Consider the following 121896-nt stretch of genomic DNA (forward strand, 5'->3'; position numbering starts at 1 on the left):
TTAAACTGTCATGGTTTCAATTTCCTCATTATAAATGAGGGCGGTTGCTTTTATTACTATTTTAAATGACATTTAACAATTATACATATTTATGAGATACAATGTGATATTTTGATACATGTATACAATGTATAATGATCAAATTAGGATAATTAGCATATTCATCATCTCAAACATTTATTCTTTCTTTGTGCTGGTAACATTTAAAATCTGCCCTTCTTGCTATTTGAAAACATACAAAAAAATGTTGTTAATTGTAGTCACCCTACAGTGCTATAGAAAGCTAGAACTTATTCCTCATATCTAGCAGTAAATTTGTATCCATTCACCAACCTCTGGGTATTGTACCCATCCTCCTACTCTTCCCCAGCTCTCATAACCACTATTCCACTCTACTTCTGATATCCACTGTTTTAGCATCCACATATGAGTGAGGAAGTGCAGCATTTCTTTTTCTGTTCTTGGTTTATAGAAATGGAGATATTAATAGTAACTTACCTCGTAAGAATTTTGTAAGTTTATATGGTATAATAAATGTAAAGCACTCAGAACAGTGCCTGGTATTTAGTAAGCCCTCAAAAGGTATTAGATATTATTTGTAATATTATTTGAGGAAGGACACAAAATGAGGCTTAGAACAATTGATATTGCAAGCAAGTTTTTTGTTTGTTTGTTGAGACATTCCTTGACCTTGGCAGACATAACTATTCAATTACCACACTTTTCCCATAGAGCCCAGATACAGCCTCACTATCCCATTCACCACTCCAAGTTTCCATTACTATTTAGTCTGAGTTAAGGTAAGGGATGGGTTTCTTCACATCCTTGTTCTAGAGCAGTGGCTCTCAATCCTGATACATGTTAGAACTGAGGCAGGATAATAGAGTCTGGAGGCAGATAACATAAGGCTGAATTCATGCTGACTTCTTAGAACTAAATCAAATGGAAACACTTCAGCTATGACAAAAAATATTCTCTCTGTTTACATAGGGTGCACACCAAGTAAATGACTTTGTAGGCTGGGCACGGTGAGTCACATCTGTAATCTCAGCACTTCGGGAGGCTGAGGGTGGACAGATCACCTGAGGTTGGGAGTTTGAGATCAGCCTGACCAACATGGAGAAACCCATATCTACAAAAAATATAAAATTAGCCCAGCGTGGTGGCACATGCCTATAATCCCAGCTACTCAGGAGGCCAAGATAGAAGAATTGCTTGAACCTGGGAGGCAGCAGTTGCGGTAAGCCAAGATTACGCCACAGCACTCCAGCCTGGGCAATAAGAGTGGAACTCATCTCAAAAATAAAAATAAAAAGACCTTGTAACTTTACTTCATCCTCTTCATTTACATTGGGCATACATCAAATAACAAATAGAAACCACTAGAGGTTATTTAAACCTCAGAAAATTCTGTAATGGGGCTCTTGAGCTGCTGTGCTTAGGCCTGCTCCCACCCTGAGGGCTGTATTATCATTTTCAATAAATCTCAATTTTTGTTGCTTCATTCTTTCCTTTCTTTGTTTGTGCATTTTGTCCAATTCTTTGTTCAACATGCCAAAAACCTGAATACCCTTCACTGGTAACATATTTTGGTGAGCCAGCCAGGACATAAGCCTAAAATGTAGGATTTATTTTTCACCTTTTCCTTTCTGTTCCATACAGGGAAATCTCACCCCCTCTCTTTTTCTTTCCAACTCAGGACCCTTGGCGGGCAGCACATAAACATGGAGCCAACTACAGGTTTCTGGCTATGGCTGGTGAAACTAAGGGGTTTCTATGTGAAGGTGCCTGACCACCACTGCCTGGTTCACTTAAGGAACCTGGGTCTTTTTCCTTTTTCTCCTTTTCTTTCTTTCTCAGTCTTTCATAGCTGTTTCCTAGAAGCTCCCTGGAAATTGAGGGCAACTGGCTGGGCAGCTCCCCATTGTTGCCAAGGAGTGAATGAGAATAGTTGCCCTGTCTGGAATGGGGAAGGACTCTTCTGTCTTTTCTGGTTGTAGTCCCTTACTCCTACATGTGGCACAGGTTTGAGTAAACTCACATGTTTCAGGCAACTTAAATCTTCTTGCCTTATGCTAAATTCTTCCCTTCGGCTACTGTACTTGCTGAGGACAAAAGAAGTCCACCCAACCTCCAGTTCCTATTATTATAGTTCATGGCTATCATTCTAGTGGAAAGGGAAGCATTGGGAAGCATGGCCTCACAAAGCTCATAGTAGGCCATTGCCTATGAAGAGAAAACATGCAAAGTGTCACCAATAGCCACCCAAGGTCAAAAATGTCTAACATGGTAAAATTGGACCCCAAAGGGGAATTCCCTGGTGGATCCTCCAGACCTCATCCTCTCCAAAGGAGATACCCTTGGCAGAGTTTCTGAAATCTCGTACTAAACTCTCCTTAGAATGTTCCCTCACAGTTTGGCCCCAACATTGTTTGAAATCTGGAGTTTACTGTGAATGGGAAAGTGGGATGGTGTTGCCCATATCCAGGCTTTTGTTCTGTTCTAAGCAGAAGGGCTGGTTAATGTGTGATGGGCACCTTTGATGCAGTTTGCCCCCAGTTTTCTTTGGACTCTGGGGAGGTTTGTTCTTTAAAAATTAAACTTCCATGGAAACTGCTTTACCCAAAATTTTGGTTCACAGCCTTCATTGGATTATCTATTGGGGCAAACAAACTAAAACCAGCAAGCTTGTATTGCTATCTCATGGCTAGGGTGTCAAGCTATTGGATCTTTATTTGTGTGTGTGTATGCATGTCTATATGTGATTATTCATATCTATACCTATTGTTACATGTGTTGTCTATCAAATTGGCTTACAAGTAAAAGAGTGCTCATAAATTACATAAATAAGTCTAAGCAATTTTCAAGTTCACGTGACTTAAGTATAACTTTACTAAATAAACTGGCTTTAAAATTACTAATAAAATAAAATAGAAATACCTTCAGAACTGTCAGCATAAAGTTTTGTCTGAATTTTATATTTGGCTCTGCTAGATATTTTGAGGTGTTAGTGTTTGGCAGAGAAGGTTATAAAATGATAAACTCAGCCAAAACAAAATAATTTTGGTTTGTGTGCTTTTCTTTTGACGAATTAGAGTGATTTAATGCTAGCTAAATCTTCTGAGTTACTGGGGAAAATACCTGTGTATTTAACTTTGAGGCTCTTAGTTTAAGTAAGTACCTGATGTTTACTGCTATTAAAATCATGGTTAACAAGGAAATAACTAACTTTCAATGATAGTGTCTAATATCTCAGTTTAGAGAAGTAATCCAGATAAACTGTTAAAAGTGAAAGGATTGAGTACAGTGAATGGAATAAATGTTTTAGGTAAACTTTTAATGTAAATTAAAATAGTAAAATTATTTTTGGTGTTCATTGAATATCTGAGTCATTTCCAGTTAAGAAAGGGTTCTGATATGGGGAAATACATTTCTAATAATTGTAGAATTGTTATCTACATGGATGTTATCTATAAACATCCATATCTGATACTTCAGGATTTCTTGCTTTTTAGGGTTTCACTAAAGTTTTAGGTTACTAAGGATGAGAATTCTACTTAACACATACTTCTGTACACAAAATGTGCCAGAAGCATTATGTTATTAGTGAGAAAAAGAGAAATTTTGCCTAATTCAGAAGTTATCTAAAAGTTAGTTCAAATTACAGAATTGAAAAGGTTATTTATAAAAAAAAAATGTAGTAAGGAAGGAACCAGTAAATAGGGGAGAAAGATGTGGAAAATATTTAGATAATAAAATATTCTTTAAACCTGATAAAGAATGAGAGACATTTGGCTAATTAACATTTTCATAGTTAAAGCTCTTAGTCTTCATTAAAATAAAATAAGAGGCCGGGCACAGTGGCTCATGCCTGTAATCCCAGCACTTTGGGAGGCCGAGGTGGGTGGATCACGAGGTCAAGAGATTGAGACCATCCTGGTCAACATGGTGAAACCCCATCACTACTCAAAATACAAAAAAATTAGCTGGGCATGGTGGCGTGTGCCTGTAATCCCAGCAACTCGGGAGGCTGAGGCATGAGAATTGCCTGAACCCAGGAGGCAGAGGTTGCGGTGAGCCGAGATCACGACATTGCACTCCAGCCTGAGTAACAAGAGCAAAACTCTGTCTCAAAAAAAATAAAAATAAAAATAAATAAAATAAAATAAGAAGTATTATAAAGAAATGCATCAGCAGTTTGGCAATTCTTTTTTAATACAGTTAAACATGAAACTGGATTTAGTGTGGGGAGACAGATTTCACATACATGCCTGCATTGCTTCACACTGTGTTTACTGTTTTGTATGGATAGTGTTGGCACTGAAGTACTGTATTAGTCCACTTTCTTTTTTTTTTTTTTCTTTGAGACGGAGTCTCTGTTTCCCAGGCTGGACTGCAGTGGAGCATTGAAACTTCCGCCTCCTGGGTTTAAGCAATTCTCCTGCCTCAGCCTCCTGAGTAGCTGGGATTATAGGCATGTGCCACCATGCCTGGTTAATTTTTGTATTTTGGGGTTTGGTTTTTTTTTGCTTTTTTGTTGTTGTTTTTGAGACAGAGTCTCACTCTGTTGCCCAAACTGGTGTGCAGTGGCACAGTCTCAGCTCACTGCAACCTCCGTCTCCCAGATTGAAGCAATTCTCCTGCCTCAGCCTCCTGAGTAGCTGGGATTACAGGCATACACCACCATGCCTGGATAATTTTTCTTTTGGAATTTTTAGTAGAGATGAGGTTTCACTATGTTGGTCAGGCTGGTCTCAAACTCCTGACTTTTTTATCTGCCCACCTCAGCCTCCCAAAGAGTTGGGATTACAGGCATCAGTCACCACTCCCAGCCATATGAGTCCATTTTCATGCTACTGATAAAGACATACCCAAAACTGGAAAGAAAATGAGGATTCATCCTACATACCTGGAGGGGCCTCAAAATCATGGTGGGAGGCATAAAACACTTCTTACATGGAAACAGCAAAAGAAAAAATTAGGAAGATGTAAAAATGAAAACCCCTGATAAATACATCAGATCTTGTGAGACTTATTCACTACCATGAGTTGGAGGAAAACCACCCCCATGATTCAAATTATCCCCCAGTGGGTCCCTACCACAACACATGGGAATTATGGGAGTACAATTAAAGATAAGAGTTGCTTGGCAACACAGATTCAAACCGTATCAAGAACTTATTAGTCATGTGGCTAAAGTGAATTTCTTGATTGCACAGGATGTATGATGATATTGACAAACTTAAGGATGCTGAATTGTATATCAGGAATAACATATTCATTATGTGGGTTTTTGGGGGCCCTGAGTAATACTGTACCCTCCAGGGTAGACTGGGCAGAAAAAAATTAGAGTTGTTTCCTGTTTGTTTTTGCCTCTAGTTTTCACTTCTTTGCTATTTATTCTCCTCTGATTTTGTTTGTGTATGCATATATAAAATCACAATTTTTTTTTTAGTTTCTAGTGGAAAGCTTGTATTTGGTTCCATGAATACTTACTTTATTTCCTACACATTTCCAGCAAGTCATCATTTATTCCATTTACCTAGAATTCCTAGGCTACTTTTGTTAGGCCTGCAAGAATTAATGAAGCACACCAGCTTTTTATCCTTAAACTAACTTTTTAGATTTTAGTCTTCCTGATTCTTTAAGTGTGTTAACTATACTTTCATAGACAGATTTTGAGTCATATTTTTCTCTCTGCCTAATTTCTCTAAAATTTGTAAACTCTTTGTGAATATTCTTAATTCATGGCAATTTATTTGTTTGCATACAGTCAAGCAGCATCGCTAGGGCTGCTCAGAGAGAGGGAACCCAGAAACCTGACATGAAAGCAAAAAGGTAAAAATTTATTAACAGTAAGACTCTGGCCTCTCTCTCTGCATGAATTGGTGAAATGAATGGTAAAAGTCACTGTTTATCTCCTCTTTAAGGTTTTGATTAGTATGAAAAAGAATTCTGAGGTTGGTCTTAAGCTGTAGAGAATCTCGTACTTTCTGTGTTTCTCTGTATTGTTCTGCCATAAAGAGGGATACCTTAGGATAAAATGCATGCCTAGGGCCCCATAAGCCTGCTGTTCAAGATGGCTCGGCAAACTGGTCAGTCATGTCCTTAGGAGCTTGACCTTGTAACCATATGCCCATGTTTTCTCTTTTCACAATTGTAGCCCAGAGTTAGTGTTAAATTCCTGGCTTAGGAAATAAGTTCATTATCTTCCGTCTGTCTGTGTATTTATATGTGTTGTGTGTATAATATAAAAGAGCTTTAATTAATTGGTTTAGTAATAAGAGCTTAAATCAAATATTTGGTGAGAAAAGTAAAAAGTATAATGCCATTTGTTTAGTTCATGTGACTTAAGTAATCTTTGGGAAATACAGAAAATTTTAAAGATTATTGGTAAAATAAAAAATATCTTTAAAAATGTAAACATTTGGCCTAATTATAAGGTCTGATAATAGGTTTGCTAAGTGCCTTAACGTCATAAATGGCTTCTTTGACTTTTAAAAGTTGTTCAATTTATTTTGAAGTATTAGACTCTAGATAAGGTCCAGAAACGTGAAATTAACCATGTTCCCTAGCTATGCATAGAAGGTTATAAAGAAAAAAAAAATTTTATACAAGAAAGTATCTTATACATTAAATTCTTGTCCTAAAGTAAAATAACTGGTTGTTTAAAAGAGGAATATTTAGAACAGGTCAGAAAGTCCACGCATGGCATAGATGGTTTCTGTAAGTCATAAAAGAATTTGTGAAGGAGAATTTATGCACGAAATGTACAAATTAAAGGTGATTAGGCCTCCTAAATGCCTCATAAAATGCCACTAGGGGCTGGGTGTTGTGGCTCATACCTGTAATCCTGGCACTTTGGGAGGCCGAGGCAGGCTGATCACCTGAGGTTGGGAGGTTGAAACCAACCTGACCAACATGGAGAAACATTATCTGTACTAAAAATACAAAATTAGCCAGCTGTAGTGGCGCATGCCTGTAATCCCAGCTATTTGGGAGGCTGAAGCAGGAGAATCACTTGAATTCGTGAAGCAAAGTTTGCAGTGGGCCAAGATCACACCATTGCACTCCAGCCTGGGCAACAAGAGTGAAACTGTATCTCAAAAAAAAAAAAAGAAAAAATCCACCATGGCTCTTAACTGTACAACCTGCCTAGTTTGCAACTAGGTAAAACCTGAGACATATGGAGTTAGATGCTGAAAAGAGTCAGACCTAATCTGTACTTCTGTCTGGGTCCTAGGCTCCACATCTAGTACGTAATTAAAATCCCAAACTTTGCAAGGTTTTCACCAAAAGTAAAAGTTACTAAGAGTTAACATTGTCACATGCAATTGAGACTACCAAAGAAACAGTTTTATATGGAAGATGTATAAGAAAAGTGAAAAAAAGTTTAATCTTCTTTGGGTTATATTTTAGTGAATATTAAAAGATATTCAAAAATTGTATGGGATTTCTATAATTCTAATATGTTTGAGTATATGCTATCAATTATAATTATGGTTATTATATTATGTTATTAGAATCCACAGAAATAACAAGATTTCCTTGTATTAAACTTCTAACTCCAGTAGAACAAAAAATTAATTGAATACCAAGAAAACACTTTGTCAGATTTTTATGTTAAACCATCTGATACTGAAATTGTTTAGATTTACAATTTGAATGAACTCCACAGTCTAAGTCAGATTACTTACGATAACCCATAAATTATCAATGCTATGCACCTCGTTGGAGAAACAACTGGTATTCAAGAGGATATAAATCTAATATTAATTAAGCATGGACTCATGGAGAACTAGAATGGCCACCTAGACCTTCCTGAGTTCTTAAAGCTTTTCTTATTAATAAGTTCTGCATTTCCATGACTCACTATGGAAAAGATAAAATAATCCAAATTGAATGTATAGGTGTGGTGGCTTATAAATTGCTAAAATAGCTTATAACCGATGTTTGGTCCCATATTCCTGAGAAAACAATCAAAGCTTCAGGTACACTTGGTTACATGATGGGCCATTTAAACATTTAAACATTTTATAAAGGGATTTCATTCCATTGTTATTTTAAATGCAAGTTTTCTGGTTGTATGAAAGCTTTTGTGAACCAGATGCTCTCTACTAAAAATGGTGGCACATGCCTGTAGTCCAGCAACTCATGAGGCTGAGGCAGGAGAATTCCTTGAACTCAGAAGGCAGAGACTACAGTGAGCAGAAATAGTACCACTGCACTCCAGCCTTGGTGACAGAGTGAAACTCCATCTCAAAAAAAAAAAAAGCAAGAGGGCTGGTGTTGTTATAACAGTAGACTATTATGCTACAATGTATTTTCATCAGGTAAAGAAAGCTTTTCATGGTTCACTGAGTGAGGACAATCAACCCCTTCACTATCTAGAACCTGAGTATTGGATTTTCTGAGAACATCAGAGAAAGACTGTCTTTACCATCCACACTACAGCAAAACTTCAGGACCTTGAACTTTGGCTTTATAATCTCACAACTGAGAAGGATCCCTGCATATTCTTGGGACTGTACCCCACTGGAACCCTTAAAGTAAAACTAACCAGCAAATTTTCTCCCCAGAACAAGATGGCATCTTTGATGTGAACAGCTTTACCCAAGATCATGGAACAAGACTTCTCTACTATCATGAGACTTTGAATATTTTTTTTCCTTGCTTATGCATCTATAAACAATCGAACTGGAAAAGGGGTCTACTATGTGCATTTATCAGGTATACTCTTATTTGTGAAGGAGTTTTCAGTCAATTTTGTACATGGATTACCTTATACTTTGATAGATAAAAAAATGAAGGCCCAGTGTAGGTGAGAAACTTCAATGATTTATACATTGGCCCATAGTCAGTCAGAAATAGAACACTGGTTCAGTCCTCTTAACCCAAATCATGGGGTAAACAGAACAATGCCAGGAGGGCTTTACTCTTCTAGAAGGGTGTCACTTGTTAGGTTCTTTTCCATGGTTTAGGGTAAAAGAAGTAATGATTAGAAATGTATCCCTTATGATAAGCTCTATAGCAGATTCCTCTTAAAGGCTACAGTTATGTAACAGACTAAATTCTCTTCTGAAGGTTATGATAGAATTGGTGGAACAGAGGAGTATCTGTGCAGCTGCTGACACGGCCTATGGAGTAAACATTGGGTATTACAGAGATTCGCTTGTAGCAGATTAACAAAGAGACTGCTTAGTCCAATGAGCAGACTCTTTATCTATCTCATTATTTTATCTATTTGATTTTAGGAGGTTTGGTTTATGGGGACCCTAAGTAATGAGCATACTCCAAACTCTTGGTATTATCCTCCTGATAGTCATAATAATGGTGTCCCTGGTGTGCTGTATTCTGTCAAAGGTTTTAAATGTTTGCATGCAGTCATCTCTAGAATACCCAATGGTCTCTCTTCAGCCAGAATGGCAAGAGCTGAAAGAAATGTGTGACCATGAAGACATTAAAACCTATGAATGACGTGCTGCAACCAGAAACCAAAATGAGGGTATCTGAGAGTGCGCTAAGTACCTAAGTTTTGGTCACACTCTCACTTAAGTGAGAACCTGACCAAAAATGGGGAATCCTTTTTGACAAAATTATGGGAGGCCATTGTTTTGAACTGACCTCATATACTAGGCCCCAAAGACCAGACCAAACCAATATGGAGTCACTCATGCTAAGATTTTGAGGAAACACACAAAGATCCTAGAAGAGAATACAGACAAATTTTTGTTTTTCTTCAGCAAACCTCTATAACAAACATTCCTGACAGCATAGGTATCCACCCACTGGAATTGCCATTAAATCTTTTAACTAAATTGACGTATTCTTTCCTAGAGACCACCAAGCTTCAGATGTTCATGTGACAAGGGTTCCAGTCAGTTCCAGGTGAAGGCACCACCCTGGCCATCAAGGAGCTACCCTGCCTCCACTAGATAGAGTAGGGCAAGAGTTCCATGACCCCCAATGGGTAGAGACTATGCTCCAAGCCAGCATGAAGCAGATAAGGAGAGAGACCATCAGTCCCTCCACCTCCATAAAAATTCATGGGGATCATATCTCTCAGGGGTCAACCGAAGCAAGAGAATAGGGTCTGGAGGCAGGGAACATAAAGCTGATTCAATCAGTTTTCCTAGAAGTAAATCAAACAGAAGTACTTCAGTGATTACAGAAAATATTCTCCTCATTTACTTAGGGTAAACACCACATAAATGACTTTGTAACCTTACTTCCTCCTCTTCATTTACAAAGGGCATACACCAAGAGACCAATGGAAACCTCTAGAGGGTATTTAAACCCCAGAAAATTCTATAATGTAGCCCTTGGGCACCTATGCTCAGGCCTGTACACCTACAGGGTGTACTTTTGTTTCCAATAAATCTCAGCATGTGTTGCTTCATTCTTTTCTTGTTTTGTTTGCACATTTTGTCCAATTATTTGTTTAAGAAACCAAGAATCTGGATACCTTCAACTGGTAACAGAATCACCTGGGTGGTGGGATAGACAAACTCCCATTATGTTCCCTGGGGATTCCTGCTTCTTAGCAGTCACATTCTTACATGAACCTCTCCATTTATTTTTCTTTCTTTTTTTCTTTTTGTGGATACAGGGTCTCACTGTGTTGCACAAGTTGGTCTCTTAACTCCTGGGCTCAAGAGATCCTCCTGCCTCAGCCTCCCAAGGTGCTGGGATTACAGACATAGCCTCCATGCCCAGCCAGCCCCTTCATTGAGAGTATGGGCTGAACTAGTGGCTTGTTTCTAATAAATGGAATATGGCAAAAGTAATAAATATCATTTTCATAAATGAGTTATAAAAGATCATGGTTTCCATCTTGCTAGCAGACTCTTTTGCTGACTTGATGAGGCAAGCTTCCAAGTTGGAGAGTTCCCTTGGAAAGGAATGAGGTGATTTCAACAACCACTGAGTGAGCTTGGATGCAAAACCTGCTCTGTGGAACCTGGACTGCAGCCATGTGAGAGCCCCTCAGCCAACACCTTGACTACAACTTTGTGAGAAATCCTGAAGCAAAGGACCCAGTAAGTTGTGTCTGGATTCCTAAACCACAGAAAATGTGAGATCATAAACATGTTTTGGGGTAATTTGTTACATAGTAATAGATAATTAAAACAAGTAAAAAGGAAGGGCTTTAAAAAAAACTGATGCAAACTAATTAAATCAGAATCTCTAAGAATGGGGCCTACTCATTTTTATTTTAAAAATCTCCCCGGCCGGGCGCGGTGGCTCAAGCCTGTAATCCCAGCACTTTGGGAGGCCGAGGTGGGTGGATCACGAGGTCAACAGATCGAGACCATCCTGGTCAACATGGTGAAACCCCGTCTCTACTAAAAATTACAAAAAGTTAGCTGGGCACGGTGGCGCGTGCCTGTAATCCCAGCTACTCAGGAGGCTGAGGCAGGAGAATTGCCTGAACCCAGGGGGCGGAGATTGCGGTGAGCCGAGATTGCGCCATTGCACTCCAGCCTGGGTAACAAGAGCGAAACTCCGTCTCAAAAAAAAAAAAAAAAAATCTCCCCAGGTGATCTTTTTTGTTTGTTTGTTTTTGTTTTTAGGTGATCTTAATATAAATTCAAAGTCCAGAGCTACTTACTAGACTTCTCAAACTTCCACTGAATGAGAATCGCCTAATGTTTTCATCAAAATGCAGATCTATGATGGGGCTTAAGGTTTTGCATTTCTAACAAACTTTCAAGTTATGCTGATGTTCAAGTACACCAGAAAGCAATAATCTAGAGACTAGACAAACGACAAGGTAAGCCTAAGCTAGGTGTGAGGCTCTGGAAATGGTGAAAATCAGGAGGTGGCAAGTTGTTTGAATAAACTTCAGGTCTTGAATCATTTAGGTGTCAATGGCTAGGGTAAGGCATGCGTGACACCTGCCTTGAGGTTTTAAGTCCAAAGAACAGGGAGTAAGTAAGCATTGGTAGCTGAGATGAGGACTAAAAGAGAAGTTTGTTTGGGAAGAAAAATAATAAATGCTCAGAGGAAAAGTAATAAATGTTGGAAGTAACCTATTAGGGATGATCAGGACATAAATTGTAGTACCCATTAAAAAACAAAAACACAGTCCTCCTTGCTAAAAAATTATGGAGAATTTCAATATGGTAACAACAGAGCATTAGTTCCAGCATGTGAGGCCCTCTGAGCATGAAACTGGTGCAATCACTCAGGCCATACTGCCATATAGTCAGCCCTGGAACAGATCAGTCAAAACCAGAACTTAACTACTCTAGGAAAATATTTTTGGTGCCTGTCATCCCCTCTCCCCCCTCCCCACCTCTGCCCTGGAGATGCCATGCTGTGTGCCTCAGACTCTCTCACATAACACTCACATAACTCACATTCAGTAACTGAGGTCTAGCCTGGTTAGCTGCTATACCTTGACAGTGAGACTGGAAGCTGCCAGAGGGCCAACAGAGTAATTAGTTTTGCTTTTTACCCCACCAGTGTCATTGAAGATAGGGTGCAGCCTAGACTAGTTCCCCCAAGGTCAGACTGCTGGGAGCACAGTCAGCCCATTTTCCTTCATTCTAGCCCCACCCTGGATCCAAGGTCATCCCCCAATTGGCTACCAGCTAACAGGCTATAAACAGAGTTCACAGCCTGTAGCTCTAAGAATATTCTCAAACAGTTATTTTTAGCAGAGTACTGTGTGGTTCAAATTTGAAAATGTAACTGCCGATGAGTTCACCTTGCCCACTGCCTAGAAAAAGCCAATTTATCAAAACAGGGGAACTGCAACAGAGAAAGAGTAATTAACCAAGAGCTAACTGTGTGGGAGACAGGAGTTTTATTATTACTCACCTCAGTCTCCCCAAGCATTGGGTGATCAGAGTTTTTAAGGATAATTTGGGGGGGGGGTTTGAGAAAGGCTAGTGAGTAAAGAGTGCTGATTGACTGGGTCAGAGATTAAATCATAGGAAGTTGAAGCTATCTTCTTGTACTGAGTTAGTTTCTGGGTGGGGGCCACAAGATCAGATGAGCCAGTTTACGGATCTGGGTGGTGCCAGCTGATTCATCAAGTGCAGGGTCTGTAAAATATCTCAAGCACTGATCTTAGGAGAAGTTTAGGGAGGGTTGGAATCTTGTAGCCTCCAGCTATATGACTCCTAAACCATAATTTCTAATTTTGCAACTAATTTGTTAATCCTGCAAAGGCAGTCTAGTCCCCAGATAAGAAGGAGATCCGTTTTGGGAATGTGCTGTTATGGTCTTTGTTTTAAACTATAAACTAATTTCCTCCCAAATTTTGTTTAGCCTACTCCCAAGAATGAACAAAGACAGCTTGGAGGTTAGAAGCAAGATGGAGTTGGGTAGGTTAGATCTCTTTCACTGTCTCAGTTATAATTTTGCAATGGGGGTTTCAAAAATAGCTGACCCATCCCTTAGGGTTGGCACCTGTTCCACACTGATATTTGTGACATTTACTGATCCCGTGTGGTTCTTGGTGAGTTGCAAAAGTAGCCTGACCACTCTCAGGATTCAAGAATGCCTTAAAAAGGGCTTGGGAGACCCTTTCTGGGACATGAGTATGAGCAACTGTTCACAACAAATTTACTAAAAAGATACAAAGTCAAACTGATTTATCTGACAAGCATACCACTCTTTTCCGTACTTAATCATGTCTCAAACCCAAGAAACTAAAATGTCAAGATGATGAAAATAATACTGTATGACACCATCTACAAAATTCCACTGAATTTTCTTGCTACATCCTTTCATATATGATCACAAAAGTGTAGGTAAGTGGTGAGTTGTTTGGCATCTCACTCTGTGACTTTGTACATAAGAAAAGAAACAGTATTTATTTATTGTGAAGGTAGTATGTGTTGGATACTGTGCAAAGCACTTCATACACTATCTCATTTAATAGCACAGAGAAGCAGAATAACAGTGGTGGGGAGAAGAGTTTTGGGTTGTTTTTTTTTTTAAGGTTAAAAGTACCTTTATTCTGACTCTGCCTTTATTCTGGGCCTTTCAATACTTATAGATTTGGGGGAGAAGTGTTTTATAAGCTAAACAGCCAGAGTTCAAGTGAAGCTCTGCCACCTACTAACTCTGTGCCTCAGCTTTGCAATTTATAAAACAGATGCAATGAAAATAATAGTACTTTTTTGGCCAAGTGCAGTGGCTCATGCCTATAACCCCAGCACTTTGGGAGGCTGAGGTGGGCAAATTACTTAAGGCTGGGACTCGGAGACTAACCTGGCCAGCATGGCAAAACCGTATATCAACTGAAATTACAAAAATTAGCCAGGCCTGGTGAGATATGCCTGTAATCCCAGATACCAGGGAGGCTGAGGCACAAGAATCTCTTGAGCCCAGGAGGCGGAGGATTGCAGCAGGCTGAGGTCATGCCACTGCATTCCAGCTGAAGCAACACAGTGAGAGCTTGTATTAAAAAATTTAAAAGGCCAGGTGTGGTAGCTCATACTGTAATCCCAGCACTTTGGGAGGCGGAGACAGGTGAATCACTTGTGGTCAGAAGTTCAAGACCAGCCTGGCAATATGGTGAAACTCCATCTCTACTAAAAAATACAAAAATTAGCTGGGTGTGGTGGCCCATGCCTGTAATCCCACCTACTCAGGAGGCTGAGGCAAGAGAATTGCATGGCCCAGGAGATGGAGATTGCAGTGAGCCAGATCACTCTACTGAACTCCAGCCTGGGCAAAAAAGTGAGGCTCTGTCTCAAAAAAAATAAATAAATGAAAAGAAAAAGAAATAATAGTACTTTCCGCATGGGGTTGATTAACCGATTAAAGGACTAAATGAGTCATTACAGGTAAGGCACTTAGGACAGAACTGGCTTTCTAGTATCAGAAATTCACCTTTATCTTTACAACAACCTGGTGAGATAGCATGGTAATACTCAATTTAAATATTAAAGTTCAGAGAGGTAAAGCAATTTGCTCAAGGTCACAAAGCCAATAATGCCATAGCTACTATATGAATTCAGGAATGCTTCAAGTATAGCCCAGGAATTAAATTCCTGGAATTTCTTCATACATGAGCTCCTATCATGCACAGGCACTGCAGATAAAGTGAAGAACAAGAAAATAAGATCCTGTTGGCTTAGTTGGGGAAAAGAAGAAAGTCAAATATAAACAAATAGATGAACAAAGTAATTTCAGATAGTATTAATGCACTGATGACAAGATAAAACAGACTGATGTCAATAAGCAAAAACTAAAATAACACAAATGTTCATTAAAGATGAATGAATACACTGACTCTAATTTATCCATAAAATTGAGTAACAAGGAATAAAATATTGATACACAACAAAGTGGATGAATCTCAAAATCATGCTGGCGGGAGAAACTCAGAGACAAAAGCTAAATGCTATATGATTCTATGTATATAACAGTCCAGAAAATGCAAATGAATCTATCTTAACACATAATGAATCTATCTATCTTAATTGAGGGCAGAGGAAAGGATAGACTGCAAGAGGAAACTTTTGGGAGTAACGGAAATGTTCCAGGTGAAAGAAAAATAAATCTCCAGGCCCCCAAATCACTAAGTTAAAAGGCAAAAATCAAGCTGGGAACTGCTTAAGGCAAACCTACCTCCCATTCTATTCAAAGTCACCCCTCTGCTCAATAAGATAAATGCATATGTGATTGCCTCCTTTGAAGAGGCTAATCAGAAACTCAAAAGAATGTAACCATTTGTCTCTTATCTACCTATGACCTGGAAGTCCCCTCCCACTTTGAGTTGTCCTGCTTTTGCTTCAAGTCATTCCGTCTTTTCTGAACCAAACTATTGTTCATTTTACATATGTTGATTGATTACTCATATCTCCCTAAAATGTATAAAACCAAGCTGGACTCTATCCACCTTGCACATGTCATCAGGACCTCCTGAGGCTGTCACAGGCATACATCCTCAACCTTGGCAAAAAGAACTGAGACCTTTCTCAGATTTTCAGGGCTCACATTTTTGGCAACCATGGAGGAAGTCTGAGTGGAGATGCTCCTGACTTTTGGCAAATTTCTTATCAATGCTTACTACCAGCATGAGCTAACTTTATGGTCAAAATAATAGCACAATTTGCTGACGTTGGGAAGCACCCCCTTCAGAAAGGACTTGATGTCCCAAAATTTGGTCAAGATCTAAAGTTTGTTTTGCTGTACAACTCCATTTTTGAGGAGTTTTACTTGCTTCCAACAAGGAAGGCAAGTTTTCCTGCTTCCGTGATGGTGGGAGGCAGGTAACTCCTTTATGCAGTCTGAGCTGGCTTCCAACATGGAAGATGGGTTTTTTTTCCCTGCTTCTAGGATGGCGGAGAGCAGCCTGAGACCCATCCCTAGGTAAGTAGCTGAATTGGGGTTTTGCCTTGGCTAAAGTTAACAACCAGCTGGTTTTAATTTCTGTTTATCATAAGAGTACTCAGTAATCATATAAGTTTTGCAATTATTTGCTTTCCTTAACTGTTTTTTGTTGTTTTATGTTTCTGTTTCTGTTGTTGATTTGATATTTTTCCCATTGGGTTTTACCAACACTATCTGACTTAATCAAATCCAAAGGAAAGTTCCAAATTATGGGGAACAGAGGTTCTGAAATGGTTAAATTCCCCCACATACATACTAAAAACGGTGGTGTAGTGGGAAAGAAAAAAGAAAAAAAGGAAGATTTATTATTTTTATTTTGACTACTAAAGGGGCTTTATATACACAATAAGGCCACCTTTTTGTGAGCCAGGTTAAAATGAAAGCAATGGCTCGAGACCCATGCTGCAGTTCAGTTCAATAGCTGAGGTTCTGCATTATTTGTTCCACTATGACATGTTGGGTTTGGTTCCTAAATCAAGCCCTTTCTGGTTTAATATTTGGTACTTCTAAAATAGCAACTATTTGTCCTAGCTGAAACAAAGTAATGATATTTTAACAGATTTTTTTTTAAGAAGCTCAGTGTGTGACATGGTAAAAGTCCCATAAAACTGCATACCTCAACCATACCTCGGCTTTCTGTTGAAACTGCTCTCTGTGACCCTAATGTGACAGGCAAGCAGTCCAAACCTACACCATCTTGGCTCCTGTGACTTGTAATAAGTAACTAAGGTCTGTAACTCCCACTACTACCCAGACAATGTGTAAACTACGCTTATCTTGACTTTTGTGAACCACTTAAGTACAGTCAGAATGTCAAAAGTCCCCTGGCCCTCGGAATGTCCAGAGTTCCTCACCCTCATTTCTGCCCAGAAATCCACTAGAATGTCCAGAGTCCCTCACCCTCATCTCCACCCAGGAGGTGATTTACAGAATCTACTAGCCCTTGGAATCTCTGAAGCCCCTCACCCCCACCCCTACCCCTCACCCTCACTCCAGAGGTGGTCGTACAGATATAAAAGGTCTTGACACCCTCCTTTAGGGGCCACAGGTTGGAGAGATGTGAGTCCTCCATGGTCGCCAGCAATAAAGACCCTGCAATTTGGCATACTTTTGTCTTGGTGTTGACTTTCTATGCTCACTCCACTAAAACAAATGGTTAAAGTCAACTTAACAAAAAGCGAACATCCAAGATATGTGTGTGTGTTTGTATTTAAAAGATCACATTTTTGTTTTTTCTCTCCTAGGACCTTGTCTCTTTTTTTTTTTTTTTTTTTTTGAGCAAAAGTTTTTTTCTTCTCAGTTGACTGAATTCTATTTTCTTCATTTACTTCTGCTGTCTCTCCTTTCTCTTGCAACTTCTCCTGCATGAGGGACCTAAACTAGTTTTAATAGCCTGGGGTTTCTTAAAGAAAATGGAGAAGGTGCCAGACTCCCTTTAGGGGAGAAACCTGTTTTTCTTTACGGAACCCCAAGAGTATAAACAGGCAAGTTCATCTCAGTTTTTAAACTGCTTTTTTTTTTATTTGTATTACCTGATTGATTGACTCAAATTGTTGTTGCGACGGAGGCTACTCTTGTTTTGTTTTTTTTTGTTTGTTTGTTTTTTGACAGTCTCAATCTGTCACCCAGGCTGGACTGCGGTGACCTCATCTATTGACTAAAATTGTTATTGCAACAGAGGTTATTCATGGGGTTTTCTGGGGGGCCGTTTTTTGTTTTTTGACAGAGTCTCAATCTGTCACCCAGGCTAGAGTGCAGTGGCATGATCTTGGCTCACTGCAACTTCTGTCTCCCGCGTTCAGGTGATTCTCCTGCCTCAGCCTCCTGAGTAGCTGTGATTACAGGCATGCACCATCATGCCTGGATAATTTTTATATTTTTACTAGATATGGAGTTTTACCACATTAACCAGAGTGGTCTCAAACTCTTGACCTCAAGTGACCTGACTGCCTTGGCCTCCCAAAGTCCTGGGATTACAGGTGTGAGCCACCAAGCCCAGTCAATATTCTTGGGCTTTTAAAGAAGAGCATAGACCTTAGAAATGTCTTTGTTTAAAAAAGAAAAAATTAAGTGCATGATAAAAACATCATGTGGTCTAGCCTCATAATAATTCTTCCTTTTTGGAAACCCAGGGTTCAGTGTGGGCTCTCCCCAGGGCTCAGAGGTTCAGTTAAAAGATAGGTAGTCTCTATCTAAATAAAACTGGTCTCCTTATATAATCCTCTGATAGATTTTTATAATTTTATGTTTGATTTGGCATCTATCTTTAATCTCCCTCTAGCATACCAGAAAATTTCTCTCCCTTCCTTATGATGTAAATTTTGCTATTTGATTTTCACCAGACTTGTTGAAATATAAGCCTATTTAGCTGACACCTGCCTAGGGTTATAAAACAGTTTATCAAAAATCTGAAAGTCTAAGATGGGAGAAAAAAGAGGGGATGTGATGAATCTATAAGATGTACTTGTATCAGCATGCCTAATATGTCTTTGTATTTATGTGTGATGCACATAATGTTTCACTACTGAAAATATATAAAAGAACTCTAATTAATTGTCTTAAAGAAAAATAAAAGTGCTTAATTCAAATACTTTATCAGAAAAAGGAAAGATGAGTCAAATGCTTTTACAAATTTACATGACAAGTGAAATTTTTTAATAAATAAGCTAGCTTTAAAATTATTGGTGAAGTAATAACACAAATGTCTTAATTGGCAGCACACATTTTTGTTTGCATTTATTGATCAAGCAATTTTATATTTATCCTGGCCAAATACTAGAAGGTGTCAAAATTTGACATAAGGGTTATAAAACTATAAATCCAGGCTAAAACACAATGTTCTTCACTTGTGTAACATTAAATAAATAAGACATTGATATGGTTTAATGAAAATAGCTACATCTTGAATTTAGTAAGATTACCATAACTTCTAAGCTTGTTACTTTAGCTGGTCTAGTACACAGGCAGTAAGGAGGTTTGCTTTGGGAAAGGACTATTACCATTTTTGTTTCAAAGCTAAACTATAAACTAAGTTTTTTCCAAAGTTAGACTGACTTTTTCCCAGGAAAGGACAAGGACAGCTTGGAGGTTAGAAGCAAGATAGAATCAATTAGGTCAGATCTTTTTCACTGTCTCAGTTATAATTTTGCAATTGCAGTTTCATAATTTTAAATGATGACTACTGCAGTTTTCATTAATAATCTAGGTAAGTGATTAAAATAAAATAATTAGGTAAATGTAATGAGATAAATACTTGTAGACAAACTCATAATATAGAAACTAACATTATATTAAATAGTAGTTATTTCATTATTTGAGAATTTACTAACAAAAATATATCTGTAGGAAAACGGTCTTTCTTTAAAAACAAAACTGTGTCCTTTTAAAAAGGTGAACAATTTTTGTCTAAATCCAAAGCTTATAAAACAAGGTGAAAGGAACCAAGAAATAAAAGACATGTAAAGAAAGCTGTAGAAATAAAGAGGGATTTTTTTTTTTTAGTAATAAAGCTTAAAGGGAAATAATTTCATATGAGAAAGACTCTTGTATGGTAAATTTAGTCCTAGAGTAGAATGATGGGTTAAGAAAAAGGGATATTCAGGGCAAAACCAGAAAGTCCAGGCATTTCATGAATGGTCTATGTAATTCACAATAAGAGGATCTATTAAACAAGCAAAAACTTTTATATGATCAAGTTGTCCATAATTAAAGAAAAATTATAATGATCTTTCTAGAGATTTATCTTGATGTAAAGAGAAAATATTTTTTTAATTAAAGTTACAGCATCTGCATATCTTTCTATACATGCTTTTAAAGTCCTTGTGACATTGAGTTACAGGGCTTTGACTGCTGGGTCTTAAAAAGACACCAAATACTAAACACAGAGAGCAACTGGAGCCTCATCTTCAGTCTCAATAGAAGATGCCAATCAAAATAAACTGCATTCTTGAGACACAGGGTCAGTAATTAAAGCTATTTGACTCAAGGCCCAGGAACTATCATGGAAGACATGGACTCATGAGATTGTAAGGGCTGATTTTGAATAAAATAAGTTTAGTTTCTCTATAAATTAATCAGTAATGTCAAAGGCATGCTGATGTAAGACCAACATATGGGCCCCTAGGTCAGGTTAACAAGGTTTTCTTGAAGCATTAACTGATTCCTTAATAAAGGTTATAAAGTCTTGGAAGTTATATCTTATGACCAAGATTAAACTTTTATAGACTGTTTATAAAATTTTGAAAAATGAATTGGCATCATGCCGTTTTTATTAGGGCTTATTTTTTAGAAAATTAAGTCTCATCTCTCAAAGAATGAAGGCTTTTGCCTATTTTTTGAAAATCCTTGAGTTATCACTTTGGTTAAATAAATGATTCTATTTTGTGATATCAAGTGTTTTAAACCTTTGATATTTGAAACTTTCCAAAATCAAATTATAAACTATGTCTTTTTCTGACCTAATTAATCTTTTAAGATATTAGTCTCCCTAAAATCCAAAAATGATATAGTTTGGCTTATTTGGTATAAGCATTATACAGGAAACACTGTCAAATATGAAATGGTGTTTAAATTTCTTTGGGCTGCATTTTTTTAAATATGTTACTTGCGTTGTTTAATGTTATTGGTTAAATAGATATTGGTATTGTTTAAATGCTTTATTAAATCCCATGTCTCAGGAATGCAGTTTATTTTGATTGGCATCTTCTACTGGGACTGCTGTCTGTGTTTAAGATTTGGTGTTTAAATACATTATAAATGTATTCCAAAATTATGGGAAACTCCTATAATTCTGATATGACTTAGTGTTTAATTGTTATGTTGAATTATTGTACGCCACATAGGTAGCAAATTTCCTTGTCGATTATGTCTTTGACTATGGCTGCCTTACAACTTTTTGTTATCCACAGATGATTTTTCTCTTGTTTTCAACCTCTTTTGAAGGTGGTTTTATAATCAGCTGCAAGACTCTAACAGGTACATTCGAATGCAAGTTTCTGATAACTGTGGAGATTGTGACATCAGAATAAAGGAAAACTTTCAGGACTCATGGACACCTGAAATGTTTGTGAATATCAAGCATACCAGGAATTAATTACATGGACCAAACTAATAGAAGTCTGAAGTAATCTTTTTAACTTTTTGCTTAAAATGTTGTTGATCCTTTGTTTTGTTTTTCAGAGTCAAGAAAACTTTTCTTTTAAGCTATTTACAATCTTTAACAATTGAGTAAAGTTTACTCCTATGAACAAAATTTGGAGCATAATTGTTTTTTCTCTACCTGATTTCTAGAGAATTTAGAAACTATTTGTGAGTATTCTTAACTTATGACAATAGTTATTTGTGTAAGTGCAGTAAGAATCTGTATTCATTTACAACAGTACACAATTGGAGAAAATGGTTATTTTACCAAGGCTTTGAGTGGAATGGAGTGCTTTTCTTTAAGGAATTAAACTTGATTTGTGGAGCCAATTAAACCCCCTGTGAAAACTTGCCTCATACTTACAACACAGTCCCTGTGCAGGGTTCTGACCTGTGGTAAATAAAGAATGTCACTTTCTGACAGGCCTAGGAGCCCCACATTATATCTTGGAACTTCAAGAGGAGGGGCTAACTCATAGGCATTTGATGGTACAAAGTCATGGCTAGGCTAAGCTTTAAAAAAGTCTTACCTGAGATTCCTTCTATGGAACAAAATTCTATGAAAACCAATTTAAAAGCCTATGTAAAAAATATCATTCTTACACCAAAGCAATGGCAACAAAAGTCAAAAATAGACAAATGGGATCTAATTAAACTTAAGAGCTTCTGCACAGCAAAAGAAACTAACAAAAGAGTGAACCAGCAACCAATAGAATGTGAAAATTTTTTTTCAATCTACCCATCTGACAAAGGGCTAATATCCAGAATCTACAGAGAACTTAAAGAAATTTACAAGAAATAAACAACCCCATCAAAAAGTGGGTGAAGGATATAAACAGACACTTTTCAAAAGAAGACGTTTATACAGCCAACAAACATATGAGACATCAATCAACATATGTAAAATTAACATTGGTTTGTCTGGAAAAGGCAGGATAACTTGAAGTGAGGAGGGGACTTCCAGGTCATAGGTACATAAGAGTCAAATGGTTACATTCTTTTGAGTTTCAGATTAGCCTCTCTAAATGAAGCAATCAAATACGTATTAATCTCAGTGAGCAGAAGGGTAACTTTGAATAGACTTCGAGACAGGTCTGCCCTAAGAAGTTCGCAGCTTGATTTTTCCCGTTAGCTTAGTGATTTGGGGGCCCCCAAGATAAATTCCTTTCACATTACCCCACTTTTTTTTTTAATGTCTCTTGGATTTTGCAAGCTCTATGCCTAATCTTGACACCTTGGCAAGGATAAGTATGAAATTGCTTGATCAATAAATGCCAACAGAAATGTATGCTGGCAATTTTTAAGACAGTTCTAGTATTACTTTACCAATAATTTTAAAGCTAGCTTATTTGTTGAAGATTTTACTTAAGTCATGTAAACTTGACGAAGCATTTGAATAGTCTTTCATTTTTCTGATTAAGTATTTAAATTAAGTACGTTTATTTCTCTTTAAGCCAATTAATGAATCCTTTTATATACTTTTAGTAGTGAAACATTGTGTGCACCACACATAAATACATAGACATATTAAGAATGCTGATAGAAGCACATCTTATAGATCCATAAAAATCATTTTTTCTCCTATCTTAGACTTTCAGATTCTTGATAACCCATTTTATAACCCTAGGCAAGTGTCAGCCAAATAGCCTTAAATTTCGATATTAAAGAAAAAAACTCTGGTGAAAATCAGATAGCAAAATTTATATCAAAATGTATGAACAGAAAAAGTCTGGTGTGTTAGAGGGAGATTAAAGATGCAGCTAAATCAAATATAAAATTATAAATACCTACCAGAGGATTGTATAAGGAGACCAATTTTATTTAGATAGGGACTTTTAACTGGATCTCTGACCTCTGGGGAGAGCCCACACTGAATCCTGGATTTCCAAAAAGGAAGAATTACTATGAGGATAGAGCAAGTGGTGTTTTTACAGTGTACTTAAAAAAAAGTCTTTTTTAAAACAGAGACTAAGTGTCTAAACTACACTCACCTTTAAGAACCCAAGAGTAGCCTCTGTTGCAATAACTATTTTAGTCAATAAATAAAGAGTGTCTGTTTACACTCTTGAGGTTCCATAAGAAAAAAAAGTTTCTCTCCCAAAAGGAATCTGGCACCTTCTCCATTTTCTTTAAGAAACCTCAGGCTTTTATAAACTAGTTTAGGTCCCTTATGCAGCAGAGGATGCAAGAGAAAGGAGAGACGGCAGAAGTAAATGAAGAAAACAGAATGCAGTCAACTGAGAAGAAAAAAATTTTTGCTTAAAGAAAAAGATCAAGGCCCTAGGAGAGAAAAATACACACACACACACACACACACACACACACACGCCTTTTAAATACAAACACACACACACACATCTTGAATATTAGCTTTTAATTAAGCTGACTTTAACCATTAAACTCCTTAAAAAAAATTTTTTTTAATCCATTTACTATATTTCAGCTAGAACAAATTGCCACAATTACATAAGTACCATGTATCAAACCAGAAAGGACTTGATTTAGAAACCAAAACTTAGGCTGTGGTGATGGAAAAAAGAATGCAGAATCTTAGCTACTGAACTAAACTGCAGCACTGGGTGACAGCCATTGCCTTCTGTTTGCCCTGGCTAGCAAAAAAAATGGCCTTGTTATATAAGTAAATCCCTTACGTAGTCAAAATCAAAAATTTTTTTGTCTTTTTTCCTTTTGCTGGTGGTTTTTCCTCCCCTGGCCATACTACCTTTTGGGGGTGATTTAGCCACTTAAGAGGTTTTGTTCCCCTTAAATTGGAACTTTCCTTTAGATTTAGTGAAGTCAGATAGTCAATGGGAAAGTCAATGGGAAAAAGACCAAAACAACAACAAAAATACAATTAAGCAAAACGAACAAATACAGAACTTATATGATTACTGAGCACTCTAATGGTAAGAAAAAATTAAGACCACCTGGATGTTAATTTTAACTTTAGCCACAACAAACCTCAATTCAGTTGAAGAGGGAGACCCAGGCTTCTCAGATCAACTTCTCCTTTGACTATCATGCTGCATTTCAATAGAAGAAAAGGTTGACCGACTGGTGCCTCCAGTTTTACCCTCCTGGAGGCACCAGTGACAGGCTCGGCCTTGGGTAAACTCTCCAGAAGTCACTATTTTTACTTAAAACAAGATCAAACCAGAAATCTTTTCACATGTGAGTCCTAAAACTGTAAACAGAATCCTTTCATATGTGATTCCTGAAACTGTAAACAGAAACCTTTTCACATGTGAGTCCTAAAACTGTAAACCGGAACCCTTTCATATGTGATTCCTGAAACTGTAAACCAAAACCTTTTCACATGTAAGTCCTAAAACTATGAATCGAAGATTCTTTCACCTGTAATATCTAAGATATAAGCCTATATAAAGGCTGAACCTCCCTTTGTTAGACAAGCTGGGTTTTGGACAAATTATCACCCATAATAAAACCCTCTTCCTCCTGCATTTGGTGTTCAAGAGATCTGTTTCCCGTGGCTGCTCCTGCTACACAGTTACTTACCTGGGGATGGATCTCATACTAAAGACTGCTCTTTACCATCCTAGAAATAGGAAATAAAAATTAATCTCTGTTGAAAGTGAGCTCAAACTCCATAAAGATGGAAGTAACCTACCTTCCACCATCATGGAAGCAGGAAAAATTTGCCTTCCTTGTGTTGGAAGCAAGCAAAACTCCCCCCTAAAAAGGAATTGTACCACAAAACAAACTTTAGATCTTAAACAAATTTTGGGAGATCATGGATTCTCTGGAGAGGGTACTTCCAGGCCTCAGCAAATTGTCCTATTGGTTTGAGCCATAAAAATAGCTCAAGCTAGTACTAAACACCAACATATTTATCAAAGGTCAGGGGCACCGCCACTCAGAATCCCTTCATGGTTACCAAAATGTGAACCCCCAACATAGAAAGTTTATTTTGCCAAGTTTGAGGACATATGTCCATGACACAGCCTCAGGAGGTCCTGATGACATGTTCCCAAGGTGGTCAGAGCATAGTTTGGTTTTATACATTCTAGGAAGACACAAAACATTAATCAACATATGTAAGATGAACACTGGTTCGTCTGGAAAGGTGGGACAACCTGAAACATGGAGGGGGTTTCCAGATCATAGGTAGATAAGAGATAATGGTTGCATTTTTTAGTTTCTGACTACCCTCTCCAAAGGAGGCAATCAGATATGCATTTATCTCAGTGAGTAGAGGGATGACTTTGAACAGAATGGGAGGCAGGTTTGCCCTAAGCAGTTTCTAGCTTGACCTTTCCCTTTGGCTTGGTGATTTAGGGGCTCCAAGATATTTTGTTTTCACAGCCTTATAGGGGAACTAAGGTTTGCATGCATTATCACCACAACTTCTGGTTATAGAAGCTAAACACGGGCTGCAGCATGGTGCAGGCAATTTGTACCATCAAAGTTCAAAGAAGGAAGTGACCACCTGTTACACATTTTCCCTTTACTAGGCTGTCAGGCTCCGGCACGTCTGCCAGGGGGCTACTGACCTGCGGGAGTCCCCGAGACCACCAATGTAGATGTCTCGTTCAACCTGAGGGAGAGAGCGCATGGAAGTGACAGAAGATAGGAAAGTGGAGTCTGGAGGTCTACTTGCAGTTAAGCAACTTTATTTTTGTGAGTGACAGCTTTTATACCTTTTTTCTTGTTACATTTACTTTAGCTCAGCAGAAAAGGGGGCAAACAGAAAAGGGAACAGAAATCATGCAAAAATAGTTATCAGGGGCCTGTGATAACAGCTCACAAAGCAGTTTTAAGGGGGCTTGTGATAATAGCTTACAAAGCAGTTTAAGAGTTAATATATGTTTTTCAAAGATACACAGTGCAAACAAACAAGGGTTCCCTTAAGGTGGCTTGTTAACTATGTTTTCCATCAGGAGGTAGAGCAAAGGCTCAGCTCCTGAGCAAATATGGGCAGGGGTCTTTGCCCCTCTCAGGCACCTCAATTGCAGCAAGCTTATTGCTTATACAGAGACTAAAGGGGATATGAAGCAGTCAGCACAACGTCCTCATAAACCGCAGGCCCTTACTCTGCATTCTGTTTTTGCCTCAGTGGCTTAGCCATTTTTACCTCGACTCAACAGCCCTCAAGAGTGGGGGGAGAGCAGATAGGTCCAGCAGCCAAGATGGGGCAAGTCATGCTAACTGTCTCAAGCCCTTGGCATGAACACTGCATTTCCTGGTCTTTTACTTTGCAAATGAAGGGCAAACACCTTCAATTGCACTTCTCGGAGGGTGGAGAACAAGAGGCGGAAGACACATGGTAAGCACATCAGCAATACAAGAAAACAAGCAGCAATGGCAAGCAGTGATGAAAAAGAGGGGATATGAAACTGTTGTACCCAAGAGGACATGGCATCAACAAAACTGTGAGCAATAGAGTCATCATCAGGTAACTGTGACCGAGAAAGGTCAATGGCTGAAATTTCTTGCTGCAAATGTGAGATGTCAAGAGAGAGATTGTTATGAGAACCAGATGCCCTGTAAATGGGCCTTAATAAGTGGCCACTGCCACTGGGAATCATTGTAAGGAGCGCTGGTAACACATATATATTTATAATGAGCATGACAGCAGAGTGAAAGTCTATTTTGTAAGTTATACACGTTGCCCCTAGTATGGTTACAGTTTGCTCTAAGGCATTCAGTTTAGCTTCTAATTTGTCATCAATAGACATTTGAGTTCCCATAGCAATAGAAACATTTTTTTGCCAAGTGATTCACATATTACAGCAGTATTAACAGATTTAGTAAGACCGACAACAGCTGTAGCTATAGAAGCTATCACAGATGCAATGGCAACAATTCCAGCAATGAGTATACCAAGGAAATGTTTTTGGCATTGAAGGAACAGAGATTGGGTTTTGTAGAACAGAGAGTATGAATGTTCATCATACCAAGGACCTGAAATATTTACAGGGAGCATAACCTAAGGGGGTTGATGAACAACAAGAATTGTATCAACAGGGAACGTGGAAGCATCAATACAGTTTGTGAGTACACAATTTAAACAGGAAATAGTATAATGACCATTTTGAACATGAAAAGACACTGGACCTAGCAAAAGGGCATAGGTGCAGTTTGGCAGCATGGAAACACATAGGAGGAGAGATGGATTGACCAAAGAGGGTGTAATTTGCTGATTGAGGATAGATGTGAGCGGCTGAAGGGGTGCCAAATATTGAGGTGTCATTAAGGAAGACAGTAAAGGCAAGGTCTTCCCAAGTAAAAGGGCAGAGTAAAGGAGGATCAGGGACATAGGCCCAAAAAGTGTCAGGAGAATCATAAGTGGGCACAGGACATGCCAACATAGGATCACAAGACAAAACGTCTAGCATGGCTAAAAACAGAGTGGGAGTGTCCTTGCTGACGAACAATGCGTGACGCATCAGTCACCAGGCGTTGCATTTGGGTCCAGGTCAGGACTGGAACTTCTTGAGGAGGCGCCGGCTGGTGCTGAGGGTGATGGGCATGGCGGGGCGTTGTCCTCTGCAGATGTAGACGTCGGATTCTCGGGAGAAGGGAGTTCGGTGAAGTCATCTGAGGGCATGGCCAACGGGGAGATGTCAGTCGGGGAAATGGGACAGTCACTGGTCTTGGGGAGGACTGTCCTCTTTGGGGCATGCTTGACATGTCATTCAGGTACCCAGATAGGTGAGGGGACAGATCTAGGAAAAACACAAACGTGACCTCTGCCCCAAACTAACACTGGGTCAGGGCCATTCCACTGATTAGAGAACAAATCTTTCCATAACACCATAGGCATGGCTGAGTCCCTTGGGTGCCAGAAATGATCAGGTGCTGAGTGGCCCCGGGCATCAAGGGTTAAAAAATTTAGAACATAAAGAGCATGTCGAAGTACATCATGTGGAGACTTGTAAAAGGAAGAAGGTGAATTATTTAGTTTAAGTAATAAAGTTTTAAGGGTGGCTTGAGCACGTTCAACAATTCCCTGTTCCTGAGGATTATAGGGAATTCCTGTCTTATGAATCACCTGGAATTGAGAGCAAAGGGTTTGGAATGAAGAGCTGGTGTAAGCTGGAGCATTATCAGTCTTTAAAATGTTTGGTGCACCTAGGCTGGAAAACACGAGTAGACAATGAGCAGTCACGTCCTTGACTGCCTCTCCTGTATGGGCTGAAGCTATTATGAAATGAGAAAAAGTGTCAATAGTTACATGCACATATTTTAAATGACCAAAAGAAGCAATATGAGTGACAACCATCTGAAAGATGTGGCCAGGCTGCAGGCCACGAGGGTTTACTCCGGTATGTGCAGTTTGAGGCAAGTGAGTCACACAAGCAGGGCATTGCTTAAAAATGGCACGAGCCTGTTCTCTGGTGATGTGAAACTGCAGCCACAGGCTACATGAGTCTTGGTGGTGCAAGGTGTGAGATGTCTCTGCCTGTTGAAAGGGGGAAAAGGCAGGGGCTATAACTGGGTAAGTGAGAGCATCAGCATGTCTGTTGCCTGCAGGGAGAGGTCTGGGTAAATCAGTATGTGCACGAATATGGCCAATAAAAAATTGATGAGTCCACTTACAGATAGTCTGCTGTAAAGGAAGAAGTAGGTGTATTATAGCAGAACTGTCAGAGAATGATAGGGGTGCTGTCTCCAGCAGATTAATCAAGTTAACTACATATTGACTGTCAGAGTATATATTAACTGATTGACCACAAGTGGAGAGCACATGTTGAACAGCAAGCAGTTCCACCCTTTGGGTGGAAGTTTCAGGCATCTGGAAAGAAAAGGGAACATCATCAATCTGTCCAGCAGGAAGTCCATTTGAGGAACCATCTGTAAATGCCAAAGCGGCCTGAGAAATTGGCTGCAAAGAACAAGTTTTGGGGAAAATGAGATTACATTGAGAATAAAAATGCAATATTTTGTCTTTGGGATAGTGGCAGGAAAGCTGTCCTGTGAAACCTGTAAGAGCTATTTGCCACGAGTAAGAGAATGACCATAACTAGGACTGTTCTTGAGCGGTGTAAGGAACAATTATAAGAGGTGGGTCAGAGCCAAAGAGAGCAAGTGCCCTGAGGTGGCCTTTGGCAATTAGCATAGACACTAAGTTATGATAAGGAGTAACAATACCAGGCTGACTGGCAGACAGATGGAGCCACTCCAAGATTCCCTTTTACCAGAAAAGGCCTTTGGGGGTGTAGGAGGTGCATAAAATGCATAAACACCAAGAAACCCCAGTAGTGACACGGTTTAGTTTTTGTTCTGAGAGAGCCTCTTACACCAATTGCAAGGCATGTCTAGCCTCATCAGTAAGTGTCCGGGGAGACTTTGGGTCTGCGGGGCCTCTGAGCATATCAAAAAGAGGCTTGAGTTGACCAGTAGTTAATTTAAGGCTAGGTCTGATCCAATTACTGTCTCCCAAAAACTTTTGGAATTTGTTTAATGTATGGAGATGGGCAGTAGGTAAGACAGAAGTCTTATAGGAAACTTGACTGGAGTCAATGAGGCGACCTAAGTAATGCAAAGGAGTTACTTTTTGGACTTTATCAGCAGATATAACTAAGTTTGAATTTGTAAGGAGGTCGCTTAAATCCCGAAAGGCTTCCTGTAGGAGGCCGGGGGGAAGGAGCAGCCAAAAGGAGATCATCCATATAATGTAGCAAAAGAACATCCGGATAGTGCTCACAGAGGGGTGCAATTGCCTGAGCAACAAATTTCTGACACAAGGTGGGGCTATTTGCCATTCCTTAAGGCAGAACAGCCCACTCACAGCGTTCAAAAGGCCTGTCAAAATTGGTTGCAGGAACACTGAAGGCAAACTTGCAGCAATCTTGAGGTGCCAAGGGGATGGAAAAGAAGCAGTCTTTCAAATCAATAACTAGTAATTCCCAATCTTGAGGAACAACAACAGGTAAAGGGAGACCAGGTTGTAGAGGTCCCATGACTTCCATAATTTCATTTACTTTCCTACTGTCTTGTAAGAGTCTCCATTTACCAGATTTCTTTCTAATGACAAAAATAGGAGTATTCCATGGACTATTAGAATGTCTTCAATGGCCAGCTGCGAGCTGTTCCTGGACCAGCTCTATTATCTGACCAAGATAACAGTTGAGAGGACTGACAAGGGTTAGAGGAAGTGCCAATGCCCTGCAGGGACAGCCTGTGTGACAGGCTATGCAGGGGGCCAAAACTCGGAGGAAATTACAGAAATATCCACTCCAGTGTCTAAAAGAAGGCGTAGTAAGCACAGGAAAAGCTTGAGCAGGTTTAGAAAGCAAAGCCAGGAGCCTGAAAAATTCCTCGGGGGCGTCTCGAGCTCCTCCATTTCCAGCTCCAGGTCCAACTCTGAGGGTGGAATCGGGCTCATTTAGAGGATTACAATGTGGCAAATTACAGCCACCCCTCCATCATCAGGGTTAGATTTGTAAGAGGAAGAGGGATTAGAAGCAAGAGAGGCAGCAGGGTAGCTGTGAGTGCCAGTGCTTGCTGCGTTGCAGGAAGGCAGGCAGACGGTATGGCACAGCTGCGGCCAAACTGAAAGCAGCAGTTCTGCCTGCGGGGAAGACTGATGAGCGGCGGCATATTCCTCAATCTTAGTTCCTATTTTACTCCACGTAGATTAATCTAAGGATCCCTCCTCAGGGACCCACGGACACAATTCATAGACAATCTCTAAATACCTAGAAACATGTTTCATTTTTACATCAGCACCTCTATTTCTTAACATTTGATGCATCAACATTACAAACACAGACTGATTTCTGGACTCATATTTCTTCATCTTTACTCCAGATGAATTTTGAGTCCAGAACTACAAGAACCGCAGCTTTACCTTGTCTGCTCTGATCTGGGGTGTGTCACTGTACCTCTCGTACTCAGGTCCCTGTTCAGGCACCAGATGTCGGGGTCCGGCATGTCTGCCAGGGGGCTACTGACCTGTGGGAGTCCCCAAGACCACCAATGTAGATGTCTCGTTCAACCTGAGGGAGAGAGCGCATGGAAGTGAAAGAAGATAGGAAAGTGCAGTCTGGAGGTCTACTTGCAGTTAAGCAACTTTATTTTTGTGAGTGACAGCTTTTATACCTTTTTTCTTGTTACATTTACTTTAGCTCAGCAGAAAAGGGGGCAAACAGAAAAGGGAACAGAAATCATGCAAAAATAGTCATCAGGGGCCTGTGATAACAGCTCACAAAGCAGTTTTAAGGGGGCTTGTGATAATAGCTTACAAAGCAGTTTAAGAGTTAATATATGTTTTTCAAAGATACACAGTGCAAACAAACAAGGGTTCCCTTAAGGTGGCTTGTTAACTATGTTTTCCATCAGGAGGTAGAGCAAAGGCTCAGCTCCTGAGCAAATATGGGCAGGGGTCTTTGCCCCTCTCAGGCACCTCAATTGCAGCAAGCTTATTGCTTACACAGAGACTAAAGGGGATATGAAGCAGTCAGCACAATGTCCACATAAACTGCAGGCCCTTACTCTGCATTCTGTTTTTGCCTCAGTGGCTTAGCCATTTTTACCTCGATTCAACAGCCCTCGAGAGCGGGGGGAGAGCAGATAGGTCCAGCAGCCAAGATGGGGCGAGTCATGCTAACTGTCTCAAGCCCTTGACATGAACACTGCACTAGGCTTGGCCTCTGTGTGGTTCCAGGATGATGTCAGGAATACAGATCAGCTCAGTTTAGAGACTTAGCACACTATATGGCACCACAAATGCCCAAAGGAACCAACTTTAACAAAGGTTTGTATAAACTTCCTTACTGCATGTATGTCTTCTATACAGTAGCATTCAATGCAAGTTCCCCTGGCATTTCAGCCACCTATTAGCACCATAACACACATCTTTAACAAACAACAAGTATGTTTTCAAGAAAGACAAAAGAGTAGGAACTTAAGAGCCATCTAAGTATAGTGATCAATTCTGCACATTTTCACAGATTCAAATGTACTTACAGGAACAACAGAATAGTATATTTTAATTAGGACTGTTCTCAAAGGTGAGAAATGCATGGGGATGCGCAGCTGTCATAAAGCTAGGTCACTATAAACAGACACCATTTACTTCTCTTGGAAGTGAGAAACATATCCTAGGATTTTGAGAAAACAAACACTGGTGGGTGTTGTTTTTTTTCAGAGTGGCTATTGAGAAGAGTTAGAAATACCTGAGGGCTACAATGTGTGCCAAAGATTGCAAAGGAAGAGTCAACATTTCATACTAAGTGTGAATCTTGAGTTATATCCTTTCAGCAAAAACAAACATCATGAGGAGTCAGCATGCAGACCCAATCTGCTTTTCTCACTGCTTCTCCCTGCTTTCCCCCCAGCTGACTTCACCAGCTAATGCCATGCCTGAGATCTTGTAGGCACTTAATTAATATTTGTTGAATGTATAAAATGGTATCTACAATCATGTCTTAAAAGGACCCATGCTATCTCCTTCCTCACCTCTATGAAATTTTATACTACAGAAAAGACATAATCAACTTGGACCTAAAAAGGCATCACACTTGACTGTGAGAAGCATCCAATCTAGAGCAGTGGTTTTCTACACTGGCTGTATGTCGAAATCATTCAGAGAGCTTTCTAAAAACATTTATGCCTCAGCCCCACCCTCAGAAAATCTGATTCAATTGAACTGGAGTGAGGCCCAGGCCATGGTGTTTTTTTGTTTTTTTTGTTTTTGTTTTTCTAATGTGCAGCCAGGCCTGACAATTCCTGGTACAGTCCAACCCCTTCAGAGACTTGAGGTCACTTCACCATAGCCAGAGAGCTCAGAGAAGGCACAGGCAAGAGACAAAAATCACAGCATACCTACCGAGTTACTCCAAAGTTTGTCAGCTCTTTTTGTCATGAGATTCTTCCTTCTAACTCACATTTCTGCCTTCCATTTTTAGTATTCATATATCCATTTAGCAAATTGTTATTAAGCATCTACCATGTGCCAGATGCTGGGTGTCAGGTATATGGCAGTGTAAAAGAACAATAAATTTGGGGGCCCTTAAATCACTAAGCTAAAGGGTAGAGTCAAGCTGGGAACTGCTTAGGGCAAACCTGCCTCACCCTCTATTCAAAGTCATCCTTCTGCTCACTGAGGTAAATGCACATCTGATTGCCTCCTTTGGAGAGGTTAGTCAGAAACTCAAAAGAATGTAACCATTTGTCTCTTATCTACCTATGACCTAGAGGCCCCCTCCCCATTTCCAGTCTTCCTGCCTTTGCTTCAAGTTGTTCCACCTTTTAGATCAAACAAATGTACATCTTGCATATGTTGATTGATGTCTCATGTCTCCCTAGAATGTATAAAACCAAACTGTGCTCTGACCACCTTGGGCACATGTCATCAGGACCTCCTGAGGCTGTGTCATAGGCATGCATCCTCAACCTTGGCAAAATAAACTTTCTAAATTACCTGAGACCTGTCTCAGGTTTCCAGGGTTCATATTTTGGTAACCATGAAGGAATTCTGTGTGAAGATGCCCCTGACCTTTGACAAATCTCCTATTGGTGTGTGGTACCAGCATGAGCTAACTTTATGGCTCAAACCAAGAGGACAATTTCCTGAGGTCTGAGAGCACCCCATCCAGAGAATCTCTGATCGCCCCAAATTTGATAGAGATCTAAAGTTAATTTTGGTGTACAACTGCTCTTTTTTGGAGTTTTATTTGCTTCCAATAAGGAAGACAAGATTTCCTGTTTCCATGATTATAGAAGGCAGGTAGCTTCCTTACAGAGTTTGAGCTTGCTTCCAACAGGAAAGATGAGTATTTTTTCCTGCTCCTAGAATGGAAGACAGCAGCCTCCAGCCTGAGACTTAGCCTTAGGTCAGTAACTGAATTAGGGTTTGGATTGGATAAAGTTAAGATTAACAACAAGTTTGTCTTAATTTCTCCTATTAGAGTGCTCAGTAATTATGTAAGTTGCACCATCATTTGTTTTGTTTAACTGCTTTTGTTGTTGTTGTTGTTTGTTTTTCTGTTTTTATTGTTGTTTTGGTCTTTTTCCCACTGGGTTTGATCAACTCTATCTGCCTTGATCAAATCTGAAGGAAAGTCCCAAATTACAGGGAAGAAGCTCTCTAAAGTGGCTAAATCCTGCGCCTGAACAAACAAAAGTTAATGTGGTAGGGGAGAAATACAGTCAGCAAAAAGAAAAAAAAAAGATTTTTTTTTTTTACTACTAAAGGGGCTTTATTTCCATAATAAGACCACCTTTTTCTAGTGAGGCCAAATTGAACACAATGGCTGTCACCCCACGCTGCAGTTCGATAGCTATGGTTGTGCCTTTTTTTTACTGTCATGACAGTCTTCGGTTTGGTGCCTAAATTAAGCCCTTTCTGGTTTGATACTTGTTACTTCTAAAATAGCAGAAAATTGTCCTAGCTGAAATATAGTAATGAAATTTTAAAAGATACTTTAAAAGTGCTCAGTAGTTAAAAGTCAGCTTAATTAAAAGCTAACATCCAAGATGTATGTGAATGTGTGCATGTGTGCATGCTTGCATTGAAAAGGCCATTACGGTTTGTTTGTTGTTTTTTTTTTTTTTTTTGTAATCTCCTCAGACCTTGTCTTTTTTTTGAGCAAACGTTTTTTTTCTTCTCAGTTGACTAAATTCTGTTTTCTTCATTAATAGTGTAAGGCCAGATGCCTCATCAGGAGCCTGGACAGCTACCCAGCTCTGCACTCAGCACCCAGCTCTGCACTCAGCACTCAGTTGTGCACCCAGTCCTCCAGTCGGGAATTCCGGCTGATGCAACCCTAACCAAATCTTGCACCAAAAAACCCGCCCAACAACCCAACAACCAATAGGAGCCCAATCCCACTCCCCCAGAGCCAATCAGAGCACTTTGCTGTTGCTCGTTACTCATAGCCACAGAAACCCCATGCCCCAGGAAGTCAGAGTGACTTCTCTGGCCCCCTTTCCCCTGACCATAGAACCTCACCCAGGAGCTGAATAAACTGGCATTTAATTTTCTTATACTGGCCTCAGTTTCTTCAATTTAAACTCGGCAATAACGCTTACAAATAGCTATTGCAACAATAGCTACTGTGGGGTTTTTAAGAAAAAGTGTATTTTAGACACTTAGAAATGTCTTTCTTAAAAAAAAAAAAAAAAATTAATGCACTGCAAAAGCATCACATATTCTAACCTCAAAATAATTCTCCCTTTTTGGAAACCCAGGATTCAGTGTGGGCTCTTCCCAGAGCTCAGAGATCCAGTTAAAAGATAGGTAGTTTCTATCTAAAGAAAATTTCTCTCCTTATACAATCCTCAGAAAGTGGTTTATAGTTTTATGTTTGATTTGGCATCCATCTTTAATCTCCCTCCAGCAGTAACAGAACTTTTCTCTCTGTTCCTTATGGTGCAAATTTGCCATCTGATTTTCACCTGAATTGTTTCCTTTAATATGCAAATTTAAGGCTATTTAGCTGACAACTGCCTAGGGTTGTAAAACAGCTTATCAAGAATCTTAAAGTCTAAGATAGGGGAGAAAAAGGTCTTTATGAAACTATAAGATGTACTTCTATTGGCATGCCTAATGTATGTATATGTATTTATCTGTTGTGTACACAATGTTTCACTACTGAAAATACATAAAAGAGTTCTAATTAATTGGATTAAAGAAAAAAGTACTTAAATACTTTATCAGAAAAAGGAAAGACTAGTCAAAATGCTTTTTAAGTTTATAAGAATTAACTAAAATCTTTAATAAGCAAGCTAGCTTTAAAATTATTGGTTAAGGGCTGGGCACGGTGGCTCACGCCTGTAATCCCAGCACTTTGGGAGGCCGAGGTGGGTGGATCATGAGGTCAAGAGATCGAGACCATCCTGGTCAACATGGTGAAACCCCGTCTCTACTTAAAACACAAAAAAATTAGCTGGGCATGGTGATGCATGCCTGTAATCCCAGCTACTCAGGAGGCTGTGGCAGGAGAATTGCCTGAACCCAAGAGGAAGGGGTTGCGGTGAGCTGAGATCGTGCCATTGCACTCCAGCCTGGGTAACAAGAGTGAAACTTTATCTCAAAAAAAAAAAAAATTATTGGTTAAGTAATATTAGAAAGGTCTTAGGAATTGCCAGCATACATTCCTCTTTGCATTTATTAATCAAGCAATTTCATACTTATTCCTGCTATATACTATAAGGTGTCAAAATTTGGTGAAGGGGTAAAAAAACTATAAACTCGGCCCAAGACAGAATGCACTTTGCTTGTGTAATCTTTAATAAGTAAGACATTGATATTGGTTTAATGAAAATAGCTACACCTTGAATTATTTAGTAAAATTATCATAACTTCTAATCTTCTGGCTTTAGGCAGTATAGCCCACAGGCAGTAAAGAGGTTTGTTCTGGGAAAGAATGGTTATCATCTTTGTTTCAAAGCTAAACTATGAATTAAGTTTCTCCCAAAGTCCAGGAATGAACAATGACAGCTTGGAGATTAGAAGCAAGATGGCATTAATTAGAACAGATCTTTTTCATTGTCGTAGTTAAAATTTTGCAATGGCAACTTTTACAACTTTAAATGATTACTATTGCAGTTTTCATAAATAATCTAGATAAATGAATAAAATAGGTAAATGGGATAAATACTTGCAGACAAACTTGTCATAATTTAGAATCTAAAGTTATATTAAATAATATATATTAAAATATCTGGGTATGTTCCCATAAGAATATACTGTAGCAAAACAATCTTTCCCAAAAAACAGTGTCATTTTTAAAAAGCTGAATAATTTTTGTCTAATTCAAAGCTTACTTAAAGGTTATGTATAAAACAAGGTAAAAGGAACCAGGAAATAAGAGAGATATAAAGAAAGTTATAGAAATAAAGAGGTATTTCTTGGGAAGAAAGCATAAAGGGAAATAATTGTATATGAAAAAGAATCTTGTATGATAAATTTAGACCTAAAACGAGATGACTGGTTGTTTAAGAAAGAGTGATACATTCTGCCAGGAAGGCCAAAAGCAACAGCGCTGGAGTGCAGTTCCCAGTGAGAGAGATGCAGAAGGCAAGTGAACTCCACATTTCCAACCAAGGTACCAGGTTCATCATAATGAGACTGGCTGGACAGTTGGTATAGCCCAAAGACGACAAACTGAGGCAGGGCGGGGAACTGCCCCACCTGGGAAGAGGAACTTGCCAGAGGATCAGTCCTCCAGCACTCTGGTTCAGATACTGCACTTCTTCCACGGCCTTTGCAACCCACAGACCTGGAGATCCCCATCAGGCTGACAAGCACCACAAGTTACCAGCACAGATCTGAGTGCCCACTCCAGATGGCACCACAGTGTGTCACCACAGTTCTAGGAAGATGTTTTGGCTGGTGCTGGGAGCACCTGCAAGATAGAGCTTCCCACTCCCCCAAAAGAGGGAGAACTGAAAGGAGGGACACAGGTGATATGGTTTGGCAGGTCCCACCCCGACAAAGACCAGCAAACTGAAGCCCTCTCACTTGAGAGCTTCATAGCCAGCCTATCAGTTCGAGCTCAACCCGGCACGATCAAGCTCCATGGGGGGAAGGGCGTCAGCCATTGCTGAGGTGGTTCTAATCTCACCTGCATAAACAAAAGCTAGAGGAAGCTTACACAGCAGCTGGACTGAGCCCGTGGCAGCCCAGCAGTGCCTCTGCAGGCAGACAAAGGACAGACTGCCTCCTAAAGTGGCTCTCGGTCCCTGTATAACCAAAAAGACACCTCATGCAGGAGAGCTCTTAACGCAACAAGAAAAGCTAACTATCCTAAATATATATGCACCCAATACAGGAGCACCCAGATACATAAAGCAAGTTCTGGCATCTGGTGGTTACCCTTCTGGGAGGAAGCTACCAGAGGAAAGATCAGGCAGCAATCCTTGCTGTTCTGCAACACCTGCAGGTGATTTCCAGGCAAGCAAGTTCTGAAGTGGACCTCCAGCAGTCCTATACCAGAGGGGCCTGACTGTTAGAAGGAAAACCAAAAAACCAAAAGAAATAGCTTCATCATCAACAGAAAGGACATCCACTCAGCAACCCAACCAAATGTCAGCAACTTAAAAGACCAAAGGTAGACAAATCCACAAAGATGGGAAGAAACCAGTGCCAAAGGCTGAAATTGCCAGAAACCAGAATGCCTCTCCTCCTCCAAAGGATCACAACTCCTCACCAGCAAGAGAACAAAACAGGATGGAGGATGAGTTTGAAAATGCACAGAAGCAGGCTTCAGAAGGTGGGTAATAAACTTCTCTGAGCTAAAGGAGCATGTTCTAACCCAATGCAAAGAAACTAAGAACCTTGAAAAAAGGTTAGATGAAATACTAACTAGAATAACCAGCTTAGACAAGAATATAAATGACTTGATGGAGCTGAAAAACCCAGCACGAGAACTTCATGAGGCATACACAAGTTTCAACAGCTGAATTGATCAAGCAGAAGAAAGGATATCATACGTTGATGATCAACTTAATGAAATAAAACGAGAAGGCAAGATTAGAGAAAAAAGAGTGAAAAGAAATGAACAGTCTCCAAGAAAAAAGGGATTATGTGAAAAGACCTAATCTACACTTGATTGGTGTACCTGAAGATGACAAGGAGAATGAATCCAAGCTGGAAAACCATCTTCAGGATGTTATCCAGGAGAACTTCCCCAACCCAGCAAGGCAGTCCAACATTCACATTAAGGAAATACAGAGAACACCACAAAGATACTCTGCAAGAAGAGCAACTCCAAGGCACATAATCAACAGATTCACCAGGGTTTAAATGAAAGAAAAAATGCTAAGGGCAGCCAGAGAGAAAGGTCAGGTCACCCACAAAAGGAAGCCCATCAGACTCACAGAAGATCTCTCAGCAGAAACCTTAGAGCCAGAAGAGAATGGGGGCAAATATTCAACATTCTTAAAGAAAAGAACTTTCGACCCAGAATTTCATATCCAGACCAAATAAGCTTCATAAGCGAAGGAGAAAGAAAATCCCTTACAGACAAGCAATTGCTGAGAGATTTCACCACCACCAGACCTGACTAACAAGAGCTCCTGAAGGAAGCACTAAACATAGAAAGGAACAACCAGTATCAGCCACTGCAAGAACATACCAAATGGTAAAGACCAACAATATAATAAAGAAACTGTGTCAACTAATGGGCAAAACAACAAGCCAGTAACAAAATGGAAGGATTAAATTCATACATAACAATATTAACCCTAAATGTAAATGAGCTAAATGCCCCAATCAAAAGACAGATGGGCAAATTGGATAAAAAGTCAAGACCCATTGGTGTGCTGTATTCAGGAGATCCACCTCACATGCAAAGACACACATAGACTCAACATAAAGAGATGGAAGAAGATTTACCAAGTAAATGGAGAGAAAAAAAAAGCAGGGATTGCAATCCTAGTCTCTGATAAAACAGACTTTAAACCAGCAAAGATCAAAAGAGACAAACAAGGGCATTACATAATGGTAAAAGAATTAACGCAACAAGAAAAGCTAACTATCCTAAATATATATGCACCCAATACAGGAGCATCCAGATACATAAAGCAAGTTCTTAACAACCTACAAAGAGACTTAGACTCCCAGACAATAATAGTGAGACATTAACACTCCACTTTCAATATTAGACAGATCAATGAGACAGAAAACCAGCAAGGATATCCAGGATTTCAATGCAGATCTGGACCAAGTGGACCTAATAGATACCTACAGAACTCTCCATCCCAAATTCACAGAATATACATTCTTTTCAGCACAACATTGCACATACTCTAAAATGAACCACATAATTGGAAATAAATTATTCCTCAGCAGATGCAAAAGAACACAAATCACAGCAAACAGTCTCTCAGACCACAGTGCAATCAAATTAGAACTCAGGATTAAGAAACTCACTCAAAACCACACAACTACATGGAAATTGAACAACTGGTTCCTGAATGACAACTGGATAAACGATGAAATGAAGGCAGAAATTAAGATGTTCTTCAAAACCAATGAAAATGAAGACACAATGCACCAGATTTTCTGGGACACATTTAAAGCAGTGTCTAGAGGGAAATTTATAGCAATAAATGCCCACATGAGAAGCGAGGAAATATCTAAAATAGACACATTGTCAAAACTGAAAGAGCTAGAGGAGCAAGATCAAAAAACCTCAAAAGCTAGCAGAAGACAAGAAATAACTAAGATCAGAGCAGAACTGAAGGAGATAGAGACACAAAAAAACATTCAAAAACTCAACAAATCCAGGAGCTGGTTTTTTGAAAAGATCAACAAAATAGACCACTAGCCAGACTAATAAACAAGAAAAGAGAGAAGAATCAAACAGATGCAATAAATAATGATAAAGGGGACATCACCACTGATTCCACAGAAATACAAACTACCATCAGAGATTACTGCAGACAACTCTATGCACATAAACCAGTAAATTTGGAGGAAATGGAAAAATTCCTGGATATTTACACCCTCCCAAGACTAAACCAGGAAGAAGTTGAATCCCTGAATAGATTAACAACAAGGTTGGAAATCAAGTCAGCAATTAATAGCCTACCAACCAAAAAAAGTCCAGGTCCAGACGGGTTCACGCCGAATTCTACCAGAGGTACAAAGAGGAGTTGGTACCATTCCTTCTGAAACTTTCCCAAACAATACAAAAAGAGGGAATCCTCCCTAACTCATTTTATGAGACCAACATCATCCTGATACCAAAACCTGGCAGAGACACAACTAAAAAAGAAAATTTCAGGCCAATATCTATGATGAACATCAATGCAAAAATCTTCAATAAAATACTGGAAAACCGACTGCAACAGCACATCAAAAAGCTTATCCATCATGATCAAGCAGGCTTCATCTTGGGGATGCAAGGCTGGTTCAACATATACAAATCTATAAATGTAATCCCTCACATAAACAAAACCAAAGACAAAAACCACATGATCATCTTCATAGATGCAGAGAAGTTCTTTGACAAAATTCAACAGCCAATTATGCTAAAAACTCTCAACAAACTAGGCATAAATGGAAGATATCTCACAATAATAAAAGCTATTTATGACAAACCCACAGCCAATATCATACTGAATTGGCAAAAGCTGGAAGCATTCCCTTTGAAAACTGGCACTAGACAACAATGCCCTCTCTCACCACTCCTATTCAACCTAGTATTGAAAGTTCTACTCAGAACAATCAGGCAAGAAAAAGAAATAAAGGTATTCAATTAGGAAAAGAGGAAGTCAAATTGTCTGTATTTGCAGACAACATGATTGTATATTTAGAAGACCCCATTGTCTCAGCCCAAAATCTCCTTAAGCTGATAAGCAACTTCAGAAAAGTCTCAGGATACAAAATCAATGTGTGAAAATCACAAGCATTCCTATACACCAATATCAGACTAACAGAGAGCCAAATCATGAGTGAACTCCCATTCACAATTGCTACAAATAGAATAAAATACCTAGGAATACAACTAACAAAGGATATAAAGGACCTCTTCAAGGAGAACTACAAACCACCACTCAAGGAAATAAGATAGGACACAAACAGATGGAGAAACATTCCAAGCTCATGGTTAGGAAGAATCAATATTGTGAAAATGGCCATACTACCCAAAGTAATTTATAGATTCAACGCTATCCCCATCTAACTACCAATGACCTTCTTCACAGAACTAGAAAACAACACCTTAAACTTCATATGGAATCAAAAAAGAGCCCACATAGCCAAGACAATCCTAAGCAAATAGAACAAAGCTGGAGGCATCATGCTACCTGACTTCAAACTATACTACAAGGCTACAGTAATCAAAACAGCATGGTACTGGTACCAAAACAGAAATATAGACCAATGGAACAGAACAGAAGCCTTGTAGGCAATGCCACACTTCTACAACCATCTGATTTTTGACAAACCTCACAAAAACAAGCAATGGGGAAAGGATTCTCTGTTTAATAAATGGTGTTGGGAAAACTGGCTAGCCATATGCAGAAAGCAGAAACTAGCCCCCTTCTTTTCACTTTACACTAAAATTAACTCCAGATGGATTAAAGATTTAAACATAAGATCTAACACCATAAAAACCCTAGAAGAAAACCTAGGCAATACCATTCAGGACATAGGCATGATCAAGGACTTCATGACTAGAACACCAAAAGCATTGGCAACAAAAGCCAAAATAGACAAGTGGGATCTAATTAAACTTAAGAGTTTCTGCACAGCAAAAGAAACAATCATTAGAGTGAACTGGCAACCAACAGAATGAGAATTTTTTGTGATCTATCCATCTGACAAAGGGCTAATAACCAGAATCTACAAAGAATTTAAACCAATTTACAAGAAAGAAACCACCCCATCAAAAAGTGGACACAGGATATGAACAGACAGTTTTCAAAAGAAGACATTTATAAGGCCAACAAACATATGAAAAAATGCTTATTATCACTGGTTATTAGAGATATGCAAATCAAAACCACATTGAGATACCACCTCACACCAGTTAGAATGGTGATCATTAAAAAATCTGGAGACAACAGATTCTGGAGAGGATGTGGAGAAATTGGAACATTTTTGCACTGTTGGTGGGAGTGTAAATTAGTTAAACCTTTCTGAAAGACAGTGTGGCAGTTCCTCAAGGATCTAGAAATAGAATACCATTTGACCCAGGAATCCCATTACTGGATATATACTCAAAGGATTATAAATTGTTCTATTATAAAAACACATGTCTTTGTATGTTCATTGCAGCACTGTTTACAATAGCAAAGACCTGGAACAAACCCAAGTGCACATTAATGATAGACTGGAAAAAGAAAATGTGGCACATATACACCATGGAATACTATGCGGCCATAAAAAACGATAAATTCATGTCCTTTGTAGGGACATGGATTAATCTGGAAAACATCATTCTCAGCAAACTGACAAAAGAACAGAAAACCAAATACCACATGTTCTCACTCACAGGCAGGTGTTGAACAATGAGAACACGTAGGTACAGAGAGGGGAACGTCACACACTGGGATCTGTTGGGGTGGAATAGGGGAGGGACAGTGGGGGGTGGGGAAGTTGGGGAGGGATTACATTGGGAGAACCACCTGATGTAGATGATGGGGGGAAGATGGAGGCAGAAAACCACCATGGCATGTGTGTACCTTTGCAACAATCATGCAAGATCAGCACATATACCCCAGAATTTAAAGAAGAATTAAAAAATAAAGAGAGATATTGAGAACAAAACTGAATATGCAAGCATGTCATGAATAGTCTGTGCAAGTCACAATAAGAGGATTTATTTAACAAGTAAAAACTTTTTATGTGATCAAGTTATATATAATTAGTGGGAAATAATAATGATCTTTCTAGAGATTGAGTTGATGTTAAAAAAAAAAAAGCACTTATATACTGAGGAATTGATTAGAACAATAAAATTTCTTTAAGAAATTGATTTACTCTTGGCCGGGCGTGGTGGCTCATGCCTATAATCCCAGCACTTTGGGAGGCCGAGGCAGGTGGATCACAAGGTCAAGAGATTGAGACCATCCTGGTCAACAAGGTGAAACCCCGTCTCTACTAAAAATACAAAAAATTAGCTGGGCATGGAGGCACACGCCTGTAGTCCCAGCTACTCGGAAGGCTGAGGCAGGAAAATTGCTTGAACCCGGAAGGCGGAGGTTGCGGTGAGCCGAGATCGTGCCATTGCACTCCAGTCTGGGTAACAAGAGCGAAACTCCATCTCAAAAAAAAAAAAAAAAAAAAGAGAGAGATTTTAATTTTTTAACCCAAAGCTCAGCTTTTATTGGATCACTTCATTTTCAGTTTTCTCTCATCTTTGAAAAGGCTCAAAATAATAATGTTCTCCTTCAACTCATTTTCAGCTCACATGAGCTTTTTTCCTGTAGTTCTGTTTGCTGTGGGTTTATTTACTTAAGGATCCAAAGGAAGTGTTTCCTTCTTCCATAATATTCTGTACACTACAGAAGTTCTTTACTTTTGCCCTTCAGTAACTGGCCTAAAAGATTTTATGGCTTTTAAAAATCAGAATAATTCCTATGCCATTATTATTGAGTTTGGTTCGCTTACAAGAAAACTGAGAGTTTAAAAAATTATTTTTAATTAAGGTTATTACATCTGTGTACTTTTCTGTATGTGTTTTTAAGATACTTGTGACATTAAGTTACAGGGCTTTGACTCCTGGGTCTAGAAAGGACACAAATTACCGCTAAATCTTAAACACTAACTGCAATTCAAACCTTATCTTCAGACTCCACAGAAGATGTCAGTAGTGTGTTGGCTCATGCCTGTAATCCCAGCACTTTGGGAAGCTCAGGCAGGTAGATCACCTGAGTTCAGGATTTCAAGAACAGCCTGTCCAACATGGCAAAACCCCATCTCTATTAAAAATACAAAAACTAGCTGGGTATAGTGACAGGCACCTGTAATCTTAGTTACTCAGAAGGCTGAGGCAGGAGAATCACTTGTACCTGGGAGATGGAGGTTACAGTGAGCCAAGATCACATCACTGCACTCCAGCCTGGTTGAAAGAGGAAGACTCCATCTAAAACAAAACAAAAGATGGCAATAAAAATAAATTACATTCCTGAGACACACAGGGACATAAACTAAAGCCATTCAACTCCTCAAAGCCCAGGGACTACTGCAGAAGAGGTGACAGTGTGAAATTATAAAAGCTAAAATAAGTTCAGTTTCTCTATAAATTAACCATTAATGTCAAAGACACACTGATGCAAGACTAGCATATAGGCCCCTGTGCCAGACTAACAAGGTTTTCTTGGAACATTAACCAACTCCTTAATAAAGGTTATAAAGTTATAAAATGCTTATGGAAGTTATATTTTATGATCAAGACTAAAATTTTATAGATTGCTTATAAATTTTTGAAAAACAAATTTAATTGGCTTCATGCTGTTTTCATCAGGGCTTATTGTTTGGAAAATTAAGTCTCATCTCTTATTGAACGAAGGTTTTTGCCTTTTTAAAAAAAAAATCCTCGAGTTATCACTTTGGTTAAATGAATGACTTACTTTACAATGATCTGTAATCTTATTTTGTACCATCAAGTGTTTTAAACCTTTCATATTTGACAAACTTTGCAAAATCAAATTATAAACTATATCTTTTTCTGGCCTAATTAATCCTTTAAGATATTATTAATAGGTCCTCTAAAGTCTAAAACATTACATATTTGGCTTATTTGATATAAAAATTATACAGGAAGTATTGTCAAATTTAAAATGGTGTCTAATTTTCTTTGGGCTGTATTTGTTTAAATATGTTATTGGCATGTGTTCCAAGATTATGGAAAACTCCTATAATTCTGATACAACTTAGTGTACATTATCAGTAATCATTATAATTATGTTATTGTGTGCCACACAGGTAACAAATTTACTTTTCAATTGTGTCTTTGGCTATGGCTGCCCTAAAACTTTTTGTCATCCACAGACAATTGTTGTCTTGTGTTGATGCTCTTTAGAAGGTGGTTTTATATTCTGCTATACAACTCTAACGGGTTATCCTGAATGCAGGTTTCTGGTAACTTTGGAGATTATAACATCAGAATAGAGGAAAACTTTCAGGACTCATGGAGAGCTGAAATGTTCATGAATATCAAGCAGAACAGGAATTAACTAAATGGACTAAACTAATAAAAGTCTAAAGTAATCATTTTAACTTTTTGCTTAAAACACTGCTGATCCTTTGTTTTATTTTTCAGAGTCAAGAAAACTTTTAAGCTATTTACCTCTTTTAACAATTGAGTAAAGTATAGTCCTATGAACAAAATTTGGATTATATTTGTTTTCTCTCTACTTGATTTCTACAGAATTTGGAAATTACTTGTGAGCATTATTAACTCAGGACAATACAGTTATTTGCATAAGTGCAATAATAATCTGTTTTCATTGGTAACAGGACACAATTAGAGAAAGAAGGCTTTGACTAGAATGGTGTGCTTTCCTTTAAGGAATTAAACTTGACTTATGGAGGCAATGAAAGCCCTTGGGAAAACTGGCCTCATACTTGTCTACATAGTACCCCCGGTACAGGGTTTCTGACTTTTGGCAAATAAAGGATGTCACTTTCTGACAGGCCCAGGAGCCCCAAGTTTTATCTCTGAACTTCAAGAGGAGAGGATTTCACCCAATTCACTGGTATTTGATGGTAAAAATATATGGTTGGGCTCAGCTTTGAAAAAGTGTTATCTGAGATTCCTTCTATGGAACAAAGTTCCATCAAAGCCAAATTTAAAGGCCCATGCAAAAAAATCATCATCATAATCATTATTATTATTTTTATAAAGACAGGGTTTCACCATGTTGGTCAGGCTGGTCTTGAATTCCTGACCTCAGGTGATCTGCCCGCCTTGGCCTCCAAAGTGCTTGGATTACAGGCGTGAGCCACCATGCCCAGCCCATAATCATTATTATTATTTTTATAAAGACGGGGTTTTACCATGTTGGTCAGGCTGATCTTGAACTCCCGACCTCAGGTGATCTGCCCACCTTGGCCTCCAAAGTGCTTGGATTACAGGCGTGAGCCACCATGCCCAGCCCATAATCATTATTATTATTGCTCCACTGTATACAAATAATAAGGCCAAGTATAATAAAGCAAAGCAGTCCTACCACAATTTGTCTATGGTAAAAATGAGAAAGTGAAGAGAGAAAAAATATGTTTCAAAAACTGTAGTACACCTGTTGTTAGAGTCTAATCTTGCCTAATGTTTTTCCATTTTTATTATTTTCTACACTTTGGACTGAATTCTAATTTTTCTTGGCTATAAGCCTATAAAATAATATTTTTAATTGTTTTCTTTCCTTTTTTTTTTTTCATTTTTCCTAATTCTGAGTCACTGAAAACTAAGCTGTACTTTCCTAACACCTTGTGAACTGAAGCTAGACAATTTAAACCTCAGAAGAACATAACAGCAACCAATTTACATAAATAAGTCACTTTTCATAGCTGCCTAATGATGTATGGACCTCAGAGTAATGTGGCCTATATCAGTTTTCCAGGATTGTTCATTTGTTTGCTGATTTTTCCCTTCCTGACCCTATCTTCTGTTCACAGGACATGAGACTTCACAACCTGATAATAATGAGCTCTCCTAATAAGTCAGTACCTACCTGTCTAGGAATAAACCATCCAATGCCATGAGAGATCCGATAAAACCTGAGCCCAGAGATTCATTTTCTTGTAAAATGCTTTCTCCAAAAGATGTTTTAAAAGAATAGGGGGTAAATGTGAAGGAAAAGAAATTCTCAGGACTCCCCAAATCACTCAACTAAAGGGAAAAGTCAAACTGGGAACTGCTTGGGGCAAACCTACCTCCCATCCTATTCAAGTCCACCCCTCTGCGCCCTGAGATAAATGCATATCTGATTGCCTCCTTTTGAGAGGCTAACATAAACTCAAAAGAATGCAACCATTTGTCTCTTAGCTTCCTATGACCTGAAAGACCCCTACCCGCATGGAGTCTTCCCACCTTTGCTTCAAGTTGTCCTGCCTTACCTGACAGCACCAATGTTCATCTTATATATGTTGATTGATGTCTCATGTCTACCTAAAATGTTTAAAACCAAACTGCGCCCTGACCACCTTGAACACGTGTGGTCAGCACCTCCTGAGGCTGTGTCACAGGCACACATCCTCAACCCTAGAAAAATAAACTTTCTAAATTGAGACCTGTCTGAGGTTCACAACAGTAAGTAGAACAGCCAATTTCCTCTCAACTTAGCCTCAGCAGGAGGAACCTCTGTGTCTGGAAGCCATTCTCAACTTGAATCATTTTGTCTCCACTAGTTTGAGTATTTGAGACTCATGGGGTCACGAGTTATGGTTCATCTACGGAGCTGCAGTGCCTAGCACATTGCCTGATATGAGGGCAGGTCTGATAAACGTTTGATGGATAAACAAATAAATGCAAGTCATTCCTGAAGCCCTTTGCAGCTAATAAAGAAAACATAAAAATGTCGAGAAGACCACCTGTTTTAGCAGGACGTTCTCAATTTTATATCATAAAACTGCAACTTAAATTTGCTGAGGCAAAAGAGGGCATTTATTTGCTGATAATTGGTAAACCCAACTGCAGAATGCCAGATCTCAATCCATGTGGTTAGGCCTTCATCTCTTTCCTCAGATCCCAGCTTGGTTTGTCTCATCTTGGTTTCATTCTTAATCCAGGGCCTCTCCACATGACAGGCAAGATGGTTCACCAGCACCCTCAGGTTTACATCCCATTTTTAGCATCCCAGCAGTGACCACACATTTCCAAAGAAGACTTTGATGACCCATCCTTGAGCTGAGTAATTTGGTTAGCAGAGAGGATACTTCAAATGGTCAGCATGGTTGATAAGCCCACCCCAAGCCAGTCACTAGGGTACCACTGTTATCAGCCTCACCAGGAACACATGGAATTGGTAAGAAGTCACCTTTAGAAACCAGAAGGAGATGGAAAAGTACAGTGGATTACAACAGTCTTTTATGTCTTCTCTTCTCTTCTCTTTCTTTCTTTCTTTCAAACAGGGTCTCATTCTGTCACCCAGGCTGGAGTACAGTGTCACAATCACAGCTCACTGTAACCTCTGCCTCCCAGGCTCAAGTGATCTTCCTATGTCAGCCCCTGGAGTAGCTAGGACTACAGACATGGGCTAAAACACCAAGGCTAATTTTTGTATTTTTTGTAGAGATGGTGTCTCACTATGTTGTCCAGGCTAGCCTCAAACTCCTGGGGTTATTCAATCCACCTGCCTCGGCCTCCCATAGTGCTGGGATCACAGGTGTGAGCCACCATGCCCGGCCTTTCTAGGTCTTTTTATCTTTCTGCTCCACCATCCTGACTTAGCCAGATGGTTTTTGCATTCATTTACGTAGCTCAATGGATGCAAGATACGTGCCACAGATCTAAACAGAATAAATGTTTTCAAGGCAGAAAGAAAGGGGAGAGGCAGTCCCAGCCTTAGTTGTCTTTTTTTTTTATGAGGAAAGCAAAAACTTTTCCAGAAACACCTCAAAAAGACTTCCCCTTAAATATCACTGGCCAGCACTGGGTCACACTGCTACCCCTTGCAGCAAGTGAGGCTAGGAACTCTAGTTTTGACAAAGTGAAATAGAATTTCATGACTAGTTTGGACCAAAACGGATTGCCCTGCCCCTCCATCAACCTCTCCCAGGGGCTAATCACACTTGCTCTGAGCACCCAGAGCACACTGGGCCTCTCTGATCTTAGCGACATATGCACTGCACAGCGATTGCTCATTTTTTGCAACCCCCACTTCTTGCTAGGATTTCTAAAGAGGTGCCCACATCCTTGTATCCCCAGCACTTAGCACAGCGCCTAGCTTCATTCCATAGGTTTCTTTGAGTGACTGCCATGTGTGAGGCCCTGTGCAAATAAGCAGACGATTGGTGAACACTTCCTGGATGGATGGATGTACAGATGAGTGGATAGATGGATGGGTATCATCACTGTGCAGTGGTTCCCTTCAGGACAGCCTGAGTCTCCCTGCCCCCTCCTCTCATCCCTCTCACTCCAGGCTGTCATTTCACTTTCCTAAAAGCCTTCCCTTTGCCCACGATGCTAATGACTAGACGACCCCTCTCTGTCCTGAAGCAATAGCTAGAACTTTCCCTCCTTCCTGCCACCTAGCATCCAGCTGAACCTTGAATCAATACCAGTAAAATGGGTGTGAACGGAAGGAGGCTGCTGACTATTTGCCATTATTTACTTCTGAGTCTGTGCATTCCCATTCCTTCCCATATTAATTCTCTCCCCGCAATCCCCCCTCCCCTTCTCTGTCCTTGGGAACTGGTTCAACCAGAGTACAGCCAGCTCATCTGCATCTGGCCCTAGAGAAGAACCTGCGGGAGCCAGAGGCGGAGGAAGAGAGAAGGCGGCACCGGAGCTGCAGCGGTGGTGCGGCGAGCGCACACCCCGCGTGGCCCGCACCGCGCAGCCCGAGAGGCCCATGCCCTGCCCGCGCCGCTCCCGGTTCCCCCATGAGGCCTCTGCCGAGCGGGAGGAGGAAGACCCGAGGCATCTCCCTAGGACTCTTCGCCCTCTACCTGGCCGCAGCCCGCTGTCTGCAGAGTAAGCCCCGGGGCACGCCTGGGGTACGGGGGGAGCAGGAGTGGGCACGGGCAGGTCTCAGGGTCTAGCGGCTGCCACACTGGCCCTCGCCCACCTTGTCCGGGCGGAGGGCGCGCAGCGAGCTTGGGCTGGCAGGCACCGCGCCCCTTCTTCGTGGGTATGGGCGCGGCCTGGATCCCCGGCGCCGACCGTGGCGGGAGGGGCAGGGCAAGGCAGAGGCAACCGGCCCGGCGTCCTGGGCCACTTCGGGGGCGCCTGCTCCACCCGGAGAGACCAGCCTGCAGTTATCAGAGCCGGAAGGTGGCCCAGAGATAACCCACTCCCAGCCCAGTGGCCGCCGCCTCTGCAACATTTTCTATTTCTTTTTCCTGGAATAACCAGATTGCAGTCCTACTATGGGGACCCCTCTATGGCCTTCCCGGGTCATCTCCTGGGAGAATGATCAGGCCTCCCAGATCAGTCAGACGAACCCACACAGCAGCCTGCTCGCGTGAGAAAAAACGTTCTGGGGCTTGGGTTAGGCGTTGTGGCCTGAAGTCCCCAGGCTGGAGGTGGCGGTCCTAGCCACCAGGGCACTGAGCAGATCGCTTTGGATGGCCAGGACCCGGAATCCCCAGCCTGGTGAGCCTGGATAGAAAGCATAGCGTCACAGGCTCCCTTGGACACAAACAACAGACCCCAGCGCAGTTTTTTTTTGTTTTGTTTTGTTTTGTTTTTGAGACGGAGTTTCGCTCTTGTTACCCAGGCTGGAGTGCAATGGCGAGATCTAGGCTCACCGCAATCTCCGCCTCCTGGGTTCAGGCAATTCTCCTGCCTCAGCCTCCCGAGCAGCTGGGATTACAGGCACGCACCACCGTGCCCAGCTAATTTTTTGTAATTTTAGTAGAGACGGGGTTTCACCATGTTGACCAAGATGGTCTCGATCTGTTGACCTCGTGATCCACCCGCCTCGGCCCCCCAAAGTGCTGGGATTACAGGCTTGAGCCACCGCGCCCGGCCCCCAGCGCAGTTTTACTTTCTCCTTCATTACCATTGGCACTCCCATCTTACAGATGGGCCAGCTGAGGTTTAGAGAATGACAGAGCAGAGCCGCTGGAGGTGAGAGGCCCTGTAGTTAAAGCCAACATTATTAAGCACTTATGCATTCACCATCCCTCAGACTTTACAAGACCCCTCTCATTTAATCCTTAAGGCAACCCTCATCAACTACTCTTATTCCTGTTTCACAAGTGAGGAAACTGAGGCACAGAAATGGTATGAGCTGAGTGCAGTGGCCCACAGCTGTATTCCCAGCATTTTCAGAGGCCAATGCCTGTGGATCTTTTGAGTCCAGAAGTTCAAGACCAGCCTGGGCCACATGGCAATACCGTCTCTAGTAAAAATATTTAAAAAAATTAGCTGGGTGTGGTGGCCTGTGCCTGTAAGGCCAGCTACCAAGGTGCAGGGCCAGTGGGGTGGGGGTGGGGTGGAAGAGGTGGGGAGCTGAGGTGAGAGGATAGCTTGAGCCCAGGAGGTTGAGGCTTCAGTGAGCCCTGATTATGCCACTGCACTCCAGCCTAGGCAACAGAATGAGACCTTCTCCAAAAAGAGAGAGAAAGAAAGAAATGTTATGTTACTTATACTAGGTGACTGAACAATCCAGCACTTTTGACTTTTAAACCTCTCTGGTTAGAACCCAGCTTTGGAGGTTGCAAATCTCAGAAACCCAGTAAGACTGAGGCATGTTCCTCTGGCGGCTATGGATTAAGAAATAGTTGGCTGTTAGTCTCGAGCAGGCGGGTGGGTATGTTTGCCATTGCAGTTGCTTTTTCTATCGTTTCTCAAACCTTTAGCACTTGTTTCCAATCAGAATATTTACACATCTGCTTAGATACCCCTCATGTTCAAGGACCAGTCATTCGCTACAGTGTATAATTCATTTATTCACTCACTCACTGACTGCACCCTCTCCCCACAGGACGCAGGCCACAGTGGGTACCTAGCATATGGCAGTTCACAGTTTTGTTCTCAGGGAGCTTAGGTATCATGGGGAAGACAGCCAAACAAGAGGGGCAGCCTTGGAATGGCAAGCCTTGAGAGACAAGAGGTGCCATGTTCTGGGAGCCATCCTGTCTCAGAATCCAGACTTGAACAAACTTCCCCAAAATAGCCCCACCTACTCAGACCTGCCAGATGGGCAGGAGCAGTTGGGGGAACAGGACAAAAGGAATGCAGGGTGTCCTAGACAAAACAGCACATGCAAACCTGGAAGTCAGGTAAAAGTTTGCAGCTTTCCATTGAGACCTGCCTCCTGCACAGTAAGCTCCAGGAGGGCAAGCACCATTTCAGCTCTGGGTCCCTAGCACTTGTCCAGTGCTAGCCAGGGCCTACCCCCTTAAAACATGTTAAATGCATGTGTGCCTGCCTGAATGAAGCCTGTGCTTTGGAGCCAGCCATAATGATGTAGAGTAGGCCTCTTCCCTCCTACCAGTTCCCTGCATTCTCTACCTCTTCTGCCTTTGTCAAAAGCTTCATCCAGAACCTCCGATATTCACCATTTACCCTGAAATCTCAATTAAAGCATGCCAAAGACAAACACCCTGCTTTTGAAGCTTTTCTTTTACAAATGGCACTGTTCCTGACTAAATGTGTGGGTCCTCCCCAGATTCATATGTTCAAGCCCTAACATGCAATGTGATGGTATTTGGAGGATGGGATTTAGGGAGGTGATTTGGTTTAGATGAGGTCATGAAGTGGGGCCCCATAATGGAATTAGCATCCTTGTAAGAAGAGGAAGAGAGACCAGAGCTCTCCCTCCCAGCTGTGTGAGAACATAGCAAGAAAATGGAGGTTAGCAAGCCAGAAAGAAGGCCGTCACCACAAACTGGCACCTTGATCTTGAGCTTCCCACCCTCTCCAGAACTGTGAGAAATAACTGTGGTTTAAGCCACATCAGTCCATGATCATCTGTTACAGCAGCCTGAGCTGAAAGGAGAAGGATTTACAGGCTCAGAAAGCTGGCAGGCCTCCCCACCAGGCCAGGCACCTTTCTAGAACATTTGTTCATTTCCTTACCCAGTACATTCGCCATCAGGCTCACAAATTCCCACCCAATACTCCCCCTCATTTGGAAGCATGTGATTCAAGACTACAGTACAATAGTTTAGTTAATGGCCTGGGCCAAAATCGGCTTGCTTTCTTCATTCCAGTCCCAGTTTCTAAGAAGCAGCCAGCTCCCCCAGCACACACACACTGACACACAGTGGGGCCAATCCCCAGGAAAATAGAGGAACAGGGCTAGGGCTGAATCTGAAGCTGAGGAGTGAGTGGACAGACCCGGGGATGCCACAGCCAGAATGAAGCTGTGGGTTCTGGGTTTAGTGGAAGGTGGTGGTAGATGGGATGGGGAGGGAGCCAGTATAGGAGGAATCCCCTCGAGGCCCCTAATAACTCTGGGTCCATCACTCCATAAGTCCTCAGCAGCTTCCCAGTGCTGCCATCCATGTGGCAAACATTTTTGAAGCACCTACTATGCTGCCTTGGGCTCTGCGCTGATCCCTGATCAAACAGAGACAAATGAGGTATGGTCTCACTCTGCACTGTCCTTTCAGATTTATAAAAAATATTTTTGCATACATATAAATGTACCCACTGGGGAAAAAAAAGTGAGGTTTCAATGTACCTTTTAAAAATGCAATCATTCTGTACCAGTTATTCAGCAACTTGGTTTTTACACCAATTTTTTTTAGCTGTATCCACATTGATAAGGAAGTGCATTCCTTTCAACTACTCCATATATGTCATCATATAAATATGCTGCTTTTTACTTAGCCAGGCCCCCTGATGGACAATTAAGCTTTCAACTTTTAGCCCTCACTCAGGGGAAGGAGACTTCTCATATGGAGTGATGTGTGAGTGCTAGTGAGGCACACATCATACGCAAGAGGTGCCAGTTTTCTGGCTGACAAGCACCCCTGCATGCACACCTCCTCCCCATCTCAGAAAATGCCTGAAAGACAAAATTGAAGCTGTTTGGAGTGTGGAGTCAACAGGAAAGTGTTGCAAAAGTCTTACTTCTTGATCTCCAAGGGCATTCCTGAGTATGCTCCCTACTGGTCTGAGAGCAGGGCGAGGGCCAGGAGACTCTACTCTCCGTTATCCCCAGGACCTAAGGACAGCTAGATCCCTTATCTGATGTAAGACTCTTTGAAAAAAAAAAAATTTACTATATCTAAAGTCAGGATTCATGTTATAAATCAATAACTTTGAAGCTGGGCACAGTGGCACACCCCAGCAGTCCCAGCTTTTTGGGAAGCTGAGGTGGGAGGATCGCTTGAGTTCAGGAGTTTGAGACCAGCCCGGGCAACATAGTGAGACCCTGTCTCTAAAATCAACTCACAAAAAAGGCTTTGCTGCAATTTTTGTCAGCCTGGATTGAAGGTGAGTTCTTCCAAAGAGAATGTGTGTTGCTTCTGCGGCAGGCATCCTGCCTGGTGAATCAGAAACGCTTCATGGAGCAGGTGAGGTTGAGTCTTGAAAGATGAGTAAGTGTGTTCAGCAGGACAGGGTGGAGAAGAGAATTGCAGACACACAGCAGGTGCTCAAAAATATAGGTGCACTATACCTCTGGGGGCCTGGCAAGGGAAGAGGGAGTGGAAGTTGCCCTAGCATTCACCCACAGGAACTTAGCCACTGCCCCACTCAGAGACCCCACTGATGCTGGAACCCCATAGCTTATGCACTCAAGATGCTGGCTTCTCTGCGCCTGAATTTTCCCTGGAAAATGGGCTTGGGGTTGGAAAATAATTACTTATCCAGCAGGAATGAGAGTGAGAGGGAGGGAGATTGACAAGTTCAAAGTTGGAAATGACTCGCCGCTCCTGTAACTGGTTTGCTGGGCTAGAAAGGCACCTGTCATCCCTATAGGAAAAGGAAAAATGACACACTGGACAGTAAAAGGAGCACAGTCCATTCTTTGTCCACGTGTCCAGCTGGTCAAGGGAGCATACTAGGCTTTCTCCCTGCTGAGGCACACCCTGGAGGCAGCTCAGGCCCATCCCATGCTGACCCCAGAGGAGTCCTGCCGCAGAGAATCCTCAGCTGACAGCACCCATTCCAATGTCAGTGTGTAAGCCCCGCAGGTGGGGCCACCCTTCTCTGAGTGTACATGGACCTCGTAAGATGCCCACATCCTGCTGTAGACCAATTAGATCAGTATCTCTGAGGGCAGGACCCACTGCTTTGTTTTGCTTTTAAGATCCTCAGTGGTTCCAATGTGTGGCCAGAGAACTACTGCACTAGACTAGGCCATTCCAGGTCCCCCCATTAGCCCCATCCTATGGAAACAACTGTTTCGGCACATCTCCCACCTGCTGTTCTCAGAACACCCATCATTGTGTCGTACAGTCTCACCCGTGTCTTCGTGGTTTTATCTTGACAAACCTGAAAATACTTTCCCACCAGGCTGAGGGCAGGAGACAAGGCTGCTTTGCTGGGAAGTTTGGTTAGGCTCAGTAAATGGTTCCTGAGCACCCACTCTGCCTGGGACAGCATGCCAAGACCTGGAGTAGCAGTGGGGCCTTGCACTGAGGGATTAAAAGCAGCTGATTTGCTGTCAGATGCCCTGGGGGTGCTGAGAAAGGCAGGTAGCTCAGTTTGGAATGGGAGGAGCTTCTTGAAGAAGAGGCCTTGATGGCAAAGTAGGAGGTTGTCAGGTGAGGAGAGAGAGCGAGAAAGTTCTTAGCACTGGTGAATTGCTAAGGACCACTACGGTCTTTTAGTGGGCCAGTAGAAGGGGTGATCATTCTTTCATTTTAATCGCGCTTTTTAACTCGTGTTAATTTCCTTGTATTCAGCCTAACTAGTTTTCTGGCGGTTAAGGGAATGGAGCTTGGAAAGGTCTTGGTACCTGGGAAGGTCTTGCATCTTGGGTGGAAGGTGGAGAAATAATTCCTCCAATAGACCCCTACACTAGTGCCAGAGGAGGCAGATCTGAGTCCCTCGGCATTAGGCACAGGTAAGGGGACCTAACGTCAGGCTCCTCTGACAGTTTGTCCTTCTATACAAATGCAGTATTCCTGCCCCAGGCTCACTCTGGGACTAGATCACATTCTTTTTGGAAGCCAATTCCTCAAAGCAGAACACCAGAACTCCTCTTTCCTCTCCCTCCACCAAGCCTTCCACATACTTCTGGATGGGATTTCAGGGGTTCTTAAACCAGAATTTGCTCCTTTCTATCAGGTCAATTCAGTTCGACAGCCTGTGCTTGAATGAGTCACCCCTCATGTCACATACTGCTGTGTGCTGGTGATTCAGACATAAGCAAAATGTTAAACCTGCCACACCTGCTAAAAGGGGAGATAGGCAGTCAGTCATCTAACATGAGTGGAAGGCTGGTGTGAGCTGTGCTGTGGAGCCTAGTGGGGCCTGGCAGAGGAGATGACATTGAAGATGGGCCTTGAAGAGTAAGCAGGAACCTAAGAATGGGGAAGCGGTAGCTGAGCTAAGATTGAGTGAATAAAGGCCCAGTGGTCCGTAGTTTGATACAACTGGAATTGGGGGTGAGAAGTCATGGGAGATGGAGATGGCAAAGAAAGTTGGGACTAGATTACTGAGGTCTTCCAGAGCCAGGGAAGGCAGCTAGATGTGCAGTTTAGAAAGATCACTGATAATAGCCTCCAGCCAACTGAAAAGAAAAGCCAATACCTCCTCAGTTTTTTATAACTTAATAAATAGCAATTACAAGACAATAATAACTGTGATTGCTACCAAGCACTTCATGTCAGGCACGGTAACAGCTGCTTTTGATTCATCTTCAGAGTTAGCCTGCAAAGAGATGCCATTAATCCTTATTTTATAGGTGCAGAAACTGAGGCTCAGAGAAGTTGAGGGACTTGCCTAAAGACATTCATTCATTCATTCATTCAGGTGCATATAAGAAACCTGCAGTGCCAAGCACTGTGCTAGGCCCTGAGGGTTCAATGGTCACCAAGAGGGACCAAATCATGTGTTCACATAGCTGACAGCTATGTGAGGTAATGATCTTCCCATCCTTGGGGGTATGTAAGCAGAAGCTGGAGTATCAGGGATTATCTTCTGCTTACATACCCCCAAGGATGGGAAGATCATTACCTCCTCGAGGAGGAGGAACCATTCATCAAGAGGAATTAGAAAAGAGGGGGATAACTGTGTTGCTAGCGAGAAACAGGGAACAATGGGAATGCAGAAATGGGACGCTTAGCCTGGTGTTAGGGATTGGGGAAAGGCTTCCTGGAAAAATGATGTTTAAACAGAAACCTAAAGGTTGAAGAGGAATTGGTCTATTAGATTCTCTGGGAGGAGAATTTAACCTGTAGTATCCAGTTATGCATGTGCCTGAATTTCTTTTTTTTTTTTTTTTTTGAGACAGAGTCTCACTCTGTCACCCACACTGGAGTACAATAGTATGATCTTGGCTCACTGCAAACTCCACGTTCCAGGATCAAGTGATTCTCCTGTCTCAGCCTCCTGAGTAGCTGAGAATACAAGTGTGTGCCACCACACCAGGCTAATTTTTGTATTTTTGGTTTTGCCATGTTGGCCAGACTGATCTCAAACTCCTGACCTCAAGTGATCAACCTGCCTCAGCCTCCCAAAGTTCTGGGATTACAGGATTGAGCCACTGCACCTGTCCCTGAATGATTTTTTCATCACTCTATGCCTCCTACAAGTGCCTTCAGGCATCCTGTAAAATTGCCTCAAAAGAATTGCTGGGAGATGACAACACCTCGCTTCTTCCCTTGTCTTCCTAGTCAATGCACATTTAGTCCCCAGGCTGGCCACTGGGAACTAAAGAAGACCAAACCTTCTCGTCACCCAGGCTGGCCACTGGCCTAGGCCTGACTCAGTCTTGCCATCCAGCTTTGCAGAGGGCAGACCCAGCCAGCTCCCCCACCTCTCACACACCGGTACAGGGTGAGGCAGTTGCTGCTGTCATGCCTTGCTCCCTTGACATCTGGTTAGAATCATGGCAGTGTCTTTTATATACCCTATGGCCTTTCAGAAAAACTCCAGCTTTCCAGCAAGGGTGGCTCTTATTGGTGCCTGGAAAAGATGTAGGAGGAAGATTGTAGAAGAAATTCCCCAGGAAGGAATCTCAGGTCACCCAGTCTTGCCACACTTCAAAGAGAATCGTGGGTTTACAGATGCTCATTCCAGTTCTATTGTGTGATATGGAGCAGAAGAATCAGCCTCTTCCTCCAACACTCCCAGTCTCAGATCTTCTGCTTTAATCCCTGATATGACTCCAGCTTCTGCTTACATACCCCCAAGGATGGGAAGATCATTACCTCACTAAGAAAGCCTGTGCATCTTCAAAAAATTCTCATTAATAATAGCTGCTATTTATTGAGCTATCACCAAGTGTTAGAGACTGATAAGCTCTTCACATATCTTTTCTCATTTAAACTTTATTCTGCTCCAGGAGGCGGGCACAGCACTATTATACTATCCTTATTTCCTAGGTACCATAACAGAGGCTGAAAAAAGTCATTTACCACAGTTCACACAGTTGTTATTGACACAGATGAATTTTGAGCACCAGTTAGTCTGACTCTAGAGTCCATGAATGCATCCATTCTACACACGCTGCCTCAGTTCTGTTCACCAGAACCTGCCTCCTTTCACTCTTGATCCATTGACCCCGGCTCAGGTCATCTGAGAGTCCCGTAACTTCCCTTCCCCAAGATCAGACTAGCTCCAGCCTGGCAGGAACAGTGTTAGCAGTACCGGAGAAGGAGAGGAGGGCCTGGCCTGCTGGGACCCTGAGAGCATCCTTGGTGTCCTTTTCACCATAAGGTCTTACAGAATCCTTTCTGTCGAAGTTCTAAAAGTACAGTTCCGGGACCACCAGCAGCATCACCTATATGTGACCTAAAGGAAAGCCTTGAGTGAGTTGTCCAGGTGGCTGGTGTTTTAAACAAAGAATTAAACAAAACACACAAAGTAACAAAGGAATGAAACACCAATGAAGCTGCAAGAGCAGGGATTTGTTACAGCAAGAAAGCACTCTGCAGGGTGGGGGCAGCCTGAGCCAGCGTTTACAATGTTTCTGGGTTTAAGTACTCCTTTGGAGGTCTCTATCGGTTACCCCAATCTGAATAAAGGATTTGGCCTGTGGCTAATTGAAGGCTGAGGTGATAACGACATGCAGATAAAGAGACCCCGTGCTTGGCCCTCAGCCAATCCAAGGCACTCTCCCTTTCCCTCTGAGACCTGAGGGAGGGGAGGGGTGTAGGGAGAGTAGCCTTTGGGCCTGGGAAGACGGGGTTTTTCCTTTTGGTTTAACTTTAAGACGTTTTCGTTAATTGGCCTTAGGTTGCCTGCCCCCAGACCCAGGTATTTTCCCTTTGATTTAACCTTAGGAAATTATCATGAATTGGCTTCAGCTTCCCTGCCCCAAACCTGGTGTTTTCTCTTGATTCAGCTTCAGGAAGTCAGCGCGAACGGGCCCTGAGTTCCCTACCTGCAGACCCTGTTCTTCGGGCTGGCCGCAGAGACGCTTGTTAGAAGTGCACTTTTGGGACTCACCTTACCCTACTGAATGAGAAGCTGGGGACAGGGCCCTGCAATCTGGTTCAGTGATCGCCTCCAGGTGATTCTAAGGGAGCCAAATGCTGAGAACTAACGTGTTACAGTTTTTAAGAGGGTGGAGGGAGCAAATGGAATGACTTACCTGCCTGTTCTTCCTCCTAAGCCCTCAAAGTATCCCTAGAAATAGGACCAGCCAGATACAGTAAAATTTGAATGATGACAGAAATAGTCCACTTCCCCCAACTATCTTCCTGAAAGAGCTGTCAAACATTCCTCTTTCACTAGTTCTTTGGCTTCAGGCTTTGTTAAAGTGCCGGCTGTGAAGGAATTCTAATAAATGGTCTTCAGCTGCTAACACCTCAGTGTGGATTAGCTCAGTGGTTATCAATCTTGATGCATGCTGGAAACACATGGGAGTTTAAAAAAAAAAAATCACAGAGGCCTTGGTCCCACCCTCAGATGCTGAGTTCATTGACACAGGATAGTGTTGTAAAACCTTCCCCAGATGATCTAATGCTCAATCAAGTTTTGAAAACAACAGATTAGCTGATTCAGTCCTTTCCAATCAGAAAACTGAGGACAACTATTTCTAGAAACAAAAGCCACAGAAGGGCATTTGCCAGGGTGCCATAACAAATGACCACAGCTGGGGTGATTTAAACAACAGAAATTCATTGTCTCCAAGTTCAAAAGGCTAGAGGTCTGGGATCAAAGTATCAGCAGGGCTGGTTAGTCCTGAGGCCGGTAAGGGGGACTGTTCCATGCCGCTCCCTAGCTTCGGGTGGTTTGCTGGCAATCTGGCATTCCCTGGCTTGTAGATGCATCCTTTGATCTCTGCCTTCATCTTCACATGGCATTCTCTCCATGTGCATGTACATCTCTATATCCAAATGTCCCCTTTTCAGAAGGGTCATATGAGATTAGGGCTCACCGAAATGACCTCATTTTAACTCGATTACCTCTGTAACAACCCTATCTCCAAATAAGGTCACATTCTGAGTTCTGGTTAGGACGCCAACGTATCTTTTAGGGGACACACAATTCAAACCATAACAGGCAAAAGGGCGAGGGCTTTGGGTAGAGTGCAGGTCTGGATGGAACCAAGCGCCACCTAAATTCCATCCTTACCTGGAGCCTGTGGCTCCCACCCATGCCCTAGCAGGCCTGACCATGCCACTGCCTCGCCTCCTCAAGCTGGCACTGATGGACTATGATAATACTTATTTTTAACGCACCTCATAGAGAGTGCTTACTGCATGTCATGCTCTGAGTTTGCACAACCATGCAAAGCAGGCGCTGCTATTCCCACTTCACACAAGAAGAAAGATTCTGGGAGACCAAGTAACTTGTAAGGAACAGGAGACAATCAAGGGAAAGTGTATTCAGAGGGAAGTAGGGGTATCTGCCAAGGACAGAGGTGTCAGGCCTGGTCCTAGACCTGGAACCAGGACACCAGAAGCCATCTGGGTCCACGGCAGCAGCTGCTGTCCCCAGCAGTCCCTGGCCCATGGGAGCCCAGCCTCTCCTGCTGCCCCGCAGCCTCTTGCCAGGACCAGTTTTCTCTACTCCACTTACTGTGGCCTTGGGCTAGCAGCCCATCTCTTGGGCCACATCCCAAGTCCGCAGTCTCGGGACAGAGAATCTAATTGGCCCAGTTCACATCACGTATCAACCTTGGGCCAATCACCACAGGTGGGTTCACAAGGCCCTTTCTGCAGGGACTGGGGCTGTAAGAAGAGCCTGGCTCTGCTGGCTGGGCAGCCAAATTCACTCATTAGGGACTCCAGACTGGAGCTGGATGGGCCCAAAAACAGGAGCTTCTTAAATGCTGGTCCTGACTCCACCTTCCCCAAATGCTTCTTGAATGGAAGGAGACGGAATTCTCTTGGTCTGGAATCAGGGCTTGTGCCCCTGGCTCGTGGCTGTCAAGCTTTCTTACCTGTTTGGTTTTGTTTGTTTATTGATTTTTCTTTTTTTGAGACAGGGTCTCGCTCTGTTGCCCAGGCTGGAGTACAGTGGTGCAATCTGAGCTCACTGCAGCCTTGACCTCCCAGGCCCAAGTTATCCTCCCATCTTAGCTTCCCTAGTAGCTGGGACCATAGCCTGTGCCACCAAACCCCACTTTTTTTTTTTAAAGAGACTGGCTTTCACCATGTTGGCCAGACTGGTCTTAAACTCCTGAGCTCAAGTGATCCACCTACCTCCCAAAGTTCTGGGATTACAGGTGTGAGCCACCGCGCTCAGCTGGTTGCTTTTCGGTTTTTTGTTTTTTTGGTTTTTTTAAGATGGAATCTGGCTCTGTCACCCAGGCTGGAGTGCAGCGGTGCTATCTTGGCTCACTGCAGTCCCCACCTCCCAAGTTCAAGCGATTCCTCAGCCTCCCGAGTGGCTAGGTCTGCAGGCACCCACCACCAAGCCTGGCTGTTAGTATTTTTAGTAGAGACAGAGTTTCACCACATTAGCCAGGCTGATCTCAAACTCCTGGCCTCAAGTGATCCACCCACCTTGGCCTCCCAAAGCTCTGGGATTACAGGCATGAGCCACTGTGCCTTGCTTCGTTTTTTAAATTGAATAATTGACAGGCATGCCACGAAGTGGCTAGGAAAGGGGAAGTGATTTGTGCAGAGTCGCCCAGCTATAGCATGTGCAGCCCAGACAGAACCTGAGTCTTTTGGCTCTAGAGTATGTGCTCTCCTGGGCAGGGGTTGGGAGGAGTCTTTTCTGGCTTTCCCTGTACATGCCCCCACCCCCTGTATCTTGCCCTCCTCTGCAGCCCTCTGCACCTCCCAGCAGGTCCCTCAGCCCTGTTGCTATGAATCAGTTGTGCCACACAGTCGGCTAAGTTTCCTCTTAAGGGTCAGAGAAGCAATTTGCCTGTTTTCTTTGTTTTAAAACTTTCTTTTTTTATGGGTGTGTTTGCAACAGCCCGAGGCACATCATGAATTATCTGATTAGTCCTGAGATTCTTTTTGGCGTGGTTGGCATATAGCCCTGGTATACCCATGCCTACCATTTGCTGGCAGGGTGAGGGCACTGTGCTAGGCATTTGGCATATTGCATTCATTTTCATTCTTTCTAACATATCCAATCTGTGAGATGTCTATGGTCATCCTCGTTTTACACGAGGAATAGAGAGTCAGTGACTTGGAGCTAATTTGGCCAAAGTCTTGTTATGAACAAAGGGCAGATCAATATTGGAACCCACTTCTGCTTGGCCAATTTCCTCTGATGCCCTTGCTTCCCTGGTACTTTTCCTGGGATTTCTTCCCTATATGGCCCCATTCGCCAGGAACTCAGAAACTGGGCTCTGTGTGCATGAGGGCATATGTAGAAGCATGGGTACACACACATGCATGTGTGTAATACAAGGAAGTTAGACAGGAGAATCAAAAATATATTGCAGGCTGGGCAAGGTGGTTCACACCTGTAATCCCAGCACTTTGGGAGGCCTAGGTGGGCAAATCACCAAAGGTCAGTTCGAGACTAGCCTGGCCAACATGACGAAACCCCATCTCCACTAAAAATACAAAAGTTACTGGGCATGGTGGCACACACCTGTAATTCTAGCTACTCAAGAGGCTAAGGTAGGGGAATCGCTTGAACCCGGAAGGCAGAGGTTGCAGTGAGCTGAGATCGTGCCACTGAACTCCAGCCTGGGTGACACAGCAAGACTTAGTCTCAAAAAAAAAAAAAAAAAAAATATATATATATAGATAGATAGATAGATAGATAGATGTGTGTATATAGATAGATAGATAGATAGATGTGTGTATGTATGTGTTTCTGTATGTGTGTATATACATATTTTTCTTTTTTTTCTAGACAGAAGAAGGAAGCAAATTGGGTCCCAAGGGTCACACAAGAACTGGCTGTGGGGTCCAAAGTCCTGATCCTGTGCTCAGCTTGGCATAGCCCTGGGTTCTGTGGGCCACACCCCCAGATCAGATGTACAACCCTATAAGGAGAGTCACTGTGCATAAATTCCCATCCATGTTACAGGTACTCAGCAGTATTCTGGGACTGCAGCAGGGAACCAAATTGGCAGCTGCTGCCCTCATAGAACTTGTAGTCTAAAGGGGAGAACAGATGTCAAATATCCATACATGTGTATATTTACAAACTGTGATAGTTACTATGATGGAAAGGTGCTATGAAAACATACAAGAAGAGACCTTACCTAGCCTGGGATTGGGACAGGCTTCCCAGAAGAGGCGATGATTGTAATCTGAAGGATGAATAAAGGTTAACAGAAAAACAAAGGTGGGAGCAGGCAGGGGGAGCAGCATTTGCTAAGTCCCTGCAATGGGAGAGAATGAAATGACTCCAAGGGGCTGAAGAAAGGGCAGTGTGCCTGGACCTCAGGGTATGTGGACATGCTATGGATGCTGAGGCCTGAGTGATGGGCAGGAGCCAAATGACACCTGGCCAGTCAAGCCTTTGAAGGGGTTTAACTTCATTTCTAGAGCAATGGACAGCCAGACAAGAGTTTTAAACAGGAGGGTGACAAAATACAATGAAGTTTTGAAAATATCACTCAGGACTTGCTGTGTAGACAGTAAGTTAGCAGGGAGTAAGCAGGCATAGTGAGGCACATTGAGAGACCATCGTCACCATTCATGAGTTGGTGGCTTGGACTAGGGTGATGGTGGAAGAAAGAGCACACAAATCAGATTCAAGTTACATGTTGGGGGTAAAATTGACACGACCCTGTGACAGATGGGATGTAATGGGTGAGGAAGGTGTCAGGATGGTGTCCCATGGAGCTGACTGGCTAGGAGAGCCCTTCACCAAGGTTGGGTATACCAGACTACCAAACATGGGAGACAAGATTATACATTTATTGTTTTATTTTTAATTAATTTTCTTCTTTCTGCTTTTGCTTATGTTTGACTAGGTAGTATTTGCACACAGTCCAAAATCCAAAATGTGTATCCATAAAAGCCTCCCCATCTTGTCCTCCAGCCACCCAGTTCCTCCTCCTTACCTGTTGAGGACAATAGGTATTACCAGGTTCTTCCATTTCTTTCCAGATAGTCATGACTGTAGATTCAATTCTGTCCGCATTTAATCTGTCTTTGAAGATGTAGATTTTGCAGTGCAGATGTCAAGCAGACAGTTGGATTAATGAGTCTGATACTCAGAGGTGCAGTGTGTGTTGGTGATGTGCATTTGGAAGTAACTGGACTCAGAGCTGCATGCATAGATGAGATTACCTATGGAGAGAATGAAGAATAGAGGAGAGGGCCTAGGACCAAGCTCAAGGAATTCTGTGATTTAATGGCAGATCAAAGTATCTTAGTCTGTTTTTGGTTGCTATAACTAACTACTACAGACTGGATAGTTTATAAAGAGTTTCTTTTTTAATTTTTCTAGAGATAGGGTCTTGTTCTGTTGTCCAGACCTCAGAGCAGTGATGTAATCATAGTTCACTGCAGCCTGAAACTCTTGGACTCAAGTGACCTTCCCCCCTCAGCCTCCTGAGTAGCTGTGACTACAGGTGTACACCACGAACCTGGGTTTTTAAAAAAAAATTTTTTTTGAAGAGATGTGGTCTTGTTTTGCTGCCCAGTCTGGTCTTGAATTCCTGGCCTCAAGCAGTCTTCCTGCCCTGGCCTTCAAAAGTGCTAGGATTACAAGCATGAGCCACTGCACCTGACCATAAGAATTTATTTCTTACAGGTCTAGAGGCTGGGAAATCCAAGATTGAGGGCTATATCTGGTGAGGGCCTTTTTGCTGGTGAGACCTCTCTATAGAGTCCTGAGTCAGCAGAGGGCATCATGTGGTGAGGAGGCTCACTGTGAGCTAAACTGGCTTTTATAACAGACCCACTCTCATGATAATCCACGAATCTATTAACTCACTAATCTATTAATCCATGAATGGGTTAATCCATTCATAAGGGAAGAGCCTTCATGACCCAATCACCTCTTAAAGGCCACACCTCTTAATACTGTTACATTGGGGATTAAATTTCTTATTTGATTTTGATTTTTAAATTTACTTTTAAGACAGTCTTGCTCTGTCACTCAGTGGTGCAATCTTGGCTCACTGCATTCGCCTCCTGGCTTCAAGCAGTTCTCCCGCCTCAGCCTTCCGAGTAGCTGGGACTACAGGTACTCATCAGCACATCTGGCTAATTTTTGTGTTTTTTTGTAGAGCTGGGGTTTTGCCAAGTTGGCCAAGTTGGCCTAGAATTCCTGGCCTCAAGCAATCCGGCTGCCCCAGCCTCCCAAAGTACTGGGATTACAGGCATGAGCCACCACACATGGCCAGGGGATTCAGTTTCAACATGAGTTTTGTGGGGACAGACATTCAAATCATAGCAAAGAGGATGAGTCCTCAAAAGACACTGAGAAGCAGCAACCAGAGAGAGGGGAAGAATAGCTAGTGAGTGTGGTGGGCCAGAGCTACAAACCACCCAAGCAGGAGGGAGTGTCAGCAGCATCCCAGGAAGAGGAGGGAGCCCGTATAGTAACTGCTGAAAAGGAAGTGTGGATTTAAGTTAAAAAAAAAAACAGTAAGATTGTCTGGCATGATGGGGGCCCTGCTGAGTTTGGAAACAGCGTGCTTTGTTGTGCTGAAGAGTGTCTGCCAGGGGACATTCTCCTGTAGTGTTGGCTACACACGTATGGGCAGAGAGAGAGTAGAACATTGTTAGTCCCAGGGCTAGGGCCTTGCCAGGTAGATATGATGAAAAGGCAGAAAGTACTGGTGTTGAAAGGATTGACAGGAGTCGTTAGATCGTGATGGGCGATGGAACCGAGGCTGAGTACGGAGGGAAGTGAGGAGGATGGATTGGGAAAAGTAGACAGAGTTGGAGTGAAAGGACTGATGAGGCCAAGAAGAGGAATTGAACCATAAACAAGGAGAGAAGGTGTGGGCAAAGCAGGCTACTTTACTGGAGGCTGAGGTTGACCAGAGGGAGGATGTTCCTGTAGATGAGATCACTGGATGGGCTGTCCATGGGTATGCTGAAGGTACACAGGATGATGCTGTAACTTGTAGTAAAAGAAGCCAACATGTTTAAAGGACGACGAGAAAGGGCTGGGGACAGAGAGCTCACATTGTTGAGGGGTGGAAGAGCATTGAACAACCTCAAGGGAACAAGTTTTGTTTTTCTGGCAAGAGGTTGAAGAAATGATGGTTTATACCAACATTTTCCAATAGAAATATAATGCAAGGCTCACAAGCAAGTCATGTATGTAATTTTATTATTGAGGCAGGGTCTTACTGTGTCACCCAGAATGGAATGCAGTGGTGCAACCATGGCTCACTCCAACCTCTGCCTCCTGGGCTGAAGCTATCCTCCCACTCTCAGCCACCCAAGTAGCTGGGACCACAGGTACACACCACCATGCCCAGCAAATTTTTGTATTTTTTGCAGAGATGGGGTTTCACCTAGGCTGGTCTCAAACTACAGTCACAGTGTATTTATTTTTTAAGTAATTCACAAACTTGTTAAAATATTACTATTGTTCAGAAGGGCATAGAGTGAAATGCAAAACCTTCTTCCATTCCAGACATTCAGCTCAAAGACAACCACAGTTCCTGGTTTTTAGAGTAACGCAGAGATGTTCTAAGCATTTATATAGATAACTGTGTATCTGTGTATGTGCAAGTTTATGTAAATACCCATATAATTACTTTATTCAAGTGGAATCATTCTCTACACACTGTTCTGCGCTGTACTTTTTCCATTATTTTTGAGATCTAATGTCAACACATATAGATTTGCCTCATTCTTTTGAATATTTTTGTAATATCCCAAAGCATGAATACCAATATTTTATTTAACTAGTTCCTTCTCAGTGAACACAGAGGTGCATCTCCAGTCTTGCTGCTACAATTGACTGTACTCTGCTTCATGACAACACTGACATATATATCTCTGCATCTATATGACCATCTTATCTGTAGGATAAATTATTAGAAGTGGAATTTCTGGGTCAAAAGGTATGTGCTATTTAAATATTTTTACAGATTGCAGCATATGCCCTCCAAGCAGGTTCCACCCATTCACAATCACCACAGTCATGTTTGAGTGTAACTTCCACGCACCCCTGACAACATAATGTTATCAAACTTCTTCATCTTTGCCAGTCTGATAACAGCCAGGTCAGTCAACTTTCCCAGCCTTGCACTGGGCTGTGATAATGGTGTATACCATCTGATATCTAACAGGTGTTAACTAACAGAAATGGTGACTGTTGCTATTTTCGAGTGATCTTCCTGGTTTGGGTACAAATTCTGAAACCTGATGAAAGGGAACAGCCTGGTGGGATCCACCTAACCTGCATCTGTTTACATTGCTTGAGTTTGGCTGACATCTGGGTGACTTTCCAAGGCCATTATACAGCAAGATCATGAGAACCCCCCTCCAAGATGAGCTGAGCTTTGGTTCCTGAGCAATCAGGCACTGAGGGGGGAATTGCCACCTGAGGTCACAGGAGATATGGGTACTTGTGAACTGTGTGCCCAGGGCAGCCATCAGCACTGTTTCAAGACCAGGTTGGGCAACATGGCAAAATCTCATCTCTACAAAAAATTAAAATTAAAATTAATAGCCAGGTGTGGTGGTTCTTGCCTGTGGTCTGAGCTACTCAGGAGCTGAGGCTGAAGGATAGTTTAAGCCCAGGAAGCAGAGGTTGCAGTGAGCCAAGATCACACCTATTACACTCCAGCCTCAGCAGTGAGACCTTATCTCAAAAAAAAAGAGAATCAACCAAACAACAAACCTGTGCTGTTTCTCCTGCTAGCTGTTTGACTCTCAGCAGACTTGGAGCTGGGTAAGGGGTCCCTCCAGCACCTTCTCCAGCTAGATCCAGTAATCCTCAGCTCAGTACAGATACTCCCTTCCTGCTCTCTCCCGGTTGGCAACAGTTTGACAGGCAGGGCAGGCATGTCACCATTTGTTCATCCATGCAAGTATATTTTGAGCATCTACAGTGTCAGGCCCTGTCCTGGGCACTAGGGGTTCTGAGATGAATAGGACAAGAATTCTGTCCACAAAGATCTCATGGTCTTGGGCAGACCTGCCCTAAGCATGCCCACTTCTTACTACCCCTTCTCTCAGAGGCTGGCACACAGTGGCCAGGGGATGTTTAGGCTCCAGCCTTAGGTTCTCCCAAAAAACAAGCACCTATTGGGGGCCCAGGGGCGTGTATGTGATGTATGTAAATGGTAAGATCATGAATTCTGCCAGACTGTCCTTCCAGAAGCCCAGTTCAGATCATGTCACAGATCTATTTGAACACCTTCCTGGGTCCTGTTCTGCCTCTGCCCCACCCTCACCCTGCCCCACACTCTGTCAGCTTCCTTACCCCATCCCCATGGTTACCCTGCACTTCTTTTTTTTTCTTTTTATTTTTTTTTGAGACGGAGTTTCACTCTTGTTACCCAGGCTGGAGTGCAATGGCGCAATCTCGGCTTACCTCAACCTCCGCCTCCTGGGTTCAGGCAGTTCTGCCTCAGCCTCCTGAGTAGTACCCTGCACTTCTTAATTGCCAAGTCCTAAACTTTGATTAAACTTTTTTTTTAATTGAGTCCCAAACCTGAGGAGCCTCGGACCCCTCTTCCTCCCCGAGTTATCTTACTATTCTCAGCTCAGATTGGGCTTCCTCCCTTTCCCACACTTTTTTGTTTTGTTTTGTTTGTTTTGAGACGGAGTCTCATTCTGCCACCCAGGCTGGAGTGCAAGGTGTGCAACCTCTGCCCCCGGGTTCAAGAGATTCTCATGCCTCAGCCTCCCGAGTAGCCAGGATTACAAGTGCCTGCCACCATGCCTGGCTAACTTTTTGTATTTTTAGTAGAGACAGGTTTCACCATGTTGGCCAGGTTGGTCTCAAACTCCTGACCTCAGGTGATCTGCCTGCCTCAGCCTCCCAAAGTGCTGGAATTACAGGCATAAGCCACCGCGGGTGATCAACTCTGTTGGTTTGCCCATTACTGTCCTGATTTTAGGTCTGAAACTGCCACATCCTGGGAAATCCCTCAGTCCTGGACAAACTGGGGCAGTTGGTCAATCACCCTGAGGCAGATGACAGAGACCTGATCAGAGAAGGGTGAGTGATGGGGGCTGCAGCTCCTGGACGAACACAAAGTGCTGTGTCCTTGCTCAGTGCCCGGCCTGCTGCTGAGCCTTAAATGTGTCGTCAACCCTCATCCTCACGGGAAAGCTCAGGCTCTCATAGTTAAGGACCTTCTCCAGATCTCCCAGAGAGGAAGTCCCAGGGTAGAACCTGTGTGTGTCCTGCCCACATTACATTTCTCCACTACACTTCCCTGCCACTTGAAATGATCCTTTTGTAATGTCACTCGTCATCCACCCACCCCACTGTAACAGGTTTCTGAATTAGGATTCCTGAACCTTCAGGACTCCTATATGCTAACTGCTTAATTACTGGCTTGATAAGGATGACAGTGATGCTTAGTTCCTAGTTTTCAGCTGCATCTGACAATCACATTTGCTGAATATGTTGTTTTCCAGATAAATTAGGTGAAAATGAGTTATTCTAATTAAGACGTACCTCTATAACTCCTTAAATGCAGAGACTATATTTGCAAGATATCTGTCCTATCATTAGTTGATATTCTTGTCATTTCAGTAGATGTAATTGTCATCTCAACAGTATTGACCTTTGTTGCGATTTCAAGAAATACATTCCCCTTCTTAAATAATCATTTTTTTAAAAGAAGATTGACAAGCCCAGCCTATGTAATTTACTTGTAAGAAAAGGAGTAAGTAACCCTTCTGAGTGTTATATTCCAGCCCATTGCTTGGTAGGTGGCTTCAGCTTCCTGGTACTTTTAATATTTTCTCTTGACAGATTTTTGATTAGTTACCAGAGGGTCTCACCATCTTCAGGAAATTGGGAAGCCCTTTGGTTCAGGTTCCAGTGACTTTTGTCCTGCTAAAATCTTCTACTCTGTGAATTGTTCTTCAAGAGAGGGATCCCCATCTACCTTGGAAATGCCTAAAAATTGAGTTCCTCTTTGCTTTTCACAAATAATTCAAGTGAAGATACAAAAGAAAACTTTTAAACTTTAAATTTTGCTGGCCAAGATCGTGTAATCTAATCAAGAGAACTTAAGACTTTTTAAAGTATCTTTAAAAAAATTATCAACTCAATAAATAATTGAAAAGTTCAAAATTATATAAATGGTTTACATGGAAAATAAAATTCTCCTGCCATTCAATCTCTGAGGGGCAATACCTGTTAACAGTTTAGCATCTATTACTCCAACACTTTTCCATTTTTCCATACATAATATGTATATACCAGCACATATTTATACAAATATAAGTGAGATCACATAATGTATGCTGTTTTATACATTTATTTTTTAAACTTAGTAACATCACAGACATCTTTCCTTGCCCGTACAAAGCTCATTCTTGTTAGTGGCTGCCTGCTTTTTTTTTTTTTTTTTTTTTTCCCCTTAAGATTAGTCAGGCCGGGTGCAGTGGCTCCCACCTGTAATCTCAGCACTTTGGGAAGCTGAGGTGGGTGGATCACCTGAGGTCAGGAGTTCGAGACCAGCCTGGCCAACTTGATGAAACCTCATCTCTACTAAAAATACAAAAATTAGCCAGGCATGGTGGCAGGTGCCTGTAATCCTAGCTACTTGGGAGGCTGAGACAGGAGAATCACTTGTGCCCAGGAGGTGGAGGTTGCAGTGAGCCAAGATCGTGCCATTGCACTCTAGCCTGGGTGACAAAGTGAGACTCCAGATCCAAAAAAAATAAAAGACTAGTCAAGAGCAATAGCAAAAAGGGAAGAAAGAGTAGAATGAGGGGTTTCATCTGTAACTGACTATGAACAATCAGTTGAGATAACCAGCCCATCCATTTTATAAGTGAAATCTGATGTAATGAACAAACTTCCTTGAATAGAATATTTGAATCAGGCCTGAATATTGGCCCAGCCACTAAGTTTCTCTGGACTCATTATGGATTGATTTTAGCATGAGATGCAGAGGTGGTTACTCATTAATTCAACTTTTTAAATAATTGACAAGCAGTTTGCTCTAAAACCATGAAACGGTTCATTTTCATCCTTATTATAGATTATTTATTCCTAATTATATGTGATAGATTGACAGTTAGGTGTTGCTCCTAACACCTAAACGTCCAGTTAGTCTGTCTAATTAAAAGGAGGTTTTTCTCAAATCTTAACAAATTCAAGATTTAAATCATGTCAAGTGTCTTTCCTGACCACAATAATATGAAACTAGAAATCAACAGTAGGAATAAAATTGGAAAATTCTCAAATTTGTAGAAATTAAACAACACACTCTTAAATGACCAGTGTGCCAAAGACAAAAATGAAAAAAATCTTGAAACAAATACAAATGGAAATAAAGCATACCATAATTTATAGGGTGCAGCAAGAACAATTTTAGGTGGGAAGTTTATAGCTATAAATGCTTATGTTAAGATAAAAGATGTCAAATAATCACTTCAAGGAAGTATTAGAAAACTAATAGAAAAAGAAGAGCAGAAGAAAAGAAATAATAAAGATCAGGTCAGAAAACTAAAGATTTGTCTTTATTTATTTTAAAATTTGAATTTATTTTTCATTTTTTTTAGAGACAGGTTCTGGCTCTGTTGCCCAGTCTGGAGTGCAATGGCATGATCATAGCTCATGGAAGCCTGGAACTCCTGGGCTCAGGTGATCCACCTGTTTCAGCCCTCCGAGTAGCTAGAACCACAGGTGTGCACTACCACACCTTGCTATTTTTTGTTTTTTGTAGAGATGGGGTTTCACTAAATTATACCCAGGCTGGTCTTGAACTCCTGGCCTCAGATGATCCTCTCCCACTCTGGCCTCTCGAAGTGCTGGGATTACAGATGTGAGCCACTGAGCCTGGCCCTTATTTCTTTTTTAAAAAAATCAACTCTTAGTTTTGTTCATCTTTTCTATTATTTTTCTAGTCTCTATTTCACTTATTTCTGACTTTGACTGGCTAGTCAAGGCTGCAGTGAGCCAAGATTGCACAACTGCACTCCAGCCTGGGTGACAAAGTAAGACCATGTCTTAAAAAAAAAAAAAAAAAAAGTGGGGGGGCCAGGCATGATGGCTCATGCCTGTAATCCCAGCACTTTGGGAGGCCGAGGCAGGTGGATCATGAAGTCAAGAGATCGAGACCATCCTGGCCAACATGGTGAAACCCCGTCTCTACTAAAAATACAAAAATTAGCCAGGCATCATGGCACACACCTGTGGTCCCAGCTACTCGGGAGGCTGAGGTGGAAGAATCACTTGAACCCAGGAGGCAGAAGTTGCAGTGAGCTGAGATCGCACCACTGCACTCCAGCCTGGTGACAAAGCAGGACTCCGTCTCAAAAAAGAAAAGAAAAGAAATAAAAAGAAAACTGTCTCATTTATAATATAATCAAAAATAATAAAATATTTGGGAATAAATTTAACAAAGAAGGCAAGAGATCTACATGCTGAAAACCATAAGACAATGACAAAGGAAAGTGAAGACACAAACAAATGGAAAGATACCCTATGTTCATGGATAGGAAGAATTAATATTGTTAAAATGTCCTTATTACCCAAAGCGATCTTCAGAGTCAATGCAATCTTCACAAAATGCAATATTTCAATGGCATTCTTCACAAAAATCAAAAAAGCAGGCCAGACACAGTGGTTCATGCTTGTAATCCTAGCACTTTGGAAGGCTAAAGCAGATGGATCGCTTGAGCCCAGGAGTTTGAGACCAGCCTGCACAACATAGTGAAAACCTGTATCTACAAAAATACAAAAGTTACCCAGGTGTGGTGGCACACACCTATAATCCCAGCTACTTAGAAGGCTGAGGTGGGAGGATCACCTTAACCCCAAAGGGGTCAAGGCTCCAGAGAGCCATGATTGCACCACTGCACTCCAGCCTACACGGCAGAGGGAGACCCTGTCTCAAAAAAAAAAAAAAAAAAATCAAGTTTATATAGAATCACAAAAGATCCTGAATATCCAAAGCAATCTTCAGAAAGAACGAAGCTGAAGGCATCATGCCTCCTGATTTCAAAGTAAATTTCAAAGCTATAGTAAATTGAAATGGTATAACACTGGTATAGAAACAGGCACATAGATAAATGGAACAAAATAGAGAGCCCAGAAACAAATGCACTTATATACAGTCAACTAATATTTGACAAAAGTGCCAAGAATATACAATGAATAAAGGATAGTCTCTTCATAAAGGGTGTTGGCAAAACTGAATATCCACATGCAAAAGAGTGAAATTGGACCCTTATCTTACATCATTCACAAAAATGAACTTGAAATGGATTAAACACTTAAGTGTAAAACCTGAAACATATAACTCCTAGAAGAAAAAATAGGGAAAAACTCCTTGACATTGGTTTTCTCAATGACTTTTTGGATGACACCCTAAACACAAGCAACAAAATAAAAAATGAGTAAGTGGGTCAACATCAAACTAGAAACCCATACAGCAAAGGAAACAATCAACAAAATGAAAAGGCAGTCTATAGAATTCAGGAAAATAATTGCAAACCTGGAAAGGGGTTAATATCCAAAATATACATGGAACTCATACAGCTCAATAGCACAAAACAAACAACAACAAAAAAGAAATGAATGACTTAAAAACAGGCACAAGGATTTGAACAGTCATTTCTCCCAAGAAAACAATACAAATGGCCAAGAGGTACATAAATAGGTGCTGAAATAATCAGGGAAGTGCAAATCAAAACCACAAGGAGATATCACCTCACTCCTGTTAGGCTGGCTATTATCAAAGAGACAAAATGACAAATGTTTCTCAAGCTATGGAGAAAGGAACCTTTGCACACTGTTGGTGGGAATGTAATTTGAGATGCAGCTATTATGAAAGGAAATATGGAGATTTCTAAAAAAATAAAATAAAAATAGAAGTACTGGGCTGCACGTGGTGGTTCACACCTGTAATCCCAGCACTTTGGGAGGCCGAGGCGGGCGGATCACAAGGTCAAGAGATCAAGACCATCCTGGCCAACATAGTGAAACCCCGTCTCTACTAAAATATAAAAAATTAGCTGGGTGTGGTGCCGTGCGTCTGTAGTCCCAGCTACTCAGGAGGCTGAGGCAGGAGAATTGCTTGAACCCAGGAGGTGGAGGTTGCAGTGACCGGAGATCGCGCCACTGCATTCCAGCCTGGCGCCTGGTGACAGAACAAGACTCTGTCTCAAAAAAAAAAAAAAAAAGAAGTACCACTGGGCATGGTGGCTCATGCCTGTAACCCCAGCACTTTGAGAGACCAAGGCAGGTGGATCACCCGAGGTCAGGAGTTCAAGACCAGACTGAACAACATGGTGAAACCCTGTCTCTACTAAAAAGACAAATACTATCCAAATGTGGTGGTGGGCACCTGTCATCCCAGCTACTTGGGAGGCTGAGGCAGGAGAATCACTTGAACCTGGGAGGTGGAGGTTGCAGTGAGCCAAGATCTTGCCACTGCACTCCAGCTTGGGTGACAGAGTGCGACTCTGCCTCAAAAAAAAAGTGGTGCCAAACGATCCACCAATCCTACTGGGCATATATCAAAAACAATTTAAACCAGTGTATCAAAGAGATATCCGCATGCTCTTGTTCACTGTACCGTATTCACAATAGTCAAGAAATGGAAACTACCTAAGTGTCCATCGACAGATGAATATATAAATAAATATATATATGAATATTATTCAGTCATATGAATAAGGAAATCCTGCCATTTGTGAAGTGAATGAACCTGAAAGACATTATGCTAAGTTGCTAAATGAAATAAGCCAGACATAGGAAGACAAATACTATATGTTCTCACATATATGGAATCTAAAAAAATTGAACTCATAGAAATAGATTAGAATTGTTGTTGCCAGATGCTGGGGCCAGTGGGGAAGAGGGAAATGTAGATGAAAAGGTCTAAAGTTCGAGTTACATGATGAACAAATTCTGGGGACTGAATGTTCAGGGTGAGTGGTGTGGATATGTTAATTAATTTAATTGTGATCATCATTACACAACATAGAGATATATCAAAACATCAGACTGTATACCTTGAATGTATACAATCTTTATTTGTCAATTAAATTTAAAAAAAAATTTTTTTTTGAGATGGAGTCTTGCTCTGTCACCAGGCTGGAGGAGAGTGGCACAATCTCGGCTCACTGCAACCTCCGCCTCCTGGGTTCAAGCAATTCTTCCACCTCAGCCTCCCGAGTAGCTGGGACTATAGGCATGTGCCAAATGCCCGGCTAATTTTTATATTTTTAGTAGAGACGGGATTTCATCATGTTAGCCAGGATGGTCTCGATTTCTTGACCTCGTGATCCACCCTCCTTGGCCTTCCAAAGTGCTGGGATTACAAGCGAAAAAAAATCTCTTTAAAGAAGCTTTTCTAGGCTGGACACAGTGGCTCACTCTTGTAATCCCAGCACTTTGGAAGCTCGAAACCAGGAGTCCAAGACTAGTCCTAGCAACACAGCGAGATCTCATCTCTACCAAAAAAAAAAAAAAAAGAGGTTTCTCTGGTCAAGAGAAAATACAAAAACCAGCAAGAACCAATCAGCCAGTTTCCAGCTGTATCAGCATCTGAGAAATTTGGAGTTGTTATTTTTATTTTTCAGTTTGCCGAAGTTACTGAAATGCTCAAAGAGAAGTTCCATGAGGGCATGAAAAGGGCTGGTAGTCTCCCAGGAACACTAACCTGTTAACATGGTTAATAGAATGTACATGAAATGCACAGAGGTCATGATACAGATGTGTCATTAGTTCTAAATATAGTTCTCTAAATCTTACAGCAGTGATCACTACTTCATCTGCTCATATTTGAGGCCAGAGAAATCAGGAAACATAGATACATGATAGATGATAGATAGACAGACAGAGACACAAAGTAGAGATACAGGCTGGGCATGGTGGCTCACGCCTGTAATCTCAATATTTTGGGAGGTCAAGGCAGGCAGATCACTTGAGGCCAAGAGTTCGAGACCAGCCTGGTCAACATGACAAACCCCATCTCTACTAAAAATATTAATACAAAAAAAATTTAGCCTGGCATGGTGGCACACGCCTGTAATCCCAGCTACTCAGGTAACTGAGACACAAGAATAGCTTGAATCCAGGAGGCCAAGGTTGCAGTGAGCTGAGATTGTGCCACTCCACTCCAGCCGGGGCAACAGAGCAAGACTGTCTCAAAAACAAAATAAAACAAAAAACAAAGTAGAGACCTAGGGTTGGAATCACAGCTGTGCTGAAATCCCTCCTCTTCCATTTACAGGCTGTGTGGGCATGTTGGTGCACCTATGTAAAAAATAGAAGAGACGGCCGGCACTGTGGCTCACACCTGTAATCCCAGCACTTTGGGAGGCCGAGGCAGGAGGATCATGAGGTCAGGAGTTTGAGACCAGCCTGGCCAACATAGTGAAACCTCATCTCTGCTAAAAATACAAAAAGCCGGGTATGGTGTTGTGCGCCTGTAATCCCAGTTACTCAGGAGTCTAAGGCAGGAGAATCACTTCAACCTGGGAAGCAGAGGTTGCAGTGAGCCAAGATCGAGCCATTGCACCTCAGCTCGGGCAACAGAGCGAGACTCTGTCTAAAAAAATAAAAAATAAAAATAAAAGAGATAATAATTGTAAAGTAGATAACATAGTAACTGGCACAGAAAGTCCTAAATATAGTTATCTTCCCTATATGCATGCTAGGTTTCAGGTGTACCTAATTTTTCAAACCACCCAAGCGTCAACATTCCAATTGGGAAAAGGCTCATGTTTCTTGTTGCTGTAAATATTTGGTCATTCACTTATTCATTTACTCAGTAAACGTTTACTGACCAACCACCATGTGCCAGGCATTGTACTGGGTACAAGGGACACAGGAACAAAGGAAACATGATTCCTGCCCTCTAAGGGCTGGCCTGGAATTTGACCTCTGTTTTCTTCTTTATTCCAGTCGTCTGAAACTGCACTTTGTTCTGTGTTAAAGAATAACTGTATCACACAGTGAGGGCTTGAGTGAGACAGAGTGATCCAGAGTCATGAAAGTCCTTGGGTATCAGAAGGGTATACTGGGAGAGAACCTCTGTAGTCCACCTTGCTACAAAGGTGTCAGATTTCAGGTTGAAATAAAAGAGAGCTTTCTAAATAGAGCTTTTTCAAAATGGAAAAAGGTTGCTCTGTGTGTAGAGAGCTCTCTATCACTTTAAGGAAGAGTTCAAGCAGAGATTGAATGGTGAGCTCTTTGAATTCCTACATGGGATGGGAGGTTGACCAGTAAGTTGCCCTCTGCCCTAAAGAGTCTGTAATTCTTTTATCAAGCCCCTATGTGTGCATAATGCCAGACCAGGATTCTTCGTCTTCGGCTTCTGTCCCCAAAGGTGGCCCATGAATGGAACTAGTAGTTACCCCATGTAATATGATAATATGAACACAGGATGCAAAAACACCACCTTTTCAAAATGATCTCACCAATCATCCCCAGTGTCATAATTTCCCATTTCTCATTCTTTGGCTTTAGGACATGAGGACCCTTTTAAAAATGTAATTGTTTCAAAGAAATGTTTAAAACCCAGTAAGGACTTTTTCTTGCTGTTTTTTTTGAGACAAGGTCTCTCACTCTACCACTCAGGCTGGAGTGCAGTCGTGCAACCACAGCTCACTAGAGCCTGGATCTCCTGGGCTCAATTAATCCTCTCACCTTAACCTCCAGAGTAGCTGGGATGATGGGATGACAGGTGCATGCCACCATGGCTGGCGACATTTTCTTATTTTTTAATAGAGACAAGATCTCACTATGTTGCCAGTCTGGTCTTGAACTTCTGGCCTCAAGTGATCCTCCCACCTTGGCCTCCCAAAGTGCTGGGATTACAGCACTTTATGAGCCACCTTGCTCAGACAACTGGGGACATTTCAAATACACACAAATAGCCCGAAGAGGCTCCCATTGTCCAAATGTAGGATAACTCAGCAGGAAAAATTATTATGATTATGATGGAGTGTATCATGTTAAAAAGAACCCACTAGTCTATAGAGACACTAAGAAAAAAAGAAGAGGAGGCTGATTGCAGAGACTAACACCTGTAATTGTGCTCCAGTCTGAGCAACAGAGCAAGATTCCATCTCAAGAAAAGAAGGGGAGAGATGCCCAGGGAAAGAGCTTTTCTTTACAGAGGAATGCCAGCTAATAAATTCTGGAGGAATGATAGAATTGAAAATTATTTTGAAGCTATCTATGAAACAACTAACATAGGTGAAGCTCCTCAGTGGATGCTAAGATCTGCGTGTGCACAGCTCTTAGATGACAGGTTAGTCACATAGTCTCACAGATGGCTTATCAATGACAAGGGAAAAGAGGCCATTGCTAATGATAGACCTGTCAGACATCATTCCAGTGACCAAACGTAGACTTCCGAGCAATGGGGCAAACCCACAATATGTGTCTTCTGGAGTGATGCAATATTAAAATATCACCTTTGCAGTATTTTTACCTTTATTCTGAACAAATCGGACTGTGGGGCATTCTCCAAGACAACTGACCTGAACGCCATAAAATGTTAACGTCATGAAAGCCCAGAAAAAGTGGAAAAATTTTACTAAACTGAAGGAGATTAATAATGATAACCAAATGCAGTGGGTAATTTTTGATTAGATTATGCATTAAAATTGAAAAGCAGTTAGAAAAGTAATTTTGTGAAAAATTAGAGAAATTTGAATATATACTATATATCATAAAATATTTGCATCTCAATGTTACATTTCTTGGGTAGGTAATATGGTCATGTAGGAGAATGGCTTGTTCTTAGGTGAAGTATCAAGATGTCTGCAACATCTTGCAGCAAACATACAAAGATGGTTTAGTAAAATTAAAAAAAAACTTTTTTTTGGAGATGGAGTCTCAGTCTGTTGCCCGGGCTGGAGTACAATGGCATCCCAGGTTCAAGCAATTCTCCTGCCTCAGCCTCCTGAGTAGCTGGCATTACATGCACATGCTGCCATGCTCAGCTAACTTTTTTTTGTATTTTTAGTATAGACAGTGTTTCACCACGTTGGCCAGGCTAGTCTTGAACTCCTGACCTTGTGATTCACCTGCCTTGGCCTGCCAAAGTGCTAGGATTACAGGCGTGAGCCACCACACCCTGCTGAAAGAAAAAAATTTTAAGCCAAGAGTGGTGGCCAAAGCCTGTAATCTCAGCTTGTCCGGAGGCTGAGGCAGGAAGGTTGCTTGAGGCTGGGAGTTGGAGACCAGCCAGGCAACATAGTAAAATCCCCATCTCAAAGAAGAAAAGAAAAAAAGGAGAGAGGAGAGCAGAAGGAGGGGAGAGGAGAAAAGAAGAGGGGAGAGAAAGGGAGGGTAGGGGAAAGGGAGGGAAGTGGAGGGAAGGGGAGTGAAAGGAAAGGGAAGGAAGAGGAGGAGAGAGGAGTCGAGGAGAGGAGAAAAGGGAAGGAAGGAGAAGGAAGGAGGGAAGGAAGGAAGGAAGGAAAAAAATTTTTTTAGTTTAAAGGTTTTTATTTTTTGAGACAGGATCTCACTCTCAGGCTCAAGTGCAGTGGCATGATCACGGCTTACTGCAGATTCAACCTCCTAGGATCAAGTGATCCTTCTATCTCAGGCTCCTGAGTAGTTGGGACTACAGGCATGTGCCACAATACCTGGCTAACTCTGGGACTCAAGAAATTCTCCCACCTCCCAAAGTGCTGGGATTACAGGAGTGAGCCACTGCACCCAGCCTAAAAATATTATGCTAAATAAGTACTTGTGTGTGGAGAAGCAGGGGGAGAGAGAAAGAAAGCAAATGTGGGAAATCATTAACGATGGTGAATGTAGGAAAAGGTATATAGATGTTAATTGTACTTGACTTTAAATTTTTCTTTAATATTTTAAAAAATACAAAGTTTACAGAGAAAAAATTCTGTTTCTTAGCAGCTATAACACTTGAAAAACATTATGACTTCTCAACTTTTCTATTACTAGATTATCTTGTCACCTAGCTAGGCCTTAGAAAAGAAACACAAATGGGATGGGAAAGGACAGTGAAAAAGGCCTGGAAAAATGACTGGTGTGGCTACCTGGAGCCACCCAACAGGGAACCCAGGGAAACCGGGCACCCAAGGAATGAAAGAGCTAAACCAGAAGTTTAGATGGAAATCAAGGGATGGGCTCCAAGTTCATATCCTGCCCTATTTGCTTTCTAGTCTCCAGCCAGCCCTGACCTCCCCTTTCAGTGTGTGGGGGCATTTGTCACATCCTGTGCCCTTCACTGGCAGCCACTGACCTTTGATTTGAGCAAATAGGTTAAATGTCTCCGCTTTGGAATCAGCAGCCCTTGCGTGAATCTCAGTCCTGCAGAGTGAACCTGGACAAGCCTTTTATACCTGTTGAGCCTGAGGTTTCTTATATGTAAATCCTTGATAGAATAACCATGGGTTGTGTGAGGCTTTCATGAGATGATTAAGATAAAGCAGGTAGCACCAGGCCTGGTGCATGGGAGCTACTCAGCACATGTACAACAACATACATAGATAATCTCAGTGAATGTCACTATTACTCATCCATGTACTCAGCAGAAATCACTGCGTGAAGAAAGGCCTGGAGATTACTGTAGAGCAGTCTGATTTAGGATACACATCCCTGTGTGATGCCGCTTTGCCTCACCTACCTCCACATCCAGTTGGTCTACATGTTCTGTCCTCTCTACTTCCAAATGTGTATCCTAAATCAGACTGCTTGACATTAATCACCAAGGCCACCAGACCATCTCTTATCTAGCCTCCTGCGGCAGCCACCTGACTGCTCCTCTTGCTTCCACTCTTGCCCCTGTCTTAGTCTGTTTTGTACTACTACAACAGAATACTTGACACTAGGTAACCTAAAGGAACAGAAGTCTATTTCACTCATGGTTCTAGAGGTTGGGAAGTGCAAAATCAAGGGCCAGTAGCTGGCAAAGGCCTTCTTGCTGCAATATCCTGTGGCAGAAGGTGGAAGGGCAAGAGAGAATGTTTGAGAGAGAGAGGAAAGGGGGCTGAACTCATCCTTTTATCAAGAACCTACTCCCATGATAACTGTATTAATCCACTCAGGAGGACAGTGCCTTCATGACCTAATCACCTATTTTTTTTTTTTTTTTTGACATGGAGTCTCACTCTGTCACCCACACTGGAGTGCAGTGGTGTGATCTGGGCTCGCTACAAACTCCACCTCCTGGGTTCAAGTGATTCTCCTGCCTCAGCCTCCCAAGTAGCTGGGATTACAGGTGCCCAACACCACGCCCGGCTAATTTTTGTATTTTAGTAGAGACAGAGTTTCACCATGTTAGCCAGGCTAGTCTCAAACTCCTGACCTCAAGTGATCCGCCCACCTCAGCATCCCAAAGTTCTGGGATTGCAGGCATGAGCCACTGTAGCTGGTCCCTAATCACCTCTTAAAGGTCCCCACTCTGAACAGTGTTTGTTACACTGGGGATTAAATTTCCAACACATGGAGAGACTCTCTGAGCCTACTCTAGCTTGGGAAGCTGCCTGATAAAAATAAATAAATAAATAAATGGCCGGCGCGGTTGTTCATGCCTGTAATCCCAGCACTTTGGGAGGCTGAGGTGGGTGGATCACTTGAGGTCAGGAGTTCATGACCAGCCTGACCAACATGGTGAAATCTTGTCTCTACTAAAAATACAAAAATTAGCCGGGTGTGGTGGCATGCATCTGTAATCCCAGTTATTAGGGAGGCTGAGACAGGAGAATCACTTGAACCCAGGAGGAGGTTTGCAATAAGCCAAGATCGCACCATTGCACTCCAGCCTGGATGACAGACTCCATCTCAAAAAAAAGTAATAATACATACCTATATAAATAAAGTAGTTTTCAACACATGAATTTTGGGAGGCACATTTAAACCATAGCACCTCCCTTATTCCAGCAGACATTTTCAGATTAATGGGGAACATCACCCTCCTGTCTAAGCCCTCCCATGGCTTCCCATCCCCCTTCAGCACCTGTCATCACGTGGCTCCCAGCCAGCTCTCCAACCTCATCTCCTAACCTTCTCTGTTGTTCTCTGCCATCTAGCATGCTAGCTGCCTTTCTGTTCCCCAAACACCTCCATGCTCATTCCTCCCACACAGGCTTTGCATTTGTTGTTTCCTTTGCCTGAAATGCTGTCCCCTTGTGTCTTTGCAGACATCCTTCTCCTCCCCCTCCTCATCTTTTAGATCACAGGTCAGACATCATTTCCTCTGTGAGGTCTTCTCTGGCCATCCTTTCTGATGTGTAACACTTCCAATCCCATCAGTCACTTTTATTATCTTTAAAGCACTTGCCATTACCTAAAATTGTCTTATTTGCTTATTTATCCCTTGTATTTCTCCTTTATAAAATGCAAGCTCTAGGGAGCCTTGTGTCTTGTTCAGCATTATTGCTTCAGCACCAGAACCTAGAATAATGCCTGTCAGATAACAGGCATGCAATAAATATTTGTGAAATAGATTAACAAATTATAAAAGTTATCTTCAGTATAAAGCCATATATATGTGCCCAACATCTAGCATATTATTCTGCAGGTCAGGGCGTGTCCCTGCACATTCCGCAGGCCACCATCAATGCCACCGTCGAAGAAGACATCCTGCTCTCAGTTGAGTACTCCTGTCATGGGGTGCCCACCATTGAATGGACATATTCGTCCAACTGGGGAACTCAGAAGATCGTGGAGTGGAAACCAGGGACTCAGGCCAACATCTCCCAAAGCCACAAGGACAGAGTCTGTACCTTTGACAATGGCTCCATCCAGCTCTTCAGTGTGGGAGTGAGGGATTCCGGCTACTATGTCATCACTGTGACGGAGCACTTGGGAAGCAGCCAGTTAGGCACCATTGTGCTGCACGTCTCTGGTAAGACATCCCCAGGGCCCGGGTACCCCTCTGAACTGTTAGTGTATGGGAGGCCGATTTCACAATATTAAGAGACGTTGTCTTCCGCTTCCCCTCACCTCCACTCCGTAGAGATCCTCTATGAAGACCTGCACTTCGTCGCTGTCTTCCTTGCTTTTCTCATTGCTGTGGCCGCAGTATTAATCAGCCTCATGTGGGTTTGTAATAAGTGTGCGTATAAATTTCAGAGGAAGAGAAGACACAAACTCAAAGGTAACTCCCTGAGTCTTGTGATAATCCGTGCGTGGTTTTGAAGCCAGAAGTGGCACGTTTTATCTTGTTCTCACCAAGAATGCGCTATGTGGCTTGATTTCCAACTCACTGATTTGTCTTTGATTTACAGAAAGCACAACTGAGGAGACTGAGCTGCAAGATGTTGAGTGTTAGTTAGCCAAGGCTGGACCCAACTGCATTCCTACCTCAAAAGGAAACCATTCTCCAACAAAAAGAGCAAGCACAGCTCTATACCCATTGTGTGTGGTCCTGTTGCAGCCCGTCCTGACAGGACAGCAGGAAGTTAACATTGATTGCATGGAGTTGAGGACTGTGGATGGGACAATGCCAGTTTTAGGACTCGTGCTAAGGTCAAGGAGAAGAGTGAGGCTTTGAACCAGGGGCTTTTCTTGGCTGCAGCATCGAGGCGATGCTTACCCATAACCAATGGCAGAGTACAGGTATTGGCTACGTCCTCACAACACTCACTGTGGCAGACAGGATGGCCTGTTGTCAGAGGCCCTGTATCAGAGGCCAGAGCATCTCCAGACGGATGTGCAGCCAGCATTAGAACATCCTCTCTGTGCTCCTGTCTGCTCTGCAACGGCTGTGCCCACCAAGCCCCCCATCTGGTATCCCACAAGCACTACTGTGGGAGCTATTGTAAGAAAACCTGAGACTTTTAGACCATCTGCTGCCTCAGAGCAGAGGTGGAAAGAGACGGGGTGGAGATTGGTGCTGTTGTGCTGCAGGGAGTTGCTTTGAGGTGAGGCCCTGTGGCTAGGAGCTTTACGGGAGAGGAGTTCAAAACTCTCCTCAGAGGCCAGCTTTGGAATACAAGGAATAGAGAGAAAATTATCTTTCTCTTCCTCCCTCATTCCAACGTTAATTGGATTTTCCCTCCTATGGCTCAGACTTAGGCCACTGAGTAAAACAACAGCTCATCTCTGCTATGGGCAGCACCTGGCCTCCTGATGTGCTAGATGCCACCTGCGCGAAAGCCGAGCTTACACAGTGGGTGATGCAGCTGGAAAATCTGTCATTTCGGGTTTGGGATCTGTCCCCCTCAGTCACTAACACTTCACATCCCAAGTCAGGCCCTTGCCTTCTCCTACCTGGGCTGAGGAATGCTTGGCCCTCACCTACCTCACAGGTATTAAGAGAAGCCCATATGCACAGAGTTCTCTGAGCAACTTATGAAAAGCATGAGGATTCTTCAAGGATCTGGAAAGCCATACTGGAAAATGCTATTCTATCTGAGTATTAGAAGTTGATAGAATCCCCTGAGCTCTTGGGGCTCCAGGTGAGACTGGGGACTGGAGACCACCACTAGCCTTGGCCATTATTCTTTCAGGTTGTTGGTCACCATGTTCACCTGTAAGTTTCTCCACCCCAACTTCCATTTGACAAGCTCTAAGAGCAGGCATGGATTTATTTTCCATTATCTTATCTCTCCAATATTCATAGCTACAGACCAAGCGTACCACCTGATGATGATGTGTTCCCAGTCCTCAGCTGCAAATTCACCCATACCAAGATGAAGAAGTGCTAGAACATTCCTTTCTCTTCTCCCTCCTTTCAGTTCTCCAATGTCCATATCTACTCTGTTTCCTAAGTGGCAGAGAAGGAGTTGCTTGGATAAGTGACAGCCCTTTCCCTCAATATTGAATCCAGAGTTATGGGAAGGGATCTCTCGAAATATTCAGACAGGAATTGTCAGTATCTAAAAATTCAAAACGTGAGAGCAGTTGGTCTACACAACTGATGTGTACCTCTAGCACCTGAAGGGTAGAAGATACCTTCAAGGCCCCTCCTATAGCCACACACATAAACTCATACACTGTGCCCTTTCCTCATACAGCAGTTGGAGGAACCAGGTACTGGGCCAGGACAGTTTCCAGTGCCGTGAAGAAATGAGGTGAGGAGTACCCAAGGGTGTCAAGGATAATCTGCTGATTTCCTTCTCATCTTTCACACAGAAAGGCCGCCAGCAGGAAAGCAGCTGGAGTTGAATAGTTGCTTGGGCCAGCAACTATTCAACTCCAGCAGGGCTGGTAATCTTCATAATCAAAGGAAAAGAATACGCACTGAGAGGCTTCCATGGCAGATGTCAATTAAATTCCCCCCAAATCTCATGACAGTTTATTCACATCAGTGTAGTGTGGAAAGTTACAATTTTTTTTAAAAGCCTCTTTCCTTGCTTTCCATTTCTTTGAAAAAAGGGCTTCTTTTGCATTTTTAAAGCTCTGCCATCCTGAACATTCCTGTGGAAAGTTTTAAAATCCAGAGCCTCGGCCGGGCGTGGTAGCTCACACCTGTAATCTCAGCACTTTGGGAGGCTGAAGAGGGCAGATCACGAGGTCAGGAGTTCGAGTCCAGACTGACCAACATGGTGAAACCCCTGTCTCTACTAAAAATACAAAAATTAGCTGTGCGTGGGGAATGGTGGTGCACGCCTGTAATACCAGCTACTCAGGAGGCTGAAGCAGGAGAAGTCTTTGAACCCGGGAGGCAGAGGTTATGGTGAGCCGAGATCGCACCACTGCACTCCAGCCTGGGTGACAGAGCAAGACTCTGTCTCAAATAATAATAATCGAGAGCCTGAGGTTTTTATTTTTCAAAAAATAAAAACCATAGAGATTAGCCAGTGTAAATGTTAAGCTATAAATTATGTTTCAACTGTGAAAAAAAAGTATTTTAAAGAATGAATGAAATAAAACCTGAAAATAAAGCCCTGGTCCTTTGTGTGTGCACCCAATCCTGCTGAGAACTCAGAGGCTCTGGATGCTATGTCAGTCAGGGTGAGCATAAACAAAACGCTCAATCACCAGCGGCCGGGTCTGGCACGTTTTAAGTGACAATGCAACTAAATACACTGATTCTAACAGTAAACGTTACTTAGCAATTCAGAAAAACTACACCTTATCAGCACCACCATTCCCAATCGTTGCCAGAAGACCAATTTGAAATGTATGCTTCCAGAATATTAACTGTAATTCAATAACATTCTTCCTGCTTCTGGGATGGGTTGAAAGTAGGATTTGACAACTGTACCACTCATTCAGTAGTGGATAAGACACTGCAGAACACACATGCTTTCTCAACAGACTGTCCTTTCAAAGATTATGATCCTAGAATCCCAAAGGGTATTTATTGTACTTTCTCATTTCACAGTGTTCCGGGTAGGCAGGGAAAGCTCATGTCCTCCGAAGCCCACATAAGATGGTAAATACCTGAGAGGGCAATACCTCACAAAGGTGAGAAGCAAAGGCAGTAAGAGAGAAGGTTATCAGGATATCTTGCCCCAGGCAAGAAGACAAAGCCAAACCCATTCCAAAGAGCTGGGTGAGTGTAATCAGGATTGAGAAGAGATGGCAGAATCGAATGCTGGAGATGTAACCATGACCAAGGAGCCGAATATGAGAGGGTGAAACCCCAGGGATGTGATTCTGACACTGCCTCCTTGATATCACTGGAGAGGATACTGGGGGAAGTGGAAACCCTCTCACTGGCATCAGCTTTTATATATCCAACATAGGTTTCTTCTGCCCAGTTTCCACGAAGCATGAGACACATCCATAGTTTACTAAAAGCAGAACAAATCCTCAAATCCTTGTGATCCCCAACTCAATTCCCACTAATGAATAGCATGAGTTGCCAGCTCTGGTGCCTCTCTGCATCCCTGAATCCACCCAACCTGACTGTCAGCTTTTCCAGTTCTTGAGGACATGGTTGCTGAGGTCACTATTTCTACTACCCTTTAAAATTAAGTTGGTATTTTTGGTTTGGCTTAATTATAGAGGTGGTAAATTTTTCTTTAAAATTCAAATGGCACTAAAGTCTATATATATTAAAGTAAAAGTTATCTTTGGCTAGAGTTAATTAACAAAAAACAAAGTAAAAGTTCTCTCTCCTTCCCTCAATCCAAAAGAAACAGTCAAATTTGGTGTGTATCCTCCTAGACTTTGTTCACGCAAATATGAGCATATCTGTGTGTATATATATGCCAAATACATATATTTAACCTATTTTCTTTTTAGTCAAATGAGACTCTATCATATATATTACGCTACAACTCGCCAGTCTTTCCTTAATGTGTCTTCCGCATTATTTCATGTCTACCTATTCCAAAACTTTATTCTTCTTGCCTGCACAATGCAGTCCATAGTATGAACACACTATAATTTTTTTTTAACAGAGTTTTACTCTTGTCATCCAGGCTGGAATGCAGTGGCGCAATCTCAGCTCACTGTAATCACTGCCACCTGGGTTCAAGCAATCTCCTGCCTCAGCCTGCCAAGAAGCTGGGATTACAGGTGTATGCCACCATACCTGGCTAATTTTTGTATTTTAGTAGAGACAGGGTTTCACCATGTTGGCCAGGCTGGTCTCGAACTCCTCAGGTAATGCGCCTGCCTCAACCTCCCAAAGTGTTGGAATTACAGGCATAAGCCACTGTGCTCGGATGGGTTTGTTTGAATACACTGTAATTGTTCATTGAAAAATTAATTTTTATTTCAAATGATATATACAAAAATCATCTTAGGCAAACTTTCTATTTTATCAGACTAGTTTCTTGAATCATGATGGCTTCCTCCTGTTAAGTAATGCATTCAACTCTATCTCCTGTGAATCTATTAGTCTTTTAGGGAATTCAGAGTCGATGTTCCACGATTTTGGTGGGTTTTACATAAAATTTATCGGAGATTGAGTATTGGTGGAAGAGAGGATATTGATAACATAAAATAAATCTAAAGTTCTAGTGTTAGATTTGGTCTTACAAAGTACACACTATCAAACCAAACTGGGGTCTCCTCACCTGCCACAGTAAGGCCAAGCACTGACACTGGGATTGCACCAAGAGAAAGCGAGGCATTCACTATAGGGCATCAAGCAAGAACTCCAATTCCCCAGTGGCTTACAGGTAAGGGTTTTAAAGGTGGGAGGCAAGGCCAGGTACAGTGGTTCCCACCTGTAATTCTCGCACTTTGGAAGGCCAAGGTGAGAGTATCCCTTGAGCTGGTTTGAGACCAGCCTGGCCAACATAGTGAGACCCTGACTCTACAAAAAAATTTAAAAAATTAGACAGATGTGGGGGTGTATACCTATAGTCCCAGCTATTTGAGAAGCTGAGGCAGAAGGATTACTTGAACCCAGGAGGTTGAGGCTGCAATGAGCAGCTGATTGCACTACTGCACTCCAGCTTGGGTAACAAGACCCTGTCTCAAAAAACAAAAACAAGAACCACCCCCCCCCCCAAATACCACAAAGGTGGAGAGGCAGAGGTTACAGCCAAAGTCATAAATCAATACATGGTGGCTATACATTGGTTTGATCTCAAAGATGGGACATCTTGAAGCAGGGACCTATAGGCCAAAGGTGCATTCAAAAATTTTCTGATTTGCAATTGGCTAAGGAGGAGCTTTGTCTAAAACTCTGAGTTAGAATGTTAGCTCCAGCTCATGGGCATGACCTCCTCCAGGCCCCTTAAGAAGAAATTTAGAACAAAGAACAGCAGTCCCAAGTTGTCCTGAGTCCCGGCTTATCAGTCTACATGCCAGCAAATACACTCAGTTTTTGAAAACAACTCAGGGACATATTTTAAGATGTTATCTTTAGTTTCTATAGGGAACCAAGCATCTCAACTCTTAACTTCCTTGGCAATTGTTTTAAGCTACCATTATCTTCTTGCTTATCAAGTTGCTTGTTTACTTCTCAGGACTACCCCAGAAATTCTCTCAAAGGAATTCAAGGTTTTTCCTTTATTTTCATGCTCCGGGTGCCCACAGGCCTTAACAAAAATATCTATTATTTTTGTTAATAATAACACACCTGCTCCATCTCACATATATAGGTAGGTTAAATTCCTTTGATGTTACAGGTGAGTGCTTGTCCAGATAGTTCTGTCCTAAAAATATTTTTCCCTCAGGTACCTCATGTTCTGATCAGACTTTTTTTTTCCAACTAAACAAAGTGAACTTACTAAATAGTTCACTTGTCCCTGTTTTTATTCAGCAGTACCTAAGGAACCTGGGTGCAGTGGCTCATACCTATAATCTCAGCATTTAAGGGCCAATTACAATTCCTGATCAACATGAGATAATCAGGGTATCATTCTGATTTGATGGTATTCCAGCAAAGAAATTTGATGAAAAGCACTCAATATCTTCACCGTATATAAAATATCACACAAATATGAAGGCAAGGACATTCTGAAATATTTTCTCCTAATAAATACAGCTGGTGTCTTACACATTCTTTCTAATTGGCTTGACTCTTAGAAGCACACTTACATAATGCTTCATATTTATGTACCACTTTAGAATTTAACATTCACTACCAACCTTATTGAAACCTCTCAACTACCACTGGGGTTAGCAGAGGAGGCATCTCTATCCTCATTTATATATAAGGAAACAGGTTCAGAGGGAAGCCTTGCCAAGTTCATACAGCAAGCCAGTAGTAAGGCCAAGATTCAAACACAGCTCCTCACTTGCTGAGGGACTAATTGGTTTTCTTCAAACTGTCTCCCAGGTTTCCACAGCACATCCTTCAAACTCCAGGAAATTCAGGTTAAAACACTAAACTAGAAAATATAAACATACACAAGGCACAAGAATTGCTACCACAGCAACTAAGCTACCATTTTCCTACACATTTGCTTTAGTTTCTACTATTTTTTTTTTTTTTTTTTTTTGAGATGAAGTCTTGCTCTGTTGCTAGGCTGGAGTGTAGTGGTGTGATCTTGGCTCACTGCAACCTCCACCTCCCAGGTTCAAGCAATTCTCCTGCCTCAGCCTCCCAAGTAGCTGGGACTACATGCATGCGCGACCATGCCCAGCTAGTTTTTTTTGTATTTTAGTTGAGACAGGGTTTCACCATGTTGGCCAGGATGGTCTCCAGCTCCTGACCTTGTGATCTGCCTGCCTCAGCCTCCCAAAGTGCTGGGATTACAGGCATTAGCCACTGTGCCTGGCCTTCATTTTTCTTTAATGAAAAAATGGTGGAGAAATACAAAGAACTTTTATTACTGCACAGTCATCTTACAAATTATTAAAGCAGAATGTCTGTTTTAAAAATTGAAAGTCTTACTTATAAGGAGACCTCACCTATGTGGTATTTCTTTCAGTGGTAGCAAAAGGCTCATAAAGCTAAATCTATCACTTACTAATGGGCACACCTCAGGCACTATTTCCAAGAAGTAAAAACAATTTCCTTGGAAAAAATAATCCATTAATCCATTAGTTTTTTCCCTTTGAAAAAGCGGAGAGCTAATGGAAAGGCACCTTAACTGGAGAAAGCAATCCAGGGCTGCTGGGTGGAGGCTGGAGAATCCCAGGTGGAAGGCTGGGCATGAGCCTTAAGTGTCTCAACTGGTGAGGTCATTCAAGTGGGAGAACAGACCAAAAAGACTCAAGGATGTCCTAAAGAGATAATCTACCTCCTATGCCTTCAGCCGTCCTTTCTAAGGATGTTCTTAAATTACCTACGTAGGTTAGAGCCAGGCAAGCTTAAAGGAGACAACTGGAGGAAGAGGTTATTAAGAGTTTAGAGAGTAGGAGACTCAGAAGGCTGAGACAGGAGGATCACCTGAGCCCGGGAGATGGAGGCAACAGTGAGCCATGACCACACCACTGCACTCCAGCCTGGACTACAGAGTGAGACATCATCTCAAAAAAATGTATTTGGGGGAAAAAAAGTATTTGGAGATTTTTTTTAACCACACACTTTATTTGATGTCAGCGTCAAAGAAGGAATATTTTAAAAAGCAAATCCAAACCCTTTAGTAATATTTTCAACTGCATGAAAAATGTATTATTTTACATCTTGCCATTACTGCATATACAACTGTACATAAACTTCTGCATTTCAAAGTTCTTGTGATTTACAAAGTGAAAGCACTCAATGTGCTAAATACACATTTCCTAATTATTATTTTTAAAAACAATACTCCTTTGGAAGTTATTTATTCTTTGTGCTTATAGTTGATCTGCAAACATTTCAAGTCAAAGTTTCTGGAAACTTCTGGAAAAAATCATAGTAGACAAGGACTAAGTGCAGACATAAGCAGCTCCATTTTATAAACAAAGTTTCGACCTTCCATTTTATTCCAATGAACTTCTTTGAATGGCCCACGAAGATGACTCCATTTGGTGTCTTGTAAAACATCACTTTTTGGAAGGTCTTTACACTGATTACGGGGAAACTGAACCATAATTTTGCTGCCACTTTCAGGTCCATTACGAACTGTGGAGAAAAACAAAAATAGGAATATACTCTAGTTTACCAAACTTGAAATAACAAAGGTAAATCCCACAACTTCATTCTACTGTGAATACAAAAACTTTGTCTATCAACTTAAACATTCTTGTTAAAAAGTGCTTTTTCAGTTTCAATGTGCAAGAAAAAAAATTATAATTTCTATATAAGAGGCTGATATAAATACTCATGAATTATTATTTGTACCACAAAGATGAGTTTTGACCTAGGAATGTCAAATGTCCTATTTTCAGGAAATAATCTCTTTTGTTTCCACATGCAGCACTGAAAAATATACAAAGCTTTTTTGGGGGTAGCGGTTAAAAACAAGGTCTCACTGTGTTGCTAGGGCTGGTCTCAAACTCCTGGGCTCAAGCAATCCTTCCACCTTAGTCTCCCAAAGGACTGGGATTATAGGCATGAGCCACCACACCTGGCACTTCCACCTATTTTTTTCAATACATTCATTTGATAATACAGGTCATTCAATGAATTGGTTAATACATGCCTAATATGTAATGAAACCTCGACCACTTAAAATCAGGACTGAAAGGGATGAAGGAAAGATTATTCTGAATTAAGAACTTCAGGTTTTAATGAGGTTTTAACTATTACTTGGGAAAAGAAAAGGGTATTTTGAAATTCCTAGCAAAAAAGATCCAGCAATGACCAAGCCTGCAGATTCACAAGCTGTGATCCTGTGGGGAAATATTTCTAACTGCCCACTCTTTCAAACACAGTCATAAGCTGCATAACATTTCAGTCAATGACAGATGGCATATATAATGGTAGTCCCATAAGTTATATCATATTTTTACTGTAACCTACCTACCTTCCTTCCTTCTTTCTTTCTTTTTTTTTTTTTTTGAGACAGAGTTTTACTCTTGTTGCCCAGGCTGGAGTGCAATGGCACTATCTCGGCTCACTATAACCTCTGCCTCCTGCGTTCAAGCGATTCTCCTGCCTCAGTCTCCCAAGTAGCTGGGATTCAGGCATGGGCCACCATGCCTGGCTAATTTTGTATTTTTTAGTAGAGATGGGGTTTCTCCATGTTGGTCAGGCTGGTCTCGTTCTCCTGACCTCGTGATCCACCCACCTTAGCCTCTCAAAGTGCTGAGATTACAGGTGTGAGCCACTGTGCCCAGCCTACTATACTTTTTCTATGTTTAGGTACACACATACCATTGTGTTACAACTGTCTATAGAGCAACATGCTGTACAAGTTTGTAGCCTAAGAGCAACAGGCTATGCCACGTAGCCCAGATGTGTATGTAGTAGGCTGTACCATCTAGGGTTGTGTAAGTGCACTCTATTATCATGTGATGAAATCCTCTAACAACACATTTCTCAGAACCTGTCCCTGTCGTTATGCAACACATGATTGTATCTTTAAAATAGTCAGAGCAGATATTAGAAACGAAGATCATGCTAAAATTGTAAGTGCCTCAAATATAAATTTAAGTTATGTAATAATACTCATGCAAGTGTCTATAAAGTGCCTACTCATAGTAGGTGCTTAATAAAATACTTCTCCTCAGCTGGGCACATTGGCTCACGCCTGTAATCCCAGTACCTTGGGAGGTCAAGGGAGGCAGATCACCTGAGGTTAGGAGTTCGAGACCAGCCTGGCCAACATGGCAAAACTCCATCTCTACGTAAAATACAAAAATTAGTCAGATGTGATGATGGGCGCCTCTTGTCCCAGCTACTCAGGTGGCTGAGGTGGGAGAATTGCTTGAACATGGGAGATGGAGGTTGCGGTGAGCAGAGATAACACCACTGCACTCCAGCCTGAGCAACAGAGTGAGACTCCGTAACAAAAACAAATAAATTAATTAATTAAAATACTTCTCCTCTCTGCTCCAGCCCTTCACTCTTTTTAGAATCAGATCTTTTTCTTCCCATGTTTGCAGCAGTACTTTTTTTTTAAAGTTTTTATCCATTAAAGTTTGGAACTGCAGGAGTAAGAATGCTGGTAGAAGGGGCTTGGGAACTCTTTGGTCTCTTTGAGGAGGGAGCTATTGATACTTTTCAGACTATCTGAGGAAAATGTGCTGCCAATTTAAACATTTTTTACAAATACTAGAAACAAATAATAATCTCTTGCTCTGAATAATAGCTATGATCAAATAAATATTGAGTGTAAATACAACATTAACTAATTTATTACAGAGATAAATAACTCTCACCTAAAGGTTAAAGCCAAACTCCCAATGATCCCTTCTCATTGAAAGCAACAGAAAGTACCTGAAATAGCATAGTCACCGTTCGGGGAGGCCACTGTGATGGCAGACGCATTGCCAATGCTCTCTATGGGCCCAAGTCCCACATGATTACTGAAGCTCAGTACCTGCCAGCCCATAACCTTGGCGAGCTGCTGAACTGCATGTACCTGGTGCTGTGACATCTGTGAACGAAAAAGGACATTTGACTGACAATCAGAAGAGATATTTGCAGTGACTTGACATCACGACCATAAAGTAAACTTTTGTTGGGGTGCTCATTGCCTAGTACAGCAACGCTACCTTAGGTCTGAGGAATCCTCCTGTGTATAACTTAGCGAGAGGGAACAGGAACCCACCTTCCACTGAAGTTGACTGACACTTGCTTCACCTGCCCACTGGCAACTTAAACACAGACACATGACATAAATTTGGCCAACTGCAGACTCCTGTCTAGATCACTGAATATGGTGCAACATTTGCCCCCTTCAAATCCACTGTCTACCTTATTTTCTGCCCTGGGAATCTGACACACGTGGTTACTTTAATAGCTTCTTACGTCCTCTGGCTTAGGGCTGGATTAAGATAATGGGAGCCATCCAATGGGAAGCAGCAGGATGGCAAGGAAGAGTGAAGTCAGCGTATTTATTCTCCTGGCACCCTCCCTGTGAGGTTGTCTAGGCTGGCTGTAGCTCTTGACTGGCTGCTGGTCTTCTCAAGATGGATTGCTCTACATGACTGCCCCCCTTACAGTTCCTGTAACCTGTCCTTCCTCTTAACTTTGGCCTAGGAATGGTGACCACTAAGCCCCTGGGGTCTGGTTACCTGGTTACTACCACGGGCGGCAGGTTACCACACTATCCCTGTTGGCTCTCCTATACCTACCCCTTTGTAAATAGATCTTTAGTAACTAGGCCCTCCTAAAATTATCCTCCTGAGCATGCCGCCTATTTCTTAAGACTGACTGATACAATGAGGGCAATTTAGAATGCATTCCGTCACCCGTGCTGAAGGCAGTAGTGCTGGGACAGCATTAGTGCTATTCCCCTGGCCATGATTCTGATATCTAGCCTTAATCCCTACCCATTTGCAAGCCTTGTTCTCTAGACCTTTCACTGATTCTGGTATCTACTCATAGTGTACTAATATATTTTTGTGTGTGTGCTTAAGGTGACCAAAGCCAATTTGGATATAGTTATCTAAGAGCTGCCATATCTAACAAATGAATTTTATTTACTTGGCACCAAAGAAGCAAATCAGTATATAAGATGATTGCTTCTAGGGTGGAAAGTATCTTACATTAGCATTTCAAAAACCTATGCTTTAACTCACAATTCAGTATTTCACTGGGTCATTAAAAAAATCCAAGAAGAAATTATAGAAAAAATGCTGTTAGATATAAAAAGAAAGGGCTAGAAATTTGTCTGATGTCACAAAGCAAGTTTATGGTAGAGCTGGGATTAGAACCCATTACTTTTTTTTTTTTTATGATATCTCGCTGTCACAGTGGGACCAATCATAGCTCACTGTAACCTAGAACACCTGGACTCAGGCAACTCTCCTGCCTCAGCCTCCCTAATAGCTGTATCTATAGGTACATAACAACACACCCACCCAGTTTTCTAGTTTTGTAGAGACAAGGGTGTTGCCATGTTGCCCAGGCTGGTTTTGAACTCCTGACCTGAAGCAATCCTCTTGCTTCAGCCTCCCAAAGTGCTGGGATTATAGGCGCAAATCACCATACCCCGCCTCAAACCCATCACTTTCTATACTGCCCCTTGGACTTATGATTAAACTACTTCATTTATTAAGGATAATGGTCATTATAGGGTTTTTTTGTTTGTTTTGTTTTTTTTTAATATAATTTAGTCTCCAAAAATTGCCAATGCCGACTATATTTCTTTTTTTATTTTTATTTTTATTTTTTTGAGACGGAGTTTCGCTCTTGCTACCCAGGCTGGAGTGCAATGGCGCGATCTCAGCTCACCACAACCTCCGCCTCCTGGGTTCAGGCAATTCTCCTGCCTCAGCCTCCCGAGTAGCTGGGATTACAGGCACATGCCACTACGCCCAGCTAATTTTTTTGTATTTTTAGTAGAGATGCAGTTTCACCATGTTGACCAGGATGGTCTCGACCTCTTCACCTCGTGATCCACCCGCCTCGGCCTCCCAAAGTGCTGGGATTACAGGCGTGAGCCACCTCGCCCGGCCCCAGTGCCGACTATATTTCAAGTTGTCAAGGCGGAATATTGGGAAAAGTTTTCAATTAGCAATAATCACGCCTCGGATAAACCTCATTGGCTATGATACTGCCACTGCACAAAGCTGGTCATTATAGTTTTATATATGATCTCCCTTTCTCTAGTTTTCTTCAGGTTAAGAATTCTCTACTCTGGAGATGTTGTAAACCCTACAGATGTTGTAAATCTTAACAAATATGACATCAGGGAAAAAACTTGCTAGTCTCAGAACTGGTCCTTCATCTTCACATAAACAACGTGAAAACCTAGGACAGTTTATCAGCATTTTCAATTAACCAACAGGTTGTAAAATGTGCATTAGAAATTAAACGGAATTTAATTTCTACTGTAAAAAAAATTTCTTCTTAATTTATTACATTTTAACTACTTCTTAACCAATTTGTTATTTAAGTAGCTATGAAAACAAGGAGGCTTAAGACACAATCTGCCACTGTACCTGAGACAGAAGGAAATCCTGTAGCTCCTGCTCTTGATAAGATAGTGTAATTACTCTTCCATCTCTGTGTACAACCCGAATCTGCTCAACTCCAATATTCAATTGCAGCTGGATGGACCTTTATAGACACATATACTAAAATTCAGAGATGTTCAAAATTATACAGTATTATAAACAATAAACCTCAACATCAAATTAAAAAGTATTTGTTTGTTTGTTTTGAGACAGAGTCTCAGTCTGTTGCCCAGGCTGGAGTGCAGTGGTATGATCTCAGCTCACTGAAACCTCCGCCTCCCAGGTTCAAGGGATTCTCCTGCCTCAGCCTCCCAAGTAGCTGGGATTACAGGCGCCAGCCACTGCGCCCGGCCAATTTTTGTATTTTTAGTAAAGATGGGGTTTCCCCATGTTGGCCAGGCTGGTCTCAAACTCCTGACCTCAAGTGATCTACCTGCCTCGGCCTCCCAAAGTGCTGAGATTGCAGGTGTGAGCTGCTGCACCTGGCCAAAAAAAAAAAAAAAAAGTTTTAATAACCCACACAAACATCCATGAAGGAGATGCAGGAGTATTCTTTGGTTCAACTAAGCAGACTTACTCCAGAATACAATAGACCACACTGAGTGCTAGTCTACCCAGAGGATTTGGAGAGACCACAGCATGCCAGCAGGCCATGCAACTGTCTATATAGCAGCAAAATACCTTTGTTGCAAGATGAGATCCACATTGGGTATATGTGGGACCTGCCCTAACGGGAGCCAAAAAGCTCTTGCAACAACACCATAGGCATGGTTTCCACAAGCCAAGATCAGCTTTAAAAGTCACCACCAGTCAGGGAAGTCCAAAGGCATTCCCATCAGTTATTTAAAATTTCTCCCAGTTCAGATGCATTTTACCAATGTGAGATCATTTTTACTATTAATACAGATGCCATCTTTCCTTATCAGGTTTTCAAGGGATTAGAGCCAGTGTTAACCGAAGAGCAAATTATCAAACAGTAAGAGAAATGGTTTTGTTAATTCTTTACCTTCTCCTACAAGTCAGAATACATAAACTCCACTAATTTGGCTTAGGTCAAATAAAAAAACTCATATAAAAGCCAGTAAATAACAAGCAGATCACTGTAATCTTCCCAAAAAAACTGCTAAAAATTTAAGAAATCACGGCACATTGCATCCTTGAAATCAGCCTCCAGAGAAGCTGGGACTTCAGGTGTTCGCAACAATGCCTGGCTTAAGTTTGTACTTTTGATGAACTAAAGTTTACACTGTTTTCTCAAAGAAAAACACAAAACTCAAAAGGCTTAAAGACATGTAAATCTAACCCACATTTTAAAATTCTTTTCTTAAAACAAGGTGTGAAGGAACAGGGGACTCTTATCACTCACCATTGGCAACTGCATAGTTTTGGCAACCCCTTTGAGGAACAATTTGATAGTACCAATTAAAATGTAAATGTCCTTATCTTTTTTTGAGACAGGATCTCACTCTATCACCCAGGCTGGAGTGCAGTTGTACAACCTCAGCTCACTGCAACCTGTCTCCCAGGTTCAAATAATTTTTCCACTTCAGTGTCCTAAGTAGCTAGGACTATAGGCACGTACCATCACGCCCAGCTAATCTTTCTATTTTTAGTAGGGACAGAGTTTCACCATGTTGGCCACACTGGCCTTGAACACCTGGCCTCAAGTGATCTGCCCACCTCAGCCTCCCAAAATGTTGGGATTACAGGCATCAGTCACCAGGCCCGCCAAATGTCCTTCTCTTTTAACCCAGCAATTATACTTGCAGGACTTTACCTGATAGATAGATATACCTGCACACGGCAAAAATGCTTGGGCCGGGCGCGATGTCTCACGCCTGTAATCCCAGCACTTTGGGAGGCTGAGGCGGGTGGATCACGAGGTCAAGAGATCGAGACCATCCTGGTCAACATGATGAAACCCCGTCTCTACTAAAAATACAAAAAATTAGCTGGGCATGGTGGTGTGTGCCTGTAATTCCAGCTACTCAGGAGGCTGAGGCAGGAGAAATGCCTGAACCCAAGAAGCGGAGATTGCGGTGAGCTGAGATCGCGCTATTGCACTCCAGCCTGGGTAACGAGCGAAACTCCATCACAAAAAAAAAAAAGTTCAACAACAGAAGACTGATTAAAAGTTTGGGACATATAATGAAATACAATAATGCTGTAAAAAAAATGAGGTAGATCTATGTGCTAACAAAATAATGTTTACTCACTAATATAATACAACTGAGCAACAAATTATTTATTATATGTACTTGTCTGCATTTCTGGATCTTATGGCCACATGATTAATTTTAACTCAGAAGAATTCAGAACAATCACATATTTGAAAACTTGTTAAAATAGTTCACATAAAAAGAAACTCCTACTCTGTATAGCATTTCCTGTATACAGTTTTTCCTAATTGATCCCATTTTCTTCTGATCATTAAGCCTATCTGCATAAGTTGAACTATTAAAAAAAATACTACTGAGTTTAAAAGGCAGGTAAATTCCAAATGATTGCTAATACGTAGTTTCTTTTTGGGGAGATGGAAATGTTCCATAATTAGATAATGATGACAGTTACAAAACAGGGAATATACTAAAAACCACTGAACTGTGTTCACTTTAAAATGGTGAATTTTGTTACATGTATTATGTTTTTTTAAAAGCATACAAAACTGCATGAGAGGTAGAGTTACATGTCTTCTACATGCATATAAAAAAAAATTTTAAAGAGAGGTAGGGTACAGGTACAGGTAGGATATGTATACTCATAAATACACAGAGTTTCCTAGAAAGATGTGTAAGAAACTGTTTTAAATGATTCATCCAAAGGAGTTCTGAGAATTATTTTCAACTTTCAATAGCCTAAGTTGAGCCCAGCTGTTAAGAGTGTCAACTTGATTGGATTAAAGGCTACAAAGTATTGATCCTGGGCATGTCTGTGAGGGTGTTGCCAAAGGAGATTAAGATTGGAGTCAGTGGGCTGAGAAAGGCAGACCTGCCCTTAATCTGGGTGGTCACAATCTAATCAGCTGCCAGCACAGCCAGAATATGAACAGGTGAAAAATGTGAAAAGAGAGACTGGCCTAGCCTTCCAGCCTACATCCTTCTCCCATGTTGGATGCTTCCTGCCCTCGAACATCAGACTCCAGGTTCTTCAGTTTTGGAACTCAGACTGGCTCTCCTTGCTCTTCAGCCTGCAGACTGCCTATTGTGGGACTTTGTGATCCTGTGAGTTAATACTTAATAAACTCCCCTTTACATATATGTATCTATTCCGTTAGTTCTGTCCCTCTAGAGAATCCTAATATACCAGCTATAGAAGATGAGGAAAAGAGCACTCTACTACTGCCTTCTACTTCTCCTTCATTCCTGATTCTGTCAAGGCTACATTATCACGAACCTTTCTTCATGGAAGTTTAGAACGTTTACATTGGGACCCGTAACCATAATCCCACTGTTTTAGTCTTAGTTCTAGTATTAACAATTCAATGATGATAACTTTCTCTTTTCTTTTCCATTGCACTCACTCTCTCTTCACTTTTTATTATGAAAATTTTAAACACGAACAGTAGGAGGGCAAAAAGCTTATTGGCAAATAAGTAAACACCAACATAACTATAACGAAAGCCTATCATTCCATCACCCAGTCTTAATGGTTAAAAATGCAATCCAAACCTTTTTCATCTATGTTTGATGCTTACTTTCTCCCAGCCCACCCCCAATCAGCCCAATTATTTTATTATTTCTTTAGATATAGGGGAAGGAAACTCTATGATTCTGCTTTACTCCATCATCTTTCTCTGAAAGTTTCGAGGCTAATTTCTTTCCCATTGTGTATTCTTTCATACTCTACATCTAAACTTGCACTTACCTATTTTGCATTTTTTTAAGTGAATTAAAACCTCTGCTAAAAAATTCCAAATGGAAATGACTGTACATAGGAAAAATCAAAAAGAAAGAGAAAAAAAATAGCATTATAAGGCTGGGTATGGTGGTTCATGCCTGTAATCCCAGTACTTTGGGAGGCTAAAGAGGGCAGATCATGAGGTCAGGGGTTCAAGACCAGCCTGGCCAACACAGTGAAACCCTGTCTCTATTAAAAATACAGAAATTAGCCAGGTGTGGTGGCACGCACCAGCTACTCAGGAGGCTAAGGCGGGAACACTGCTTGAACCCAGGAGGCAGAGGCTGCAGTGGGCCAAGACTGTGCCACTGCACTCTAGCTTGGGCAACAGAACAAGACTGCATCTCAAAAAAAAAAAAGGATTATAAAGGTATTTTCTGCCCCTACTCCTAAGGGTGGCTATTTTGTGTTTGACAGTATGTTTTGCTTTACTGTGGCTAATTAAGTCTGTCTGAAATAAAGCAACTAAGAAGGGTACGGTAGTGCACACCTGTAGTCCTAGCTACACAGGAGGCTAAGGCAGGAGGACTGCTTGAGCCCAGGAGTTCGAGATCAGCCTGGACAACAGCATTGTAAGACACCATCTCAAAAACATAAATTGAGACAAATAGGAAATAAAGCAACTAACACTTTAAAAATTAAAAATAGTCACAGACCCTGATAAATGTCAGGTGTTAAATTTCACAGAGGCTCAAAAGGTAGCCTAAAAAGTCCTTTGATGGCTTACTAAACAATTGTATTAACTTGTGATTTGTGAATGTATATCAAGTACACGGCATCCTTATGAAGGCTGGGGACAAAAACCATCTTATCTCCTTCACAGACACGCAATTATCAACCCAGTTTTTAGGGCATAATCATGATCTGGATTAGACCCAGGATCGACACCAGGTCATGAGAGCTGTAAAACTTCAGCTGTTTTAGGCATAACATGGAGAGTACAGGCTAGAACACAAATGACCCTATTCAGTTCAAATATACTAGACTTACTGTATAGCCATTAGGCAAGAACTGAAGCAGACCTGGAGTCTCAAGAGGTAAGGCAACTTTCTGCCCAGCACTGGGGTTCACTGTTTACCCCAGCTCAAACATGTGACATTTACCTAATAGAGACTACTTTTTAGACATTCTTACCTCTCATTCTTACAATGTTTAAAAACAGACTTTTTGAATTTTCTCCTAAGAACTAACTGCCATCAAAAAAAATGGGCTGGGAGTGGTGGCTCATGCCTGTAATCCCAGCATTTTGGGAGGCCAAAACAGGAGGATTGCTTGAATCCAGAAGTTCAAGACCAGCATGGGCAACATAGATCTGTTTCTTAGGTACACACCTATAGTCCCAGCTACTCAGGAGACTGAGGCAGAATTCCTTAAACCCAGGAGTTCGAGGCTGCAGTCAGCTATGATCACCACTGTACTCCAATCTGGGTAAAAGAGTGAGGCTCCACTTATTTTTTAAAAACTCTACAGTTGATATAATTCACAGAAATGTTATGCCACCTTAGCAAATAAAAACCAAATACGTAATATAATTACTCAGCAAACATAATACATTAAAAGCAAGTTAACATATTAAATACAAAACTTTTATTTTGGCCACTTACTTGCATATTTGCTCATAGCCTTGTGATGTGATTAAAACTTTCACACTAGATTCATAAACATCGTTGATATTTGACCAATGAGCCTGTATCTGAGGATCCTCAATTCGGCTTGCTAAGCTGTCAATGGTTGCTGCAGTTCTTTTAAACACAAGAAGTTAAAAAACTTGAAGTTATCACACAAAATGATAGGAATATAAATGATTCATCAGTTTCATGAAAATTTTAAAACTAGATAACTACTTTTTAGAACTAACACTAAGTGTAAAGCAGCCTTTAAATAAAGGTAGAGGTAGTTCTAAGAACCCTTTTACACTGCTTGAATGTGTAGGTTCTCAGCTTCACACTACAATACACACTCATCACACACTCCTGATTATCACGATTCATGATGGGTTTATTCCCTTTAACTCATTCGTTTTCTTCCCCTCAGGAAAACTTATCAGGAAAAGAGTGAGAAGGATAGTATAGGGTACAAACCCAATATAAATCATTTGTAAATGTCAGTATTTGATCCCTGGTAGTAAATGACTTGTAGCATACCCACATCTAGACCCATTACTGTATTGAAATTACAATCATATTGAAGAGAAGCTGGAGATCTTTTGCATAATCAAAACCTTATACTCCAAAAAAGAAAAATATCATCAATACAAATGAGAAATAAGATTCATCAAGTGTTCATTATACAGCAAGCATTATAATAAGTGCTTTCATAAATTGTATTATTTAATCTTACTAACAACTCTGTTTCTTAGGTAGGCACTATTATTTCCATTTTTAGAAGAGAAAAAAGTTTAGCAATGTTCAGTAATTTGCCCACGGCCACATAGCTGTAAATTGGGATACAAAAGCTGGGAGTCTAAATCCAGAGCCAAAAACCTGGGAATTAATTCCAAAGCCAGTAAACTTATACACACTAATCAACAGCCAAAGCTTAGAACCAAAGCATAAATACATAAAAATATATTAGCATGTCAAGAGATCTCACTGTGCATAAGTATCATACATATCAGTCTTTTTTCTTTTTTTGGACATGGTTTCACTCTGTCACCCCAACTGGAGTGCAGTGGTGTCACTACAGCTCACTGCAGCCTCAACATCCCAGGCTCATGCGATCTTCCAGACTCAGCCTCCCAAAGAGCTGGGACTACAGGTGCATACCACCACTACATTTTAAAATTTTTTTGTAGAGATGGGCCATGTTGCTCAGGCTGGTCTCAAATTCCTGGACTCAAGGGATATGTCTGGCCTCCCAGAGTGCTGAGATTACAGGCATGAGCCACCACACCAAGAGCAGCTAATTTTTAAAAGATTTCCTGGCCAGGCAGTGGCTCATGCCTATAATCCCAGCACTTTGGGAGGCCAAGGTGAGTGGATCACTTGAGGTCAGAAGTTTGAGACCAGCCTGGCAACATAGTGAAACCTCGTCTCTACTAAATATACAAAAATTAGCCAGGCATGGTGGGGCACACTTACAATCCCAGCTACTTGGGAGATTGAGGTGGGATGATCACTTGAACCCGAGAGGCGGAGGTTGCAGTGAGCTATGCCACTGCACTCCAACCTGGGTGACACAGCAAGACTTCAACTCAAAAAAACTTCTTGTAGAGACAAGGTCTCACTGTGTTGCCCAGGCTGGTCTCAAACTCTTGGGCTCAAGCAAGCCTTCCATCTCGACCTCCTAAAGTGTAGGGACTATAGGCGTGAGCCACCACGCCCAGTCACGGTCTTTTTCTTCACTAAGCTTTTTGTATACCAGAAACAAGTAATGTTTTTAAAGCTTTGCTGCTTACAAGGCTACACTTACTACTCTGAAATTTATAATGGTTCTAAAGATAGCTATTTTCATGCTAATCATTTATTTGGGGATGATTTAAATTTATGGTGAATCAGAAATTTGCAACATTAACAATCTACTCATATTATCAGCTTTTTAAATTGAACTGTTATTAATGGTAACAGTAACTTATCATATGATACTTTATTACTTATAAGACACTTCTACATACATTGTTTACTATGACCCTAAGACCCCACTCCTATACCTAATACTGACAGGGGAATAAATGGGGGGCCATAGACACTAAATGTTTTGCTCAAGGTTACCTAGCAAGTGGTTGAGCCTTGGCTTACACACCTTTCACCCAAGTCCACTACTCTTTTCACTGCATCATGCTGTCTTCTCTAAAGTATCTCCCTTTTTTAGTAAAAATTCCTTTTACTAAAAGCTGAAGGACCTAAATTTCTACCTAAGACTACAAACTAATATACTAAAAAGACTATATTAATAAGAAAAATACTGGAAACCAAAAATAAAATATCATCTTTTTAACGACAATGCCCATGCCTGAACTTTTGGAGTACTACCAATGCATAATTATAAATGAAGTAAAAACAGGCCTTTTCACTAAGTACCAATAATAAAATAGAAAAGCACCCTTTAGCATTGAAAAAGATACATTTATATGTACTCATGCCATGTTATTTTATAGGCAATGTATGTAAAAGAAAAAAAAACAGTTTTGAGAGTTACATAGACCTGGGCATGAATCCTGGTTCTGCAACTTTTCAGCTATGTAACCTTGAGCAAGGTGCATAACTTCTTTAAGCCTCAATCTTATCAGTAAAAACAAGGTTAATACCGCCTGTCCCAAAGAACAAAGATTAAATAAGTCAACATAAAGGAGAGTGTCCTTCAAACTCCAAAATGTGCAAGAAATAAAAAATACAGCATCCCTCAACGAAAAGATTTAAATCAGTTCAGAAATAAGTATCTCATGGCTGGGTTACCGAAGAAAGTATGCTGTCATAAAGCACATTGCTCCTAGTCAGTTGTCTTTGCAAAAAAGTGACAGTGTTAGAAAGAATACACTGTTAGATCAGATGTGGATCTAAGTCCTCCCCAGACTTGACAGGACCCAGTCTATGACGGCAAATAAACTTTTACACTTCCTCTACTCTCCCCCGCAAAAAAAAGTTAAAGCATTCCAAAAAAGTATATGAAATAATACAAGAAAACAGAATGCAATTTCAAAGAAAAAACAGAAAACAGTAACTTTGTTCAACCTTACCTACTCCTTAGAAAAATATGCTTTGCTTGTTTAATTATTTTTTCCAGAAGCCCTTCACTGGACTGTAATGAATTAATTTCATTTTTATCAAAAGCTTGAGGACCCGAAAGTCTCATCCTCTTGTGGCCAAAAGGTGCACTTGCTGGATGAGGCATCATGATGGAACTCAAGGTCTGTTTGTGAAACTAACAAAAACAGCCATTTTAAATAACCAATACCCACACAGTAAATGCTACGTAATATTTAATCAAAACATGGGTCACATCTTAGAAACACTGAAAGGAATGGATTTGAACCACATATGAAAAGAATCCTGATATGGAGAAAAACGCAAGCATCTAATAGGTCATACATAATGCAAGTCTGTAAAGAGAAGGGTCCTTCTCAAGCTGTAATTTTTTTCCTTTTCTCACGTCAAATGGGTAATGTGACGATATCCTAATAAGGTTTGAGGGAGCCACAACTCACACATGAGCATGAAAACCCAATCATGCTTTTGAACCACAAAAGGATCTCAAGCTTTAATTTTTATTTTAAAAGTTTTAAAATAAAACAATCCTCTTCATTGAGTCTCATAAATAGAACACATGCAATCAGTAAACAGTTCTTTCATTATAACCTAGATTAGAGGTTCCCAAACCTAGCTGCCTATCTGAACCTCCTGAGGAGCTTTTTAAAAACAATTCTTGCATCATCACAATCAACTGAATCAGATTTTGGATGGGGCAGGGGAGACTGTAATACATACTTCTATGAAATTGCACAGGATATTCCTTTGAAATTACCCTGGCCTGTGAACCAGCACCCTGGAAACAGTTTTAGATAATCTGTAAATAGAAGATGTCCTAAAATAAAACTAGTCTGTTGACAGACTCTGGCAAGACATTTTCCATTATCTCCCCCAGTGAGAATCACCCTTCCCTCTGAACTTGAACATCATGTTTCTTACACCTCTACTTTAAAACTTACATCTATCACTAGAAGGTATGATTGGGAACAGGGACAGTATTCTGATTATCTCTGTATTGCCCAAGCACACAGCAAGGATTTTCATATTAGACAGTGATGCTGTTGCTATGTCAATAATCAGGACTCAGCAGAGGAGGGGGGCTTTGTGCATACTCACTGACCTGCACGTGCTCACCACAATGCATGAAAACATTTATTTCCTTACCTCTCTAATCAGTAGATGTAAATTATGCTCTAAGACATAAAGGTGGTCCTCTGGACTTTGCTTCTCAGTAGCAAATTTTTGGGATTTCTTATCATTTGAGGAATGGCACAAAGAAATAGATAACTGCAAGTCTATTTATAAAAAGGAGGACAGATGTAAATAAAATATGGGAAGGTACAAGCTGTCTTCATAAAGTATAATCACAGCTCATTTTCAACAGATATATTCTAAACTTAAAGATCAGGCCTCATGATTAACATTTGTATACTAAGATGACTATTCATGAATATAAAAAACTACCCTGTATTTCAATAATTCAAATTCTGTTGACATATAATATGGTTGCTGCCCTTGAGCTGTGGCTAAAGACTGGTGAAAAATGCTATATATTGCTTTTTCCGTTAAAATAAGAGTTGGTATCCAGTCTTACTGAGTAGAAGACAGTCAGTCTTCCCTGCTCCCATAAGAAGTAGGATGGAATTTCTCACCACTAAAACCTATTTCATTCTAAGATGACCACCCTTAGAATTTACATAAAAAACAAGTGCAAAGCTAAATACAAACTCATCCCAGACAAGTCTACCTGCTTTTGAACAATATAATTAAAATCCAGTTTTTACAAATTTGAAAATATTATGAGTAGTAAACTTCAAAAAAATTTTTGTTTGTTTTAGTAAAGACTGAATTTCACCATGTTGGCCATGCCAGTTTCGAACTCCCAACCTGAAGTGATAACCCCACCTTGGCCTCCCATAGCGCTGGGACAATCAGCGTGAGAGTAAACATTTTTAAACTGGCCTCTCATTTAGACAATCTCCCTTCAAAGCAACTGTTGCTAAATAAATGTAGCTATGCTAGGGCGAATTTTTTCACTTGACAATAATGACTATATAAGTGCAAATTTTTGATACGTAGCTTAAAAACCCAAAGGTCACACTATTTAGGACACAGAACTGAATCCACAGTACAGTCTGTGTTACATGCTTTACTGGCTGTCACACTGGATAACACACGATTTCTTTGCTCTTATTATTCTCCCAACACACCCTAACAGCTACCTTCTCTGTCCTATTCCTCAAAACACAAAGTCCTGTTCATAAAGTCAAAACAGGGCTGCGCTTACTCGGAAAAGGCTGAGAGATAATCTGGTTTTTCACCACAATGTGAGGAATCTGTGATTTAATTTGAACAGCTTCCCGAGAGAGCTGCGCAAAAATTTCTTTACACAAGAGAACATTCTGTGCTGCTTCTAATTTTGTTTGCCAATGTGGGGAACCTGAAAGACAAGAAATGTATGTATCAATTTTCTAACAATATTATGCATTAATTAGCTTAAATGGCAATCTGAGTACATACGACAAATGTTCAGAAAAATACTATATTACAGTATACTCTTTTTTTTCTATTCACTTTTTTTGTGAATAGAAATTTTCTATTGCTAATGCCAACTGTGTTACAAATCATCCGGCAGGGTACTGGGAAGGTTTTTTTGTTTTTTATTCCCCGAAGCTTTCATTCCTAAAGAGGGAAGTTTCGATTCCTAAAGAAGGAATTAGCAATTAGCAATAATCATGCCACAGATAAACTGCAATGGCTAAGATACTGCCACTGTGTAAAGCTATATTCTTTCTAAAATATAAACACCTCACTTCTTTAACAGAGAAAAAGAGTAAGTCAGTCCATTCTTTTAAAAAACATTGTTGGTCGCTCATGCCTATAATCCCAGCACTTTGGGAGGCTGAGACTGGCAGATCACCTGAGGAAGGGAGTTTGAGACCAGCCTGACCAACATGGAGGAGCCAGTCTCTACTACAAATACAAAATTAGCTGGGCGTGGTAGCACATGCCTGTAGCTCCAATCACTTGGGAGGCTGAGGCAGAAGAATTGCTTGAACCTGGGAGGTGGAGGTTGCAGTCAGGTGAGATCGAGCCACAGTACTCCAGTCTGGGCAACAAAAGCTATCTCAAAAAAAAAAAAAAAAGAAAGAAAGAAAAAAAAGGTTGCATAGCTATTCACTAATGATTTATTGACAAAATAAGTATATTTTGAATTGTTCTTACTTCAAAATTTCTATTATTCCTAAACTATATTTATCTTCAGTTTATTTCAAAATGTCAGCTCAAATAAGACCAGAAATTAGAGGACAGAACATAACCACACCTGGTTTGGATTTGGGTAAAGATCTTTTGAAGAGGTTAACTGTGCCAAGATCACCTATATCTGGAGATTGTTTTTGAATTGAAACCTGTATGACAACAAAAAACAAAAAAAGTTAACAAATTAGCTTCAGGGCTATTCATAAGAAATTACATGAAAAATATTTTGACAAATACCTTGATATATGCAGACCCCTCTAAATCACTAGGAATTTGGACATCAAGGGGACAGTAATCTTCAGGTATCTTTTTATCCAGATCAAGATCCGTATTCTTTATTACTTCAAATGTGCCATGATGAGGAAAGAGAGATCCTAATGTGGTATTAAAAATATGAAAATTAAAAAAACATGTTATTCTGACACACATTATTAAATATATAATAATTCCATCCACATCACTGAATCATAAAGTAAGTTCCCACTAAAAATCGTATGTTTTGGGGGAAAGGGTGAGGAGTGGTGAGCAAATGAAAGAAAGAAAATGGGGGAGGGGGAGTTATTTACCTTAGGAAAAAAAAAAACACTTCTTAATCTAATGACATCATTATAATAAAAATTCGGGCTGGGTGTGGTGGCCTGTAATCCAAGCACTTTGGAGGCCAAGGCGGGCAGATCACCTGAGGTCGGGAGTTCAAGACCAGCCTGACCAACATGGTGAAACCCCATCTTTAAAAAAAAAAGAAATTCCATAGAAAATCCAAATTGTTTTATTCCAATGGAGTATTGATAAAAATGGGTGTACTCCTAGAAGACAATTCCTCAGACTGAAACCTTGGGGATGAAACACTTCTGGAGCTTAGCCTCTGTACTAAGTTTTGAAGTAAGCTCTCTGCTCTCAACAACAGAAAGAAAGAGGATAGTGCATATAATACCCTTTTTTCAACCAGTTCCTAGATTTTTTATTTAATTTTTTATTATCTTTTTGGAGACGGTTTCCCTCTGTCTCCCATGCTGGAGTATGGTGGTACAATCACAGCTCACTGCACCCTCAAACTCCTAGGATTTAGCAATCCTCCCACTTCAGCGTCCCAGGTAACTAGGACTACAGGTATATGCCATCACACCCAGCTAATTTTTAATGTTATATTTTTTAAATAGGGTCTATGTTGTCCAGTCTTATCTTGAACTCCTGGGCTCAAGCAAATCTCCCACCTTGGCCTCCCAAAGTGCTGAGATTACAGGCGTGAGCCGCCCAGCCCAGTTCTGAGATTTTATGTGATGTCTTTTTGTGTAGCTCAGAAGTTTGGGTAAGTTGTTTTGGACCACTGAATTATGTAAGGAATAGGTGGTTAAATGTAACTGGTTTTGGGCTGGGCGTGGTGGCTCACACCTGTAATCCCAGCACTTTGGGAGGCCGAGGTGGGTGGATAACGAGGTCAGGAGTTCAAGACCAGCCTGACCAATATGGTGAAACCTCGTCTCAGAAATAAATAAATAAATGTAACTGGTTTTATGACAAGGGAAGATGCTAAAGATCTTCACGCAATTAAAAACAATGTGATCAAATATTTCCATAATCATGAGTGACTATCCCAAATAAAGAATTAGGTAAAGTTCCTGTACACAAATTATTTGTGAAAAAGAAAATATCCAAAACCAGAAAGTGCTGCTTCTACAGACTACCAATTAAAATTTTTAAACAGTCTTATCAGCTTTAATTCATCTTTATAATGAGATGTAACCTTCAGGGATCAAAATATTCCAATTAATATTAATGCTGAAGCATGTCGGTCCTCCAGTATTTGACTTAACCACCTTAACTTACCTTTTTACAATTTTAAGATAGGCCGGGCACGGTGGCTCACGCCTGTAATCCCAGCACTTTGGGAGGCCGAGGCGGGTGCCGTCTCTACTAAAAATACCAAAACTTAGCTGGGCATGGTGGTGCGTGCCTGTAATCCCAGCTACTCAGGAGGCTGAGGTGGGAGAATTGCCTGAACCCAGGAGGTGGAGGTTGCGGTGAGCCGAGATTGCGCCATTGCACTGCAGCCTGGGTAAACAAGAGTGAAACTCCGTCTCAAAAAAAAAAAAAAAAAAAAAAAATTTTAAGATAATGATAGCTTACTCTGGCAAATGAATCTTTCAAATATTACTGTACCATTATCTCAATTATCAAAATGAAGACTCTTTGCCTCCTCCCCTGATATGCACAGCCTTTACCCCATTGAGCTATGAACTTTAAGTTTTTCCATATAGGCAGCTCCTCTATTGCCTCAGCAGCTTATAAAACACCGCCGTCATTACCTTGTAAAACCTACAACTAAGAACTTAGACCAAAAAATGTGAAGTCAACAGCATCAAACCTTAGTATACCTCCAAAAGTTGCATTCCCTAAGTTAGTGTTGTAGCCCTAGTTTAGTGAGAAAAAGGAAAGCAAACCTTTTTGCCACTCTTTCTCTTCACTCAGGACATAAAAACAGCTTAGCAGATTAATGGCAAAAGAAAAGAGTAACAATAAAAAGTTTCTTTCTTCCTTTCATGTCCAGGCTTTTTGTCTGTTTTTTGGGGTGGGTAGGAATGTTAAGTATGTGTATGTACATACATATGTATGTATGTGTGTGTGTGTGTGTGTGTGTGTGTGTTTAAATTCTCAGAATAATGCTTGCATCATGTCCGGGTTTGTGTGTGTGTGTGTGTGTGTGTGTGTTTAAATTCTCAGAATAATGCTTGCATCATGTCCGGGTTTGTGTGTGTGTGTGTGTGTGTGTGTGTGTGTTTAAATTCTCGAAATAACACTTGCATCATGTCCAGGTTTTTTTTGAGGGGGGGGTGTTTACATTCTCAGAAGAACACCTGCATCATGTCCAGGTTTTTCCTTTTTTTTTTTTTTTTTTTTTTTTTGGAGACGAGGTCTGGTTCTATTGCCCAGGCTGGCGTGCAATGGTGCAATCTCAGCTCACTGCAGCCTCGACCTCCTGGACTCAAGGAATCCTCCTGAGTAGCTGGTACTAACAGGCACGCACAACCACACCAAGCTAATTTTTGTATTTTATGTAGAGATGGGGTTTTGCCATGTTGCCCACGCTGGTATCAAATTCCTGAGTTCAAGCAATCTGCCCACCTCCGTCTCGAAAAGTGCTAAGATTACAGGTGTGAGCCACTGCGCACAGCCATGTTCAGTTTTTAAGGGTTACAGGTAAGGCCTTGATTGAGGAGTCTAGTTCTACCTCATTTCGAACTTAAAAGTCAATTATTTTTCAAGGTGTGCCAACACATAAACCCCATCTTTGAACTTTCTGCTAAGGGTATCTAAAAGGTTTCGAAATAGAAACCAGGCTATTTATTATAAGGCTCTGATAAAAATGGTTTTGGCTTATATGAACAAAAATTAAAATTTCGAAACATTAACATGTAGCTGAGAAGTAACATATTACAGAAGGACGTTTAACATTATACTTACAGACAAAGCATAGTTTCTTGTTTGTTTTTGATATGGAGGCTCGCTCTGTCCCCAGGCTGGAGTGCAATGGTACAATTCAGCTTACTGCAACCTCCACCTCCTGGGTTCAAGCAATTCTCGTGCCTCAGCCTCCCAAGTAGTTGGGATTACAGGTGCATATTACCACGTCTGGCTAATTTTTCGTATTTCTGGTAGAGATGTGGTTTCACCATGTTGCCCAGGCTCGTTTTGAACTCCTGGCCTCAAGTGATCCACCTGCCTCAGCCTCCCAAAGTGCTGGGATTATAGGCATGAGCCACCACTCCTGGTCACAAAACATAGTTTTTAATAATTATTTATACCTGCACTTCTGTAGCTCAGATCTCCAAGAATTTTATCTCCAACTTTTCGAAGTTTCCAGTGCTGCCGTAATCGCAAAAGCTCAGAATTGAAGTCTCTTTGTAGCTTGTTTTCTTGGTTTTCAGTAACTGATTTAGTCAGTCTTTCTGCTCCCTTCAATAGTATTTGTGCTGCTCCAGCAAGCGACTTCTTTTTGGACATCAACTGCAATGTCTGAGGATTCTATCAAAAACAATCCAAACATGCAGTTCTGCATGATTTTCAAATGACTCTAAAATTACACATTTTATCAATAATAAAATGTAGAAGTGAAAGAAAAGCAAAAAGGAGGGGAAAGTACACATAAGATGGTTTTTATAAAACAATAACCTTAACCTATTTCTTTGTTCAACTCAAAGCTTAACTTATGTTAAACCAAAAACACTACAGTGGCCGCTAGTCAGAACTTACCATTGCATCAACTCTGTCCAGCCTGTTAAGGTCCCCTTTTGATGTACTGCCATTCCTCTCCTTATATATTGCCACCCCCTATCCTGTACATACACGCATACAGTTTTATATATAGATCACCTTTTTGGCACTCATTATATTTCTGATTAACATCTATAATCTCTGCTTCAATGTAACCTGCATGATGGCAGAAACCACTATATTCACAAACTCTAGAATAACGTCTGGCACATTGACTTAATTTGACTTAATGAATGAATGACTCCAATGAGTCTAACTGTAAAATTATCCTGTATTTTGTAGCTTACCATAGCTATTAAAGTGCTTTTAGAATTAAGAATGAAATCACCCAGCATTAACTGTTTTTCTTTTGAGATGGAATATTGTTCTGTCACCCAGGCTAGAGTGCAGTAGAACCATCTTGGCTCACATATCCTTGAACTCCTGGCTCAAGCAATCCTCTGGCTTCAGAGAAGCTGGGACTCCAGATTCACACCACCAAACCTGGCTTTTTTTTTTTTTTTTTGTAGAGACAGGGTCTCGCTATGTTGCCTAGGATAGTCTCAAACTCCTGGCCCCCTGCTTCACCTTCCCATAGTGCTGGAATTACAGGTGTCAGCCAACGCACCCTGCCATTGTTAGTATTAAATGTACTTAACTGAATCCTATTTTTTTAGAAAACTGTTCGGAAATCAAAATCTATGTATCATATATGCATACATAAATACCCACATCACCATAATTTGTGTATTTTACCAACCAGTTTAATAGAAGCAAGTTTTCTGGCTGTATGAGTCGAAAACCACAAAGCTTCATAAAAACATCAAAATAATCTTTCAATTGTATTAGGGAACAAAAATCAAAGAGTTCCTGGAGATCTTAAGAAATCCTGGAGACTCCTTTCTGGGAAAAGCACAGAACAGTAGAAAAGGCACTGAGACCGTAAGTCAGGTGCTGGAGTTCTAGTCTTGGCTCTAACTACTGGCTTGACAGCAATCTGAACATATTACAAACCTCTTTAGGCCTTAATTTTCTCTCTGTAAAAAGAAAGCATATTTAGGGATTTCTATTAGTCCCCCAGCACAACGTTTCTAGATTCTGAAACTATTACTATGTAATTCTATTCAATAATTTTATTTACAAATTCTAACAGTCATTACTTCTCCTCCATGACAAATTTGGTCATGGTCTTGACACTTTTTTTCCTTAAAGACCCAAGCAGCCTCAATGTTTTCACACTCTTTATTCACCAACTCATCTTTCTGCTGCTTCTCTTTCATCTTCAAATGTTCAAAAACTGAATATATTTTTTATGAAATATCAGCAATTTTTCCCAGCTCTCTATATTCTCCATAATTTGGCCTAATTTTTCTAATCCATCACCTTTAAAAAAAAAAGGAAAGAAGGAAGGATTAGATGAAAAACCAAGGACTTACAGAAAATAACTTGCTTGCTAAATTTAAGGTTACACAGTTAATGAAGGCAGAAGCGGGATCTGAATCCAGGTCTATCTGATTCCAAAGCCATTATATCATCACGTTTTTGTGTAATATATCACAGACCAAGGACCTGGACTGTAAGAATTTGTTAAGATTTGGTAACTTTTTTTTTTTTTTTTGAGATGAAGTCTCACCCTGTTGCCCAAGCTGGAGAGCAATGGCACAATCTTGGCTCACTGCAACCTCCACCTCCCGGGTGCAAGCAATCCTCCTGCCTCAACCTACCATGTAGCTGGGACTATAGGCACATACCACCATGCCCAGCTAATTTTTTTGTATCTTTTAGTAGAGACGTGGTTTCACTGTGTTGGCCAGGCTGGTCTTGATCTCCTGACCTTGTGATCTGACCGCCTCGGCCTCCCAAAGTGCTAGGATTACAGCGGTGAGCCATCACACCCAGCCAAGATTTGGCAACCTTTAAAGCATCAGATTCTTAATGAAACTTAACTCTTCCAAGGGTCAAAGATACATAGTAAAAAAAATAAAGGAGATGTAGTTATATGGCTTTGTTTTAGACCAGCTAGTCTTTAAATCTTCATCTGGACTTAATTTTGCAAGAAAGAAAAATAGAACAATAGACATAAAGTCATAAAAGAGTCCTGGGACTTAATAAGTAAAATATTATTCAATTAAAGTCCACGAATACCTGTTTTGGAGGAAGTGCATCCTGAGAGACAGGATCGAGAGTCATAAATTTTTTATCCCTAACAATACTGAGAACATCATAGAGAACACACATCTCTGTCAGGGCACTTCTCAAATTGTTCCTCACTGAGTCCCAAGGCCAAAGGGAAGGTTGAAATTTTACCAATCCTAAAGAGAGAAACAAACAAAAAAAAAACAGAATTATTCATTACACTGAATGGAAGACAGTTCACTTAGGTTTAAAAAGTACTAAAAGGAGAAATAATGAAATTAGTTTTAAATTGTTCTCATCCCATCCCGTCCACCCTTTCTTGAATCTGTTAACATTCAGATTAGCATTCCTACAGTCACAAAAAGAATATGGTATCTATTTCTACAGGTTAATTTTATCATTACAAGGTTATAGACTCAAATATCTTTTTAAATTTATGTAAACCTTTTTAATAATCTTCTTCTTACAGTTTTTAGAACTTGAACTTACAGTTGTACACAATTTCCAAAATACAGAAAAATACAAAACAAAAATGACCTGTAATGCCACCCACTATTAGCATATCTTCCTTTTAACCATTAAAAAAAAGTATTGTTATAAATACATGAACATTCATTATAAAGAGTTCACACGATAAAGAATTACAGTGTAAAAAGTGAAAGTTTTCCTTCATTCCCCAGCCCTTATTCTCTCCCCTCCTGAGAGGTAACCACTATTAAGAGATGGAATGTGCCCTTTCAAAGGATTTTCTATGCACTTACATACATCTATTTCCAATTTTCTATTACTTGCTTTTCCCCCGCCCCACTTAACATGTCCTAGAGACACTTCCATGTTAGCACTTATAAATCTACTTAATTCTTTTAATACTGTATGATATTCTGGAACATAGATATATGATACATTTAACTGTCTGTATTTAATGGACATGTAGATTGCTTCCAACAATGCTAGCAGTGGTAAACACCCTGAACATATACCCAATATATATGCACCTTTTTCTGCAGGTTAAATTTTTTGCAGGGGTAATAGTGAATCAAAGGAAATATACATTTAAAAGTTTCGGCCGGGCACAGTAGCTCAGAACTATAATCTCAGCACTTTGGGAGGCCAATGCCTGAGATCACCTGAGATCAGGTGTTCAAGACCAGCCTGGCCAACATGACAAAACCCTATCTCTACTAAAAATACAAAAATTAGTCGGTCACGGTGGTAAACGCCTATAGTCCCAGATACTAGGGAAGCTGAGGTGGAAGAATCACTTGAATCCAGAAGCTGAGATCACACCACTGCCTTCCAGCCTGGGCGACAGAGCGAGACTCCTTCTCAAAAAACAAACAAAAAGTTAAAATTAAATTCTGGCAGACACAAAACTGCCAAACTATCTTTCAAAAACTACCAGTTCACATTCCTAACCCTGAATATTAATAATCTGTTCAATTTCTGTCAATTTTGTACATGGAAAGAGTATCTTAATAATGTTTTAATTTCCCAGTCCCTACTAATGAGATGGAGTCTATATTATGTTTCTTGGAATCTGAAGTCTCTCCTCTATAAGCTGCTTTTAACTTTGGCCTAGTTTTCCAACCTATCATCATTTTTTTTTTCAGTATGAAGAAACTTTTTGAATATGGAAGATATCAACTAAATTTGTGTTGTATGTGTAGAACTTCTCCCAGTCTGTCATTTATCTTCTTACTTTATGGCATCTTTTCCCGTTATTTTTAATTTTTATGTAATTACTGTATCTATCCTTTGTAACGTGGGGGTGCGTGTGTGTTAGGCTCTTGTTCTGCTACCCAGGCTGGAGTGCAGTGGCACAATCATATAGCTCACTGGAGCCTCAATCTCACTGGCTCAATCCATCCTCCTCCCTCAGCCTCCCTAGTAGCTAGGACCACAGATGTGCACCACCACACCCAGCAAATTTTTTTTAATTTGTAGAGTCAGGAGTTCCCTATGTTGCCCAGGCTGGTGGTCTTTAACTCCTGCACTCAGGCGATGCTTCCACCTTGGTGTTCCAGTGTTGGGACTACAGGTGTGAGCCACCGTGCCTGTCCTGTTATTTCCTAAATTAAGAAGATCTATCCTATTCCCAGAATAACATAACTATTCTTACATTATTTCTTCTAACCCTTTGTTTTACTTTCTTCATTTGGCATCTCAATCCTCAAAAATTGTTGTGGAAATAAATTTTGTGTGAGGTATAAAGCAGTATTTACCTTTTTTCGCAAATGGACTCCTAATTATCCTAACACCACTGGCCTGAGATAACATCTTTAAATTCCCATTTACACCGATCTGCTGCATAAACATAAGAATTGTGATTTTTTTTTAAAAAATCCTTGACAATAATGAGAACCCACTCATTGTTTCTTCACTTCCCTCCTAACCAGCCTCCTCCTTCCAGTTTTGTTTTCCCTATAATTCATTTACCGCAAAGCATCTACAGTAACCTTTAACAAAATCATGTCTCTACCTATTCTGCAAAAGCTTTCAGTTGTCCTAACACAAGCCAAATGCTTACTTATCCCGGCCTACTGGGCTCTAGGGAATCTGGCCCCGCCTACCTCTGGGACCTGGATACACATTCCAGTCAACACAGACCTCTTTTCGGTAGGTGCTACTATCATCATCCACACTGCACAAGGATGCCAAGTAACTCGCCCAAGGTCATAGAGCCGGCAAGGGGCAGAGTCCCGATCTAGGGCTCTTAGCCACTAAGTGTGCCACATTAAAGGCGCTCTACAGGGAAGTATTCATTTAAACATTTCACCGTGTGACAGTGTCTCAAACGCTCCCACTCAAGGAGACTCGCAGGAGTATTGCGTCAAGTTGTGTCCTAACTTGTCTGGCAGTAACAAAAACATGACCCTTCCGCTTGAGGGACACTGGAAGTTCTCGCATGCACAGGATCTCCCCGTCGCGGGACAGGCCAAGGGCCGCTACCCCAGCGGGTGCTGGGACCCAGCCCGGAGGACTCGGGCAACAGAGGCAGGCCTTACCTTCCTCGTCGTCCTGGTCTGCGCTTGATCCGGCACCCGGCCAGTCCTGTGCGTCGCCCTCGGCCCCCGCTGCCTCCTCCTCCTCGGAGCCCGAACCCTGGCTGAAGTCTATCCGCTGGGCCAGACGCGCCAGATTCTGTGACATGGACAGCGGCTGCAGGTACGTCTCGGTGCCATCCAGTCCCACCTCCTGAACCTGCTTCTCGCAGGCCGACTCGATGCTGATCCGCACTGCGCGCACCCCGGACATGCTGGCGGCGTCAGCCAGCGGTGAGAGGACCCCCGCGCGAGGCAAAAAAAGAGGTACGAAGAGGCCTCCTGTGGTGACCTGGGAACACAAACCCCGGAGCCGCGGTGACTCAGAAGACCCTCGGGAAACCGAACGCAACGCTCAGGCTGGAAACAAAAGAGCTCGCCCAGCGACTTTCCCAGAACGCACTGCGAGCTTCCTTCTCCCCGTTTTACGTAGCAAAACTGGGCAGGCGCGGAACCTTCCTGGTCTCCCGAGAGCGCTTCCGATGAATCCAGCGGCAGGAAGGGGTAAGCTTCCGGGCCTATAAGAGGCGTGGCCCGCCGCTGGAGTAAAGGAGCAGTTCCCGAGCCTAGAGTTGGGGGAGTTTATTCCCTGCCTTTTTTCTTTCTTTCTTTTCTTTTCTCTTTCCTTTCTTCCTTCCTTTCCCTTTCCTTTTCCCTTTCTCTTTTTTAATATTAAAAAAAAAAAAAAAAGATGGGGTTTCACCCTGATGGCCAAGCTGGTCTTGAACTCCTGACCTCAGGTGATCCACCCACCTCGGCCTCCCAAAGTGCTAGGATTACAGGCGTGAGCCACCGCGCCCGGCCTACTCCCTGCCTTTTTAAGCCTGCCTTTGTTTAAAAAGGGGAGGAGGAGGCCGCACGGAGTGACTCACCCCTGGAATCCCAGCACTTTGGGAGGCCGAGGAGGGCGGATCACGAGGTCAAGCGATCTCTTGTGAAACACCGCCTCTATTAAAAGTACAAAAATTAGGTGGGTGTGGTGGCACGGGTCTGTAGTCCCTGCTACTCGGGAGGCTGAGGCAGGAGGATCGCTTGAACCTGAGGGGCGGAGGTTGCAGTGAGCCAAGTTCGTGCCACTGCACTCCTGCATGGACGACAGAGCGAGACTCTGTTTAAAAAAAAAGAGGCCGGGCTCGGTGGCTCACGCCTGTAATCCTAGCACTTAGGGAGGCCAAGGTGGGTGGATCACCTGAGGTCAGGAGTTTAAGACCAGCCTGGCCATCACGGTGAAACCCCATCTTTAAAAAAAATTATAAAATAAAAATAGATAAATAAATAATAATTTTTTAAAAGGCCGGGCATGGTGGCTCACGTCTGTAATCCAAGCACTTTGGAGGCCAAAGCGGGTGAATCACCTGAGGTCGGGAGTTCAAGACCAGCCTGACCAACGTGGTGAAACCCCGTCTTTGAAAAAAAAAAAAAATGGAGGAGGAAATAAAACTGCAGAGGAGAGAGGAGTCAAGGAAAAGAAAATTCATGGGTCCTTGAACCTTAGCATGAAAGTCCTGCAGAGAGAACTGAGATCTGGGCGCTTACACCTTAGAGTTGAAACAACAACCCGGTGTGGTGGCGCGCACCTATCGTCGGGCGCGCCTGTGGTCCCAGCTACTCCAGAGGCTGAGGTGGGAGGATCGCTTGAACCCAGGAGATGGAAGCTGCAGTGAGCCTAGACCTCACCACTGCACTCCAGTGTAGGCAACAGAGGGAGACCTTGCCTCAAAACAAAAGTTTTTTTAAATTAATAAATTTTTTAAAGAAACATTATCTAAAGAGTTATAAATTAAAGGTGTGGCTTGGGGGAAACAATTGTGCTTATCACCACTTAAAATTATCCTACATAATTATTTGGTTTCCTGTTAGTTATAACTCTATGACAGCCAATATCTGCAGCAGACATAATAGACTCTGGCATGTAATAAGTGCTTAATATTTATTTTATGCCTGAGTAACAGAATAAATAATGTTGATCTCGTTTTTTTACTGGTGATGGGGCCTCACTGTGTTGCCCAGGCTGAGTGCAGTGGTTATTCACAAGTGCTATCAGCACACTACAATCTTGCACTCCCGGGCTAAAATGATGCTCCTGCCTTAGCCTCCTGAGTAGCTGGGATTATAAGGGTGTGTCCCCATGCCTAGCCTATAAATAATTAAAAGATTAAGAAGAAGTGGTATAACTTCAGTCTTTGGGTCTCTAAAAACATATTTCACTAGTAGTAATTCCACAGACAAAGATAGATTCTCTTATATTACAAAACTCTATGTTTAAAGATTTTATATATACCGTTTATCATGAATCTTTGCCAAGTTTTGTTCTGACCAAGATATATCTAGGTTTTGAACTACTTTCCTAAGATATTTAGGAAAATACAGTTGCCCTGGTGTCAGTCCCTACTGAAGAAGAAAGTGGATGGCTGTGTGGAGGGCAGTGAATTTTCATGAGGGCAGTGAATTTTCATGAGAGGAACCTATTCCTGGCAAGCTACAGTCTGTCACACAATCATGTTCCAGAACCACTGTGCTTGCTTTTCATGTGTAAATTTGTAAAGAAAAGAAGTTTAACTTTATTGTAAAATTTGATTAATAGCCAGGCACAATGGCAGTATAACAGCAGTGCAGACAAAAACAAGGCGAAACAACAAATGAGTATGATTCCTAGAATAAGAAACAGCTTTTGCCACCAAGTCCTCAAGATCCAAACTAGCTGCTTAGCCAATCATTTAAAGAGGCGTTGGATCCAAAAGTTTACATATTATACATTAATATAGTGATGTTATCTGATTTATCTGGGTTATAGACATAAAATACAGTTTTTATGATGATGAGGGTTCCTCCCTGGGCTTTGGTGAATATGTCAAAAGCCATGTGGTTTTGCAATATAGCCTTTCCTTAAGAGTAATTTTATTGTTTAATAATGGAATACCCATGTAGCTATCTTTTGGGTGTAATTGATTAAGACCTCTGCATGCCTAATAACATCCTCAGCACCCAGTTGTGGTATGAAGAGGGAAGCTAAATGATTATACCAATGGAACGCAGAATGAACCCAATGAGTTCATAAATAAGGAAAATTTGCAGGCTTTGGCAAAGTATGAACTACTTGACTATATGCTTAAGCATAACCTGAAGAACATCATCCTAACTATCCTGGAAGTAACCATGGCCATAGTTAGTGCCACATAGCCAAAATGTTCCATTTGGAGCTAA

General features: G+C 41.4%; 2 protein-coding genes, 2 long non-coding RNA genes, 1 other non-coding gene and 1 pseudogene across 5 annotated transcripts; 2 read left to right on the top strand and 4 right to left on the bottom strand.

Annotated features, from left to right (window-relative positions):
* Positions 1–26104: 26104 nt before the first annotated feature.
* Positions 26105–33576, bottom strand: LOC144577984 (uncharacterized). Its single transcript, XR_013522870.1, has 3 exons — positions 33290–33576; positions 31310–31457; positions 26105–28053 (listed from the first exon to the last, which is right to left on the bottom strand). It is a non-coding gene; the product is annotated as an uncharacterized LOC144577984 (long non-coding RNA).
* Positions 27784–35305, top strand: LOC108593764 (uncharacterized). The gene is made up of 3 exons (XR_004730921.2): positions 27784–31540; positions 32609–32695; positions 35104–35305. It is a non-coding gene; the product is annotated as an uncharacterized LOC108593764 (long non-coding RNA).
* A 14995-nt stretch (positions 35306–50300) lies between these two features.
* On the top strand, positions 50301–86959 carry VSTM5 (V-set and transmembrane domain containing 5). The gene is made up of 4 exons (XM_002754677.6): positions 50301–50555; positions 83650–83976; positions 84088–84228; positions 84359–86959. Exons 1-4 carry the CDS (start codon positions 50465–50467, stop codon positions 84400–84402), a joined length of 603 nt encoding a protein of 200 aa, XP_002754723.4. The 5' UTR covers positions 50301–50464; the 3' UTR covers positions 84403–86959.
* A 4979-nt stretch (positions 86960–91938) lies between these two features.
* MED17 (mediator complex subunit 17) lies at positions 91939–119098 on the bottom strand. Its single transcript, XM_002754678.6, has 12 exons — positions 118657–119098; positions 115661–115827; positions 113068–113287; positions 109502–109638; positions 109329–109413; positions 108291–108443; positions 107168–107298; positions 105994–106178; positions 102923–103060; positions 97407–97524; positions 94735–94894; positions 91939–92475 (listed from the first exon to the last, which is right to left on the bottom strand). The coding sequence occupies exons 1-12, from the start codon at positions 118904–118906 to the stop codon at positions 92264–92266; spliced, it is 1956 nt and encodes a 651-aa protein (XP_002754724.1). The 5' UTR covers positions 118907–119098; the 3' UTR covers positions 91939–92263.
* On the bottom strand, positions 96908–97036 carry LOC118145868 (U4 spliceosomal RNA; annotated as a pseudogene).
* Positions 106406–106506, bottom strand: LOC118146035 (small nucleolar RNA U13). Its single transcript, XR_004731504.1, has one exon. It is a non-coding gene; the product is annotated as a small nucleolar RNA U13 (small nucleolar RNA).
* Positions 119099–121896: the final 2798 nt, after the last annotated feature.

Source organism: Callithrix jacchus, chromosome 10, assembly GCF_049354715.1.
Source record: "Callithrix jacchus isolate 240 chromosome 10, calJac240_pri, whole genome shotgun sequence".
Taxonomy (NCBI): domain Eukaryota; kingdom Metazoa; phylum Chordata; class Mammalia; order Primates; family Cebidae; genus Callithrix; species Callithrix jacchus.

Excerpts from the sequence above, each read along its gene's own strand:
- VSTM5 (XM_002754677.6), top strand. The coding sequence starts at position 50,465 with ATGAGGCCTCTGCCGAGCGGGAGGAGGAAGACCCGAGGCATCTCCCTA. Across the intron at positions 50,556-83,649 it reads CGCAGCCCGCTGTCTGCAGA|GTCAGGGCGTGTCCCTGCAC; the intron begins GTAAGCCCCGGG and ends ATTATTCTGCAG. Across the intron at positions 84,229-84,358 it reads GAGAAGACACAAACTCAAAG|AAAGCACAACTGAGGAGACT; the intron begins GTAACTCCCTGA and ends TTTGATTTACAG.
- MED17 (XM_002754678.6), bottom strand. The coding sequence starts at position 118,906 with ATGTCCGGGGTGCGCGCAGTGCGGATCAGCATCGAGTCGGCCTGCGAG. Across the intron at positions 108,444-109,328 it reads TTTACCCAAATCCAAACCAG|GTTCCCCACATTGGCAAACA; the intron begins GTGTGGTTATGT and ends CTTGTCTTTCAG. Across the intron at positions 97,525-102,922 it reads GGCTATGAGCAAATATGCAA|GTCCATCCAGCTGCAATTGA; the intron begins GTAAGTGGCCAA and ends GTGTCTATAAAG.